This window comes from Medicago truncatula, chromosome 6 (genome assembly GCF_003473485.1).
Source record: "Medicago truncatula cultivar Jemalong A17 chromosome 6, MtrunA17r5.0-ANR, whole genome shotgun sequence".
Taxonomy (NCBI): Eukaryota; Viridiplantae; Streptophyta; class Magnoliopsida; order Fabales; family Fabaceae; genus Medicago; species Medicago truncatula.
In genome coordinates this window covers 41,605,913-41,750,091 of record NC_053047.1, presented here as the reverse complement: position 1 = coordinate 41,750,091, position 144,179 = coordinate 41,605,913, and the positions used below count along the sequence as shown (strand labels likewise).

Here is a 144,179-nt window from a genome sequence, read left to right as displayed (position 1 = left end):
GTTCAAAACCATAACACTTTTGGTCTTTGACATAACCTTCTATTAAAAATATGCCGATCGACTTGGTATTTAACATTTTGAACCTTAATTAAAACTTAATTTTTTTTTCTTCATAATTGAGTTCCAACTAAGGACAGTCTTAAATTTAGTGGGATATACTTCAATTCGTCGGCGTACTGTATTGGCGGTTGTGGAAACCTTGAGACCGTAAATCATCTCCTTTTTAATTGTCCTATGTTATCAGTTGTGTGGAGTGAGTCTTTGAAGTGGCTGGATTTTTCGTGCGCCCTCACAAATGGGGTCCCCGAGCACCTTCATTTCAATGTTCCAGCTCTTGACAATGACACATTTGTTGAGATATCTTTTGTGTGATGTTAATGCTTTTTGTCCCTGCATTTTCGTTATGGCTTCCTTTCAACTCAAATTTAGAATAGAACCGATTCTAGGCGTTATAGCGTTTGAGTTTTTATTTTATTTTATTTTTATTTACAAGAACTTTATTTCTTTAATGCGGTCGAAATAGATGGACGAAAAAGAAAACAGTCAGATCCGTAACAACCAGACCCAACCGTGCTCCAAGGACCCATAACTAACCGGAACAAAAAAGACCCGGCACCAGTGACTAGAAGCTCACTATCGGAACGTCGTTGTTCGAGATTCTGAAACAATACCAACACGAAGAACCAAGAAGATCAAGTTGTGTCGGCATGACGCAGACGACAACCTCTCACCGGCGACGAGGGATGAAACGCGGACCATTTGTATTTGAACGGGAAGAAGAGGTGGCGCCGTCGTGAAGTCACGCGAGCACCACCATATGTGTGTTTTGATAATATCCTGCCATACTACTTTCTAATTAGACAAAGTATTTCAATTAATCCAAGATATTTTTATGTAATCCTCACTCCCACCACAATTTTTTTTAAGCAAAGATTCAATGGAAGAGTTTATACCTGATAAAGTTTTGAATAAAGAAATAGCACAGACAGACAGGGAGGTCAGGACGAATTTAAGCAAAGTCAAGCGGCCACCGAGAGAAAGAAAACGACTTTTCCACCCAGATAGTCTATACTTTATAGTATGCAACATAGAGTCCCAAAACGCTAATCGACGAGGATCTCCACTAATAGAGAGACCCAACCACGACTCAGATATATTAACCCCAACAAACATTGCTTTTATGAAAATTTGCCTTCAGACTAGACATCTCCTCAAACAATAACAACACTGCCCGCAGTGCACGACATGTCATTGAATAATAGCTACATATCAAACCAAACCTTTGGGGTACCATAGTGTTCACGGTCCATTTGATCTAATAACACTGCATTTAAGCCTAAATATTAAATATAGTATTTTAAAATCAAACCTCAATCAATTATAGCTTTGATATGATAACACTAACAAAAAAATGGTAGGACAAATTTTTTGAAGGGAGGACTGGCTTAAAGTATAGTTTTTTTATTTTGAAGATCAGATTTCCCTACATGTTTTTCCTGTCGTATCCTTCAAAAAAAATGTTCTTTCTTTCGCAGGCATTTGCAAATAATTAAAGTTGTAAAATAATTAATATTTGCTTTAGAAAATCTTCATTTTACTTTTTCAACAATATTAAATTTACATTTATTTTCAATATATCCAATTTGAATGAATAAATATCATATTTTAGTAAAAACAAATAACTTAAAAAAGCCTCCAAAAAAATGGTGTGTGTACGTCTCAACTACTCATTACCTACTCATAGTAGATAACACATGCAAAAAGGCTTACCATTGTTATGCAAAGTGACAGTGTACTTATAAATTGTGTGCCGGTGTGGGAGACATTGCTTCATCATTCACAAACCTATTTTCTTGTGTTACACCACTATTGTATACTTATATTTTCATAACTCACTATCTCAATGTTATTCCAACACACCGACGTACAAATATAAGTTACATACTCATCACTAAGAGGTAGAAAAACTTTCAACCCTAATTTATCCTGCATCTCTCAGGATCTCTCAATCTCCTCAAATAGATCCTAGAAATATCAAAGGTATGGTCAATCCATTTTACCATAATATTGTATCTATGATATTTGGATATCTTTATTATTATCTTGCTTTTGCATTTTTATTTTGAATGTTTACTTACATTTTATTTGCAAACTTGTGTGGTTTCTATATCAGTAAAAAAGATTGATCTTTTACCTTTACCGAATGACCTCTAGTTTTATGTGGAAAAACATAAAACTAGAGGAACAAAAGTTGTCTTCGTGTTTAAATTTTATGGATTGTGGCAGAAAGTTGGTTTTCTAATTTGCTTGTTTTAAAAGATTTTCGATTGTTATGGGCTTCCAATTTATGATTTCTATTTTTGGACTTCATAAAAGTCTAAAGAAGCCCCTTCAAAAAAAAAAAAAAAGTCTAAAGAAGCATTCCTTAAAATTATTTCGAATTTCATCCAAGTGCTAGACCAATACAAAATGGGATCTCATTATCTTTCTTTACTTGTAAAAGGTGCTATATTGGAGAGATCGAGCGTAAATGAAGCACTGTATATTATTAATTAATTTGTCTCAAATTTATGTTTCTTTGAAGAAAAAATTGAGATCGAGTGTTAATTAAATACTATATATTATTACTTCATCCGTATCAAATTATAAGTTTTTTTGAAGAAGTTTTTTTATCACAAATTATAAATCGTTTTACAATACAAAATGTGCTATATTTTCATGATTTGATCACTTCTAACCTCCAAAAATTGAATAGAAATATTTAAAACCTTATAAATTCATAATCAATCAATCAATCACACAAAAAAATGTTGCCATTATTAATTAACTTGATTAATCAACATCACAAACATTGTTTAATGGAAACACTATGTTGGCCACCTATATGATAAATATACTTATATATGAGTTATAGAGATAACTGTTTGAATGGTTACATAATTATATAGACATTTCAAACAGAGTTATTTGGATTGTTTCGAGATAATTAAGCGGAGTCATGAATTTGATTCTTTCATAGCATAGAAGGTTCTAAACTTAGAGGATCCAAACACTCATAGTTGTCTATGAACTTGGATAAAGTTACTCAATAGACTTCCTATTGATCAAGTATATATTACCTTTTGTTATTCAACACTTGAGAACTGTGTATTTACATAGCATGATATGAAGCATGTCGTAATTGGTGTGAACTTAACAAGACGGTTTTAAAATGCAATGCAGTTAATTGATCCTATTAACTGTGTACAGAGTAATATCTTTGTTAATGTGTAAGGTATATTGAACTTCTATAGATGATAATATCAATCCCATCATGATATGACCTAAAGAGTTGATGATGTTTTTAGGTTGAAGCAAAAACATAAGTTTTCATTTGTTTCACTTTCTAATCCAACATTTATGAGTACAATAAACAAAACATAAGTTTTGATTTGTCTCACTTTCTAATCCAACATTCAAGAGTGATTTATTCTTGCATTTTGAGACAGAAAAACATATTCTAGAGACGAACCGATAAAACTCATAGTCTCAAGTAGGAATTAATGAATCAGAATACAAGAGATTATGCAAGTAGAATATTGAATGAGAAAATTAAATAAAGAATTTTGTCATGAATTCGATGATTATTATTCAATTCTAAATGCAAGTTGATAAAAAACTCTACCAATCATTGCATAGAAGATATTACACCATGTTAAGCCGGCTCCCACCAATAAAATTCTTTTCCACAGTTACTATTGATTGAGTTACAATCTATCTCATATCCATTTACATCCACAAAGATGCCAATTTCTATCAAGTGACCATTATTATAGCAATTAAGTCGTGGGAAAAAACCAGTTTTTCTCTTTAGTCGATAAGAAATCGTCCTTATTACATATTTAGCCGTTGGACCAAGTTTGATTTAAGATTGGCCAATATGGTTAGTAGCGGGTGTCGAAAGTAAATCGTCAACGCCAAATCAAAAAATTGATATTGGTTGTAGTCTGCATAGGAACAAGTGCCATGAGTATCCCATTGTTTAGACCAAAACCAAAAATTGTCACCAATGCAATTGATCCACGCGTAGTTAAGATCTTGCCTATCGAAGAAACCTATAAAAAAAAAATCATGAAATCAAATTATAAAAAATTTAGATGACTTTTATAAGATCTTGATCCATTGTTTATAACTTTATTTTTTTTATAGAAACCTATAAAAAAAATCAAGATCTTATAAAAAATCATCTAAATAATTTATAGGTTTCTTTAAAAGTCATCTAAATTTTTTACAGGTTTCTTTAAAAAATTAATCAAGATCTTAACTATGCGTGGATCAATTACATTGGTGACAGTTTTTGGTTTTGTTCTAAACAATGGGATACTCATTGCACTTGTTCTTATGCACACTACAACCAGTATAAATTTTTTGATTTGACGTTGACGATTTACTTTCGACACCCGCTAATATTGGCCGATCTTAAAATCAAGCCTGGTCCAACGGCCAAATATGTAACAAGGACGGTTGCTTATCGACTAAAAAAATAAGCTGGTTTTTTCCCACGACATAATTGCTATAATAATGGTCACTTGATAGAAATTGACATCTGTGTGGATGTAAATGGATATGAGATATATTGTAACCCAATCAGTAGTAACCGTGGAAAAGAATTTTATTGGTGGGCGCCAACTTAACATGGTGTAATATCTTCTATGCAATGATTGGTAGAGTTTGTTACCAACTTCATTTAGAATTGAATAATAATCATCTAATTCATGACAAAATTCTTTATTTAATTTTCTCATTCAATATTCTACTAGCATAATCTCTTGTATTCTAATTTATTAGAATCCCTACTTGAGACTTTGAGTTTTATCAGTTCGTCTCTAGAATATGTTTTTCCGTCTCAAAATGCAAGAAAATAAATAACTCTTGAATGTTGGATTGGAAAGTGAGATAAATCAAATCTATGTTTTGTTTATTATACTCATGAATGTTGGATTAGAAAGTGAAACAAATGAAAACTTATGTTTTTGCTTCAACCTAAAAACATCAGCAACTCTTTAGGTCATATCATGATGGGTTTGATATTATTATCTCTCCTCCATCTGGGAGAGTGTGTTAGTTGTTCTTGAACTCATCTATAGAATTTCAATATATCTTCATTCAACTGGGAAACAATACCTTTCCCTTTAACAAAGATACTCTGTACAAATATAATAGTTCAATTAACTACATTGCAATTTAGAACAGTCTTGTTAAGTTCACACCAATTGTGACATGCTTCATATCCTGCTATGTAAATAAACAATTCTCAAGTGTTGAATAGAAATATTCATCATGTTGGTGGCCAGAAGAGTGTTTCCATTAAATAATGTTTGTGATGTTGATTAATCAAGTTAACTAATAATGCCAACATTATTTTGTATGATTGATCGATTGATTATTAATTTTCTAAGGTTTTTAAATATTTCTATTCAATTATTAGTGATCAAATCATGAAAATATAGCACTTTTGCATAAATGTTCTGTCGCGCCATTTTTCGGACGTCAAGGCCATTTGATTAGCTTTTGACTCACTTTTTATCTCACGACTGAACAAATTTTTTTTAAGGGGAAAAAGTTCCAAACAACCCATTTTGAAGAGATTTAGGGTTCGGGGGTTGGTTATATTTAGGGAAGGTATTAGCACCCTAAATATTCGTAGTACTCTACGAGAACCTCTTGATTTTATTTAACTTTTTGTGCTATAACTTGCTTGCTTTTGAAAAGATGAAAATGGAATTGAATGATGAGTTGAAAAGGAAAAGAAAATTGACTTTAATTGAAGAGAAAAAGAAAATGTTTTTTAATTGATTTGAAAGGACAAGTGTCCTCTGCCTACGTACCCGTGAGGGATCAAAACCTCGTAGTTCGGGGTAGAAATTGACGTTTGATTGGTTGAGTGTTTTTTATTAGATTTTGAAAAAAGGTTTTGAAATAAAAAGCCAAGTGGCAAATGAGAATTGATTTGTGTTTTTTAGATTGAAAGAAATTGACTTGAAGTTGAATTAGAATTGATTTGAAATTTGATTAAGAAAAATAAAAAGACGGTCATTTGATTTAAGATCAAGGTTTACTGTGAAAAGTTCTTTTTATGAATTTTTGATATTTGAATGTTTTTGTTGTTTTTGAATAAAGATATGAAAATTATATAAGCAGAATGAGAAAAATGAAGTTAAGCTAAATTGTGAAATTATTTTAACATGGACCAGAATATTCTGGAGAGTAATTAAATTAAACAAAAATAAAATAAATATTAACATTTAAGTTTGGACCAGAGCACTCTGGATTAACAAAAATATAATATTATCAGTTACTTTAGGACCAGAGCACTCTGGATTAATTTAATTAACAATGACCAGAGCACTCTGGAGAATAATTAAATTAAACAAAAAAATATAATATTAATAGTTAATATAGGACCAGAGCACTCTGGATTAATTTAATTAACAAGGACCAGATTGTTCTGGAGAATAATTAAATTAAACATAAATATAATATTAACAGTTAATATAGGACCAGAGCACTCTGGATTAACAATAGAGCGAGAATTAAAATGCATGAAAAAGAAATTAGAAAAATGAGATGCTGGGGGTGTATGAGCAGTAAAGGGGGTGCAGAAAATAAAACGAAAAGGATTTGGGCCTTGGGTGAGGCCAGGCGCGTGTGGGCCTGGAATAGACCGGTTCAGACCGGTTCCAAGATTGAACCGGTTCAGTCTAGCGTTATAAATAGGTAGGCACCGGTTTTTTTTATTCATTTTCACTTCAAACTTCTCTCTCTTCTCTTATTTCTAGAGAGAGAGGCTCTGCCTTCTCTCTAGAATCCTTCTCCAACGCCACCTTCTTCTCCGGTGGCTGGCGCGGTGGCCGGCGAGTTATCGCGGCGGCGCCACCGCGCCGGAGTTAAAAACTCCTCCTTTTTTTGATTTTTTTTTACTAAAATTTCCCTTTTCCTTCTCCTTTCCCCTTTTTTAAATCGTTTTCTGAAGAGAAGTTGAGACAGGCCCTAGATCTACAGTTGAGAAACGCGACTACCTTTTTGTGAATTTTTTAGTTCGGTTTGGTTTGAGTGACTGTGATGTGGGTCTCTGGGTTGAAATAATGTGATTTATGATCGAGATTTGTGGCTGGATTTGATTGTTGTATGCGTGATTGATGCGTTTGGGTTTTTGTGAAGATTTGAATCGAAAGAGGTTAAATGAAAATTGTTTTGTTGGAAAGTTGATTAGGGCTGGAATTTTGTTAGTTGGTAGCGTGTGTTTTGCTGGAAAATTGTTCTCTGTATTTTTAGTTTATTGCTATTTTTGCTGTTGGGCCCCCTTTTTGGCTGTGCTTGTGTGTTGTATTTATAGAGCTGATTTGAGCAAGATTTTGTTGCTTGGAGAGGAAATTGACAGGCTGTTGTGGCTTGGAGAGGAAGCTGTTTTTGTGGCTTGGAGAAGAAGCTGTTTTGTGGCTTGGAGAGGAAGCTTGGCAAGCTGCTGTGTTTACTTCGGATATTATCGGAAAAATTTTTGACAATGATAAAAATAATAATAGTAATATAAAATAAAAAAATAGAAGGACTAAATTGAATCAAAATGAGATAAAAATTTAAAACGGATTTAAAGTTAATAAAAGATGGAAACTTAAATTAAATAAAAATTGAAAATTGAGAGAAGAGGGCTCGATTCGGACCCAAATATGAGGTATTTTAAAATACATCTCTGTCGAATTTTTTGAAAGGCTGAGATCAGTCGGGGTTAAATGACACGTGTCAGTGCTGTCTTAGGTCAAAAATTGGGGTATGACATGTTCCAAAAGCATTTTACAGGAAAGATATTTGAGTCTCAATATATCTAATCAGTGGACATATTAAAATTCTGATCATAAATGTCATTTCATATCATTGGATTGCATCAAATACTAGCTTCATTTCATTAACTATCTGTTTTTAGTTAATATTAATACAATGCTATACTTATTTAAGCAGTTAATTTTCAATGTGTTGGTTTAATTCATTCATATTCATTTGCATGAGTTTTCGTAACTTTTACAAGTTGCAGCAAAGTGTTTTGCAAAATACAGTGGTAGGTAGAACACAAGAAGCTAAAGCATACACCTAAGCAGAAAATTTATTTTCTTTTCCTTCATGGTTGTCTTTGTTTTTTTTTTTTTGGTCCAATAGCCTAATGGCTAGAGCTCACACAATTAATTGTGAAGAAGTAGGGTGTTCGGGGTTCGAACCCTGACCCCTGCATAAATTATGCAATGTCCCTACCAACGGAGCTAAGCTCACGGGGACTTTATGGTTGTCTTCTATATTAGGCAGATTTGATTATTGTTGCATTTATTAAATATCTTTTACATAAATCAAAGTTATAATGTATTAATTATAATTTTTCATACAAATCATACATGGGACTAATCTTTCAGTGTGCTCATTCTCAAGATCTCAAGTTTGATTTTCCCTGTATCAATTTGAGTGAGTTAGTTTAACTTCTTAAAAAATGTATTTTATCTTAAAATAAATTATTGAAAATTAGCATTTGATAATGTATTTTTACGGGTTTGAATATATTAGAGGGGATCTGAACTATATGAACATACACATCCATAACATTCAATTTGGTGGTTTAAATGGACTCCATTTAATATTATATATTCATATTTTTCAACTATTTAAACAACTTAATAATATTTTCTAAATATTCATGTAGAGCCTTGGAGCCTAGGGGAGAGTCATGTTATCAAATATCTCCATACCAAGTAGCTTGATGTAACTCGTAAACTAATCACTAATTTTTACATAGTAGAAAATGAGTTGAGATCCTCTCAATTTTTTCCATTTAGAGAGATGAAAACACAATAAAACTTAAAAATAATTGCGTCTATCTTTTTCTTAGTGACAATCCCCTTTTATTTTTATAAACTGAGAGGATCCTTACTCGTAAGGAAAGATAATCCAAATGAGGATATCTAAATTCTATAGGAGTCGTCTTGCACAATTGATTTTTAAGCTCCAAAAAAACTGACCAGCTGTTTGAAATTTTTGGAAATTAAGAGATCTCGAGAAGTTATGTCATGAATGAAATGAGATGGAACCAAAATGAAAGTCAGCAATGACGATGTTTTTCTATAGCGGTATATGGGATAAGTGATAATGTAGATCATGAATCAAAGTCTATAAAAGATTATAGATAAAGAAATTATAGTTCACACACTTGAAGATGTGAAGATAATTACATACACATAATTTTTCACGCGAAAAAGTATTATATTGATTAAATATATACATATAGAGGTTGTTATGTTCGCTAAAAGTGGATGTTAAATGTCTACAATTTATTTGAAGAGACATTTTCACTTGAAGTGAGTTCAAGAAATTTTTATTGGTTGATTAAGTTTAGTAGCACATAAAAGATCCACTTTGTATGAAAGATGTGTTACAATGTATTTGTATGACTCACTTAAAGTTGATGATTATTTGAAACTCTCTAAAAGAGTTAATTTTCGTGAGACATTGAAGAAATGACATCATATCTCCATTTAAAACACCTGAGAATGAATTTATTATAATCAATTTTACGATGATGATAAACAGTTAACCAAACTGTGATTAATTGGTAACTGCATTGTAAAAAGTATACTATTAATTTAGAGACTTAATAACAACATTTTAATACGTCTAGAGAAAAGGATAGACAAGTTTATTTGGATTAATACTTCTTCAGGTGACCATAAGAAAGAAATTGCTTTGGTAAATATGCAATGATCAGCAAATTTTGTTTTTACCAAAATGTGTAGCAGTTCTTCTATATGATAAGGTTTACAAGCTAAATTCATATGATAAGGTGAGTAGCGGTTCTTCTACATTGATAAGATTTACTCAAGTAGCTACTTTAATTAAAACTTAGAAACCTACATAGTCGTATATAAACATTTATTTGGAAGGTAGCATTATAATGAAGAGAAGGGATTATTTTGAAATGCATGGTCTTCATAATGATCCAATTCCCTCTGACCATTATCTTGCTTAAGTTTTCTTGATCTCCTGCTGCTCTACACATGTTTACCATGAAAAGTACAAACATAAATTTTCTCTTATTACTTAATTGTAACTATGAGATTTTTTTTTTTTTGTAACTATGATTAATACTTCATTTCCCACGTGTTTCTAATTTCTCTGTGAGATTCCTAATGAAATTGGAAACTAAAAATGCTTGCAAAATCTTGATTTGTCTCACAACAAATAATTAGAAACAAAATCTGCTCCTATTCTTATGCATCCTTCCTAAATAATTTCAACTATAAGTGCATTATTTTTGGAATTATAATATAACTTAATCAACAATAAAATTGCAATCAACTGATAAGAGAGCATTTAACCTATCCACTTCACTTACATAGAACAACAATTCCTTTTAGTTGTGTGTTGTTTATCATGTTCCCATTCGCTTCATGGAGAATAGCAAGAGGCAAAAAATTGTGCAAATATATGATAATTCAGAAATTGTTTCACATCAACCTTCATCTCATACAAGTTTCAACCTCTCTAACAGAAATCCTTTGTCCGACATCACAAATGGTTAGTCACACACAAACACCGCAACACTATTAGTAATTGTTTCACCTAATTTTGCTAAAACATGGATGTTTCTTTACGGAAGTACCGAATAGGCGCGGTTCTAACAGCCAAACCAACGAAATCCTTGGAACCAGTGGACATTTTTTAACAAATGCCACACATATGTCTCACGACCAATCTGTTGGATCTCTTTCGATGGCATATGCGGAGAAAACTGCTAGGATTCTGATATACCAGACAATGAAGGTAAACTAGCAATGAACACGCTTGATTTCCATGCTATTCTATTTAGATTAGAATAGAAGCACACACACCTATTTGACCAAAAACACAATTTTAATGTGCCAGGTGTATTTCAGGTTTGCACACTATGCAATTACTCGAAATGATTTAAATTAGTGTTAAATTACTATCTAACAAGTTCGTATTACAATACTTTTTTTTTCCTGCAAATACATAGGAAATATATTTACTCAGAACAGAAGGAAGAAAGAAAGAAAAGATATATTAGAGAGATTTCGTACATGGAAACATGGAAAAATATATTGAAAATGAAAAGCCAGTTTCTTATCAAATCACATCTAGAGAACTTCATTTTAAAATTTTGAATTGCTTCATCCCTATTTCAACTATGCAATAACAAGAGTCAGGGTCAGTCTTTGTAAAATGTTGGTGTCTATCTAACGTCTCCTGTTTTTTGACATGGACAATTGTACGTCGCAATATTGAGGGTTACTTCAAGGGATGGTTTAAAGATGTTGATCAATGATGAAGACGGCCAAGATATTGATGTGACATCAAGTTATGCAGAGAAGTTTTCCGTAATGTGTAGCACTTTGTTTTGTAGTGTTGTTGTGATTGCATATTGGTACTATGTTTATGTCGACAGACGTTGGATTTCCTTTTCTTCAATAAACTATGTCATTAAATTTATATGTTATGTTACCGTAACAGGGTCGATGTCATGAAAATTGTTTAATATGGTACATTAAAGACGTTTCTGGCAATTTATTTTATGAATTGAATTATACTATTTTTTCGATTCAAGTAAAATGTTTACTTTCATATTAGCGCTATAATTGTTCTTTTGTATGACCTGTGGGTCAGCACGGGTCAATGGTCTAGTAAAGTATAAACTACGTACTTGAAAACAAGAAACAAATAAATCGATAACCTACTTATTCTTCCGCATCATTCTAACAAATCTCATTCTTCCCCTTGCTGGTTAGTGTATTTTTCTTTTTATTACTATTTTATGTGGTTTGATCCAAATTCCTCCTAATTTTAATTAGCTATTTTCTTTTTATTTAGATTTACTATTGCACTGTAATTCATTTCATCTTGATGGAGAATAAGAAGAAATATGCGACGAATGAAAAAGTAAGCAAGTATATACCTCATGATACTGCCTTCTCTATTCTACACAAACTACCTCTTAAGTCTTTAAAGCGATTTGGATGCGTTCGTAAATCATGGTTGCAACAATTTCATACCTAACTTTCATCGTTATCCGGCAAGTGCCACACCAGCCCGGCCAGGCCCAATAATATTTATTCTAATTGGACCCTGCTTTTGGTTCAGATTTTGAAAGTTACTTTAACAAAGTAGCACACAGTCAAGGATCCACCAAGCAGTGTTTTGTTTGTTTGTATCTTTGGAGCTAGTACGTACACTCTTTATTTATAAGCTAGCTCATCTCTCAATATCTTAAAAGTGGCCGATGTGGGACTAAATTTCATCTTGCTTTAACCTTATTGTAGAGTATTTCTTTTTGGTAATGTGCAGACAATTTGTTTTAAGTCGTTTCTCTTTTTCCATATCATTCAACAGAACTAACCAGAGTATAAGGCATCACACACCTTACAGCCCTTGCTTGGAAATAAAAGGAATTGAAACAAACTAATCATCACCTAATCAAAGTAAATGCAAATAGAAACAAACTAATCATCACCTAATCAAAGTAAATGCAAATAGTTTATGCAAGAAACAAACTAATCATCACCTAGTCAAAGTAAATGCAAATAGTTCATGCAAGAAACAAACTAACATAAATACCATAACAATGCTTCGTACTTTCTTCATTCACAACTACGATGAATACAATTATTTTTTTCATATGTTTTTTTGTACTTATACCCTCCTCTACAATAGGACTGTACGATTATTTTCTATTACAAGAGCAATGGTCACTTGAATACTGTCAATACCACCGTTGCACAAAACCTGAGGTATATGAGTTTACAATCCAAGGATTGTTCCCAAACAATTTGACAGGTCCGAACCCACGTGACTGCGTTAGAGGGACACCAGCACTGTCACAAAACGATGTAAGTAACTTGATCTCTATAAAATTGTTTTTTATACAAAAAATATTAATTTTTTTTTATATAAATCTATAAATTGGCTTTAGTCATCTAAATTTTTTATAATTTGATTTCTTGATTTTTTTTTATAGGTTTCTTCGATAAAGCAAGCTCTTGGCTACGCGTGGATCAATTACATTGGTGACAATTTTTGGTTTTGGTCTAGACAATGGGATACTCATGGCACTTGTTCCTATCCACGCTACAACCAGTATCAATTTTTTGCTTTGGCGTTGAGGATTTACTTTAAACACCCGCTATTCACCATACTGACCAATCTTCAAATCACGCCTGGTCCAACGGCCAGATATGTAACAAAGACGGTTGCTTATAAACTAAAGAGAGAAATTGGTGTTTTACCACAACTTAATTGCTTTAATGGCCACTTGATAGAAATTGGCATTTGCCTGGATGTAAATGGAAATGAGATAGATTGCATCTCATTCAGTAGTAGCTGTGGAATACAATTTTATTGGTGGGCGCCGCCTTAACATGGTGTAATATATTCTATGCAATGATTGGTAGAGTTTGTTACCAACTTGCATTTAGAATTGAATAATAATCATCGAATTCATGACAAAATTCGTTATTTAATTTTCTCCTTTAATATTCTACTTGCATAATATATTGTATTCTAATTCATTATAGAATCCCTACTTGAGACTTTGAATTTTATCGGTTCGTCTCTAGAATATGTTTTTCCGTCTCAAAATGCAAGAAAATAAATCACTCTTGAATGTTGGATTAGAAAGTGAGGCAAATCAAAACTTATGTTTTGTTTATTGTACTCATGAATGTTGGATTAATCAAGTTTACTTATAATGCCAACATTATTTTGTATGATTGATTGATTAATTATGAATTTCTAAGGTTTTTAAATATTTCTAGAAGTGATCAAATCATGAAAATATAACACTTTTGCATAAATGTTCCAAAAGCATTTTGAGTCTCAATATATCTAATCAGTGGACATATTGAAATTCTGCTCATAAATGTCATTTCATATCATTGGATTGCATCAAATACTATCTGTTTTTAGTTCATATTCGTACAATGCTATACTTATTTAAGTAGTTAATTTTCAATGTGTTGGTTTAGTTCATATTCATTTGCATGAGTTTTCGTAACATTTACATGTTGCAGCCAAAGTGTTTTGCAAAATATAGTCGTAGAACACGAGAAGCTGATTAAAGCATACACCTAAGTTGCAAATTTCTTTTCTTTTCCTTAAGGTGACAACTAGGGTACCCATGGAAAAATGGTGGGTAATTTATCACAACCAATAAACATTCACCTTTTTAGATGGTATCCATAAACTATGTTGACCCCACCAATAAATTACTATTGATTGGTGGGTAAATTACCCACCATTTTTCGAGAGTTCATCTTTGCTCCATTTTCCTTTCCTCAATTTACCCCATTTTAAGTTATGGATGTGTGACATGTGTATAAAATAAATTGAATGGCTGTGATTAAATGCTTGGAAAAAGCAATTCTTTAATGAAGAAAAGTACTACACGCTCTCTGTTATGATACAAATGCCAACGCGCGTACAAACTCTCCTTCTTCCTTCTCAGATAGCACATCTCTCCCTCCCATCACCATCGCCGCCACCGTTGCCGCCTCACCTCTCCCTTCCTTTTCTGGCGCACTCTTTCCCTTCTGCTCCACATCACCTCCCCTAACTCATCCTCAGTCAAACTTTTCTCTTCACCGTCGCCGCCGCTTCAAACCGCCATTGTTAAGTTGTTGTAAAAACTAGTTGTTCCTCGTTTTTATTTGTTGGTCTGTTTTTGTTCCTTCTGCTATGTCATTGCCTTTGTGGACACTTATAGGTGTTTTTGTAAGTTTGTAGGTGCTAACTGATTTTACAGTTTTCGGCCAAGACCTTAATTCAAAACCTGAATCATTATATGACAAAGAGATGGTTTTAGTATGATATTATAAACTCAAGTCCTAAGCAATTATCAGAAATTCCGGTGTTTTTATTACTTATGATATTTTGTGGTGCTGCTATTTTCGATTTTGGCTGTTTTGACGGTTAGGGGTAGCTGCTACCATGGTGTTTTCTTTTGATTTTGGGCACTGTGAGCTATTTTGCAGTGGCCTTTTGCTGTTAAGTTGTTTCTGTTCAGCTGGTTTTGGCTTTGTATTCTGCTGCTATCTTGTGCCAGGCCGTTTTATATAATATATTGTAAAAAAAAAAACCAATGCCGCAACTTCAGAATACTGTACCAAACTCATGAAGTATTCCAATTACGGCGATGTTACTAATGTTATCATAAAAAAACCATATGCTGTGACTTCTGAATGTTGTTTTCTAACACTGTTATCATAAATTGAAGTATTCCAATTACGGCGACGTTACTAATGTTATCATTAAAAAACAAATGCGGCAACTTCAGAATGATGTTTTCCAACACTGTTATCATAAATTGAACACGACTTTAGAATGCTGTTTTCTAACACTGTTATCATAAATTGAAGTATTCCAATTACGCTAACGTTACTAATGATATAAGAAGTGTTTGTAATATATATATTCTGTGACTTAATGTTTCTAACAATATATTCACCACAATGCAATTCTTGTGATCACAGATTATAAATTAATCTTGTCCCGTGTATAAATTAAGACATATACATTCACATTTCATAATTTTTGCTCTTAAGAATATTTTGCTGTTAAGGAAAAGATATTCATTCACAAGTAATGCCACTAGAAAGAGAAAAGGACTTGTATCAAATTGTGCTCCCCTCTTCATTCCTTCATTCTCCTATTTTCTGTTAGGCATTTTCTCCTATTTTTACTGACAAGAGGACCTGTAACAGTGGTTTTCTCTTGTTCCTTCATTATCTCGTTCATACTTTGAGGTTTCCTATACAAAGAAAAGAAAATGAAGATACATTTTGCAGAGAACAAAGTCATAATCCATGAAATGAAGCAACTCAATTCTTCTTATACATTTTTTTTTATGGTATGAATTCCTTCAAGAAAATGAAGCAACTCTTCTTAAACATTTTTTTTTTTTATAAAAAATAGAACCTCAACCTAATTTTAATCCATTCAAAATTTGAAATAACCATTTCAGCTCCAGGGGGAATTTTCAAGGTTTCAGAGCTATAAAATCACCAGTTTTTACAACAACTTAACAATGGCGGTTTGAAGCGGCGGCGACGGTGAAAAGAAAAGTTTGACTGAGGATGATTTAGGGGAGGTGATGTGGAGCAGAAGGGGAAGAGTGCGCCATAAAAGGAAGGGAGAGGTGAGGCGGCAATGGCAGCGGCGGTGGTGATGGGAGGGAGAGATGTGCTATCTGAGAAGGAAGAAGGAGAGTTTGAACGCGCGTTGGCATTTGTATCATAACAGAGAGCGCGTAGTATTTTTCTTCATTAAAGAATTGTTTTTTTCAAGTCATTTAATCACAACCATTCAATTTAATTTTTACACATGTCACACATCCATGACTTGAAATGGGGTAAATTGAGGAAAGGAAAATGGAGCAAAGATGGACTCATTTTTCGAAGGTAATCTAGAAAAAAACCTTTCCTTAATGGTTGTCTTATATATTCTCTCTTCCTCTCCAGGTCTTTAATAGTATTTTCTAAATATTCATGTAGAGCTTTGGAGCGTAGGGGAGAATCATGTTATTTTTAAGAACGTAACAAACATTTTTTTTTTTTTTTCACACACTCTCCCTCATCACAAACAATTGTCAGATACGTTCTTCCTTTTGAACATTCATGGAGTTTCTATTTTTTTCAACGAGTTTTCCACTCTTTCTTCCTTTTGAACATTTATGCAGTTTTTTTTTTTCTCTCTCTCTCTCTCTCAAATATGTTCTTTTACTTTGCACTTGAAATTTTTAACAATTATTCATCTTATTTATAGAATTTTAACTCTTCACAAAACCATTATTGGAGGTAATTTTTTTGGTTTAAATCTGAAGATAACAATAAACAAATTTTGACGCATTTATAAACACAAGTTATTGTAAACAAAAAACAAATAATTCTCTTGTCAAAAAAAAAATAAAAATTCTTTTCTTTAAAAAAAAAACAAACAAACAAAAGAAATGATGAGCAATCAAGTCCATTTGTTTAACTACTCCGTCAAAAAACACGCTTTTAATCTCATATATAGAACAGTTTCTCTCCTTCTAAATCTCATTCTTCCGCAGCATTCTAACAAATCTCATTCTTCCCCTTCCTCGTTAGTGTGTTTTTCTTTTTTACTATTTATTTTTTGTGGTTTGATCCAAATTCCTCCTAATTTTAATTCGCTCTTTTGTTTTGTTTTTTATTTAGCTTTACCATTGCACCGTAATTCGTTTCGTTTAATCTTGATGGAGAATAAGAAGAAATCTGCGACAAATGAAAAGGTAAGCAAGTATATACCTCATGATATTGCCTTCTCTATTCTACACAAACTACCTCTTAAGTCTTTAAAGCGATTTGGATGCGTTCGTAAATCATGGTCTCTCTTATTACAAGACACTCGTTTCATGAACATGTTCCGCAACAATTTCATATCTAACTCTCACCGTTATCACGACGGAGCACCTATCATGCTAAGGGTTTATGATGCCTTTCAATCCGGTCATGATGTTTTGTATTCTTTTTCTGGTCACAGGTTTGAGAATAAAATCAAATTAGATTGCCCAAATCTATTTGAAGAAGAATTGAACAATTTTAAGATTTTTGGTCTAGGTAGTAGCGATGGCACTCTTTGTCTTCATGGACTACTTGGACTAGATTCTTGCAAAATTACATTATGGAACCCAATTACCGATCTATTCAATCCCATTCCTCCCAGTCCGGTTGAGTCTTCTCTTCCAGACGCAGCTAAGGTTATTTTCACCGTTGTTTCTAGTCTTCATGGCTTTGGTTATGACCGTGGTACATGTGACTATAAGGTCATTCGTCGTGTACACTTACAATGTGATGCCAATCTTGAATACGTGCCATCCAACGATATACTTGGAGATTCACCTTTAGACCAGTACCCCATATGGGAGATATATAGCTTAAGAAGTAATTCATGGAAGAAACTTGATTTTGACATGCCGGGTTATGTATCTTGTATTGAGGGCATCCAAGCGTACATGGATGGGTTCTGTCATTGGTTGTGCGTACATAGATGTCGAATGATACCATGTTTGGTATCATTTGACTTAAGCAATGATGTGTTCTTCAAAACACCAATACCCTCATACGTTGATGATTGTTTTGATGTTAAAGCAAAGTGGATAAACTTGGCGGTGTTAAATGGGTTCATTGCCTTACTCTCATATAATGAAAAAACTACAACTTTTCACATATCAATTTTGAACGAACACGGCGTGAAAGAATCATGGACAAAACTCTTCGTTATTGGATCGATGTCTTGCGTTAAGTACCCCATTGGAATGGGGACAAAGGGGGAAATATTCTTCATAAGAAAAGATAAAAAACTAGCTTGGTTTAATTTGAGCACCCAAACGATTGAGGAGCTTGCTTATAAACCAATGTGGTATAGCTGTCGGATAATAATTTACAACAAGAGCATATTTCCGATTGAGGAATAAGTAGTTAATTGTTTTATGATTGTGGTTATCACAATTATTGTCACGTAAACCAAGAAACTGGTTTTTATTTATCTTGCTTTTGCATTTTTATTTTGAATATAATGTTTACTCTCATCTTATTTGCAAACTTGTGTGGTTTCTATATCAATAAAAAGATTGATCTTTTGCCTTTACCGAATGATCTCTAGTTTTAATATTTAAACTTGTGTTGTTTTTAATTGCTTCCTATTAGGTCTAGTTAGTTAGAACAATAAGATGAGTTACAAATATGTTACTTCTTTACCTCTTTCATCTCTATATATTAACTAGTTCTGCTTGTACTTTGATCACTTAAATAATTGTTTCATATTGATTTTCTCTCTTAAAAATATGAACCTTGAGTATTCTTAACTCACATCACTTTCAACTCAACATTGCAATAAAAAAGCAAAGGAATTTTTTAATTGTTAATGGAAAGGCTCATAGTTCTGACGTTTATTTCTTTTTTGTTCAATTTGCTGGTTCCAAATATTGGCTCCAGCAATTAGTTCCAGTTATATTTCCTTTTTTTTCTTATGCTTGATTTACGTTATATTTTTTTAATGACCATTCTTGCAGTTTTGTATAGTTATACACATTGAATTCTTATTAATAGTTCTCTTCCATAGTTCAATGTAGTGATATCTTCTAAATTTATATGAACAGTCTGTATAGCAAAACAGTTGTGTTGAAACTGTTTTATCAAGTTCCTTTGCCTCACTTCTCTGTAGTGATTTTCTTCTCTTAAAAATTGATCGAAAATATGTATTCGTGACGTGTACCAAACTGATTGAAGAAATATATATTTTTTACTTAAGTTTTTATTATTATGAATTTTACGATTATGGGTGCATAACCGTAATAAATCCAAAGGTATCCATTGACTGATCTTGGTTGGGATAGGTTGTACATGCACAAGGGTGGCAGCTTGGGGTTCAAGAGCCTCAGTGCGTTTAACTATGCATTGCTCTGTAAACATACTTGGAAGTTCATGACTGATGCAAAAAGTTTGATCACAATGATTTTCAAAGCTAAATATTTTCCAAACTGCAACTTTCTTGATTCGAGCGTTGGCCACAACCTAAGCTATTCGTGTCGAAGCATTTGGACTGTGAAATTTGTTGTCCGAGTGGGACACAACTGGAGCATTTAGCATGCTGAAATTCTGCCAAATGCGAAGAATTTATCGTGGTGTATTTTTAGAGATAGAGATAGCATGCCAACTCGAATTCGACTTTAAGATATATGCAATGACTCAAGGTTTACGAGAAAGATGTGTCTTCAAGACTAAACCAAGTCAATCTGGAATACGGATATAGAGAAAGACAAATTTATTGCAAAAAAAGTCCAAAGGAGTGAAGATAGTAGCAAAAAATGTACTTAGTTCCCAAATAATGACTCAACTGGGAAAAATTGAACAAAACCAACGAAATTTAGTTGAAGCCAAAGAAACGCACATTGAAGAACAGTCCAATAATTTAATCACTTGCAAAAGAAGATAAGAAAAAAGAACCTGAAACTGTAAAATAAGAAGTAAGATGTAACACCCCTACTAGAAATTACCTAGGATATCTAGCATGAGTGTTAAACTTGGCAATGGATACATTAAAATTACTACAATAAAAATTTCCTTTGAATAAGATACAAAAAAATTCTCGTCTTATACCTCTGAAGTAACACTAACACTACTGACGCGAAACTTCAAGCGACTTCTGCTCCTTCATCACGAACCATCATGTTGTATAATAACTTGTACGTCTGACATAAATAAAAAGAATTGGGGTGAGACAAAATGCCTCAGTGAGTTCCACCTATCCTAGGCTGTAGGCAATCTCGGGGAATCTAGGATCGCCATCTGTTACTAAACTCAACCCATTTCGGGTTTATATGATTTCATTATGCATAACTGAGCGATCAGGGGATAACTAAAATTGCTGTCTGAAATACTATTTTGATTATATCATAAACATAGTCATACTCATAACTTCAATCATAAGCATAATCACCATAATCATAATAATAATCATAAACATAAATCCAATATATCGTATTCTAGTATAGCTTATACTTTGACATACTTATATGAGTATGTCTCTGATTCTCTTTTTTTTTTTTTGGTAACAGCTAGTTTCGGCTAACTGAGCCGGAGTTCCGTAACTAAAATTCATCATTTCCAATGATTGGCAAAATGCCCATAAGATATGGCTTCGTAGCTAATTCATACTAAACATAATTTTCATGTTAATATAAGTATCATTAGTTATACATTTCATTCTATGCGTATATATCATATTATCTCTTCGTTATGGCGAACGGTAACTATTTCATTATTTTTACTATGAGTCGTTCCTCATAGGCTACATTATCTCTTCGTTGTAGCAAACGGAGTTTCACATTCGTTACTATGAGCCGTTCCTCATAGGCTACATTATCTCTTCGTTGTAGCAAACAGAGTTTCACATTTGTTACTTTGAGCCGTTCCTCATAGGCTACATTATCTCTTCGTTGTAGCAAACGGAGTTTCACATTCGTTACTATGAGCCGTTCCTCATAGGCTACATTATCTCTTCGTTGTAGCAAACGGAGATTTTATCAAATTTATTATTTCTTTCTTTCTTTCTTTCTTTTTCTATGATCATGTTACTCATTTCAAGTTTTTTTCTACTCATTTCTATTTTTCTGTGATTTTCTATAATTCACTGGGAGCATATTACTCATAGACTGTATTTCAAATCATTACCATAATTATACATATCAATTGTCTTGATAAAATTTCCCTCCAACAATTATGCTAACATAAACATACTTATTAACATAAAAGAGATTTTAGAATAAATAATAATTGTACCTAGTTCAGAAATAATCATTCTACTATCTCATATCTATTCTGTTTCAAATGTATCATTCATATGGCATAGTAGTCATGCTTGCACAAAAGACAAGAAATCATAAAAATGGCCTAATTATTCATGTTATCTCATTAATCTAACATAATCATAATCCATTCCCAAAGGTGGGTTCTAAGCTAAAGGAACTCACCTTTAATCCTTTAAAATGGCATAGGCTCGTCTCACTTTTGCATTTTAAACCTCAACCAACTTCATGCTCAACCATAAGTGCATCTATAATTAACCTGAAATCATTTATAACCAATTTGAATTCACATTGTAGCTTATTTCGGAAAAATCCACAAAGAAACAATAAAAAAATAGTAGCAACTATGATAAACAAATGGAACCAGAAATGAGAAGGAGAGAGACCCTGAAACCATAGCATGTCAAAGAGCATTGTCCTGCACCGATTTTGTGTCGGTAAGTAAAAGCTACGTATCAAATGTGACTTTCTCCAAACATACAAAACAAAGCTACCCTTGAGCATTAAGAAAATTCAATCAATCTATATAAATATCTAGGATCATATAGGTTTAAATTATAATACATGCATGCATGTTGCAGACGATCAAATTGATCAAAGTCGCGGCAGAAAATATCTTCATAAATATTTATCAGGCATTACTGGCTTTGAGAATGTCATTTCATAATTCTTTTTTTTTTTTTTGACACAATCATTTAATAATTCATAAGTAGCTTAAGTTCAGCATAGCAACATCCCTAACTGACTCCACAATTTGTCTACTTAGTTCAACCAGTAATCATGGGATAAATGATAGATTTTTACAGCAAAGGAATTAAGGAAATAAAACTCAATTAAGAGTAACGGGAAATGTTACTTAAAACATTTCAACCAAAGAGACTAAACATTCAAATTAAAATTGATCAAGCAAGATCAAATAGTTTCTTAATCTACTTGATTAAAAGCCCAAGTTGTGTGAAATATCTGCTTTAAGAAAATCTCCTGAATGACCATCAATCTCTTATCTAAAAAAATGCATAGAATTAGAATTAGATTAACTTAAGCACCACGTTTATTTTTGTGCGTGCGGATATTTTTGGAACTTTCCGGATACTCTGTTGGATCTATTTGTTACAAAAAAGCGCGTTCAGATTAATTATTAAATTAACAAAATTTAATTCATCATTTTCAAGTGACAAAAAATATATTCTTTTTTTTTATCCAAACCCAAGCCCCACCCGGATGGACGGCGGCATTCTCGCGCGGAAATATATATATTTTCTAACCCGTTCGCAAAAGTGAGTATCCCAAGGGCATACTCCAAGTCCTTGGAGGTCACCCCCCCACTTATATAAACACTAGTATGTCTCTCCAATGTGGGACATTTTTAAGTCATACCAATACTAGCTTTTACCAATGTGTTTATTCTTTCAAACTTTCCACTATAAATTGCTAGTGTTCCAACAGAGAAAGTTAAGCATTAGTATACACAAAGGTCATTATAGTTGGTTTTCTTATTATAACTCATCTCTTGCATGTTTGGAATCACGGTAAGTCCAATAAAATCATGGTTGAATCATGATTTAAATAACTCGTCATTACAGAAAACGAGAAATAACTCGTCATTGCAAACTACACATTACATAATAGAGTTTCAACACTATTCCTAATATCCTTTATAATAAGACTAAAACTAGTTCTAAAAGCATAGGACTGCATAACAGGGCTAGACTAGTCTCTTGACTAAACATAGAAGAAGAATCATCAATTAAGGAATTCTTCTAGAACTCGATGATACGCTCACCACTCTTTATGATACGGTGTTTTTGTACAAAGTCTAGTACCGCGCTTGCAGTATTTGTATGTCACAGTTGCAGATAGTGGCGGAGCCAGGAAATTTGTGGATTCAGGTAAAAAATTAATTGTAAATTCACATGTGACATAATATATAAATAGTTATAATTTGAATTTTTTTTTTTTCTAAAAAAAATCGAAATAAAAGAGGTAAAAGTACAATTTAAAATAGGGTTATTAATTGAAATTAATCACGTAATATACGTGAAGTCTGAAAATTGACCATTTAAATAAAACATGTATTCTGACCATGTATTTCGAGATTTTTATTATTTATAACCTGTAATATACGCGAAGTCCAAAAAAACAACCGAAAGATTAAATTTTTTCATGATTTCCTAGAGGCGAGTTAAAAACGTTAAAATATGGCTTTAACAAAAAAATTATAAATTTTCGACAAACGACAAATTAATTATGAATTTTTAAAGTGTCAAAAACATAAAAAAAACAAAACAACGGAAATCTCAATCTATAAATCAAATTTTGAGCTCATTATTTGCAGAGATATCTATAAAAATACATAAAAGAGATCTATAAAGTTTCATACCAGACGAATGTTAGTCGCAAGGAGAATAAAATACATGATAACATGATGAAATATTGAGTAAAAAATAAAGTGAATATGTTACAAGTATTTGCTATTTATATGTGCCTATATTAACCAAAATGTGTTGTTACTTCTTGTACGAACCCTTAAATTTTTGTGCAAGCTTGTTGCATTACCGCACTTAGTTCTGTTCATTATGCCTCAAAAAAAAAAAGTTCCATTCAAACACGTATTTTTTTTTATCAAGAAAAAATGATAAAAAAACAAAACCAAACTACAATCTCAAGCGAGCAACTCCAACAGCATCATTCAGAAGGGAATGATGCAGTTGAGGAGGGCAAACAATCCAAGACTTTAGAGCATCCGAAGAAGAAGCACCATGCTTAGCAAGCCAATCCGCACACCCGTTGCCTTGACGGAGGGTATGATGAAAATTAACAATCCAATCTCGATGTTGCAGTTGGACAATCTGACTAATCAGAGGAGCATGAGGATGATAAGATTGGACATCCGAGACATGATTAAATCAAGAGCCATCCTAGAATCTCACTCAAGAATAATGTTCTTGTAGCCTGCATCATACGTAATACGAAGGCCATGAAAAATGGCATACAATTCGGCCGCCAAGCAAGAAGTAATACCACAAAATACAGAAAAATCCAGCAACCAATCACCATTATTGTTTCTAATAAAACCTCCAAAACCCGATCTTTCAGAATTAGAAAGAGAACTACCGTCAAACACGTGTTGTTATTTCATAACATTGTTCGTGTCGTTATGAAATAAAATAAAAAAAATTAGTAAATTTTTTTAATTTTTTCAAACACGTATTTACCTAAACAATTCAACTGCGACACTAACCTGGATGAATCCAATCAACATCAAAGTGGTTTGTAACCCAAATCTTAATATATATATATATATATATATATATATATATATGAATTTTGTTTGTTGACATAGTCTAAAACTTTAATGTTGTCTAGAGTCTTTTAATCTAAAATTTAAAATTGTAGAAATTTGTTTGAGGGTCTGATTATTTAATTTTAGAATGTCATTGATTTATATTACAAGACCAAGTCTGATATAAATAAATTATAGATGTACTGTCTTATAAAAAAAAGAAAATGGTCAAGTAGTAACGATGAGAAACTTAGAGGATCGAAATAAATTAATTTTTAGTCAGGACTAATCCGATACCAACTAAATAATTAGAGGATTAAAAAGGTAATTTAGCCTTTTATTTAAAGTTAGTGGGTCATGTAGCTTGGCTAGGCCCAAAACACTAATATAAGAGCTGTAACCCTAATTCAAAATTTGTATTGACCACACCATTTTCTTTTTGTCTAGTATGTGCGGCGCATCTCACCATTATCAGTATTTACTTGCTAGTTGCTTTTACCTCACTACATTCTTGTTTCTTCAAATTATCCTCTTCTTCTTTCTGTTTCTTTTTTATGTATCTACGTGACCCAACATTTATGCCTCATTTCTAGCAACTAGTGTGTTGTTTTGAATTTTTTAAGATGAAAAAGGGAAAACCGGTTTGACCTGCAGAATCGATCGAATCGCCGATTTTCCGGTTTTCAATCGGTTTCCCGGTCTGCTATCCAGTTCTGTAAACTAGCGGTTTATGGTGCCAACCGAACCGGACAATGGCCCGGTTCACGGTTCAACCGGTCGAACCGGACGGTCCGGTCCGGTTTTGATAACCTTGGTTTTTATAATTGGTGCCAAAATCCATTGCTATGTGCAGGAATTGGCTAATTTTATTTCATTGTTGTTGAACGCTGCTTGTATTTTGTGAGTGTTTTTGTTGTACACTTTCTACCTGAAAGATGGCTCTCTGATTAATATATCCTTTTGATTTCTTAAAAAAAAAAAAATTGTACAAAGAATATTTTTTTAGTCCGTGCAATGGACTAATAAAAATATTTTCTTTATATTTTAGGGAAAAAATATTTTCATATATTTGCGGTGGAGTGAAATTGAATAAATATTTTGAGTAAACTACACTCTCCTCCCTTCAAAGATGCTTGAATTACACTCTTCTCCCCTCTTATGCTAAAATATACACTTCCCACCCTTGAAAATTAAAATTTATACCCCTTCCCCTATAAGATACTTGAATTACATCCTCCTCCCTTAATAATTAAATATGATGGACTACATTTTAATCTATTTTAACATAAATAAATATTTTTATAATATCTATTAATTTTGAATCACCATTTAAAAATATAAATTTGTTTATTTATAATCTAAATGTCAATGACAATTAAATTTAAATATTTTGTTATTAATTTTATAATTTAGAGTAGAAAATTCACTTTTAAATAATCATACTTAAGCGACTTTAGTAATTTTTCACATATTTTAATTTTATTTTGGGTTGTTTCATATTTTATAATAGGATTTAAAACTATATGTTAATGAAATTGTGAATAAAAAATAGAGAAAGATATGTATTAAAATGAACCCGCAATGCTATTTTTCTTTGAAGTGTGTTAGATTATTTTTTGCTAGATTATTAGAAATAAAAAAAAATATTGAGGGAATAAAGCGTATATTTTAACTTAAGAGGGAAGGGGAATGTAATTCAAGCTTCTCTCAAGGGGGAGATAAATATTTTCTAATATGTTTTGAATAAGAGGGGAGGGGGTGTATATTTTAACATAATAGGGGAGATGAGTGTAATTCAAACATCTTTAAGGGGAGGGAAGTGCAATTTAATCAAATATTTACGACAAGCCAATTTGAATAACTTATATATTTTAGGTGTGTGGTAATACAAAATAATTTAAAGAAGAAGAAATTCATGCATAGATATTTTTGGGTATTGTGAATGGACTTGTCATTTGTTAAACTGTTGATATTTATAAGTTGATGGAAGAATTTATCAAATTTTAGCGTTAGGTGAAATTGATTTGATGCGTGAAGCATACAAGCATTGAAACTTGTGTAGTTAGAAAATATGAAATGTGTGTGTGTTTTTTATCTTAAGAAATGAAATGTGTGTTTGTCTTGCAAAATATGAAATAATCTGTCCGAATACTGTTTTATTGATGGTTCAATGCAAATGGTTTTTTTTAGGGATGCAAATGGTAAATTATGCATTTTGTTATTATACAAATAATAATTATATTGTTTTTGTAAGGAATGTTATACAAATAATTTAATCTTTATTTGTCAAAAACAATTAATCTATTTACAATTCAAATAAAAAATGTCAAATTTAATATAACAGTTACCTATTGTTGGAAATATTAAGAGAAAACTAGAATTGAGAGAGTTAGGAATGATAGAGAAGAGTTTTGTTGTGCCGTGGTCAAAACCATTGCTCTGAAAGAAAATTTTCGGTGGACCTCCAGTGCAACTCATTATCCAGTTTTGCTCCCCAAGATTTACATAACTGCATGTCTGAACTCGTGCACTCGAGATCAAACACGATGGAGCTTCATAAACAATGCCCAAAATAATAGAGAGCAGAATAAGAAAACCAATGAACTCAATAGAGTAGAATAAAGTCACCCAAGAACTTGATATTGCACTTCTCCTATCTCAACCATGTATATCCTCTCCTTATATATGAACAAGGGCGGAGCCACCCCCCAGCTAGCTTGGGCTAGTGCCCAGACTCAACTCCAACTTTCTTTGTAGCAAGCCCAACCATTACTAGAATTTTTAGCTTTTCCTGCGGATTTTTGTGTAAATTCTGCAGGAAACACATTTCCTGCAGATTTTGCCAAGGGTTTAGGTTCCACAGGAAAGATATATCCGTAGAAAATATGAAATTATCTGCAGGAAATGTGAAATTATCCGCAGGAAGGAAGTAACGTTTTGCGATAAATTTTTTGCCCAGGCTCTATAAAATTCTTGACTCCACCACTGGATATGAAGATACATCATACAAGTCTCAATGAACGGCAAGTTATTTCAATTCTTGTGGTAGTCAATAAATCAAATAATAAATAGTATTAATAGCCATAGAACAAGGAATAATTCGTTGGTTGATTTGTTAAGGTGATTAAGGTACCGTTTGATCCGGCTTTTTATCAGTTTTTTTACAATTTTAAGGAGAAGCTAGGCCAAACACAATATCAATAAAGTACCTTCGAAAAAAAGTACTTTTTTTAGAATGCATAAAATTGAATGGAATGAGCTTTAACCAAAAGTTGTTGAATGCTACTTCAAAAACCTACTTCTCTGTAATTTATTTCACAAGCACTTCTCTGTAATTTATTTCACAAGCACTTCTCTTCAACTCACACGGGCAACCTTATCTATTATTTTTTAATATTATATTTCAATTTGTTTTTTCTTCCATTTTTTTTTTTGAACCGGTCCATATAATTTTTTTAAAGGAGGATCAATTTAATTTTATTATCTATTTTTGAAGGAATTTTATTATCTTTTATCACTTATATATTTAATTTTAATATCATTTAAGTATCACAACCTCACAAATATTTTTATTCTTGCTGTCATCGAATGACACCAAATATTTTTATTCCCTTTCTTCAACCTCACAAATATACACACACATTAGCGTTTAGAGTCTGTATGTCTGTTTTTTTTTTTGTTACGCTAATGCGTATAATTTTTTCAGTGTTGCGTAATGCGTACAATTATTATTTTTATAAAATTTTGATTTTATTTAAAGTACTAGTATAGATGCCTAAAAAAATTATACTTATATATATTTTACACATTTATATTGTAACAAACTATGGATATCTTTTTCTCATTAAAAAAACTAAACATATCTTTTTCAATGACACCAGTAATGTAACAAATATAATATCATATAAAAAAACACAAAAAATATCATATTCTTATAACAAAATTTGTTATACAGTATAATTGGAAAAGAAAAAACAAATTATTCTCTAGCTTAGTTCAGTTGATATAGACAATGTATAAATATATGCAAGATCGCGGGTTCGAACCCCGGACACCACGAAAAAAAATAATAAATTCAAAGTTTTGTACAATATTTTTTCAAACAACTTTTAACTTAAAAATAACTTTAGAACTAAAAAAAATAAAGAAACCAAACAGCTTTAACTTTTTCCTTAAAGAACTTTATTTTAACTTTGTTTTAAAGTAGCTTTTAGACCGAAAAAAAGTCTGGCCAAACGGTACCTAAGAATATGCATCGGAGAATTGATTGTCATTATATCCTACAATCCCCCACTAATGACAATCAAAGAGAAGGAATTGAAGTCTTCACAAAGAAAAGAAATTGAAACCTTGGGCAAGGAAAGGTTTTTTCATGCTTAAGTGTTAATGTCACAAGGATTGAATTAACACGTAGTGAAGTTGAGGCAACACCTTAACTCCATAAAGTGAAATTACTCTTGAATTTAATAGATTTTAGATGAGACCCCCACAACACGCACTTTTACCTTTAAAATTGTGATAGCACCGTGATAATTAATTACGTCATAATTGAGACCTTTATCACCTTGGATCACTCATGAGTGCTCTAGAAAGATTACCCAAGTCTTTCATAGAAGGTGGTCTAAGCCTTCACACTCAAGTAGGTAAATTCATCAAGTGCGTCTCCACCATAAAAGACTATGAATTTATTAAGAACATAAAAAAATGCTCAGCCTCAAATTTAACAAGTGGCGAGTCCATCAAGTCCGTCTCATATAAGGACCATCCAAAAATTAGGGCTATGAACTCATTTAAGAGCTAAAAGTTCAACCTCACATTAAGCACTACCACACACCATAGGGATGAAAAATGTATTCATATGGCTTTGTTTGACCACAAATTGGGTATCCACCATATTTTCCTCCACTCAAGGTTTTATATTCATCCCCCTCGATGTATCCAGGACAACTTACCTGGGTAATCCTTTCGCATAAGGATCTTAAGTGTTTTTTTTTTTTTTTTTCTCTTTCTTTTCTCACTTTTCATATAGTGAGATAACATTATTTTTAATTCTTTTCACAAAAGGATTTGTGTCGTCTCTTATGGACACTATTATTAGTCACATAACATATAGCTTGTGATCACAAAATATTTAGAAGGTGTGGATCTCATCAACAAAGGTATCTCATTCACACAAACTCGTTTAACTATTATGCTTCTTGACCTGCAAATTCAAGAGCTATGATTTTTTTATTTCATTAGTAAATATGAATACTCATATTTGCTTTATTTATTTCCAAGAATCATAACATCATCATGAAATAAATATTTGTTTTGCAAAGGAACTTACCTCATCCTTATTTGAGATCTAATTCACTAAAATCCTTCTAAGATAGAGAATCATCATAATATAATATCCAAAATACTCTTTAAATATTTTTCAAAGCATAATTGACCATTCAAATAATAATCATTGAAATCATGAGTTTATATACTCAATCTATTCATTGTACCACATGCAATATCATGTATAATACAATTCACAAAATACATAACATAGTCAATTATCTCACACTCAAATTGAGAGACTATCTTTTGAAATTCCACTTGTTATTCATGAGATTGCTACCTTAAGGTATACTCCCTCCGTTTCAAAATATAAGTAAAATTCACTTTTTAGGTATTTAATGACGTATGTGGTCCATATTATGAACCACATACGTCATTAAATGAATGAACCTAAAATGTGAATTTTGCTTATATTTTGAAACGGAGGAAATACTAACTAATTTCAAATCATATTACCATGGAATTTCGTTCACTTTCTAATGCCTTATTTTTTATTTTAAATAATAATAAAATAGCATTGGTTAACCCTTTCCTTCAAAAAAAAAAATTGGTTAACCCAAACATACTCATGGATAGTGAAACTATCATAAGCATAGCTTTTTATTCATAATTTATCAACATCTTCTACTCCTACTAAAAGGGGAAAATTATACAATCTGTCTTTTTTATATATATACACTTATAATTTATTTTATAAGTCTTTTCCCAACATCTAAGACAAAATTAAACATGAATTATATATGACGAGAGAAGTTCATCAACAATTCTACTCAAAATTTCTAGCATGTGATACAACAAAATTCAATTAGGTCATAGATGGGATAACACTTGTGTACCATTATATTATATAACATTAGCCAATTAAGGTGTGTCATGTGGCACACACTTTAAAAAACATATATCAAATAAAGTATTTATAAAGTAACATTGGTACGTGGCACACTTTTATTGGTCAATGTTATATAACATTAATACCTTAATGGTACACAAGTGGTGTCCGTCATAGATGTGTTCATACATGTAAACACACTCCATATCCCAATGCACATACATAATCACATTTATATCCGTAATTCTATAAAATTTAATAAGACGTAAAAGTCCTAAGCTTTAGAAATGATACAACTTACAAAATAGTTATATGTAGGCCACAAAAATATCGATAGAGAATTCTAAAATTTCAAAAGTCAAATATTCTCAATTTACTTATTAAAAACCCAAGCCGTGTGATTTAAGAAAATCTCCTAAATGACCATCAACCACTTATCTAAACAAATGCATAGAATTAGATTAACTGAATAGCATGCAATTACAGTAGAAACGAGTTGATATGAAATTGAAATGGGTACGTAAGGAATTTACCCGCCCTCTTCAAAGTGTAGGGTAAAAGGTCAGAAACTCCTCAGCACAGCGAGAACAATATATCAGAAATAATAGGATCGAATAGATGTAGATTAGCTTTATAGGAGAAGTATGATTGATAGGAAGAAACATAGGGAAAACCCTTAGAGTGTGTTTGGATGGAGGAATGTTTTGAGGGAATGTAATGTTTTGAGGGAATTCAAATACTTTGATGTAAATTCCATTGTTTGGATGGGGAAATGTAATGTAATATTGAGTAAATGTAATATTATGAAGGAATTTAAATACTTTGAGGTAAATTGCCTAGAATTTTAAATTCTTTAAAATTTCCAAATTACCTCATCCAAACACACTCTTAGAATTCATTATGAATTGTATTGAAAAAGATTATATGAATGAGTATATGGTTGGTCCTTTTATAGACCTCAATGACCTTAACTACTTGTAACTAACTATAGTTCTCTCTAACTAACATTTAACCAACTCTAACTACCTTAACTAATTCTAGTTATCTCAACACAATCCACAAACAAGCAAAACTCCATGAGGATAAGAGACCTTAATCACCGCCTGCATCACAAGACCTTAATGTATAACACCAACGTGCAATAAATAGCATGGGTACTCCACACATGGAGAAGTACCGGTACCCGACACGCATGCGTATCGGGTACGATACTCGTAACGTACGTACCGAACCGGTGCAGCAAAAATGTACGGCGGTGGAAAAATAACCAAAATGGTTTTTCTTTTCTTTTTTAATTGTATTTCAATTCACTCTCTTGTTTTTGAAGAAAATAGCAAAGGGAGTGCACAAAAAAAGTAAAACTCTAAAGCAACATAATGATATAAGTGCTGTTAAACACGTGATCAAAATATGACTAGTATTATTATTATTATTTTATTATAATTGATATTTTTTCTAAGCATGTTTTTACAACAACAATAGTAATTCAATTGAAAAATCAACTTTTTGATATTTATATCAACGTACCTATACCAAAATTTGGTATTATGTACCACATTACCTGTATCTGTACACGTACCTGTACCGTTACCAGGTATCGTTTCTCTACCTACGCATCATAGACAAGCTTCCATCTAGCTATAAACATATCAGGCCTGATTTTAGATCAAAACAAATCCACACAATGATGTTCTTATTTCCTTTCCCTTAGCCGCATTACATTTTCCATAACTCTAGCGCCCTGCGTTTCAGGAAGCAACCTCACCAGTTTTGGTGACATCTCCAACATGAGATTTTAAGGCACAACGCAACATTATGTAATTAAAACCTTAAACTAATAAATTTTTGAGATAAACCTATGTCATTTATAGATTGCAATATCACTTTAATGTAGTTTGTTGGATGTTGATTCACCTGAAACAATTAGTATTGTAGAACTGTACTTAGGAGGAAGTTAAGCATTTGTATACACAAGGGTCGCTATATTTGTTTTCTTAGTAGAACTCATTGCTTGCATGTTTGGAATCATGGTAGGTCCAACACAATCATGGCGGAATCATGATTTGAATACAAAGATGGGACAACATCATTGAACACCTTAATTATATAGCACTGATGGGCGATTTTGGGTGAATTCGTTTGCTCGAAGAAGAGGAGGAGGAGAGGTGCACGTGGTATTTTAATGGAGCATTTAAATCTCAGCCATTAACTTTTAATCAAATGGTTGATAGTTATTCTCATGTACGTATGTGTATGTAGGATTTTTCTATTATGTGCAAATTTTAAAAAAGTAAGTTTGTATTGGAACTTGTGAATTTAATATTCAATATGTATTTTGTAAATAATTGTTGTTTTTGCATAAAAAAAAAAAAAAAAAAATCTATTTCTAGTTACTTTAACATGTGCAATATTGCACATTTTAGACAAACTCATATAACTTAAAATAAAGTTATTAAAACTCAATAAAATGTGATTGTTTATTCATTACATAAAGCGAGACATAAGTCTTCATTAAAAGTACTCATTACACATCCCTATTTCATGAGACCAAGTGCAATGGCCTATTGAAAATGGCTTTCAACATATTGAATCATTGAAGTGGGAGGTGTTGAAATTGAAAAAAAAACTGAGTTGGAGGAAAGAGATGATGAAGAGGTTCAACATGTTGAAAGCCTGGACCGAACAGACACGTGGCGCGTGGCTCAAACAGGCGCGTGTGATGCACGCGCCGACAGGGTCGGCGCGTGAGAGATCCGGAACGGAGAGAGAAAGAGAAATGGATAAATGTTGTGACACGTGGCATGTTACGATTGACTGCTTGGATTTTTATCTTCTTAATAATTTGGACTAATTATTTCATTGCAAATATTTTTTTTTTTTTTACCAAAATTCGTGATTTTTTTATCTACAAATAGAGATTTGGATCATTTGATTTGGACACAGAAAAAAAAACCAAATTTTTCACTCTCTTAATCTTATTATTAGCTTTTCTTTTGAAGTTTTAGTCTTTACTTAGTGAAATGGATCCCAATAATCAATTCAGCACCCAAAATTCTTCTGATTATCCATTTAGCTACCAAAATCCCAACAATTATCAACACCCAAATCAATTTCCCAACCAACATCTTCAAAACCCAAATCAATTTCCCAACCAACATCCTCAAAATCCAAATCAATTTTCCAACCAACATCCTCAAAACATGCCTAATTTTGTTAAGTGTATCTTTATTTTAATTTAATTATAATCGATAATTGTAATTTTATATAATTATAAAAGCAAAAATATAAAATTAAATAAAAATAAGAAATAAAAGGTGGTGGGGTAGAGTGTTGAATGAAAAAATCATTGGAGAGGTAAGAATTGAATGGGTGTTGAATAGAGAGAGAGAGAGAGAGAGAGAGAGAGAGAGAGAGAGAGAGAGAGAGAGAGAGAGAGTGTTGGGAATTGAAAAAGTGAGTGTTGAGGGTTGTTGAAAGTTTTGAACCATTGTAAATGGTCTGATAGAGTTTCAACACTTTTCCTAACATCCATTGTACTTAATCACATAAACTACAAAGGAAATGAAAGCTAAGATTATAACTAGTCCTATTTGGCATGCATTACTCTCTTACAAAAATGTAGAAGAAGCATCGACTAATGGACTATCATAGAACTCCATCGATCATCGGTCTTTTATTTGGTATTGAAATCATCCTGCTCCTAGAATCACATGGTTGAGTAATAGTGGACCGATTTTGCGGCCAAAGACCATGAAATGTAAATTTTAAATTTTTCTGTGGTGCCCACTACCGCAGAAGGAGAAAATATCCATACCATGCGAATATTAATCGCAAGGAGAAGAAAAGAAAAAATATGATAACATGAACTATTGAGTAGAAAATAAAGTGAATGATATGTTATAAGGTATTTTCTATTTACAGGTGGGTGGCATTTAGGGAAACTTAAACTCCGACTACAATTCTGGCAACCTCCATAACATCTCCATAACTTTTGCTAGATCTAAGATTTTACTTTGTTGGCGAGCGCAAAGTGGTAGTCTGGTGGTGGTGTGGCAATATGATGTTGGTGAAAGTGGTGGTGATTTATGGACGACATCTAGATTCGTTCGATCCACTCAAATCCATCGCCGGCAAGTGGGTCTTCGGCTGGAAACAAATGGTCAGAGTTCGATAACGGTTGCGACACCGACGGAGGAAGTTGTTGAGTTTGCATGTGGTAGTGGGTGGTGATGAAAAGAGAGATGGTAGGAAGGTTGAAGACAAAGTGAGAAAGATATAGTGTAGGTTTACCATAATAAGATCAATGTTTTTTCTTTAATCTAATGGTCAAAAATAACTATTTATAATTTATGTATAGTGCACAAATTTAAATTTGTGCATCCTAAATGCCACCTCATTGGAGTCTATGTGTTGTTACTTCTTGCATGAACCCTTTTGCACGAGCACTAAGTTCCTTTAATCATATAGTATGATTGCCTTAGTTGTTTAACTAAGCATTGTTGGTGTTTTTTAGCAACGTTACTCACAGCATGGTGATGGTTTACCTTGTATTTTGAGAGAAAAATATATCATTGAAAGGAGCCAATAAACAGAAACATTGAAGCGCATAACCAAATTTTTAAACTATATTCTATAAAAAAAAATTCAAAAATGAAATAAATAAAAAATTACTAACTCTTTTGAATTTTCTCAAACCCGTATTTACCTTAACTAATTCAAGTGCGACTCTAACTTGGATCAATCCAATCAACATCAAAGTGGTTTGTAACCCAACATATTAAAGCAATTTTTTTTTTTTTTATTAGAGATATTAAAACAAATATGAATTTTGTTTGTTGACATAGTCGAAAACTTTAATGTTGTCTGAGTCTTTTAATTTAAAATTTAAAATTGTAGAAATTAATTTGAATATTGGATTATTTAATTTTAGAATATCATTTATTTATAACTATAAGAAAAATTCTGATCCAAATAAATTTTAGATAGAATATCTTATCAAAAAAATAATATACACAGACTAAATTAAGATCATAAGAATAAATTACAAGACACAAAATCATAAAAATATATTACAAGATTATAAGTTGTACAAAGCATATTTTTTTAGTCAAATGAACTAAGAAAAATATTTTCTTTTTTTGAGGTAAAAAATATTTTCATATATTTGCGGTGGAGTGAAATGGAATAAATATTTACGATACACCGTAAGCTAAATTGAATAACTTATATATTTTAGGTGTGTGGTAATACAAAATATATAAAGAAGAAGATATTCATGTATAGATATTTTAGGGTATTGTGAATGGATTTATGATTTGTTAAAGTGTTGATAGTTATAAGTTGATCGAAGAATTTATCAAATTTTAGCGTTAGGTGAAATTGGGTTTGATGCAGGTTATCATACAAGCATTGAAACTTGTTTAGTTTTTTGAACAAATGAAACTTGTTTAGTTTTTTGAACAAATGAAACTTGTGTAGTTTGATTTTTTTATTTATTTTTTAAAGTGTAGTTAGAAAATATGAAAGGTGTGTTTTTTTTTAAGAAATGAAAGATGTGTTTGTCTTGCAAAATAGTATGAAATAATCTGTCCGAATATTGTTTGGTTGATGGTTCAATGCAAATGGTAAATTATGCATTTTGTTATTTTACAAATAATAATATATTGCTTTTGTAAGGAATGTTATACAAATAATATAATCTTTATTTATCAAAAAAAAAATCTTTTTTATTTCAAAAAAATAGAAAAATAATAATCTTTTTATAATTCAAATAAAAAATGTCAAAATTAATATAACATTTATATATATATATATATATATATATTGATTAAATAATTAATTAATTACTTGTCTAATCTATATATTTTAATTATTTCAGAACACAATTTATTAGACTCAACTTTAAAACAATGACGTAAAAATGGATACAAATTGTTGCAGTCCTTTTTTTTACGCATTTATGCATTAAGACAATATTTTTGTTATTAAGACAATAGTTAATGTTGATAAAGAAGTAGTAACAAGTGAAGGATGTAGAGATTGGTTTAAAAAAAATAAGAAACAATGTTGGTAAAAAAATATAGTCCGGAGAAATCCGCAGGTAATCACATAAAAAATTTTAAAATCAATAGGATTAATATCATTTTTTGTCCCTGTAATATAGTGTTGATATGGTTTTAGTCTCTTGGCAAAAAATTATATTTTGGATAAATCCGCAAGTAATCACATGATTTTTTTTTAAAATTAACATGGTTAATACCGCTTTTTTTGTTGTTCATAGTGCATGGGCTTGCTCTTGTGGGATTATTCAATTAAAATAAATAACAAGTGTTTGTTTCCTGGATTCAAAAATTATTCCCTCGAAAATCATAATGAGAACTTAACGTGTTTGTTGGGGTGAGCTTAACGTGTGTTTGGTGGTTGAGAAGGTGGAAGTATGTGTCTTGTGGGAGAAATAATGGTTGACCAATGAGAAAAGAATGATTGAGTGATATGTGAGAATTTTTGTTAATTTTAATTTTACTGATTGTGTGAAGAATTATTCTGAATTTCTTTTGGTTGTTGTTAAGAATTTCTTATCAAGAAGTTTGTTTGAAGAAAATGGAAAAGATGAGGATGCAATTTTGATTTTAATTCTAATCTCTTGTAAAAAAAAAAGTAATTCTGATCTTGTATTAATATTAATTTATGTTATTTTAATTTCTAAGTTTTTTTTTTTCGTTTAAATAAATGTCATTTGACAATAAAATCAATCAAAGAAAAAATATAATCTTTTTTGATAGCGTGATTATTGTGTCATGTCATTCTTGAATCTTCTTGATAAAATCATTCTTGATATCTAGCATTTTCTAAATAGATTCGCCCAATATTACATGGACCACTATACTATTTGTCTAATCATGGTAAATCTTTATTATCCTTTTAAAAAATAATAATGTTAAATCTATTAATTTTCATATTACTGATTTTTTTAATATTTATTATTTTTAAAAAGTTGATATCGTAAGTTGGAGAGCACGGGTTGTTGGCATTGACACATCGACACCGTTTATGGGATCATTGCTTGAAGTCACACTCTACTCGTCACGAGGTTAATAATTCAATTTAAATTGTGCAATATTTTATAAAACAAATTATTTAGTATAATGATTGTAAATATGATTGTAATACTTTTTACATTTAAATAATAGCCCAACACGGTCGGTTTGACTCCCAACGACAACTGTCGATCTAATTTCAGCTCGCCCCCTCTTAATCTCGGCCCGCCCCAGCACATACGCCCTTCATATATCACTTATCAACTCGTATGTTACGATCACCGAAGGTGTGGCTAGTTTCATGTTTCTCCTTCTTTTGAGTAGATTGTTTTGTGTGTCGTAATTTAAACATTTTTATGTAGTTTTGGTTGTTGGGATGTTAACACATGATGTTTAAACCTTTTGTATAGTATGTGTTTCCCAAATATATCCGACAAAATATTCATTTTTGAAAATAATTTTGATACATTTACAATTATTTTATGTCCTCCTAAAATCTAAAAATATCCAAAGATATGCATGTATTTAATTTGCTATATTTAATTATAACAAAATACAATTTAAAAAATATATAAAAAGAAAAATATATAATAATTAAAAAATACAAAAAAAAGGATACAATTTCCACTAATTTCTTTTATTTTTCATTTCTTCAATGTGTACTTATTTGAGTTATTCAAATCAATAAGCACCTTCCACCTTTTTCCTCAACGGGGTAGGTATGTCATGTGTGCAACCAATACTTATTGACTTAGGTTCATCAATTATATATGGTCTAAGTTTAACCTAGTTTGTTAGTATAAATAAAGGCTAGAGAAGGAAGAAAAATCACAGCAGAGGAAAATGTAGAAACAAAACAATACTAAACATTTCATCATTCATAAACACACTACACATATCAAATCAACCATCAAACCACCTTTCAAAACCAAAACCAACATCTATTAGGGCAAACATATAACTCTTAAATGTGGCAATAATCTTGCTTGGTCAAAGTAACACTCGATTTATGTAAGCATGTTATTTTGTATTACTTGCTCATTATTATAAAGAACAAGCCGTTACTCACACCAAAAAGACACATTCTTTTGCTTGGTAATGGCTTATTTTTTCCTAAAGAAAACGGTTACTAGCTTGTGCATATTAATATTAATATGAATTTAGTGGCCATGCTATAGTGCCTATTCACACACCTATCCTTTCAACTTTCTTAAAATCATTTTACTCCTCATGAGTTTTTTGGATTTCATCTTCCTTGATTATATATTCCTCTTGTCAGTTCTGTATCCTCGGTCCTTATCGAAAAGGGTCTGTTAAATCCTAGGAAATTAGTGTATAATTACGCGGAAAATCCTTAAGGACAGTGCGATCAATATGTCTCAGACTATTTTCACGGTTTGTTCATTTTGTAGTTCTCTTATTGAATTCATGTTTAGAGGTGTTGATTAAGCTATGTCGGTGGTCTATTCTACAACAATTTTAAGATAGATAAATTTATTGATCTCTCTTTTGTTTATATTTAATTGATTCATTTATTTATAAATTGATTATTGTTTATATATATATATTCATATCCCTAATATTTACATCAGTTTGTGTCCACCAAACAACCACACCATATCCTGCAGCAAGCACTTTCGCCCACCATAGATTTGCACATAACTCTAATAAACAGCCTTCGCACCCTCCTCGACATCTTTATCATGTTGGCCCTATCTCAATCATTCCTGTTTTTTTTTTTTTTTTTTTTTTTCCTCTTTTCTAGAAACAAATTATTCATTTTTTCCTTTCTCTCTGAGATTTTTTTTTTTTTCCTTTTTGTCAGGTAGCCTGGCTAGAATTCAATAGTGCGGTGTCCGGGGGTTCGACTCCGACCCCTGCATATAATAACGCATTGTCCCCCTATAAGTTATTCATATGTTGTGTGTGTTTTTTAAGAAACATGTAGGTTTATAATCATATTTTGATATTAATTTGCATTTAAATAAAATTTTATTTATAAACTCAAAAGTGAGTTATTTTTATATTAAAAATAAAATTTTACGATGCTTAAGATGACTTGATAGTTCTTAGACTCGTTTTCCAATAGATTAATCATGAAAAAATAAAAAGGTTAACATGAAACGATGTATTTTTAATCATTGAGTTTAATTTATGGACATAAGTTGTGTCAATTTGATAGTTGTAAAACTCGTATTTCGAATAAACTATAAAACAAATCATTTTAAGAGGCTTAAATAAATGTGACATCTTTTTAATCCTTAATTGTTAGATAATAAGTTGCACAACTTGATCGTTATCAAAATTTAAAAAAAAAAAAAAAATTTATTTTAAGAGAATAAATTGGATGTGACGTATTTTTAATTATTGAGTTGTCAGGACACAAGTTAAACAACTTGGTTGTTCTTAATCTTGTTTTTGAAAAAACAACTGAGAAACTCATCATGATCAATTTCGAAACTTAATATTTTTATTTTCGTTTATTAAATCATAATTATCGGTTATCATAATTTACCATGATAAAAATCATTTTTTTATAATCAATCATCACATAGATATTTTATACCCAAGAACTATGTAGCTTTGAATTTTCCATCACACCAAAAGATATGCAAAGTAAGAGATCATTCTTGTCAAACACGATAATACAAATTTACATTTTCCTCTCTATTTAAACATACTCATTTCCATTTCAAAATTTGAGTTTTAATTTGTATTTATTAATAAGATGAACATATTAATTGTCTTGATACCATTAATATGATTTATATCATATTCAAATGTGATTTATTTATATCTAATATAATTTCTTATGTTATTTTACTGGAGACAACTTCGGATTTTGGTTGTATAAGTGGTTGACCATGGTACTTGAAAATGTGTGTAGGCCACTCATGATACAAATATCTTTGCTAATGTGATATAGGCAGGCAGCTCTGAATTTTATCCTTGGACTTATTTGTACAGTCAATCCAATTGAATTGTTGAAAATAGGAATATCTGTGGATGCACGGCACGGTGGGAATTGATGGATTCATATCAATTGTCTCCTTGGATCCAGGCAAATTTCAATTTCTTTCAAGTCATTTTGATTGATGTGCAAATAAGTCTAAAGTTAAAGCCAAGAACTCCATGTATTACATTAGAACAATATTTGTTAACGAGTATGTCTGGGGTATTTTTTAAACATCATAAATTTAGTAATTATTCTTTTTTTATTTTAAGGAAGTAATTATTCTTTTAAAAAATTAACTATTACAATTTTCAATACATTTAATACACTGATTATGTTATGATTGTAAGCTTATTACCTAAATAAAAGGGGCAAAAATAATGAATAAGAGAAGTAGAATTTTGATAAAAAAAAAAAAAAAAAAAATACACTTTGTGGAAAGCAATTGTGCCTACAAATGAGCCAAAGCTAATGACTGAGTAAAAGAGAGAATATTCTTAAGTTGAGATAAAATAGGCTCATTTCAAGCATCATTACCAACCCTCATTTGCAATTTTGACTAAGTATATTAACATGTGGTCAAAATAATAGTTAAATAAAATAAAGCTTATTTTTAATTAACTTCTGAAATAATATAAAACTTTAAAATTACAACAATCCTCCACATATTTCGAAAGTTAAACTAAAAGGTAAAGAGTTTTTATGGGTAAACATCGTAAATGTAATGCATCAGAACGGTATAGCAAGTTATGGAACCCGTCCTAGACTAGTAAAACTTAACACACAGTGAATCGGTTTAGCAAGTTATGGAACCCAAGACACTTGTTGTATGTTAGAGGTCTCACAATCACATTACACCCCCACAATTCTTGCTGTTACGCGGTGGTGCGCTAATAGGCCATGCGTGTGCCTGATATTCATGAGTGCTCTAGAGATTTTGCTAAGATCTCATGCAAGCGGCCCCACTTGACTCTCATATAGGCGATTTCATCAAGTGTATGCTGCAAGTCATACACCACGCATAAGGGATATGATAATCGTTGAAAGCATTATAGCTTATCGATTTTCACCATAGGAAAGATACTGGGATTAAATTTAGCGCTAGCAGAACTAACATGTGACTTCTTCTTACCATATTGAACCTTCTTCATGGGATCTCCAATCACAAAGGTTGGGTTCCTATCACATATCGATTTTCATTGGCTTATGTCTCAATCCCCTTGATGCTCACAATTTTATTTCATCCCAGGGGCTTTATTAGTACGTATTTTACACACATTGTTGAAGACAAAAATTTCTTTCATCAAAGAATATTGACTAACACGTCTCTCAATCAATTAATCTCATATTTACCAAGTTAACAGTTATAAAGTTGTTCATCATAATAAATTCATATAGGTCTGCTTAGTTGTCTACTAAGCGACGACATATTCATCAACAAGATAAATCTACTTATAAATTTATTCTCATTGGATTCATATCTAATTAACGTCATTGTATTATTTAAATATAATGGTTTATCCACTTTTAAACAATATCTCAATGTCAAATTGACCTTTTGATATATGTCAGCGGGTCTACTTAGATAAATTTTAAGCGACGAACCCCCACATTAGAAAAATATAACTTTATGTGTGGATTTCTTACACAGGTCTACTTGAAAATCATGACAAAATAATAACCATCAAATGAAGCACGTGCCATATTCAGAAGTGCAAATAAACCTGACACTAGAAATCCACTAAGTTGTTACGAATCGTGGTGATTGATCCGGAAATTAGAGTACAAATAATTCCATTAATAAAATTATTAAATAATAAAATAAATCCTCGTTATAAAATTTAGATGTGGAATTATCACAAATAAGAAATTAAAGAGAAATATCATAACAAATAAATATGACTAATAATAAAGTGAAAGGAACTAATTGAATTTGGTTTTCAACACGACTCTATCAAAACCTTTACAAATCAAATTAGGAGATGACAAAACAACTCAAATTTATCTCAAAAATATCACAAAAATATGAGGGAGATGTAACCCACAAACTCAATATAGACATAGGCTAATGAATTTATTGATTAGAACCGGAAAAATCATGCCTTATAATGAGGAATGCAAATAAGTAGATGTGGAAAGCAATTGTGCCTACAAATAAGCCTAAGCTAATGACTAAGTAAAAGAGAGAATATTCTTAAGTTGAGATAAAATATGCTCATTTCAAGCATCACTACCAATCCTCATTTGCAATTTTGACTAATTATATTATCATGTGGTCAAAATAATAGTTAAGTAAAATAAAGCTTATTTTTAATTAACTTTTGAAATAAAATAAAACTTTAAAATTACAACATTGTCACATTGTGTACTGCACTTTGAGTTTTTATCCTTCTCAACAACATGGAAGTACCTGACGATATTGCTTTCGAGATATTTTCATGGCTACCAGCAAAGATTATTTGCAAGTTCAAATCAACTTGTGAGTCATTCTCCAAATTTTCAGAAGAAACCACTTTTAAAACAAAACAGACCTTCTGATAAGTTCAAGGATATGCAAAAGGAGCCCAGGATGCTTCTGAAGCTGATGGTAGATTGTTTTCTTCAAAAAGGTGGTGGTACAGACACTGTATCAGTGGAACACAGAGGCTCTGTTTGGTTATCCCAAAAAAAGAGCTTTTAGCTTTTAGCTTATAGCTTATAAGCTCGTTTGACAAAAAAAGCTCTGTTTGGTAACACTTTTTCACCATGAGCTTATAGCTTATTTCACGAGCTTATAAGCTATTTTTCAGAAGCTATTTCAAGTAGCGTTTGAGCTTATAGCTTATAGCTTCTCATTTTTTCTTCCAATTTTACCCTTATTATTTCATTTAAATTGTATTTTTATCCATTATAATTTTTATAATAAGCTACGTAATAAAGACTACTATCCCTTTATTCTAATTTTTGTATATATATTAGCTGACCTTTTTTTTTTTTTTTTTTTTGAAAAATATATACCTTCGTGTTTTTTTTTAACGAAACGAAATACTATTATTCTATTAGTGTTACTTTTTTTTTTTGAGGTAAGTGTTATTTTCTTTATTCTCTGTTATTAGTATTACTCTATTAGTGCTACTTTTTTTTTGTTTTCGAGGTAAATGTTATTTTTTTTATAAAGTGGAAACACTTAAATGATAATAAATATAAGATAAAATTTTAGTGAATAAAATTTAATTTAATTTATAATACATAGGATATATTAAATTAATAAATTTAAAGTATTTTTTTAAAGAAAAATTATTTTACAAAATTACAAATACTTAAATTAATGATATAATTTTTATTATGAATTAAGAATACCCTTTATGTCATTTTACATTTATCAGCTAGTTGAACCGCTATTTTTACCAAACACTTCAGTTAGCTTATCAGCTAAAAGCTATCAGCTAGCTTATCAGCTATAAGCTATCAGCTAGCTTATCAGCTAAAAGCTATCAGCTAGCTTATCAGCTATCCGCTATTTTTACCAAACAGAGCCAGAGTCTCTCTCTACAACCTAATCATGTTTGAGAAGGTTAATTTACCAAGATATATCTCCAATCACATGATTTGGGCACTAAAAGAAAGTTAGGGAAAGAATAAAAGAAGGCAAATGTTTTATGAAGGATTTCTTGTTAACGAGTGCCCCGGAGGCACTCTTTAACCATCTTAAATTTAATAATTATTCTTTAAAAAAAATAACTGTTGCAATTTTCAATGTATTTAATACACAACTTTTCATTAAGAACTTTCATTTAAAGGGCTTAAAGAGTGCCCCGTGGCTCTCGTTAACATTTCCCTTAATAAGAAAATGAGCATTAGAGAGAGTGTTCAAAAGATAGTGTTGCTATCATGATGAAACAATGTATACATGTGAATTATTCAATGAAGATAATATAAGAACTTATATAAGATATGAACTCACATTTTTTCTTTTTAGTACAAGGTTTAAGAGTGGTTGAAAATTGTTGTTCACACATATTATAAGGCTGAAAAACACATAAAAGATCAAAATACTCCTCGGTAGTTAACTGGTTTCGAATTTTATCGGCAGTTAGCTGCCGCTGGTTTTTTGAATCCCTCAGCAGTTAAGTGCCGTGGCGCTGTTTCATTAGATGAAACAACCACCTGCTCCCCCTACTCATTATTTCATCATCAACTTTTTTTTCCCTCTTCCATCTAAACACCAAAATCTAATACTTTTTTCATCAAATCTTGCCCCAATCATTTGGTGATTAATGAGTGATTTTTTGTCGGTGTTAATCCTTTTTTTTTGTAGAAATTACACCGACGAATATTTTGGGATCAAAATTGTAACGTCAATTTTTTATGGCCAATATATAACTAACATTATGTAATTTATATAAATATATGATAATATGACTTTTTTGTGGTGAAACTAGTGCATACTTATTTATTCCTTATTAATGTTTATGCATTTTATATACATTTTATTTGTTATTACGTTTCATTTAATTTCATTTTAATGTATGATTTTATTTCATAAAACTTTTATGAAGTGAAACATGTCTGAGGTTGCAAAAATTGAAGATCCTGTTAGGTACTCCGCTTTTAAAAAGACAATTAAGGTTATGATAACGCCGACCGACTCTCTTGATGATTTGAAGGCACAAATTAACACTTGTTTTGAGCATATTGGTGAAACTCAATATACACGTCACTTATTTGCTCAGATGTCTTGCATTGACCACCTAGGAGTAGATAAACATAAAGATGAAGACATGTTCAAAATGGCGACTTGTGTGCCTTGGCTTATTCAAGAGGATAGTGACGTCCGATTTATGTTTTAGAATATGGTAGAAGATAATATATTATATATGTATGTTCGTTCCATCTGCAACTGTGTAGAATGTTAGTAGAGATTTAATTTAACGATGTGTAATGTGTTGTTTAATTATGGACACTCTTTAATGTTTTGATGAATTTCAAAGCATTCATGTAATTTTAACGAAATGTCGGTTTGATTTAATTATAGACAATTGTAAAAGATAATGTATTTTTATTCTTTATGACTGAGTATAAATGTTGTACGACTATAATTGCCTTTGCAAATAATCTGGTTGAATTATAGGTAAAAACTGGCCGAAAATGGCTTTGTTCAATTATGCAGAATCCACTGTCTGCATAATTGGTTTTTTCGACAGTTAACTGCCGATGAAACCGGCGTCAATTAACTGCCGAAGTTTTCTTTGATAGTTAATAGCCGAGAAACAACAAGACTGGCAACAATTAATTGCCAATGACCTTATAACATGTGTGAACATCAATTTTCCTGGTGGTTTTGTACAAATGTTAGTATTAGAGAATGTCAATGACCATTGTTGTTCGAGCAACAAATATGATTATTGGGCTATTATATAATATAGGTTAAGACGAATAAACATATGAAATAAATCTACTCATGGTAATCGTGAATGAGGTAAGGCATTAATGATATTTATGTTTGTACATGCTAATGGAAATTCGTTAAACTTTTGTGTTACATCTTGCATGAGCATATGTAATCCAACAAATATGTTTGTAATAGCTTTTACTCGTTAATGCAACTTAATATCAAAGTATGCAACTTAATATTGGAGATTCATGCAACTTAAATGTTTTCTTTTATTGCTACTATTTTTGGTTTTGAATCGAGGTTTGAGGGATTAAGTACTTTTTTTTTCTTTTTACATTTTCCTTTGCTATGATTTTTCATCCCTCTCTAGTTAGTATCTGTTTTAATTCAATAAAATATGTTCTTAATTATTTGTAATTTTGCCTTCTCATCCCAATGAATCAGTCATCTGGTTATATTCTTACTTGATATTCCATCTGCTCAATTAAATAATCAAAAGTTCTTTTACCATGTTTTTTATTAGAATAAATACAAATAATGATTCTTCAATAGATAAAAGTACTAGCTCCCATCATTTGAAAAATATAATAATTAATTTGTTCCAAAATCTGATTGAATGTTGTCAAACATTTTTCTTTTTCTATTAGAATTTCCTAGTCCATGTGCATGTTGATTACATTGCACTTTGAATATGCAACATGTCTTGTGCACATAGAAACATTTGGAAATACACACTTTCCAATTTCTAGAAGTTAAAACCTTCCAGAAATTATCATAGAAATTCAATGGCAAACAAATTTATATATTCATGTAACTTCGGATTAGATGTGTCCCGGTGTCCGACACCGACACCAACACGGCATCTATTATTACACTGACTTGTGTCATTTTTTCAAATTATTATCCATGTCGGTATCCGTGTTGTGTCCGGTGTTCGTGTATGTGCTTCATAGCTTATAAGCTTAGTTCCTCATCAACCTCTCCGTCAAATTTCGAACGTTGGATCAAACTAACATACAAGAATATTATATCTCAATAGTTAGATTAATCCAATGGACGAAATTTGATCGAAGAGGATGTAAATCAACACCAATTTAACTCATTTGATTCTTTCCTACAGTATGCAATGGTTGCCATTAAACATGGACAATACATTCAAACTAACAAAGTTTCATTTCTGGACAGACCAGAATCCATTCAAATTATTGAGCATACAAGTAATAGGATAGTAAATCATTATAAACTAACTAATATAATGATTATGTCAGGCTGAGATTTCCACAGCCATCCTTTATAGACATGGAAGGACAAAAATGATAAACTCTAATATATATACTTGTGGAGAAATTGCGGCCGTTGAAGTGCCTGTGCCGTAATTTTTTTTAAACACCGGATATCCCTCCCGTACGCAGGACTGGTACCGCAAGCGGAGCTAAGCATCCCAAATTGTGGGTGATTTCATCAACCGAAGTGTCTTCTGAACAATGTCCATCTGGTAATTCGTCCAATGAGTTTTCGCCTTTTGTGTCTTCATCGGAAACCTTGACCTCCATAAAACTAGGTTGATTTGTTGAAGATAACAGCCTTGCCCACATTCTATCAGTTATCACAACATTGTTCTGTCTCTCTGTGATTCTCTGCATAATATTACACGAAAACATGAGTTGGCCAAAAGAGTACCACTCTTGCAGCAAAATATGATAAATACTCCTATAACATCTTAAAGTTACCATAAATGCTCTCTAGGAGTGTTAAAAAAATACCAAAAACCGAACTCCTAAATTGAACAGTAGCGAAAAAAGTCAAATTGAGAGACAGGCAGTTCTCGAAAGTTCTGTTCAACTCAGTAAGTGGATTATCCGTCCGAGGTTTGGTTCTTTTCAACGTGGTTCAGTTCGGTTTTAATTTTTTTAAACAGTCCTAACAGTTCAATTCTGTTCGAGACGAATCATTAAAAGTTCGGTTTAGTTTTAGTTCAAGATGAATCATTAACAGTTCGGTTTAGTTTTACCGAACTGTTGTAATGGTTCGAATCAGTTTTCATTTTCCTTCTTGAACTGTACCATAAACAGTCATAACGCTCTCTATTAGAACAAACACATATCATGTCTAATGAACTCACATAGAAAGGTATATAAGTTTGTCTTCCGTTGACAAGTCCACTTGTATAGCCAGTGTAACCTGCCATTGCTCCATGAACAGCACTTTGAGCAAGAAGTGTACAGTATACATTGTCAGAAGCATTACTTGGAACAGCTCGGATCATATAGGTTGGATCTGTAACGCAGAAAAGAGACAGCAATATTCTTTCAGTTATCGATTTCTGGTTTGAATGTCTATGCATGCAATGTTTTATGAATTTTAAATTTTACAAACCTATATATTTGAGAGTAATGGGCAGGGTCTTCTCTCTGGCAAAATGATCCTGGAAGATCAAAATGTTTAATGTAAGCGATAAAAATACCTTCAAAAGTAATAAGATAGCGGAAAATTGGCACGGAAAAAATAGAGCATAATCGGTATTGGCCTACTTTTGACCACTTGTATCGATCAATGTTACTGTTGTCAAATAGCGGCGCTATAATTCTATAGCATAGTGAATTTTGAAGCATCTACCGCAAACAGAACAAATAACAATCATACCTTAATACTTTGAGATATCCATAGCCCAACATCTTGAAGAAGTTTGTTTCCAGAAGCATCCTGTTTCTTGCCGGATTGCAGACTCTCGGTAAGAAGTTCCTGTCCCGCTCCTTCAGCAATCACGATAACCATGTGACCATTTTCCTTGAGCCTTCTATCTATATATTCATAAAGTCCACCAGGACCTTCGAGGTAAAACGGCGACTCCGGAATCAAGCAACAGTCAACATCTCTACTTGCAAGAGTAGCATACATTGCAATAAATCCTGCGCAATGAATCAGTGTTGTCAATTGCCGATCATGGAAAATAACAGTTTGTTCAAATTTCACTACACAACAGTGCTAAGTAGGTATTGTAGAATAATAATGATTTCTTCAAATTCCCCGGCACTATAACGCCGTTATATCCGTATTTAAAGGATTGCATTGAATTAAAGCATATACGAAGCTATGTTTGGTATGCTACCAATATAAATACAAGATATAAAATCTCTAGGCCAATTGAAGGTAATCACAGAATGAACCAATAAACTGATTACTGAAAGCATTATAAACACCTAAGAAACTTACCGCTGTATCGACCCATCAGCTTGACAACACCGATACCATTTTCAAAACTTTCAGCTTCAACATGTGCTGCATTTATAGCACGTTGAGCCTCCTCAACAGCAGTGTCAAAGCCAAAAGACTTGTCAATAATCTGTTTAGCGATAAAGACACAGTGAAAGGAATTTTACCAATTAGTAATGCTGATGAGTAGTAAGAAACAGATTCAAGTTATATGAGGTGTTGAAACCACGATCTACAATAAAAATGGACTTACTGGGATATCGTTGTCAATGGTTTTCGGGATTCCTACAACCGCACATTTGAGACCACGCCTTCTGACTTCCTGTATCAATAATCAAGTTGAACTTTTAGTAAATTTTCTACTTCAATGTAACTAGTTTCACATATCTTAAATTTTAACGTGACCATATAGTAAAATTTTCATGCAAATTCCCGAATCATAAACCAACAAGTTTGAAAGTTTTATTCAAATTATCGATACCTCAAAAATTACAGATGCACCCCTCTGAGTTCCATCTCCTCCAATGATATAAACCTGAAATTCAAAGCGATATTAATCAGATGTACGGACACAAAAAAAAATATAAAATCCGTAAATTGAAAGAAACACAGACCTGGTTGATTCCGCGATCTTGAATACTGTCAACTATCTTATTAGTGTCGTGTCCACCTCGCGAAGTACCGAGAATAGTTCCTCCACGCTTGTGTATATTATTAACACTTGAAGGAGTTAAAGTGATTGTATTGCGAGCGTAGAAACCCCTATATCCTCCCTTCACATCAAAACATTTTCTCAACTTAGTTAATGCAGACCAATAAAAAACTGTGATGGCAAAGTTAATTCCATATAGATCAATATGTACCTCGATTCCGAGAACTCGAGTCACACCATACATATGGTGTAAGCTACAAACTAATTCCCTTATCACAGTGTTGAGTCCAGGACATAGACCTCCACATGTAACAATTGCAGCTTGAATTTCATCTGATTCAAAATACACCTGAATGTACAATTTCAAAAGGGCAATAAATTAAAATAAGTCACAAAACATATTAAAATTTGCATAAATAAGTTCACACAGCATAGAAAACATACCTTCTGACGAGGTCCAGCGCGCCGGAAATGTACTCCCCTTGGACTATCTTTGTGAACAACAACCTGTCAGAGTCAGAACAAAATCAAAATAAATAAATAAATGAAATGCAAATTCAGGTAACATTGTCTTAGTTGATATCTATGAAGCACGGATACGGACACGGACACTGGACACGATAAGGACACTGACACAACTAATAATTTGAAAAAATCGCATAATTCAGTGTAATTATGTGTCGTGTCGAACACGCTGATATACGCCTGATCCGAGGAGTGTTCGTGCGTCATAGGTTGCAATTAACATTCCACCAACTTCACAGAAACATCTTCATGACAAGATTTTGGATCATAACTCTATGCATACAATTACAATTCCTTTATATTGGATTAAAGGGTGTCCCTACTTGTTTTTGGAGATGCAAATTAAAATCAATTCCATAATAATCAATTGAAAATTACATAAAAAACAAAAAATACCAACCTTCTGAGGAACTGTGTCATCAACATGCACAAAATACTGCCTGAAAATGTGAAAAAAAGTGAAATTCAAATTCAGCTTATCAATTAAGAAGAAATTCAGTAAATGAAATCAAAATCATCACACAAATAAGAGAGAGAAAAACAAACTCACTTTACAACTGAGTAAGCAGGGTTGTCTTGCAAAGGATTAGGATATGTCTGCAGTAACACCAAGTACAATTAAACCATATATTAATAATCTTTATTCCTTAACCAACAAAAAAAGCAAACTTTAATCTTTTCCACCATGCAATTCAAGATATAAATTTCACTAAAATTAATAAAAGTAAAAAAAAATCCCAAAAAAAAATTTATACATTAAAACAAAAATTAAAAGTGGCATAACCAAATTATTCATATCTGATCTGTTAGCAGATAAAAAAACAAAAAACACCAATAATCCAACATAATTAATAATAATAATTTACTGTCGGCAGAAAGAAAAAGAATATTAAAAGTATCTTTTATTTTTTAATTATTAAGACAAACATTACAGAAAAAAAAAAGTTAAACATGATTAATCATTGACCATGAATAGTAGCTTGAGAAAAAAGCTAGAGAGAGAGAGAGAGAGACGTACAGGAAGATCAGGAATGTAATCAGACAAGTGAGGAACATCTTCAAGTACATAACCAGCAGGACCAGTAACAACCTTAGGTTCAGTTAAACCCATCTTCTTAACACCTTCAGAACCCAGCTTGAAAAATTCTTGTTTTTGATGATAAAAAAAACAACTTTAATGATTTTTGAATGAGCCCTTCAAAAATTCAAGCAATGAAAAAGCTATATAAGAATAAGTTTAAGCAAGTTTTGATTATATAGTTGAGTTGAAAAAAAGTTGGTCTTATTTATAGTACATGGTGTTGACCATATGAATCAAATTTGGTTGGCAAAAAAAAGTTTAGATAGAATTTAAATATTTATTCTATGATATGATGATGATCATTGATCATATATCATATGGTCATGAATCACATGTAGCAATATTAATAATAATTATAATAAAAGATATAAAAGTTATTGAATGATGATCCATATTATACTCTCTCTGATTCTCCGTTCTAAAATAAAAACAAAAATTGGTCAATAAAAAGTTAATGTATTTAATTTAAAATGTGTGTTAGATACATAAACTTATATTGACTCATTTTGCTTACATTTTATGATAGATGGAGTATAAAAATGAGTTTATCAATAAATGTCAATGTATCTAAACAACTTTGATACATTAATTTTTGTTGACCAAAAGTTATTTTATATATAAAAGCAGAAGAAGTAGGGTCACATGTAAGTACCTTTGTAAGTTTCCGAACTTTTAAGTGTGTTCCGACTCTGATGAATATCAAAATCTAATTTATCTATAAAAAAATTATTAGAAAAATAATAAAACTTATGAAAGAGGAAAAGAAGGTGAGAACTTTCTAGGATGGGAGAAGAAAGAAAATTGATTGTTTTTGAACAAGAGAAGAAGGAGAAGAAAAAGAGAAAGTCTAAGTTGACATCTACACACAGGTTTTTGGTTTACTAGGGATGGCTGCGTGGAACACAGAGTGAGGGGTGTGGTTTTGTTCTAGAATAAACCTTGGAGATTCCGAATTTATTGTCTTGTTTTTTAATTTTCTAACATTATTTGTCTTGTACAAAAAGCAACCAAAGAAACATTGTACTTGTAGTATATGATGTATTCTACTATGTATATATATTGTAGGAATATTTGGATCACCTTATTTATTTATGGTATAGATATGATTTTGTTTTTATTCAAAAAAAAGATATGATTTTGTTTTTTATTAGTTTTTTCTTTCTCTTTTTAAATAAAATCAATAAAAAAATTGACAAAAATCAAATCAATAATTATAAATGGTGTATTTTTTTACGGTATTAATGACCCGTTTGGATTAATTTATTTTAGAACTTATATAAAACAACTTATGAAAATAAATAAGTTTTTATGTGTTATTTATAAGTTTGTTTATATATTCTATAAAAAAACAGTTTATGAAGATACAATTTTTTGTTAGTGAGAGCTTATAAATTAAAATAAAAACTTATTTATTTACATAAGCTATTTTTCATAAGCTCAATCCAAACGGGGCATAAAGATTGTCAATATTTAGATACTTAAATAACATATCCTAAAAAAATAACATATCCATAAAAAAATAATATATCTTTATTATTTACATTTTTTATTTCCATGAAATTTAGTGTTTTTACTAGAATTTTTTTATTCTACTAGAATATATCTCTTTAAAATGGAGAGATGTTCTATATTTTAGTAGAACAATTTTAGTGTTTTTTTCTTTCCATTTTCTACCGTACGTGTCTTGAGGAAAAAGTAAAAACAGAGCCATCTGTGTGGTACAAATTACAATCGAATATTGTCCTTTCTAAATTATTACCAAAAATAAATATATAATTCCTTTTTATATTTTTTTGGTAAAAAAACTATTTCCGTCAAGTATTGAACTCTTTTTTTTATTTTTTTTTTTATTTTTTTTATTCATTGTCTATACCAACAACTGAGTTAAGCTCACGATGACCATTTTTCCCCTTTTTTTGATACTATAGAAGACGCAAATAATATGATAAAATCTAAATCGCCAGAATACACAGGCTTCCGGATCTGCTGCAACTTTGACGTCCAAATTTGAATCCATGATTGAATGAAGTTGATCTTTCATTATGAACCAAATGAAAACCACAACAAGACACGAAATCAAAACAACGTCGTACAAGACGAAGAAATGTCGTACAAGACGACGAAATCATGAAGAAAAAAAAAACACAAAAGAAAACACCGCATATATGTTGAAACCACTTATTTAGATCGAAAGAAAGGGGAAAAAGATGTAGAGGGGTGATTCTAGGTTAAAAAATGACATAACAACAACAAATATGTTCTTGTCTGAGCGGCCGCCACCAGAGCCTCCACCATGTTCATCCACTACCGTGAAGGCTATTGTGCCGCCAAATCCAGATCTGAGTCGCTCACCACCAAAGCCTCCATGGTTAATTTGTTGTTTGATCTACTTTGTGTTGTTCGATTTATGCTTTAGTGTTTGTGTTATTGTTGTTGACTTTGTGTTGTCTGTGTATTGTGTTGTGTTTTGGATCTTGTATTCAAGTTTAGTTTGTATTAAGTGTGTATGTCAGCTGAGTTTTGATGTTTGGAATCACATAAGGTGTGCAGTGCCTTATGAGGCTGTTCCTGACTTCATTCTGTTTGCCTTTTATCAACTGTTTCTTATCCAGTGCGACATGGTGAACAAGATCGAGACCAATTATAGTCGAAATGCGCGTGATGAAGCCAAAAAAATGATCCGTACCTGAATAGAAAGAAAGATTGTGGATTCTCACATTTCCTTTGTCAATATCAGTGGATGGACAATGTTGATGCATTCGTTATTTGGATATGGTAGTTGGTTTAAGTCCTCATATCTCTCTGCAAAATTTATGTGTAATTTACATCTTGATTTAGTAGACTACCTCTCTAGAATTTACTCTTTAAAATTGTTGGGGAATGCCCCTTCAATGTTAACATTAGCTCTTTGTAATGTTTTGTGTTTTATGGAATGATGAAGCTATGTTTTACTGTAAAAAAAAAAAAAAATACCGACATAATTCAAGATACAACTGCATAGTCCTATTACTTCTTATTTCATAAACTCTCAGATCGAGTTTGACAAGCGACAATTAAATGAGGTAACTCACACCTTTACTAAGATCGTTGCATTATCACGTAGTCCCACTATTTATTTTAATATACGTCGTTGCATAAACACTTTTATTATTAATGAAATGCTATAAGCATTCGTTTTCCTTTAAAAAAAACTACATAGACATGATTTTCGTACAAAAAGTACTCTGATTCGGAACTAACATGAACAACAAGAAATATAGGGGAAAACATACGAAAACAACCAAACACAAATTAGTGATAGAAAAAATAAAATATTACAAATTCTTTGATTGCAAAATTACAGAGAAATTTAAAGTTTTCCTTCTCTGAATTTCTCTCACTAATTTTTATTTTTTTAAGCGAAAATAACTAATTGGGGTTGGTTAGATCCTCACAATATGGATAACCAAGTTTAAAGTCAGGATGGGAGGAGTGATCACACTTAATATCCAATAGAATTTTGAATATAGTCACCTTTGAATGGAACCTATAAAAAATAATAAAAAATACAAGCTAAATTAATCAGATTATAACCATATTATGTATGTCCTCGGGAGCATAGTTCAATTATTATGAACGTTATAATATGTAATGGCTGCAATTTAAACTTAAAATCCTTACTTATTCATTTTAAAAGATTAAAGACTGACCGTCTAGATATTTGACAAAAATTGGATTATAAATAGCTTAACTCTTAAATTAGTTTTACCTAATGTATCAACAATATTGTCTTATCTTTTTGTGATAAGCACAATGTTCTCTTATCTCATTTCTCATTTGACATATATGATTTTATTATTTTTTTAGTTTTTAGTCAAATTCAGGATTTTGAATTTTCCAATGAAAAAGGTATGTATATAAAATATTTAAAGTAACTTTCATAAATTGTGAGCTGATGTTACAAAGTACTATAACAATTTTTTTTTGGGTGGAATATAACAATTTTTTACTTTCATTATTGGTGATAGACATACCGGAGAGGCAGATTTAAATAAAAAATTATAAATTATTGGATGGATTATGTAATATCCAAAAACATATAATATAATATAATTATAAATCAGAAGTCTTTCCCTATTGTCAAAAAATAAGTCGTACCCAAAAATAAAATATTGTAGAAAAGGCAGCACCTTGTTAGGCATGTCACATGTCACTCTTTATATATACAGATAGATTGAAAGTCCCTCAAAAATAAAAATATGGGATAAATGACGTTGTCCAAATTAAATTTTGTTTACAGTTGGTACAAATAAAATGTTTACTATAATAGAACTTGGACTGGTTCAGGTCGACAGTCTACGCCATAACATGCTTGACGTCTAAGCTTTATTGTTCAGGTCACGTGAGCTCCACCTGCTTAGCTCAGCTTGATTGTTCAGGTAAAACGAGCTTCATCTGCTTAACTTAGTTTGATCGTTCAGATAATGTGAGCTCCGCCATCAAGTCGTTGTCCAGACATCATTGTGGTCCTCCTCTTGAGAGTATCTCAGAACACGCCACACGTCTTGCACAGACAAGTGACGTGAGCTGTGTACCCTTGACTCCACGTGCCTTGTACGGACGAGCAGTTCAAGGAAACATGATCGGCTCCACGCGTCTGGTACAAGTGATCCATATTGACCTCAGAGAGTTAATGGGCCTGGACATCCAAAGAAAGACCTATTAGATCTAGAAAATGAGGCCTATAAAAAGAGGCATCTAGAGAACAGAAGAGGGATCAAATTCATTATCTTGAACACAATGTTTTTTCAGCTAAGTCTTATTTAAAGTGCTCTTAAAATTATATTTCATTGAGCAACTTACCTATTGTAATTAACTTGTGTTTACATACGTGAACAAAACTATTTCATTTGCATCCCAATGTAAAGGAAACAATACAAATTAGAACAACAAAAGAAAACATGAGAATTAGTTGATGATGTGATCACACTTATCATGAAATATAAGAGAAACCATATTAAAAGTTGTTCAAAGAAAGTCGATACATAATTAATATAATTAATTTATCAATGTCATATAAGGTTTGTTGGACATACGATTAAGAGTGAAGCCTTATATGAAGGTTTACATGATGATTACTGCTTTCAAAAACGTAGGTGAAGTTTTGTCACACTTTATAGTAAAAAGGTCAACATAAGAACAAATTTGTTTGAGAGACAAAAACAAAAGTCGTTGCATTAATTTATAGACTAATATTATGTTTAAAAACTAATCCTAACAAAAAATATTTAAAACTATTTTCAAGGGACTTTGATGAATGATAAAGGGCATGAATTATGCAATGAGATATGAAAATAGTTAGTTATTCCCGCATGCAAGGTCGCATTCTTAATCGACATCACAAAGGTCTTGCTTGAATCACATGAAGTTTATGATGTTCAAATAATGAATAAAATAAAGTTGTATGAAAGAAAATAAAAATAAAAATTGTACCATTTAAAGAAAGAAAGCACTTGGGAAGGTCCATGTGAGATCATTTGTCAGAACAAGGTTCGTTTTGATGGATGTTGACATAAAATTACGTGGACCAACAAAAATATAAGAACATTAATTATGGTCCCTAGTTATCCTTTCTTTTACATGCCTTAGTGTGTGACACCGCCCATCTAAAACTCACCATCCATTGTTTTCTCCCTTTAAGACCCTTCCTTACATGAGAGATATAATTATTATACTCCATCATTCTCAAATTATAGTCGTTTAAAAAAAAATTTGTCTATGTCGTTTTACAATACCAATGAATCATTAATATTATTTCTTCTATTATATCCTTAACTATTTATTACTTTATCTCCTTTCATGTGATTCATTTATCTTTCCATATCATTTATTAAGGACAATTTTGTAAAACAACTTATAATATCTCTTTCTCACACAAAAGTAATTACATTTCTTAATAGGTGTGAAATGTCCAAAATATCGTATAATCTGGGACGAAGGGAGTATTTAAAACATATCATACATTAAATAAGAGTATATTTTTAATCAAAACTAGTTACAAAACCGTACATGTTGAATTACGTATTTTTTTTTTTTTAAAAATTTGCTAAGGAGAGATGTTCAAATTACGGAATATTGTAATTCTTCATAAATTCGAAAACGAAGGTCGCATGCTTCGCACAGGTTGAATAAGGTATTTTTCAAAATTTTAGCTGTGAAGGAGAAATGTGTAAATTTTGGTAAATTGTTGTCCTTTATGAATTGTATTGTGCAAATTTTGGTAAATTGTTGTCCTTGATAAATTGTATTGTGAGAATTATGTGACTGCACCGAAATACAAAACCATAGCTCACACTAACCACACACAGACCTGCAAAGACTCCACCGAGCACCCAAGTAACACCAGCCCAGCAGAAGCAAAAAAACGGTGCAGGCCTTAGTTCATCTGCCTCCATTGGTGATACCATTTTCGGCCGCCAGAGAATTCTTTTACTAATGTGCTCATGTTCTTCTTCCATGATGCATGTGCTGAAAAAAATAAAATAAGCTGAGAAGGTGGAAACACAAAGAGCATAGACAGATGAGATTTAAATGAGATTTGTTTCCCTTGATTCTTGATCCCTGAAAATTTGCAAGAGATCACTATTATAATAGACATTATAATTATTATATAAAGGATCACCCTTCGATACAAACCTGGGTTTTTTTCTTGGTGTAAGGCACTTCACTGTCACCTGCAAAATACATAACCACTGAATTTCAAACTCTGTTCAATGACATTTTTCTGAAATGGCATTCCTACCAAAATACACACGTGTATATCTATCTACCTTACTATATATTTTTAAGCATGAAGTCTTTTATTTTTCAGATTTTCAGTGTTAAATTTTCCCTCAAATTTGACAGAAAATGCCTTTTATGCACATAATATATAGCTTTCAGCAGCCTAACTCACATTGAAAATTGTCCCATGGTTGCAAGTGGAACAGCTGCATCTGAACTCTCATAGCTGGTCATACTAACTGTGGCCTCTCTTTATAATGCTTCGGTTTCAGTTACTTCTTGCGCTTCAACGACATTGTGAATTTCGCCATAAAAATCACAAAAATCACAATCATGAAAAGTCCTTCAAAATGAAAAAGGTAAAAGTCACATAGATATAAAAAAAAAGTGTAACATAGGAAACAAAGTTTTCATAAAATAATAATATATGATTATGCAGGATTATGTAGGAAAAAACACGAGCCATAAAAGAAATTTCAAAAAACCATGCATCATCATCATTATTTCCCTGTAATCAATTCATGGGAACCATAATGAATATACATTGAAAAGAATATACAATAAGATGATATGAATTATAGCAATAATCACTTAATTAGTCTTACATTTTTTGGTGCTGTTAGTATCTTCATTTAAAAACCATAAAAAATCTAGAAAAGTTAATTCACAACAGAGCCAAGTCGTTTATAGCTATCAATAAGGGCATGGTTTGAAATCACATACATTATTAATATTCTGCATAAATGTAAAAGCCAAGCTACAGGTACATTTACATTGTGTAGATTGTAATACTGAAGTAAAATTTCGGGTGCAATTGGTACATTTACATTTACATGTGTTGGTGTTGTATTTTTGTCGGACATGGGACATGCCTTTAGTTGGTGCTAAAGAGATAAGGTGAGACCCCATCTGTTTTGTTCCTCTCATCAATGGTGAATTTTATCTATAGGAACCGGCGAGTAAAAAATATTTTTCCATCATACTCGCAGTGATACATGAAATAGATCTAAAACATATATGAATCATAATGTTTCAAGGGTGACGCGCTTTGTATCAGAATTGGTCAGGTAGAATACTCGAAAGGATTGGCGGAATGTCAAAATGCTCTCTGGGGACGTCTGACCTTGAATAAGGGCGACAAGCCATAAATGGAGCATGATTTGGTTACTAAGCTTGGAAAAGTATGGAAGACTGTGAATAAATGGAAAATGGTACCGCTTGGCATGGGCTATTACGATTTTCATTTTGAGTCGGCAGAGGACTTACAAAAAATTTGGTCGGCTGGTACCATTGATTTGAAGCCAGATCTCCTTCGTCTCTCCCAATGGACGAAGGATTTTAATTAGTATTCACAGAAGCAGACTCACGCTTCTATCTGGATCCGTTTGGTTGACTTACCGCAAGAATATTGGCGGGAACAAACATTGAAGGAAATATGTCTCTGTTGCAAGAACAGACACTCTCTTCTACACCACTTAATGATGTTTCTGCCAACTCTTTCAGCTTGACATTGCAGAATGTTACAGATGAAATTCCACAGGGAAGGTTTCCTCACTCCGCTAGTCCCGAGTTGGAATTGGTTTCCGAGGTAGCACACGATGACGTGCATTCACAGGGAGTAGAGAAAATGCCACAGGATTCTCGGAACGTAAGAGTTCTTGGGACTTCTGTCGCTGCCGTTCGGCTCCCCTCTTCAGTTGAGCACGTCAACGTGCATGAGAACTCTGAGTTTACTGTTTCTGCTTCTGTTAAGGAGATGAGTCCCTCGCTTGCCCAACTCAGTAAATCACAAACGGATGTTTCCACCAATTCGTTCAACCTTGCCTTGCAATATGTTATAGATGAAATTCCAAAGGGAAGGTTGCCTCAGCTCACTAGCCCCGTGTTGGATTTGGTTACTGCAGTAGCATACGATGACGTGCATTCAAATGTAGTGGAGCAAACACTTTCAGGATTCTCAGGACACGAGCGTTCTAGAGACTTCTGTAGCTGCTGTTCCGCTTACCTTTTCAATAGAGCACGTTGACGTGCATGAGAATGCCGAGTTAGCTCTCTCCGCTTCTGTTAGGTAGATGAGTCCCTCGCTGGCCCAGATCAATGAATCGCAATCTAAGGTGCATACAGGTTCGCCCCGCCTGCACTCACAAGCCAAAATTTCTGTTGTTTCGGCCATTGCTTCTTCTAAACAGCTCGCGGTTTAGTTTGAAATTCTGGCGGATCCGGTAGTTCAGTAGGTTAATGGTAACACAGGTTCTGTCATGTCCAAAGGTAGTAGCATGCTCGTGATTCAGTCAGATTTTTTGGCAACTACTGTAGTTCATAATGGTAAGGCAGGTTATGTCATGTTCGAAGGCAGTAGCATGCTCGCGGTTCAGCCTAATTTTTTGGCAGATACAGTAGATGGTAACGCAGGTTCTGTCATGTCCGAAGGTAATAGCATGCTCACGCAAAGTGAAATTTTAGTTCATTACAGTGACCCAAATATTCAACGTGATATGGAATTATGGAATCGAATTCGGGAGTACGATCAAAAGGCAGCGGAAGATCCATTCACACCGGTTTTGTCCAAGAAGCAAAAACTGAAATTCAGACAACAACATGTCCTTGGGAAACCGCCGTATAGAACCTGCTCAAGGGGTGCTTCATCTCCAAGTGCCCAATGACTGTCCTATATTGGAATGCTCACGGTAATGGAAACTCTGACACAAGAGTTGCTTTAAAAAAATTATTTCTGTCTCATAAACCATTGTTAATTATTATTGCGGAACCTATGATTTTGCGGCGTCGAAGAGGTTCTGAATGTATATTGATGATTGATAAAAAGATTAATAGGAACTGTTGCCACCAATGCCTAAAATGGATGAAAAAATTCTTGACATATACAACAGGGTTGCAAGTCTTCTTAGCAGATATACAGTAGGAAATTCTTGACATTTAAACACATCCCCTCAATGCAAAATTGGGTGAAGGTCTTATATGCTACTGCACCTAAAAAGTGTTAAAGCTACTATTGTTTCAAGCCACTAGAATCTGTTCTACTAATTTCAGTGCAAAAAAGGTTGAGCACTTCTACAAGTTTCTGTTGCTTCCAAGAGTGAGAGATGATGTAAAAAAGAATCAACAGTTTCGTTAGAAATCGACTCAACTACTCGTGATTTTTAGAAATGCTTCTTTAGTCCCAATTATGCTTCGAAATAGATGGGCATAATACCGGTGTTCAAGTTATTTCTTTTAATAATTACCACGAAGGTATCTGTTGTGCGTTGTGCTGACAGGTTAGTCAATATGGGTCATTTGGTTCAAGATCCGTTTTGTTGGATACTTTACCATTGGAACTACACTGATTTATTTCGTGAGTGGCGTGGTCTGCCTAACTAAAGATTCACATAGTCTGCTGCCCTTTTCTTTTTCTTTTTCTTTTATTTCCAGCTTTTGACGGTTTTAGTCTAGCCCTCCCTTTTGTATATATTTTTCCCTCTTTTATAATAAAATCTTTTTTCAAGTTTGGCGGCATAAGATGGGGTTTCACGGGATGCCAACCTAGGTGGGATGTCGTTCTTTCTTCTTGATACATGTCAGTTCTCCTGGCTTACCTAAAAAAAAACTTAAGGCAATACAATTACTTTTTCTAAATAAACCCAATTTTTCTTTAAAATAAAATACTACATTTTTCATTGATATCTGAAAGTATTTTCAGATACCTCAAATTCCACATATTACCCATTTAATGGATACCCGCATGAACATGTCGTGGACACGAATATCATATTTGTTCAACTGAAAAAGCTCAATAATAATAATAATAATAATAATAATAATAATAATAATAATAATAATAATAATTATTGTCATCCCTAAACCTAAGAGTAATTATGTTCCTTTATTTCTATTAAGAAGAAACACGTTAATAATCTTTTCGTGTTTATTATTTAATTTTATGAAAATTATTCTTTTAAAATCGCAATGAATCTTAGCCAGCACAAAGAGTGCTAGACCATGAGTCTTAAAGTAAACAACATACAAAGGATATGTGAGGAGCCTCCAATGGAAAACTCATACACCTGTGAATCAAAGAAAAAATCAAAAAAACCTATAGAAAATGCCTCCTAACAAAGGACTATCTCCGAAAACAATAAATAGTAGCACCAAAACAAAGTTAACACCACGATCAACAAAACAACATAAACAAAAGTTGTACCAAAATCCCCAAACATCCTCATAGCTGCCACAAAAACAACTTTCACCACCCACATTTTGCTGCTTGCACACAACCCCCAAACAACAACTTAAAAACCTACACAACAACCTTTGAAAAACAGCCGGGAATAAAATCCCAAACACCACCATTAGCTCTCCCAAGCACCATATCCCAAAACACACCTCACAAAGAATCGCAAAAGCCAACCAAAAACCCTTGTACCAACATCCAACAAGAAAAAAAATATAACCATCACTAACCACCACCACTAGCCACCACAAAAATCAAAACCACTACCACCAACGTCACCAAAACCACCATTAACCCTCACCAAAAACAACATCAGCCAGCACGTGCAGCACCACCAAAAGCCATTACGAGCCCCGCCACAAAAGACCCAAAATCAACACCACCATGAAAACCGTTGTGAAGCACCACAATAACTAATATAATATAATAGTTAATTTAAATCGTTTGTTCAAATTGTAATTAACTTGTGTTTACATACGTGAACATTCCTTAATTTTTATTATTTTTTTTAAATTTTAGTGTATTATTAAAACATATAAAGTAAACTGTCATATATGTAAAATATAAAATTCTCTTAAATTTTATATGTTTTTGAAATTTTAGTGTATTATTAAAACGTATAAAATAAACTCTCATATATGTAAAATATAAAATTCTCTTAAATTTTATCTATAAAGATATTGATCAAGGATGACACCACAAGATATTACAAGATAGATTGTATTATTGTATATTAAAAATGACTTTATATTGATCCAACGGTTAACATGTATACACAGTAACACTTATTTTATTTTTGTAAAAAAGAATATTTTACTTGGTATGAATCATTGTTTTTCAGATGAAAAATATAACATCCAATATATCTAACTAATTAATATTTGTAAATAATATTGTTAAGTTAAATATTTTGTTGAAATGTATTCAAAATAAACTTTTAATTTCCAAAAATAGCTAGATTAAAGAAATTTTCTAAATAACTTGCATTTTTAGATTTTCTGATAAATTCTTAACGATTTTTTTGTTGTTGAACTACTTAAAAATATATAAAAACACCTCGTACACCTAAAAATGGGAGTCAACATCTGTTGGGATTGTTAAAAAAAGTATGAAACATGCAATATCTGCAAGTCAAAGTTATGCCAATCTGTTAGATGTCAACTATAAAAGTAGGCAAAATGCAAGATCTCCACATCTTCACAAATTTGAATTCTACAAGTTTTTAACTTCAATTCCAAGGAATTCAAGAAGGTAAAAAATCTTCGCTATGGTATTTTTATTTATTATTTTACACAAAATAATATCAATAGAAGCATTAACCATAACTAATGATGTAACAATAATCATTTGCCTGCAGGTAAACATGAGATTAATCTCTAAATCGTTTATTTTCTCATTATCAATACTTGTGATGCTATCAAGCACAGCTTATTCACAACCACAATCTCCAAAAATTATCCATTCAACAACATATTTGTCAAAAAAGTTTGATGTGGGGCCTGGAGAAGTCGCAGATATACACATGTATAATATTGAATTTCCAAAGGGTCATGTTGGAATCAAGAGTTTTGATGTTGATCTAGTTGATGAACATGGAAACTCTGTACCATTGCATGAAACTTACATTCATCATTGGTTTATTTTAAAATATAATATAAAGAAGAATATGTCAGTGTCGCAAAATCCAAATGATCATAGCAAACCTTCTGGGGATCTCATTTACAAAAGAAATGATGGAACATGCAACAATGGTATTCTTCCACATCAATGGAGTTCTGGAAGTGAAACACGAGGAACAAGTACAAAACTTCCTTATCCATTTGCAGTTGAAATAGGTAACCGTGCAGATATTACAGAAGGGTGGGAAGAGCAATGGTTGTTGGGTGTGCTGGTCATTGATACACGAGGCGCTGAAAATAAAAAAATTTGTATTCAATGTAGGTGTGACCAATTTAATCTCCCTGAAAATTTTTATGATGTGACAGTTGGATTCCATGGAAAAGTGACTCCCGAATATAAAGCAGGAGTCCTTTGTTGTCAAGATAAGTTTCAGTGCAAAATGAGAAAGGGATTTCAAGCACCAAGGAGAAATCTTGCCATAAAATACAACATAACTTGGGTTAACTGGGACCAACACCAAATTCCAGTTAGATTTTATGTACTTGACGTCACTGATCGGGTAACAACAAATGGTTCTGAAACAATCCACAATTGTCAGGTAAGTAAATAATATAAATATTATTTTTATTTTTTGTGGTTAATTAAATTATATCAGGACCAATATGTGGCTTAGGCGTTTGGATTTGAAAACCTTAGTAGGAGGCTCATTGAAACTCTATTTACTATCATAGAAAGAATACTAAAAACTATCATTTGCATGTAAAAACAAAATAAGATAATTTTTTAAACCTGATGATAATAGTTTTTTTTTTATTACTTTGCACGTTAAAAACAAGTGATTCTGAAAGATTTCTAAATTTATTACAGGCAGAGTTTACTATTTCAGAAAATAATAGTACAAACATTTTCCATGTTCAAAAAGCAAGCACCCTATGAAAAAAGGTGGCTATCTTATCTACGCCTCTGGTCATGCGCATACAGGTGTTATTAATGCAACATTATACGGACAGGTAAAGTTTAATATTATTCATTTGACTAAATTTTGTTAAATTAGGTTATGTTTTCTCAATGTATTTCTTAAACGATAATAAATTTTCTTGATTTCATATATATTCAAATTAATCTTGTGATAATGTTTTATTAATTTTTTTTGTTTTGCATTAATTAATTAGGATGGAAGAACTTTGTGTACATCGACACCAACATATGGAACGGGAAAAGAAGCAGGGAATGAGGAAGGTTACCTTGTTGGGATGTCTGTATGTTATCCAAAACCAGGTTCAATGAAGATTGATGATGGTGAAACCGTGACCGTAGAATCAATATATAAAAATGAATTTCTCCCAGCAGTTATGGGAGATATGCATTTCTATTTGGCTGATGAACTGTCCCATGATGCATAGATATCAAACTTCTTTGAATTTATAAATGTTTGATCAGATAAATTATTCTTTGACACCATTCATGTAACACCCTAAACCAAAATTTTAGATGCTTAGTAAAATAAATTATTTACGAATGATTTTTGCAGCTGATTTAAATTATGCATAAAAAATTAATTTTCAATAAAAGGCTTGGTATGCCCCATTACAATCTTTCATAAAACATTTAGATGAAGTCTTAAATTAAAATATCTTGGAGCAAAAGGAACCAATGTTTATCAATTATTTATGATCTAATAGACAATTAGTTTTCTCTCTAAAATAATTTACAAAATAGTGCTACATACTGATCCAATAGTTTTACCTACCATAAAATTGTTCAAGACTATATAAAAACCATGGACACATTCCTTACCCATTTGAATATCGACCGACAATCTATAAGAATTGTGCTTTCGTAACTTGCACGCACAAATAATGAAGGGGTGATTAGTAAAATAAACATGAAACATAATACATAAGTAATAAGAACAATGAATATGCGTATAATCACGAATGCACATCATATAATTCATGGAAATGTGATAAATTGATGATATAAATTAATTTTGAACCAAGATGTTGTGTTCTTTTTTCCTTTATCATTTAAAAAGTGTAACAAATTAATTTATATATATGTCTGTTTTTTTTTCCTTTATCATTTAAAAAGTGCAATAAATTAGATGCATATATTTATACTTAATTTTTTCATTATCCCAATTATATCTTTAAACAACTTTTTCTATAATAAAGGTTGTTGTTGGTCTCAATAAAAATAATAATTTAGATTATATTGTTGTTTTTGTTATATTGTTTGTGTTATTGAAACATATACTCATGTTTAGTTTGGTTTGTTATAGGTCGAAAGCAACAAACATTCATATTTTTAATTTTAATCAAAATCAAAATTTCATAAAAAAAAACACTGTTCATAATTTTTAAACGTTTGCGCAATAAAAATAGCGGAAAGACTGGCAAATGAGTGCCCGTTGCCAAAGGAGGAGATTGTTAGGTTTTTATATTGTGATTGGCCGCATTTTGTAAAAAAAAAAAAGTGTTCTAGAAAGATGTTGGACAAGATGTCTCGACATGTTAGTACGACATCTTGTACCAAGTGAAGTACTTTGTTTCGAAATCTTGGAAGATTATATTTTTGCATGAAATTCTTCAAGATTTTATTCACATAACTTGTGGTCCAAGAGGCGTGTGTTTCTAGAAGCTTTCTATTATCGTTTTTCTATGTCGTATTTTCTAAATTAAATATCTTGACATTTAAGGAAATAATATATTTGCTCCTAGAATATTGTGAAGACCATATATTTGGAAGAGAAAGGAAGACTCAGATTAATTAATATATTTTCTCTCTCTGATTGTCTAGCCCATGAAGAAAAAGCCCACACTGCTGAATAGCTATATCGGGAAGACTAAGACCTAGTTTCATTCTTGAAATCAATATTATTGAAGTGTGTTTTTTAAGGTTTTGTTGTTAAGACTTGTTCTTTATTTTGTATAACTCTCTGTGTACTGCCACTAATTATCGAAGCACATAGGTGGTTTGTTTAATTGAGTTGTAAAAGGATTGAAGTCGTCATTTGAAAAAAGTGTCATTTGGAATTTCGTGTTTGTCATTGTTATTTGTAAGCCTCTATTTGTATCACCTTGATGCATTAAGTTGGACTGATTAGTTGAGTTGCACTTGTGAATCTCTTTGAAGCTTTTAAGCAAAGAGTGGATTCTATTTATCGGAGTGTTTCTCCAATTTTATTGTTATCATTGTTGAAATCACAGGGGCTGTGATTGAGAGTAAGTGAAAGAGGTTTCATATCTAAGAGAGTCTTAGATAGAAATACCATGAGTAGTGATGAAGTGAGAAGACAGTGAACCGGAGGTTGTTCACCTAGGACTTTGAATTAATACTATTAGTGTATTTCCTTCATGGCTCGGATGCCATCAGATGTAGGTAACATTGCACCGAACTGGGTTAGCAAATACTTTGTGTTATTTCCTTCCTGCATTTTACTTTAAGTTATTTATTGTTTATTGTTATTTGTGTTGTTACGATGTCTTTGACATTGCATTCGACATTTTCTGATGTCTTCACATCATATACGACATTTGTCCACTACGTGCCAAAATTTCATTTTATGTTGTGATTCCGTTGCGACTGTTTCTATGATTATGATGATTTATAACTATTTTGGATTAATGATGACGTAGCACCTTGAACCTTTGTGGTTATCTGTTGATTTATTATTTAAATATTATATTAAGGTTTAAGGGTGTTACACAAAACACCATCTTAGAAGTGCATTTCCTTTTATGACACTCATCTTATACGAAGCAAAATACCTCACATGATATATTAAGGTTTTACTCATCTTGCAAAAAAAAAAAATATCAAAATTTAAACAAACCCTAAAACTATAAAATTTCTTATTTAAGAGGAAAAATGTAAAATAACAACATAAAATGTTAATGGTACTTGATTATGAAAACTTACTTGTTATTGGAGCGTTGTTGATTTGAACTTGAAGAAATTGAGGGTTTTGATGATTTGAGAGATTTTTTTTAGAGATTTTAGATGTGAAATGAGGAAGAATGAGGAAATGAGGTATTGTCTCACCTTTAAATATACGCCACATGACATAACTCACGCTAGATGTACCGAACGTGACTTAAGTCACGTATGTTGTATTCCAACGTGACTTAAGTCACGCTGGATATAATGCCTACGTGGCTTAAGTCACATAGGGCATTTTGGAAAGTTCGGTTGGGAGTGAGCAATTTCTAGTGAGAGAAGAGCAATTTTCAAAAGTCTAAGGTACCGCTTGCCCCGGCTTTTTTTTTCTTCAGTTTTTCTACATTTTTAAGGAGAAGTTAGGTCAAACACAATATCAATAAAGTACTTTCGAAAGAAAAAAAAGGTATTTTTTTTAGAATGCATAAAATTGAATGGAATGAGCTTTAATCAAAAGTTGTTGAATGCTACTTCAAAAAACTACTTCTCTGTAATTTATTTCACAAGCACTTCTCTTCAACTCACGCAGGCAACCTTATATTTTATTTTTTAATATTATATTTCAATTTGTTTTTTTCTTCCATTTATTTTTTTTAACCGGTCCATATAATTTTTTTAAAGGAGGATCAATTTAATTTTATTATCTATTTTTGAAGGAATTTTATTATCTTTTTATCACTTATATATTTAATTTTAATATCGTTTAATTATCACAATCTCACAAATATTTTTATTCATGCTGTATTTGAATGACACCAAATATTTTTATACCCTTTCTTCAACCTCACAAATATACACACACACATTAGCGTTTAGAGTAATATTTTATGTCTGTATGTCTGTTTTTTTTTGTTGCGCTAATGTGTATAATTTTTTCAATGTTGCGTAATGCGTACAATTATTATTTTTAAAAATTTTGATTTTAATTAAAAGTACTAGTATTGATGCCTAGAAAAATTATACTTTTATATATATATATATATATTACACATTTATATTGTAAAAAATATGCATATCTTTTTCTTATTAAAAAAGCTAAACATATCTTTTTCAATGACACCAACAATGTAACAAATATAATATCATATAATATGAATTCTTATCTTTTTAAATGACACCAAAATATGATATTCTTATAACAAAATTTGTTATACAATATAATTGAAAAAGAAAAAACAAACTATTCTCTAGCTTAACTCAGTTGATATAGACAATCTATAAATATATGTAAGGTCGCGGGTTCGAACCCCGGACACCACCAAAAAAAATAATAAATTCAAAATTTTGTACAATATTTTTCCAAACAACTTTTAACTTAAAAATAACTTTAGAACTAAAAAAAATCAAACAGCTTCAACTTTTTTCTTAAAAAGCTTTATTTTAACTTTGTTTTAAAGTAGCTTTTAGACCGAAAAAAAGTCTGTCCAAACCGTACCTTAAGTATATTTTGAGCTAGCTTTTTGAAGCACGGTCTAAAATGAGAAATAATGGACCATTAACCCGGCCCATTTTTTGACAGCTCTAAACATAATTAAGTCGTTTTAGTTTTTAGAGGTTATAATCCTTCATATATATAGTTACGTTAAAAAATAAAAAAATAATCCTTCGTAATCATAGTTGAGTCATAGACACAAATTGTTCTTTCTCATCCTTTTCATGCTTATAGAAATCTTTGCAATAAGCATTATCACAAAATGCACCATTTGCGCTCGATAAGTCTTGATCCAACAGTAATATATACATGAAGGACACCATAATAATTTGAATCTTAATGCAGCAACAATCCAACAACCACAAGGATCAAATACATATGGGACCTAAATCTAAACCATATTGCAATAATGATAAGTGACCACACCACACCTAACTTGCTAACCCTATTGATATTGGTGCCAGGACATGTACTACAAAAGGAACCTTCCCTTAATATTTACATTTAATTTATTAATCAATAGTTTATAATGTTCATGTTACTCTAATGCCAATTGTTCATTTTAGTGTAGCTGAGTCCTCACATTATGATATTTTCACGTAAAATTGTTCAATAGACACTTCAATTTCATTTTCGATAATATTGTAACTTCCAATCGATTGTTTTTGTGTGGAAAATACAATCTGATCATAACTTCCGATCTACTTTTTTTAAACAAGTGAACAATTTTGAGATGTTTAGTAAGCAACCATCTTAATAACAAGTACTTAAATTAAGCACATTTATCTTAATCCTAGATTGGGTTGAAGCCCAATATTAGACTAATTTTCGGAAATTATGTTTACATTTTTGAGAAGGTTAAGAAACATCATAAAATGACAAAATTATCCCAATTTTTCTTCGGCGATTAACTACCGCTGATTAAAATCCATCGACAGGTAACTGCCGATGATGTTATATTGATATTTTAGTGGTGTTTCCCAGTATCCTTTGATGTGTGAACAACATTATTCTTAATTTTCTGGGTTAGTTCAAACCGTTGTTGTGCCCCTTTTCATAATTTGTGAATTGAAACATAAGTTCATTACTAGCCACAAAACTTGGAAGCTAGCTGTTTTCAATCAGTAGTTAAAATGGGATGTTCTTCTAGTTTTCACACCAAGCTTGATCAGTCTAATGATTTGTTTCTGGATTTGGAGAAGGTAATTGAACACTGTGTCACTAAATTTTATTGAACTTTAGAAAGTGACTTTAGTTCAATGTATAGAAATTTGATTTAATTCGTATACATAGGGTGAATGTATTCAATCTAATCACACTATGTAGATACTTAAAAAGAGATGATAAAAATAAACTTAAAAAGGGTGAATGTGTAAAAAAATTAACATTCTTAATATATAGAAATGAAATTAATATGACATGAATTTGAAAAGGTAGCAATCCAATCATAATGGAATAAAATGTGAGTGAATGGAATTTTTATGTGATCATGATATATATGTAAGAAAAATTGGGGTTATAGTCATTTTTGTCCCTTAATGTGTAATCAGGTAGTTAAGCTAGTCCTTCAATGCATCGAAAATTTCAAAATAGTCCATAATTGTGGAATATGTTAGTCAAAATAGTTTTTTACGTTAAAATATTTCGTTAATATTGTTATATGAACCCCATAATATGCTTATTTATTGTCATATCGGTTATTATAAATACTTATTTATTATTATATCATTTTTTTTTGTTAGATATCATATCAATTTTTATATGAAAAGGGTTGATATCAACGTTGATGGACTATTTTAAGACTATTTTAACTGCACATTCAAAGACTAAAATGACTATTAATCAAAATTTAATTAACAACTCTAACATAAAACTTTGGGTTAATAGTGCTTTTTACCCCTATAATATATGTCATTTCTGGTTTTCGCCCCTATAAAATTTTCGGTTTAATTTGCACCCTCGTAAATTTTTTATTTTTCGGAAAACATCCCTAATAGGTCATTTTCAGAATTTTTTTCAAGAAATTTTGGTTTTTGAATGACCTATTAAGGGTGTTTTCCGAAAAATAAATTTTTTACGTGGGTGCAAATTAAACCGAAAATTTTATAGGGACGAAAACTGGAAATGACATATATTACAGAGGTGAAAAACACTATTAACCTTAAAACTTTATAGTATGAACTTTATTTTAATTTAAAGACAAGATATCGACCCGTGAGGGAGAAGGTGAAAATCTCTTGAAAAGCAAGTTGGCTATGTGAAAGAGTATGATTGATTATGTCCTTGTGTTTTATAAACTATCCAATTTCTCCCAATGAATTAAATCAATGAATTGATTTTACTGGATTATTATTAAGATAAGCTGAGAAATGGAAAGTAAAGGAGTTGTGGTCCTTTGGCACCCTTCAAACTATTTTTGCAGTCACCAAATAATTTAAGTCACATTCATATCTATTTTTTGTCTGAATAAACCATTCCATATCTTTTTAATTTTTTTAATTTTTATTGTTATTTTACTTTCTTTATCTCTTCGATTTTCAAGAGAAAGATACAAGTTTAAAATTAATAGTCACATTAAGTCAAATATACATAAAAAATCTAAAAAGTTTAATTCAACTGATAGTGTCGATATTGTTAATTTATATTTTATCAGGTTCGTATAAAATTTGTATATGAGTTTTAAGAAATATCACTTTGTATACGGACGTGGTAAAATATAAATAGTAAAAAAAAATGGCGGATTATATTAGTGATTTATTCTTATAATAAAGCCATGGAGCTACCATCTGGCAACCATTATCACAAATTAAATTCTATCTACCAGTCACACAGAGAAATAGTAACTAGTTATTTTTCTTATTCTACGTAGGGTACAAGTTAGACTCATAAGATTAATGAACACAGTGATTTACAGTTTTATTTCTTCTACTTTTTCAAAATGTATATAGGTTGAGATTCATACAAGATAAGTCTATAAGACATGTCATGTTTTTGTAAAGGTGATTACATTTTTAACTAGTGCCCTTCTTTTTATTGATATCTCCATTTTTTATGAAAAAAAAGTTTAAGTTAGTTGAGCTTTAAGATTCATTATGATTAGAACAGATTTTAAGGTTTAAAAAATGTTAATAGATATTTGCAGATGAACTCACTTTTTATTAATGAAATTCTATAATCATTTTAAAGAGAACGAAAAACATCTTAAATGTTAATACGATCAAATTAATTTTTGTTATTGTTGAGGTGCGATCAAATTAATCTTAGTAGTCTTGCGAGTAGAGATCAAATCATAAGGCAACTTATTATTGAAACTAAACTTATTTTTCCACAAATATTCTATTCCTAATGAAGGGTATTGGCACTGACACTACATTTTTTGCAATGATATCTAGATTATTTTTCAATTTACATTCTAATAAAATAAAAATTTAAAAAAATAGTAAACGGTAAAATGAGTAGAAAATATCCAACATATTGTCGTCTTTCTAATAATCATCATTTTGCTAACACATTAAAAAAAAAATACAAATTTTGTATTGTCTAAAAGTGTATAATTTTGATAAATTATGTACATTTTTTAGAAATTTGTGAGTTGAAAAGTAGACCAAAATTTAGTCATTGTAGGGCCATACAGCTTAGGCCATTGGACCTTGATGTCTCTCTCATTTGTTTTCTACACGTGAAGAAACAGATCAATCAATGCATCCAAAAATTAAGTGACTCATGAGGTTTTATATAATTAAAAATGATCAAGGACTTTCTAGCAAGTAAGATTTGTAGTCAATACAAACTAAGTAATAACAAGACTTTGCCTTTTACAAGTAAAAAAAAACTAGTTCAATTAATACTCCCTCCCTCTGATCTTAATATTATTTATTGAATGAACCTAAAAAGTAAAAAGCTGTTTAAATTTGAGACCGAAAGGAGTATCACTTCAAGACAGAATGCACCAATCAATCATTAAAAGTTTTGGATTCCATGCATAATGCAATTACCGATTTTTATCGTCCGATTTCAAATTACGATAATCTAATAAAATGTAATGTGAACCGATCAATCTTAAACCGCTATATAACTGTCAGATTTTTTCCTGCTACAATGGATTTGCATCCCTCGTCAAAATGAATTTGAATTCTTTGTGGACATACATGTATTCACGAAATCAACATGCTAATAATCGTCGAATCAAAATCAAACAATTTATTTTTAAGATCAATATTAAAATATTTATCATTTCATTTCATCTTGATCTAACGATCGCCAATAAATTATTTACATAAATGCGCGCAATTGGTGACTATACCTAGCACACAAATGGGAATTGGATTTGATGTTGTAACTACCGTTTACAGCCGTTCGATTTGTATCTACGATCGAGATTGACTAACTGTCCGATGTCAAATAAATGACCAAGATTAATTACAATGTAAAACTGCGTGTATTACTACAACAGCAAATTGAGATCCCACACAAAAAATAGTTGGTATGTGACCACTTATAATAAACACCAAAAAGTTATACTAGTGATTATTGATTAGTAGCCCCTCTTCCTTTCCTTCTCTTCTCAGCAACCTATTCTTCTGACACAAAATTTCATTCAACACAAGTCAACATCTATACACAACAAAAGGGTGTACAAAACAAAGTGATGGCCCAAAAACTCATCACATAATCAAACTATAAGCTAAAAAAGAAAAAATGTTAAATGGTGAACAATAAAACCTAGCACATTCAAGCCAAATCAACCTCACCAATCCATCACTCTCTTACTTCAATGCATCAACATTATTTAGATTTTCCTTTTCAAAAAAAAAAAAATTATTTAGATTTTAGAAAACAACCTTAGAAACCACATACTATAGTAACCAACCAACCAAACAAACAAACAAACATCTTGAGCTAAACAATGAAAAATCAAAACACCATCATTCTTGTTTTTCTCTTTCTCATTCTCCATTTAGCTACAACAAAAGCTGGTTTTGGTGTTGGTGGTAGTGTTGGTGTAGGTGTAGGTGTTGGAGGTGGAGTTGTTTGGGGAGTAGGAGGTGGGAATAGTAACCAAAATCCAAAGTCCTATGAATCTCCAACATCAAAGATGGAATCAGCTTACACAGTTCTTCAAGCATGGAAATCTGCAATCACTGATGACCCTTTAAAGATACTAGATTCTTGGAATGGTTCAAATGTATGTTCATATAAAGGAATCTTCTGTGCAAATCCTGAAAATGGAATAACTTCTACAACAGCTTCTACTTCAGTAGTTCTTGCTGGAATAGATCTAAACCATGCAAACCTTGAAGGAACACTTGTACAAGAATTATCATTACTCACTGATATGTCATTACTTCATCTCAATAGTAACAGATTCAGTGGAACAGTTCCTGAAACATTCAAAGATCTTGTTTCACTTCAAGAGTTAGACCTAAGTAATAACCAACTTTCAGGTTCTTTTCCTTTGGTTACTTTATATATGCCAAGTCTCATATACTTGGATATTAGGTTTAACTCTTTCTCAGGTTCATTACCTCAAGAGCTTTTCAACAAGAATCTTGATGCAATATTTCTCAACAACAATGAGTTTGAAGGTGAAATACCTACAAACTTAGGTAATTCACCTGCTTCTGTGATAAACTTAGCTAATAACAAATTGAGTGGAAATATTCCAGCTAGTTTTGGTTTCATGGGATCAAAGATCAAAGAGATTTTGTTTCTGAATAATCAGTTAACTGGTTGTATACCTGAAGGAGTTGGACTTTTTACTGAGATGGAAGTTCTTGATGTGAGTTTCAATTCATTGATGGGTCATTTACCTGATACATTATCATGTTTACAGAATATAGAAGTGCTTAACTTGGCTCATAATCAGCTTTCTGGAGAGTTATCAGATATAATCTGTTCTTTGAGGAGTTTGGCTAATTTAACTGTTGCTTATAATTTCTTTTCTGGGTTTAGTCAACAATGTTCTAAGCTGTTTTTTAGGAATGTTGGTTTTGATTTTTCACTTAATTGTATTCCTGGGAGGAACATGCAAAGACCTCAACCTGAGTGTTCTATGATCCCAGGTGGTAGCTTAAGTTGTCTCAGAATTCCAACACCAAAACCTCTTGTTTGTGGTTCTATGTCTGTAAGTACCTCTGAGAACGCTCGATTCTCTTCACAATCACATTCACATTTTTCAAAATCACAATCTCCTCCGTGATAGTTACTGAGTAAATCGTTATTTTAGTCCCTAAATGTATCAAACAATGTTACTATAGTTTCTGAATGTATGTTTTTTGTTATCAATTTCACATTCGAGGATCAAAACAAACCAATGAAAAACATATTCAAGAATCAATCTCTCTAAGGAATGTGTATACATTTACGGACTATAGTGACAGCACTGAAGGATCAAAATGACTGTTTACTCTGATAATTACAGTATAGTTAGTTACAGGCTGTTCTTGGCTTTGTCTACTAATTAGTGTTACCAATTCTAATTCAGACCCTTTCAATTTAAATTCTTCATAGATTCAGTAACCATATTTTCTGTAATTATATTTAACATTTATGGATAAGTTATGCTTATAAATTTTGGAGGAAAATTATTTGCAGCTTCTGAAACATCTTATAAAAGATAAGATAATTTATGTTTCACGTGACATGTTTGGTTTGGTTACTTTATTAATGTACATTAGTTCATATCACGGGTTATTATACCTTCAACAACTTCATTCCATGAAATTGACAAGGCCTTTTGATTGGTTTTGATCATGAGCAGTGAAACTTGTGTGCCAGTGTAATGGTTTAGATTACACATCCAATATTACAATCTTATCCACTTCGCTTTCAAAAAAATCACCTGCGCAAATTGGATTTGGGTTGTGTGCAGCATGACTACGTTGAGTCAGACACATTTGAACCGTCTGATAAAAAATTTAAAGGTCAAGATTTCAATGCTGATTTTGATTTTTCTTAAAACCTATAATACTCAGCTTCCAACGGTTTAAATGTAGCTGATTGTACGCAGTGGTGCGATTGTGATTGTACACAACCCAAATCCTTCATAATTCCACTATGATAAGGCAAAAATTTCAAGATAGTAATGGTTAAACAAGAAATAATGCAGGGAAAATTTTGCAGGCTTTCATATTAGAAACAGGTTCAACTCCGGTAAAGTGATCGATTCACTTGAAAAGTATGCACGTACGCATAACATCAATCACTTGATTAAGAATGCTTTTGTTTCACATCTTAAACTGTTTTCACACTTTAGAGGAGCCAGATTCAACACATTGTTGATCGAACAACCTAATAATGCAAGTCATTTGTTGCTATTTGGTGAGAACTAAAAACATGTGAAAGCTCAAAATAATTAATCTGTCACAATAATAACAAGCAGCGTATCAGAACGAGCCCTGTTGTAACAAGAATGAAAAATTATGAACAGAAATTACAACAAGCAATAATGAAAAATGAATACAGATTGGAGAAGCCATCTCAATTCGTGTGTTATTAACCAATAAAATACATCGGATTCGGGAGTTTAAAAGACCGGGTGGATACTGCATAACCCCACAAATCACTCCATTGATCTCCGGAGCTTCCATGGATTCTGTAGCCTTCACTCATCAACTCTTGTCGCTTTTCAGACTTGTAACTAGTTGCTGATTTCCCTTGATCAGAAGCGCCTCTGTTAAATTGCAAAGAACTTTATGTTAATTTAAGTTTAACAAAACACGTCCCAAGTAGGAAGCTCGGTTGGTGGCCTAAGAGACACTGAACGAGTTTTAAGAGGGAGTTTCAGAGTTCGAACTCTTGAAACTAGCATAATCACTATTTCACTAATATTTGCCTGTAAAACACAAAGCTGATTGGTGACCTAAGACAAACCGGAAGAGTTTTACGAGAATTCTTGGAGTTTAAACTTTCGAATCTAACATTATCGCTAACTTATTGACATTTACCTATAACAAAGAAAAACTTAACAAAACAAAACGTACATAATTTCAAGGACCAACAATTTTTATGTACTCTTTTGATGGGTGACCTAAGAGACATGGAATGAGTTATAAGCATGAGCTCTAGAGTTCGAACTCTTGGAACTAACATAATCTCTAACCTGCTAACATTTATGTATAAAAAAATGTTTAACAAAACACACCATACATATATTTTCTAAGAACCAACAATTTTTTATGTACCTTAAGATGAGTCTCTCCCAATTTCTGTACCCTGCAAATAGAAGGTTTGCTTCTGTGACATTTCTTTGATGCTCACTTCTACCAGTTAAGAGAAATATTGTGAAGCCCAATTCTTGAAGCTTTCTATAGAAACTCAAACTGGCAGGTAAAGCTGGTGCGTCAGCCAAGTTCACCCAATCATTGAAGGATGTCTCATTGAAGATTTTTGACCTGTTGGTCCAAACACCAGAGTGTGAAACAAGATAACCTCATAATGAACTTAACCAAAGACTTTTCCTATAGGCTAGTTACAGCTTATATCTAGTGTTAATCATCAATGACTTCATTAGGATTTCATCCCACAAGTGTGCATAAGGATTTGATTAGTTTATACAAAATCACAGCCTTTCAACTAAAGATTTCCCCAGCATTTAATTTCACAATAAGCTATTTTCTAAACACAAAGCAAGCAGATGATAAACCATGCTCATATATCATTTCATTCTTCGCCGTTATAGTTTTGTTCATCTTTTACTACAATTATTTCATTATTCATTTTAATCCAGTGATTATTTGAATTCAATTATTCAATTCAATATAAACACTTGATACACTCATAAAAATAAACTTATGTCATATCCATAAATTGTGCTCCAACTACAATAAGATCTCCAGAATAGTGTACGAATAAGCTTTTTAACTTTTTTCCATTTGACAAATATAAGCTCTTAAACTTCTCTACAAGTATTTATGAGGAAAGAATAAAGAAAAGCTCATGAAGGCTTATATTTGTTTTGTTCATAAGAGTGTGATGACAAAACTCACACTAAATGTATGTTTGATATCACGGTGGATATGTCAGAATCACGATGGATCACCGTGATTTTCGCATACCCACCGTGATACCAAACACACACTAAAGTGTATAGAAGTGCTGAATTATGTGTTCCAACCCACATTCCAGCATATATAATGTCCCTGTATCCTATTAATATTTGAGCTAGAATCGCGAGACTCGTAAATCTTTATATTATTGATCAGTGATTGGATTATTGGAATAATACTAAAGAAAATAGTGTTAAATTAACTCTCTGATCAAAGAAAAACAAGTGTATCATAGCTCTGCTAAAGAGCTGCAAAGACATATGATAATTTTGAGCGCAGATTCGAATCCGTAATTTTTCGCTTCTATGCTTTTAACGTGTGAGTTTCGCGATTAGACTCTTTTAAAAAAAATGTTTAGTTAAAATGGACAATTATATAAGGTTACTCATAGACCCTAAATACATATACTTCTAGAGTAATTTCAATTACTCAATAATTAATAAATTTAAATATGATTTCAGTCGTGTTTTTTTTTTTTTTTTTTTTTTTTTTTTTTTTTTTTTTGTAGTCCTCTTAAGGTTTTTTGTTTGGATTTAGTCTCTACAATGTACAAATTCAAAAATTATTGCTCATCCATATTGTTAGCTTACATGACCATAGTTTATTGAACCACTTATAACCTAACCTCTATTGCACTGACACTTCTAGTTGAAGGTGTGTCCTGGTCTCCGACACGTGTCTTGTCTAACACGACACCGACACTTATAATTACACTGAATTATATCACTTTCTTAAAATTTTATTGTTGTCTGTGTTAGTCATAATTATAACAAACTTACGGAAATCAAAACCAAAAAAACATTATAATTGAATAATTACATAAACTAAAATCATATTTAAACCTAACTAATATAATCTATGAATAACGGATACGGACACGGACTCTGGATACGAGTACGACACAAACACAAAAACACTTTTAATAATTTGGAAAACATCATGTGTCCGACACCTACACACGTCTAATGCGATGAGTTTTTTTTTTTTTTTTTTTTGAGAGATACCGATGAATGTTTGTGCTTCATAGAATATAATCAAAGTTTAAAAAGAAAATGTGATTAATTGAAATATATGTCAAAAAACATTAAACAGGAAATGAATGAATCAATAAAAATCCAACGTCTAAAAAAGCACATACCCAAATCCAACGTCTTGATAATAAGGCACATTAGAAAGCAAAGTTTCATCAATATCAAACACCCAAGCATCCCTACCATCACCACCAACCGTCACACCTTTCACAAACTCAGCGGAAAATTTCCCCACCACCTCACAATCGCTCTCATATTTTTCTCCGATCATATACTCCGCCACAGACTCCACACATCTCGCCGGAATCTGCTTCCATTGTCCGACGTTGTTCGTTTCCACCGCTAATCTCCAGCTGTCGCAGTATGAGGTGGAGATTGAAGCTTCGGAGGGGAGGCGGATGGTTTGCGATGAGGAGATGTGGTGGATCAATGAGGAGATGATGAAGAGGAGGATTGTTAGCCGGGCGACGGTGTCCATCGCCGGCGTGTGGTGGAGATTTTCCGGGGAAGTTTTTCCGGCGAGTTTTGTTGAAGATTGTAACAGAAACTAAGAAATGTGTTGAATGAAACAGAATGACAAAAAAACAAAATCTGATTTAGAGGGTTATTAATTAGGCAAATTTTATGGTACACTCAAAAATTTGAGTGTATTGATTAATCAAATCAATAAATTAATAGTTAAATATGTTATTTTTTTAAGAGAAAAATTATTTTCTATCACCTATAATTATAATAATTAAATCTTATTTATCAAAAATATTCTACAAAATAAAATAAAAATTTTCTGAATTTTTAGTACTCGTAATAGAGAATTTTGATTATTTTTTACAATAAATGTAAAAAAATTAGTATGTTTTTTTTCTTATTCCATAAAAATAATAGTTAATTTAAAGATTTTTGAAGTAGAAGTACCGGTACACCTTAATTTGCGGATGTACCGTAGAAGTTCCCAATTAATTATTGTTATTTAATATTTTTTTTTTTGACAAATTATTTAATAAATTTTTATTTAACCCTTATTAATAGGATTTTTTTTTAAGAATAGGAAATTATTATTTGACTTAATTAAAATCTTTATTTTAAGACAAAAAGGCTTTGCCCCTAAAAAAAGGATAAAAATGGCTTGAGAAAATAAAAATGAAAACGTCTGATAAATGAAACTCATATAGTAGCGATCAACGACATTATTTGCGGTAGTTGAGATTTGAATTCTAAATTTTTCACGTTTAAAGTGAATTTAACCATTAAACTATTTGATGGAAAATAATAATAATAAATGGTTAAATTTAAATAAATAATAGTTTTTTTAATATTTTTTTTTAGGAATAGTTATTTTAAGAATTGGTTATAAAATAGGGATATGTGACAACATGAGTTACTTATTGGAGTGGATAATATAAAACTATTTACGCAATCGATGCATTTAAGTTAAAGTTTGATTTTTAAAACATAATAAAGTTTTCAAATCAAAGTTTAATTTTATGATTTAAGAGTATTTTGACGAGATGATAAAGAGTCTCTTTCAATTAATTAGATGTCATGAATTTTAATCAGTTTTAAAAATACAACATTCTTAAATCTTTCGAAAGAGATATTTGTCAATTGTTACGGTTTTATACAAGTTAAATGATTAGTCTTTACTGTTGTAATTAATGGTGTAAAAATTACTTACACAGACGGGTTAGAGTTTTCTTTTATATTTTGTGTTTCTTATATTGAAGGACAAGTTTTTTTTTTCTTAAGAAGTAAAAGTCATTTTTTATTTTCTTACAATGATAAATTATTTTTTTATTTTCAGTTTCATCTATTATACTTTTTTTAATAAAAAAAAATCTCATATGCTAGATCTTAACTTAGCTATTCAAGAAAGCTTACAAGGTTTGCAAAAAAAAAAAAACACACACACAAGGTACAATATTCACACTATATACTCTCATATTGGTTGTCTAAAATATACGTAAATAAAACAAATGTTAATTTATTCAAAAAAAAAAAAAAAAAAAGACAAATGTTAATTCTGACTTAAAGTATATATAAATATAAATTTGCATCAATGGAGAAAATAATATATAGAAGCAGACAATTGCCTGTGGTTTGTCTATACAATTCAATTATTCAATTCAGTATCCAAAAAATATAAATGATACTATCACTATCCTAATTTCAACTATTGTAAAAATCCCATTAAATTGAAAGAATGATAAATCAAAACTAGCAACTCTATATAGCTCAAACCAAACATTCCCACATTGTATAAGTAGAAACACATTGGTTAACATTCCATGAAACACCGACAAAGACATCAGATACGATAATGACATTATCATGTCAACATTGATTCTAGTTTGATAAAATAAATTAAATAAATTTAATCACATGTGTTAATGTCATATTAGACACCAGACACACTTTCAATCAGAAATGTCATTGCTACAGAGGTAACAATACAAGAATAAGTATAATTCAATTCTCTTTGAGATTGTTATGGAAAAGAAACTTGTTCCTCATGACAAAGTTCTTTCCTAAGTTTATGAGAGAAAAGTTGACATGCATCCATACTAAGATCAATAGCAGCAGATAATGCAACAAACAATGCAGCATCAGCCATACATGTAACATGTTGTGCTCCAACTTGCACAAAAGGTTTACTAATTTTTCCTTCACCTTCAACACTAGAACTCATCACAAACCCTTTACCTGGTGGTAACCTTGAACACAATCCATAATACTCTTTCATAACATTATAATCAATGCAAAATTGGCCACCCTTTTTCACATTCATTGTGGATTCAGCAATAGGTATTCCGTTATTTTCGGTTACGAGTTCAAACTTGTATCCCAAGCCATCTACATGACCTCTTTCTCTCCATGCTTCTAAGCGTCCCCATGGTTTCCAGCTACTCACTGAGGCGCCATTTGGGCGAAGAATTAGCCATGCGCCCGGGTTTGATCTTGATACTCTATCTGAGCCAGGGGAAGGGACAAATGGTGTGACCATTGAGGCTGCAGCAACCGGGGAACCCGAGAGATCGTGAACTGTTATCATCCAACCCTTTCTTTCTCGTCCGTGACGCTCTTGAACACTTTTCAATGCCCTTTTCCATCTACTAGGAGTGTTTGCAAAATCTGTAGCATTAGACCTGAAAAATAAAATAAAAAATTGATCAACAAGAGACATATGATTAAAATTAATTCAACTTTTCCTTTGTACATGAATTCCCTATAGTATAGGAAAATTTTGTAGTGACATAGTCAACTAATTACATATATTGGATGAAAATCGAACGGCTCAATTTCAAACTATGATAAATCTAGTTTAAAAAACATAACTTGAAATTTTAGTCGTTGATCTTCATAGATTAAACCATCGAGATTTTCAACTATGCAATTCATGATCACGAAAAAATCTATTTTTTTATTTTACTCGGATATAGATTCTCTACAGTCAAATAGTGACGGTACAATAATCTAAATCAGTCAATTTTGTCATTGGTTTATGATATTTTTATATATTTGTTGACCTACAAATTTAGTTGTGTCAAATCAAGCTAACACTAAATCAGATAAACAAGTATAGTTAATCATTCATTAATTTAGTGTGTCAAGTAACAACCTAATGAAAATGTCAAACGTGCTATGATAATAAATTATGTATGAGATATTGAGTCTGCAGCCAGATACTAGCACATGGTAGGGAATCCATGACAGTTATATATCATAGTTTGGAAAATCTCAACTTGTCTGTTTGACCAAATCTGGTTATATATGCAGCTAATCATAAATCATTTATTCTAAAACCTAATAATTTAGTAGTTGTACTTTTTTTTTATATAATATAATTTAGTAGTTAGTGAACCTGTTTTTAAATGAGTGGACTTTAATTTGAAAGGGAAAAAAATTTCATAGAGACATAAAGTTTGAGCATTTTAAAGAACAAGTGGGAAAAAAAAAAACTTAGTTTAAAATTGGTGATGATTTCTTGCAAGCAAAGAAAACTAGTTAAGATTCGATCTAAGTTGTAACTCAGCAAAAACCATGGATTTAAGGTGGAAAAGGAAGAAGTTGTCACATTTATGATATGTTATATGGTTGCTTAAACTATACTATATCTTGTTAACTAAGTTACTTTGTTATATGATTATGCTAAAGTTAAACTATCTTAATAAAGGTTGAAAAGAACACTAATGATTTTTAATATAAGCTAGAAATAGATTTTCAAAAAAAGAAGAAAAAAGAACAAGAATTTTAGGGACATAAACCTAGATATGTTTAATCGAGATAAATTTTGAAACTGCTTGAGTAATTTATATATATTTTTATCAACGTTATGAGTCTTGAGTCTATCTTAACCTTAATGAGTTTACAAGGTCAAACTCTTCTCAATTTTTTAATGCTAAAAAGTCTTGAATAAAATAATTAAGGCTAAAGTGCATTTTTTCCTCATAAAAAAGTTGCGATTTTGGCCCCCTATTATAAAAAATGGATATTTTGCCCTCTATCTTTATGGAAATATGCTTTTTTGACCCTCAAACTTTAGGGAAAAATACAATTTTGGCCCTCTATCTTTAGGAAAATAAGATATTTTAGCCCTTTATCTTTACATAAAGTTGCGATTTTGCCTCTCTGTTTTGGAACACGTGACGTCTTCTTAGTGGCTATGCAACATTTTGTAAAATTAAGGGGCCAAAATATTTATTTTTTTTAACAAGGGGCCATAATCGTAACTTATGGAAACTTAGGGAGGAAAAGTGCACTTTAACCAATAATTAATTGTATGTGTAAAAGATGTTTACACCATAACTTGAGATATGGTACAATTTTGTGACAATAGTTGAGTAGCTTAAGAAACTACACACATTGAAAGTGTGCAAAACTTGTAAACACCTTAATCATCAAAAGTCATAATTGAGTGAATGAAAATTTTGTAACAGCCTAATACAAAACTTGTGGATAGGGAAGTGACAAAAGTTTTTGGAATGTAAAAATTGAAGTGTCAAGTAAACATGTTTTTGGTGTTTTCTTTCACAAGAAACAGAAACAAACAAATAGAGATGATATGATTCATGATACCAAATGAAATGAGTACAAAATGGATAACAACTAAGCCACGAGAGAGACATGATAATATGAGATTGAGCTGGATAAGGGTAAGACCAGACTAAGCATGTGCACCTGATTAAATGACATATATGGTAGGTACCTAGCCTAAAGATATTGACAAGCAAGCCCATAAGCTTAAACTATAGATTGTTAATTAATTAACCCACCATAATGTGGTCCACCACTTGTAAAACTAGACAAATGGTCCACTATAATTATCCTTGTTAATTTATTTTTTTAGTGATATCTTCATTAGTTCTTTTGTACTAACTATTGTCATTAAATAGTGTACATAATATTAATTAATTTTTTTTATAAAAATAACTTATGAAAAAGTAAAATAATTAATTTTATCTTTTTTTTGAGTAAATAATAAATTTTGTATTGAAAATATGAAAGTACTCATATTCTTTTAATAAAATATTTTTTTAATGAATACTTTTAATAAAATAATAAAAGGCTCGATAATAATTCCCTATTTTGTCATGTAGTGATCTTATACAGCTGTCTAAATAGATGAAAGAATTTGACCATTTTTTCAACCAACATAAAAGCATTTTCCTTTTCCATTTAATAATATGATGACTTTCCATTTAATTTTTTTGGATAGTAATAAACTCTATTTTATTTTAATTAAAAAGACACAAATGAACAAAAATTAAATCTTTGAAGAGATAAAACTTTTGAGTTATTTTTCCAAAATCACTTTTAACTATATATTGGACATGATTATGATGAAACGACCAAATAACTAAACTATAGATAACTTTAGTTTATAGTTTAACCGATTCTACCGTATTGCTTGATTCGAATTTTGAAGATTAATCCAATGTGAACACAGAAAAATTAAAAACAGTATTAAAATGCAAAAAACAAGATTAACCAAACTCACCTTGATCTAGAATTTCGATCAGCACTAAATTTGCAACTAAAAACCGGTTGTCTAATATTCTCTTGAATCTGAAAAACCACGGGACTACATTCCGGTTCGCCTCCGAATTGAAATAAGAACCGTGGATCCGGTTCAGTCCGAACCACGAAATGAACCCGAGCCGAATCCTTCTTTCCCGGTTCAAATCCTTTCTTTTTTCCCAATGCAAGCCATCCACTATGAAACATAACTGAACGAGACAAAGAGTTTTTAAGATCAATATTAACAACAACACGACCTAAAAGCTTCGAATTTGCTATACCGCAAGTTCGACCCATGCTTCCAGCGTACACAGACAAACGCAGAGGGATAGGTTTGCCTGTGAGACGCTGGAGTGCATTGGAGTCGAGATGGAAACCATCAGCAGAGCTAGTGGTTTCAGGTGATGATGAAGATGATGAAGAGAGTGGAAGAAGTGTGGTTTGAGAAGGGAAATTTGGTATATGAATGGTGCAAAAACATGGTATTGTTGTTGTTGAAGGATGAATACGTGAAAGTGGTGATGGTTTTGTTGGTGATGGAAGGTTTAGGGCTAATGATTCAACTGTTAAGCGTACATATGGACATGAATCCATTGTTCTTTGTTGTTTGGTTTTCAATTGTTTGAAAACATGAAAGGTATGTTTTGGTTTATGTAATAAGATTTGGTGTTGAAAAGGATGCTACAAGTTTCGTAGTTTAAGAAAGAGGGTGTGGATTTTGTTGTGTTTAGAGTGAAAATGACTGAATGAGAACACGAGGATGATGCATGTGATATATATAGGCTATGTTTCTCAAGCAAATTTTCAAGTTTATATTGGATATCTTATACTCTATGTCTTAAATTATAAATCACTTTGATTATTTTACATTAATTAAGAAATATAATTAATTTTAAAGGAGAAATGGAAATTATGAGATATTAAATCAGATTTTTTTTTATTAATGATATGAAATTTTTTTAATATAACTGGAAAAATAGATAATAAATAATATGACAAACAAAAAACATTAATGTTTAATTAATATTTTTTTTTGCGGAAAATTTTAATTATTATTGTAACATAATTTATAATTAAGTTATGAGATATTTAATCAAATTTTCTTTTATTAATGGTATGAAAAAAATTAATATAATTGGAAAAATAAAATAATAAATAATATGACAGACAAAAAACATTAATGTTTAATTGTTATAATTTTATTAGAAATTTTTTAATTATTATTCTAAAATGATTTATAATTAAATTCTGAGATATTTATTCAAATTTTCTTGTATTAATGGTATGAAAAAATTAATATAAATGGAAAAGTAGATAATAAATAATATGACAGACAAAAACTTTAATGTTTTAATTAATATTTTTATTTAGGGAAATTTTAATTATTATTGTAAAATGATTTATAATTAAATTATGAGATATTTAATCAAATTTTCTTGTATTAATGGTATGAAAAAAAATTAATATAATTGGAAAAATAGATAATAAATGATAGGACAGACAAGAAACATTAATGTTTAATTAATATTTTTTTGGAGGAAAATTTTATTTTATTAATGATATGAAAAATTTAATATAATTGTAAAAATAGATAAAAAATAATATGACAGACAAACAACATTAATGTTTAATTAATTATTTTTTTGAGGAAATTTTTAATTATTATTTTAAAATAATTTATAATTAAAAACGTTTTTCTAATTTATAATTTAGGAAAAAGATAATAAATGTATAAACATATATGATAAGAAAAACATATTTTTTTCGATTCTATTTACAATAGACATTTGCACTGGCGGAGCCAGGAATTTTCTAGAGCCTGAGCAAAAAATTTGTCGCAAAACGTTACCTCTCTCTTGCGAATAATTTCACATTTCCTGCGGATAATTTCACATTTCCTGCGGATCCTAAAATCCTAAGGTATTACTTCACCTGAGAATCTAAATCATTGGTAAAATCTGGAATTTATACAAACATTCGTAGGTAAATCCGCAGGAAAAGTTGAAAGTTCTAGTAATGGCTGGGCTTGCTACAAAGAAAGTTGGAGCTGAGCCTCGGCTAGTGCCCAGGCTAGCTGGGAGGTGACTCCGCCCCTGGACATTTGGTTCAACAATAATCAAAGAGATCCTATCCTTCTTGCTGGCACAAGGAGTTGTTGGTTCTTGGATCCATTTCGTATTGACATTTGGTTCATAAACCGCACATTAGACATGCACCGGTGTTATTTTTATTTATTTGTATCACTCGATTGTGTTAACATACACTTTATGTGGATTGACCGGGTTGGGTTTATGTCCCTCCGATTCTTTTTGTATTTTATTTACTTTTTCCTTCCTTTTTAATAATATATATATATATATATATATATGAGCATCTGACATAGATTGGAATCTGCAAGACATTCAAACTTTGTTGGACTGTCTTCTATTCCTTTTTTATGTCATTGGAGTCTTGCCTTATAAAAAAAAAAAAAAAGTCTAATTTATATTTTGAATCAGGGTCATTTACTTTTGTAAACCAAATGTATGTTGGTTAAATATGTTTTTGATCCTTATGAATATACCAAATATTTGTTTTAGTCGCTCTAAAATATTTCTACTGTTTTTGGTCTCCAAAATTTTTCCATCTTCACTTTCGTCCCTCATTTCAAGTAAACTCACATGTAGAATTCATATTTTTGAATAAAAATTTGCATAAAAGTTTATAATATTATAAGAATATCTCCCAAGAAAAATTAGAATTTTTTAACAAAATATGAATTAAATATGAATTTTTATATTTTTGGTAATTAAAAATTCATATTTAATTTAAGTTCTGTTTAAAATTTCTCATTTTTTTGGAGGGATTTTTATAACATTCTACGCATTTCTGTACAATTTCATTAAAAAATGCAAAAGCTAATCATGAGTTGACTTAAAATAGGGACCAAAAGAGACAATTGAAAATTTTATAGAGACTAAAAGTCGAAACGAAATTTTAGAGGGACTAAAATAAAAAGTTGATATATTTATAGGAACCGAAAACATATTTAACCCTTTATAAATAGAACAAGAGTGTCCCTAAAAAAAATAGAACAATAGTGAGTATTAGTTTGAGTTAAATATGTTTTTAGTCCCTACAAAATTACAAATTTTTAAGTTTAGTCTCCACAAATTTTTATTCTCTTTTCATCCCTATTTGCATTTTATAGGGATTTGTTCTGGCCAGGCCAAAAGCCCAATCCCATTGCGACATGTGGATGAAACGTCCACCACACTAAGGCATTACGCCTGAAGGAACACACCAATTAAAATGTACCGTATCACATTCGAGCATGCCTCCACGCAACAATCACCATGCACGTGTCCTCTAATTGATCCCTAATCACACGCTGCATATCCCGGAGACGGTTATTCTCACGTATGCCTATATAAGGGTGAGCTTCACCCTCAAGGTACAATTCACTTTCACCACACTTTTTACACACTCTTTCTCAGTTCCATTACTGACTTGAGTGTTGGTGTGCTAACGTGTCTGCAGACACCTTTCGTTCCACCGCAAAGACTTATCACCACTGTAGCGGAACACTTTCCGCCGCCGTTGCCTCTCATTCATCCTCACCTGATAGGTCAGGACTATTTTGAAGGACCAAAAGTATTCATTTTTTTTAACAAGTTTTCAAAATAGAGACTATTCTTACGAACTACAATATTACATAGGACTAATTAACATTACCATTAAAGTTTTATATACTAAAAACATATTTAACCATATTAGTTTTTGTAAAAATAAAATAAAATAAGAGAGTATTAATTTGGGAACAATTGTTTCTTATGCTAACATTATTCATAGGCAAGTCCTCGTGAGCTTAAATTAGTTAATATCTATTTTTTCTCCAACTTTTTACCATCTAAAATGTGCTTATATAAGACTAAAGTTGTCTATCTTAATCTTAATTTTTTTCTGAAGGGGTCTATCTTAATCTTAATTAAAATCACTTTTTAAACTATCTAATCCAAAGTATTATGAAAGAAACGCTGCTTAAAAATACATTCAAGTAGTTTTAGATTTTGCTTTTATTCTCATTCTTTCTACAAAGATATATAATAAGCAGATAAATTCTAAATTTAATTACGTTTTGTTTTTTTTCTACTTCAAAAAAGTAATTTTTTTTAAAGAAAAAATTGCAATGAACACGCCATAATATGGTGGGGGATACTTGAGAGAAACTGAAAAATTGTTTTATAAGTAATTTTTGTTGTATAGTTTTTTCGAATATTTTAAGCTGGTTCTATTTGGAGAGGGAATCTGGTTTTTGGTTTTGGATCTGCTGCTGCTGTAGTCTTTTTTGGCTTCTTTATAATCAATTCATCGGATTCCATTATTTGTTCCCTGTTGATAAGGAAAAAATATGTTGAAACTCTCATCTTTTACCTCAAATTTTTTTTCTTCACATGAATATGAGAATTTTAACCTTTTTATTTGGTCTATCTTCATTCACACATAATCTATCAAATAGACAGGGCAAGTTAGCCTACAAGATTAGTTTTTTTTCTTCTTCTTTTTTCCATTCATTATATGATTTTTAAATTAACTTTTATATGTAGTCTTTTTAAAAAAGAAAACTTTTATACACTAATTGTGTAAACTTTTTTAGGTCGGCATTCAATAAAATCAAATTACAATATAATGTCACTTTGTTATGTTATTTTACAAAAATATTAACTTTTACTTCCAAGTAAGCATTTTATACATATATTTTCTTTTACCCGCTTTGATTAATTCAATTTAAAAAATATTTTTAGGGAATCTTGATTATACTAATGAATGAATACTTTATAGCACCAAAAATACAAGAAAAAGACATTCAAATAATTAAAATGGTTGTAATTGACCAAAAAAATAAACCGCACAACTTTATTGATTTATCAGGTACACAAATTTCTTTGGATTTAAATAAGTCATATTCACATATATCAAGTGTTTTTTTATATTTTTTTTATATTTTTTTTTGTGATTTCATCGTTTGAGTGCGGCATTGTGCTGTTTGTCGTCTTGTGTGACGTTGTTTGATTTTGCGTCTTGTTGTGGTGTTCTTTTAGTTCATATTGAAAGATCAACTTCAGGTGATCACGAATTCAATCAATGATTTGGACGTCAACTTTGCAAAACTAGAATCATGGGTATTCTGGTGATTTAGATTTTATCATATTATTTGTAGGTATTTTGTCGTTATGTACTATCAACTTGGGTGATGTGACTTTATTCGTAGATTCACCTTTTACTTTTTTAGCGATGTTGAATCTGATATACTCTATCAATTTGAATGAATGAATATCATTTTATTTTTGTTAAAAAAAGTACACAGAGAATCTCAAAATAGGTCTTGTCTACAATTATGATCGTTCTGATTTATTATCGTATTAATTACAAATAATTCTCAACAAATTTACATGTCATTCTTAAATGCAAAGTCATTTATGTTTATTCATATACTCCATCCGTTCTTAAATATAAGCAAATTTTATTTTTTTAGGTTCATTTAAGTGATGATGTGTGTAGTCCATAATATGAGATTTTGATTCTCTGCTCTCCCTCATTCTCTCTCTTCACAAAATTGTATTTTTATCTCTCTAAAATTTAGAGAAAAGGTTAAAGAGAGGAAAAATAAATAGGTCTTGTTAACAAGTGCCTCCGGGGCACTCTTTAAGCATTCCTAATAAAGAAATTATTCTTTAAAATGATTAAAGACTTCAATTTCCAATGCAATAAATGCACAAACTTTCATTAAATCTTACCCATTTAGGTGCTTAAAAAGTATTTCGGGGACACTCGTTAACATTTCCTAAATAAATAAAGTAAGATCATGAAAGAGAGAAAATAAGAGAGAGATATACACATATTGGAGAATGAAGGTGAATGAGAAAATGACCGGAAGGAGGGATCCATATACCATTCTCAATAATTTTACGCAAAACACACTACACATGTCATTCATAGATGCAAAGTAATACTTCATCATATTCTTTTTTACAAGAGATAACATTTCAAAAGTTGATGTATTTGGTATATTTTTATGTTTAATCCTTAGAGGCCTAGGTTGTCTGATTTTAGACTAATTTCTTTACTCGACTGTATGTAAAAAGTGTTGGCTAAGATATTGACTAAAATGTTAAGATAGGTTGTTGATAGTGTAATTTAAGACTTACAATCATCTTTTGTGAAGAGGAGACAAATTTGGGATGGGATCTTGATTCCTAATGTGACAGTTGTTGATGCAAAAAAGTTGAAAAAGAAGTTTTTTTTGTTCAAAGTTGATTTTGAGAAAGCTTATAATTTAGTTTAATGCAAGTATTATCTCAATAACGACTTCTATATTAGTCAATGATAGGCAACTATTGAGTTCGAGTTGGAAAGAGGATTGATGCAGGGCGATCATTTTTTTTATTGTTGTTGAATTCATGGTTAACACTTCAATTAGTGTTGGGTTGTACACAAGCTATCAAATTGGTGTCACATCAAATTTTTCCACTTATAATTTCTTGAAGACACTTTGATTTTAAGTGCAAAAAATTGGACAGACATTAGGAATCTAAATGCTAATCTTATTCGTTTTTAGATTATGTTGGGGTTAACAATAAATTTCCAAAAAAGTTTGTTGGTTGGAATTAATGATGTGGAGTCTTGGTTAGTGGTGGCTTATGTTGTATTAAATTGCGAAATTGGGAAGACTCAACTTAATTATTTTGGCTTTTGAGTTGGGGTGCAATCCTCACGGTCTCTCTTTTCAATCAAAAGAGTCTATCATCTTTTCAATCAAGAGGAACATGTCGACCCTATGGCATTCAAAGATCTTATTTGGAGTAAACTGGTACCGGTAAAGGTATCCCTAAATCATAGGATTACAATAAATGATAATCTTAATATGAAGGGTGTTGTCACCTGAGATTTTTTGTTATGTTCAATTGGATGTGGTAAAGAGAAAAACATTCATTGTATGTTTTTTTTACTGCAACTTTTCTTGAGTTCTCAAGTGGTTGGGCATTACTTGTAATTATGTTTTAAAACTTACAAGTAATTTTCACAAAGATTAAGAACAACAAACAATTAAATGTTTATCTAAATTGACAATGGTGATATAGTGTTAGATTGAAGACCGTTCACCTGAGTTGAAATCAATCAATTGTCTGTGTGAATTTCAAGTCATGTTTGTCATTTCGTTTATACGTTGTTTTTAATGAGTCCAAACTTATGTATACAATATTTATTTAAGGGATACAGATAAAAATAAAAATTTATATTTTAAGTATCTTAGATGGTAAAAGGATATACAAATATTTAATATACTAGGGGCTGATTCGAACTTATAACTCTCTATTTCTCAATATCTAGTGTTTGTGGGTTTTGCTGCTGGATTTTTCAAAAAAAAAAAAAAAAAGTTAAAAATTAAAAACTTTAATATAATATAGAAGAATAATATAAATGTTTAGGAAATTCCTTAACTCGGAAAAAAGATTTACAGAATTTTAATTTAGAAGTAAGTTATTTTCTTTTTTTCACTAAGGCTATATAATTTTACAGCTTTTATATTTACGATTTCATAGTCGCTCATAGCTTTGCTAGAGTGGCTTTGCGTCATGTTAGTTTTCATATTTATATTGGGATTTCATCTTGTATCTCTACTACTATTATGAATTAAATGCAATAAGTTTCTCCTTATCAAAAAATATTTACGATATCATAATAGTATTAATAAAAAGTAGAAAGCAAGTTAAACAAATCATAATTTTTATATTACTATACTATTTTTTTTATGAAATCGTTGAATTAATTTTTTTTTCCGACAAAATCTTTGAATTACTTTTATAAATAAACAACTGACCATATTTTTCTTATGAAATTTTGTATGATCATCATCTATATGAAAAGAAAATATTTATGATTAGTGCATATCTTGGAAAGATTAATTCAGGAATAAAAAATTAATACGTACAACATTTTAAATAGAAAAAGACTAGTAACAAAAATAGCAAAATATTTATTACCATGCTTAAATGAGAGAAACAGACAAACAGTTGCTGTATTTAAGCTGTCATCACGTTATCAAGTGAATTGGAAGAAGGGAGAATAAGAAATAATGGATTGGATGGATAGTGGACAAACAGTCCTATGCAGGCAAAATAAAACACATCCATGATGACTTGGCATTCACCTTATGTATATATGATTTGTTTGGAATAACTTCTTTCCTTTTATTCAGAAATCCTAACTCAGCTGGCAAAATGCCGAAATTATTAGGTCGGATGTCATAACCGAAGTTCGAATCGCGGTACCTTCACTTATGTGTGAGTTTATAATAACTTTGTCAGTTCGTCTGTTTAAAAAAAAAAAAAAAATTCTTTTCATTTAACTTACGAGTAAACATTAATGATCTAAGCTGAAGATTTGAAATATTAGACATTTGTTTTGTGAGTTTTATAGGAGAATCAGATGCTTCTAATGTGGTTTTTATGTTGAATATTCATCAACAATTTGTCACCTATGCCGGTTCTATCATTTAAGATTGTATTAATTTTAATGTTTGTTTTCGTAGTTTAATTTTTTTGCATGTTAGGCATGAAACTAACTAAGATGCTCATTATTTAGCTAAATATGTTCTTCATAATTTAGATTGCATACAGATCGAATAGATTCCACCTTGAATTTCTGCAGCCTTAACATTTAATTTACTGTCACACTTTCATCAACTTCAACAACAAAAATCCAATAAAAATTTCAAAAGAAAGTGAAGAAACCTTAACGTTCTTGAATTAAAATTATTGTAAATGACCAAAATGTGTAACGGATAGAAAGTTAAGATACCAAAATAAATCAAATTTTAATTGAAGAACTAAAACGAAACTAGCAAAATAGTTAAGGGATCAAAAATAAAATTTAACTATAAAAAAACAAAAAACCTAACCTGCCCTCAACGTTGTAAATGGGTTTTATCTAAATCCTGCTCTTAAGTGTTGGAAAGCCAGGGCACCTCTACACTACCCCTATCAATCATGATTATTGGATCTCATTCTATATCTTAACATTAGAGGAGAAAAGTAAAGTATATTATATTTGACAACGACTTGATTTCTTTAGGATTTAATTTAATTGGTACGTACCAAGTTCTTTATATGATTGGTATGATCACCTTTTCTCTTTGAGCAGATTGGTATGATCACCTGGCAAATGCCTAATTACAAGATATAATGTTAATAAATCTCCGTGAGTTTAACTCAGTTGATAACGATATTGCATATTATATGTAGAAGGCAGGATTCGAACCCCGAACACCCTATTTCTTCACATTTAAAATGAGTGAGCTTTAACCACTAACTACTTCACAAAAATAAAAATCAATAAAACGCTAAATGCAACACTATCCTTTATATATAAAGAGGACAACATTATAATTCCAAGTAAGTTTTATTCTCTTTCTCTAACCTCTCAACTTCCCTGTTTTCCATCTGACTTGGACGTTAGAGCATTTGTGCATGTACATTCCCTCCCGTTTCAACGGCAACAGGGCATTTCATAGATTTCGGCAAGATCTTTGACAACAGAACACATTCTTCCAAGTATCGATCATTAATGAGCGATTCTCATATTTTTTTTTTTTAAATAATCTTGTTGACGAATAGAAAAATAACTAATTATTTTTTATTAATTTTTCATACGAAGCATTTGCTGTATTCTGGAGAGATTGTTTCATGTAACGACAAACAAACAAAAGGATCAATATTTATTATTTAGATGGGTTTGTCAATTGGTTCTGTTGCTTTTTTACTAAAATAATGACTAAATAATGAATAAATACAATGATTATTGCTAGAAACAGTTTCATTGATTGTGGAATCAACTTCTGATATTTTCATCGGCGTAGCAATATCGTGAGGAGCAAATGTAGAAGTATTTTTTTGTTTGATATATTCTTCTCATGGAATAAAATCGTTAAACTAATTAATTTTAGTTTGATGATAGTTAGACAAATAATGTTTGAAATATCATATAGGAATCATTTGGGTTATGAAACCATCAGTTATAACATATGATCTTTATTATTTTAACAAAAAAAATATACTTCTTATTATGGTCTACGGATTGAATTTGTTTTCTTTTTTCCTTTCGAACAAGAAGTTGTTTGTAGTTGCTGCATAGAATATCGTTTTTTTTCAACAAAGAATATCGTTTTCACTAAAGTAATTTACTAGGAACGGAATATTTATTGAGAAAGAATTATGATGTTAGTTGATAGAGGAGGTCTTTCGTATAGGGTGTTGGCTGCTAGATATGGTGAGGAGGCATGAAGGTTGGGGCCCAGAATGGTTCTTATTGGTGGAGGGAGGTGGCTAAGATAAGGGATAGGATAGGTGTAGAGGAGGAGGGTTGGTTTTCGGAGAGAGTGTCGAGAAAGGTGGGGGATGTGACATTTACTATATTTTGGTATGATCGGTGGTTAAGGAAAGGTTCCTCTTTGTCAGCGTTTTAGTCGATTGTTCAATCTAAAGGAGAACAAGTTGCTTTCAGCTGCTACTATGTTCTCTCTAGGTTGGGAGGAGGGGTGGGGCATGGCAGTGGAGGATGAGGTTGTGGGCGTGGGAGGAGGAGATAGTAGTGGAGTGTAGGATCTTACTTTCTAATGTCATATTGCAGCTTGGTGTTTCAGATTACTAGCGGTGGCACCCCGATGTTGTGGGGGGTTACTCGGTGCGCTCGAGATATCAGGTGCTTACTTCTAATGATTCACAATTCTTGGATGCTTCAGAGAAACCCATGTGTCACTCTCAGGTGCCGTTAAAAGTGTCTATTTTAGCTTGGCGTCTGCTTCAGGACAGATTTCCAATAAAAAAATAGTATAATATCTGTTGAGAACACTTTTTGTACAGCGGGATGTGGTCAGGTAGAAACTGCTCAACATTTGTTTCTTCATTGCGACAATTTCGGATCTATTTGGCAGCAGGTTCGGTTATGGCTAGGTGTTTCAGGAGTCGACCACCAAAGTGTAGGTTCTCATTTCTTACAATTTTCTAATTACCTAGGTGGTTCGAGGACTCGTCGATTATTCCTCGAATTGATTTGGCTCCTTTGTGTTTGACTAATTTGGAAAGAGCATAATAATAAAATTTTTAAAAATGTTTACACTTCCATAACAGATCTTGTTGAAAGGGTAAAATTCCATTCTTATTGGTGGTTGAGGGCTAATAATGTCACGTTTGTTTTTGGTTGTCAGTAGTGGCGGTTAAATCCCTTAGCTTGTTTGGATAGACATGGCAATGGGGCAGGGTGGGGACGAGTTTCACCTTCCCCGTCCTCATACCCTACTCTCATATACTTACCCGTTACCTACCCATATCCAACAGGGATGAAAAATTGAATCCCATCCCCGTTCTCGACGGGTTTGGGTTTCCCCGCCCCATCCCCATCTCTGCAATGGATAATTTTTTTTAGTAAAAAAAGAAGTATTTTTCAACCCTAGGCGTGATGTTGTAATGCATTATCCAGCAAAGAGATGATATTGATCGATGAGTATGGTGATGGAGAAGAGAGAGACTGAGATTGTGAGGTATGGAAGGAGAAGAGAGAGAACTCTAAGAAGTGAGTGTATATGTGAGACCGAGACTCTGACCGTGCGAATAAAATGATTTAGGGTTTGAGTTTCTATTTATATAAAAAGAGGTAATAAATTGATTTTCAACATTCAGGACTGGTTTGATTATAGGTTTGGGGTAGAGCTGTCAAAACGGGCGGTCCGACCCATTTAGGGTTGGGCCTAACGGGTTTCGGGCTTTAGCGGGCCGGGCCAAAAGCCCGGTTGAAAAGCGGGCTTGAAATATACTACCTGAGCCCGGCCCTACATGGGTTGCGGGCTAAACGGGCCGGCCCGTATTAAAAATTATATATTTTTTATTTTAAAAAAGTACTATAAAACACTACTATAATTTTTTTATAAATAATATTTTTAATATGTTTAAGTAATGTCTAGCACAAAAATAAATTGTAAACATTTTCGTACAAACGTCGTAAACTAAAACGACGAGGAAAAGGATTTTAAATAAATTAGATACGTTATGGTTATAGATATTTATATATTCAATCTTTAAAACTATAAATAACCAAACGAATAAATATAATTTTATATTACATTTATATTTGTGTTAATTCATTGAATTTTCACTTTTGTTTTTTACTTTGATAATCAACTAAGTAAAGAGTTATTTGAAAAATCTATATAATTTATAGGATTTTTTTTTGTTATGTGGGCTAACGGGTACCAGGCTTTTAAGGGCCGGGCTAAAAAGCCCTATTAAAATTTGGGCTCAATATTTTAGGCCCAAGCCCTATATTTATTCGGGCTAAACGGGCCGGCCCATACGGCCCGACCCGTTTTGACAGCTCTAGTTTGGGGTGGGTACCTATATCCTTGTTACCCGTCTCGTACCCGTGTTTTGAAATCAGGGGAAACCCATACCCAAACCCTGTCAAAACGGGGAACACCCATCAAATTGGGTATGGTTCAGGCGGGTACCCGCGGGTATGAGTTTTATTGCCATGCCTATGTTTGGGTATCGACTAATGTCTGCTTTTGTTTTTGTTAATATTTGACAGATACTCTGTATTATGAGCAACCTCTTTAGTACGTCTTGTGTTAGAGCGGCGTCTTTGTTATTGTAAATATATACCATTTTTGCTTTTTAAAAATAAAATAAAATTATGATGTTACATGCATTATTATTAAATGAAAATTTTATATTAACTTTTATCTCAAATAAATGGAATTTCATTCAAATTTAAATAAAATAAGAGAGAAGCAAACATCAAATTTTACATTACAAGATCATAACTAAGATGTGACACTCATTTTCCCAGAATCTAAGTTGGACCATTATATATATACTCCCTCCGTCCCATAATATAAGTAAAAAAAACACATTTTCTTTGTACCAAAATATAAGTAAAAAACACAAACTTTTATCTTTTCCAAGATTTTTTTTTGTTATTCTCATAAAATTAAATGCAAATTACATTCAATTATCTCTTTCTTTCATTTTTTCCATAACCAATAGCCAATGAAAATTGTTTTTACATCTCCCTATAAATTTTTTTCCAAAGAAAACACAAAAAACTATATTCCAAATTCTTATGTTTTAATTTTCTTAATAAGTGTGATTTTTGTTTTTTTGCTTATAATTTGAGACGGAGGGAGTGTATATATATATATATATTGGGACATTCTCCACCAGACCTTTGTCGTTGTCAATTTGCCAGCATCGAATATTGGATGATATGCTCGTATGGAGACAGACCATATGTGTTGTAATTTTGAAATTTATCATCTTCAGTCAATATTGGTTTATATGCTCATTTGAGTTTGGTTTGGTCCATTATACACAAAATCACACCTTTCAGTGGTCCCTTAGTTTTGCTTTAGCTTTGAATTATATAGCAATAATCATTAACGGAGAGAATATATATAGCACTGATCCATTGCATTGCATGCAAAGACACCATCCATGTGGTGGTAACTAAGATTAGTTGACTACATAAACTTTTTTGAACAAAACTTTGTCCAAATGCTTACCATTATAATCAAATTGATTGAGCAGTGGAGGGACACTCGTCCTTCATGAACTATGATGATATAACGAGCTAATTCTAAGTGTGCGTTTAGATTGAAGGTTTAGGAAAGGAAGGGAGGAAATGACTCACTTTTATTTTTTAAATTACGAACAATGTAAAATGTTTTCTTCAAAATAAATTAAGGGTGCGTTTGATTTGCTAAAAAATGAAGGACAAGACAGAACAACTCTAGTTGTCACTTGTTTGATTTGTAAAACTGTTTCAGGTACATGACAAACTGGAGGCAAGTGACATGACAAAAACTCATATTTTTGTCTCTCACCAAATCACAGCACAACTTTTTGTCCCACGTACAAGTAGTCTAAAATACCAAAATAGCATTTTGTCCCTCAAAAATCGTATAAAACAAAAAATTACTCAATGCCATAAAAAATTTGTCCTGTGCTGTTCTGTCTTATGTTGTACTGTTCTGTCCAGTACTTACCGTTTTGCAAACCAAACCCACCCTAACTGTTTTTGAAATATTATATGATCATTTATTATATTGTTAATTCAATTTTTTAAAAATCAATTTATAATTTTCGTAATTTAAAAAAGAAAAGTAAGTCTTCCCCTCCCATCCCCTCCTAAACCCTCAGTAATTTATGGTGTGTTTGGATGGAGGGTTTATGAGGGAAGAGAGATGAGAGTTTAGTTTTCATTTTTAAATTACGGACACTATGAAATATTTTTTTTAAAGTTAACATATTAACATAATAAACGATCGTATAATACTGCAATCACACTTGATTTATTTTAGAAAAACATGTTATATAATCCGTAATTTTTTTTTAAAAGTAAACACTCTTCTTCATTCCCCTCTTAAGCCCTCAATTCAAATACATCCTAAAATTAAGCTAACCAACTCATAAAAAATAACTTATAAGAACAACTTCATAGGAGGGGTGTTCGCGGATTGGATTGGTTCGATTTTTGGAGGAAAAACCATCCGATCAATCTTTTCGGTTTTGCTATTTATTCATCCAATTGGTTTAATCTTAGAATCAAATCCAATCCAATTCGATCCAAATTTTTTCGGTTTGGATTGGATTGGTTTTCGGTTTTCATTGTTGTATATTTTTTTTTTCATTTTCTTTTAAGAAAATATATTATTTTATGACATTTCATAAAAATGTAAGGTTACGAAAAGGATAAATAAGTAGAAAATAAATGTAACATAAAGAAAATAAAATAGTAGATTAAAGAAAATAGTTATAGAATCGTAAATTAATAATATTTCTCAAAAGAACGGAAAAAAAGTTAACATTATTGAAGAACAAGTCTAAAAAATAGTTACATAATTGTAAATTAAGGAAACATTTATAAACTATTCATATAATAATATATATACAAATATAAATATTTCGGTTTGAATTGGATTGGATTGGATCGGTTTATACTAAGGGAACCAAAAATCAATCCAATCCATTTAAAATTGCGGTTTTTTTCTTCAGTTTTCGATTTTTGGTTTGGTTCGGTTTTTAGTTTTTCGGTTCGATTATTGCGGTTTGCTTTGGATTGGATTGAACATGAACACCCCTACTTGATAGTGTTAGGATAGGAGAGTTAAAAACTAGAGTGATAAGTAGGTCAATGGTTTGATAACAACTAAGAATATCAAATTGACTATTTAAAAAAAAATGTCAACCAACTCATACTACATCATAATTAGAAAAAAAAAAATGATATAGTACATCTATTTTTTTTATAACTTTTAACAATGATTTCTTTCATTTTATTTAAGGATAAAAACCAGAGAGAGAAAGAGGATGAGATAAAGAGAGAGAGTGAAAACACAATATAAGTATAAGAAAGTCGTTCTAAAAAATTGTCACAAAATTATTAGGGCCTACCTGCATTATGTTTTTATTTACTCTCTCTATTACTTTGGTTTTTTTGCCAATACTTAATTTTCTTTATAAAATTTAGGTTGTCTTATAAATCGATGTTTAAATAACAAAACGTAAACAAAAAAGAACATTAATCATTTGAGTCGGCTAGGATCGCAAAGGGCGGCAAAACTTTCCCTCAAGAGATTTAACATTGCTGTATTTTTAAAGTTGAATTTGAATGCAAGACCTCTAGTTAAATAGGAAGAGATCCCTTACACCTCATCCAAAGTGATCTTAGGTATATATATTTTTAAAACTAATATTAAATTTATATAAAATGAAGCTGCAATGGAAATACAAATCGATAATAATATTAAATTTATATAAAATGAAGCTGCAATGGAAATACAAATCGATAATAACTATTTCGGAAAGATGACCTTAATGATGCTTCAAGAAATCAGACTCGTCAATAAACTACTTTGTACTAAACAAAATAACAATATATTTTTCAATTTTATATCTCCTTCAACTAATTATACTATTTTATTAGGGTAGTTAAATATAAAAATATACTTACTTTTTCTAGAGGAAAAATATACTTATTTAGTGCACTAACTGAAATTTATTAGGGAGGTTAAATATTTGGTAAAAATGGGAGATTAAATATAAAAATGAACTGATGTCTCTTTGATTATTAACTGAAATAATTTCACGAGCTTTGGTATATTTTACGACAATTATGGGCCAAGAATCACAAGAATTGCTCTTACAAAAATAACAAATATAAAAAGATGTGCCAAAATACAATGTGTTGATGGAATTAAATAAGAGGATGATATTTATTCGTGGTTTTCGTTAAAATTGGGAATAAATCAGACCGATCTATAGGGGTTTACGATCTGGTCTGTTTAGAAAGCTTTTCGTTAGCTTCCCTTTCGTAATAAGAGGCACTTTCAGAATTTTACTTTAACTTTCGTCTAAACTTCGAATTAGTCACAGTCTCTATTCCATGAGGAACCAAAATAAGAGTTATCAAAAAATTTTGATAAGATTGTTATTTGATAGGGCATTTATTATTATTATTTTTTATAGAATTTGATAGGGGTAATTTTGTTTGCATAAGATAAAAATAGAAAGTAGAGAAATAGAACAAGAGACCAGAGCAAAATCTGGGTCCTAAAATGAAGGGGACGTTGAATGGAAGGAATTGAATTCATTGAATGGAGAGAAAAACTGATTGTCTATCATAAACAAATTATTAAAGCATTCTCACCAATCTCTCTCTCTCTCTCTCAACTAGCATTTTGAATAACAAAAGTAGAAAACTAAAATCAAAGCAAAACAAAAACACAAAGGAAGGAAGAACAAGAATAACAAAATGTCGTGGCAAACTTATGTGGATGAACATTTGATGTGTGATATCGATGGCACTGGTCATCACCTCACCGCGGCTGCCATTCTCGGCCATGACGGTTCTGTTTGGGCTCAGAGCACTTCATTCCCTCAGGTAATATCCACTCAATTCAAATCTATTTTTGTATGTGAGCGCGCGCTTTTTTAATATATATGTATGTGTGCGCGCACTTTCTAATGTTCATTTTGTATCAATGTTCTCGTCATCACAATGTTGCGATGTAGATCTATCATAACAACTATTTTCATCTTGATTTAATATTTTGTTTCAAATTTTAATTCACATTTGAGACATGTGGCTTTTCAATATCACATCGTGAACATTACTTTTATTTGATTTATAGATTGATCAATCTATCGATTTAATCATTTTTTTATTTGTGTATGCTATAACCGTTCTAGTAACGATTATTTCGACAAGAGTAAAGACGAAATCTTAGACAAATTGTGCTATAGGTGTTAGGATCTGTTCGTTTCTTTGTGTCAAATTGAGTTGATAATACGAGAATTACATTTCTGATTTGAGAAGCTATAAGATTAGGGTCATGTTTGGATAAACATATTATTTGCAGTTTACAGAATAAACACTTATCATGACTAACTACTTGTCAACATTGCAATGAAACTCGAGAACATTGTATCTTTTAGGTCTTATTTGTGTGATGATTTTGTTTATATGTGAGACCTGTGTGCTTTTGAAGTGCATTGATTTGTTTTATGCTTCTTTTTACAGTTTAAGCCTGATGAGATTACTGGTATCATGAAAGATTTCGACGAACCAGGACATCTTGCACCTACTGGCATGCACCTTGGGGAAATCAAGTACATGGTTATTCAAGGAGAGCCTGGAGCTGTCATTCGTGGGAAGAAGGTAACTTTTTATACTCATAGGGTGGGAATGAATCGCCCAACATATCAAATGTTTCTGCAACTTTTTACCAAATGAGTTATGCATTTGGAAGAATTTATTTGGATGATTCTTATTAGTACAGCATCTTTCTCATACAAACGACATGAAAATGACAAATATATTGTTGGACGAGCCAAAACCTATATATTTTTGTATGCACATTGCGCATATACATTTACTATGTTATATTCGTATATTTACCTTGAAAATCTCCACATTGAGTTAAGTTTTATTGTGAAATTCAAATGTGATTTCTGAAAGTTTGTGACATCATGCTAGATGTTTTACAATTAATCCAATTAAGGAGCTTTTCTATAGTTGCTTTGCTCTAAAATAACAATATGAAACACTTACACAGACACAAAATACGACACTCGTACTCACACATAGACGCTAATAATAATTTTAAAAAAAGAAGTGACTGGATATATGATTAGTGTGTCAGTATTAGACTGCTACATATCGGGCACTAACACGGTTTTGGTCTAAACTGTTGGTACTTTTCATAGAAGATAACCGACACTTGCATTTGTTTTGTAGGGATCTGGAGGTATAACAATAAAGAAAACTGGACAAGCTCTTGTTTTTGGCATCTATGAAGAACCTGTTACTCCTGGACAGTGCAACATGGTTGTTGAGAGGTTGGGAGATTACCTCGCTGAACAAGGTCTCTAGACCATGAATCATCAAGATTTGACTATTTTGTTTTTTCGTACTATATTGTTTTGATATATTTCTCGGATTAGGCGTGTCCTGGTGTCGGACACGTGTCCGACACCGACACATATAATTTTAATTAATTATGTGATTTTCTCAAATTGTTAGAGGTGTCGGCATGTCAGTATTGTGTCGTGTCCGTGTATCCATGCTTCATAGCATATAGGGAAGCAATAAGCTGTAGACTCCTTGTTTTGTATTTGTTATCCTTCTATTGTTAACTTCATTCTTCTTGTTCCATAATTAAATGTAATAAAAGGTAAATCAAGCAGAGAATAGAAAATTAGAAATAAAATCCATTCATTCTCTTTGTTAATTTTTCATGCAAAAACTTGCATTGGGGTTTGCACAATCTTTGCAAGTCATGCGGCAGACGTGATATGGAGCCCTAATTCGCGTTCATGAGATGCGGTAGACGAGGTATGAACCATTTGCTCTTGAAAGAACAAAATTGTGGAATTGTTGATGATGATAATAACAATAATAATACTAAAAGGGTGGAAGGCGTTGAGAATGTCATGAAATGTACTCTAACCCATTACAATAATAACAAGATGGTAGGCGGGGTAAACCCCGTTTACATAATAAAGTAATCATTATCGACTAGAGGCATTTTAAAGGGTTATTTAACCAGTTTGAGAATACAAAATCAGATGCCATACCCCTCTTGCTAATTAGCCAACTCCATGATAGATCTTGAATCTTGGCCTTAAGACTTAATCTGCCATGGTTGCATTCCTCAACAGCCAAATGTTCCAGATTGTAGCTAGCCAAATCAAGAAGCGTGTTTTCCGGTATGCCTTTCCCTTCAGTTGCTGTCCATGTTGCAGAAAGTGTTCTATTCCATTAATGTCTTCATGAATAATGATTCCCATCCGAACACATCGATCTTTGATAATGATTCCCATCCGAACACATTGATCTTTGATGAGGACCACTCTTCTACAGTTTATTGATCGCTTTCTTTTGACCTTCTTCTAGTGAAGAAGCAGAGGCAGATTTTTGTAGAAGCAGAAGCAAAATGTCTTTCCACCAATTCGAGTCCTATCTTCTTGTCATAGGACCATCATGGCGGAGTACTTTACGAGCTAACAGACCATATTTGAATTTTAACAGATCATACCATAGTGCATTTTTTTCTGAGACACCACCACTTTCCATTTGTTCAAAAGATTAGTATTGAAAAGCTCCAAGTCCTTCACACCCAACCCACCTTTATTCTTTGGAAGACATACTTGTTTCCAACTTAATCGGTTTCCATGTATCACAACGCTGCGGATTCACCCCAACAGGTAGACCAAGGAAGCGAAACTGAAATTTATCAATACTGGAAGAGAGGAAGGCATATGCGGCACCGATGAATTGATCTTCAAGGTTGATCCCATACAACCTGCTCTTGTAGAAATTGACTTTCAGTCCTGCTACTAATTCAAAGCCTCTGAGAATCAACTTCAAACTTCATAAGTTTTCCTAAGAACCTTCACCCAAAAGTATGGTATCATTTGCGTATTGTAACATATAGTGTTGTTGATCATTACTCTCCACGTAACCTTTAAAACACCCTCTTCGGATGACATTATTTACAAGACCTATGAGACCTTAAGCAACTATAATAAACAAGAATGGAGAAAGTGGGTCTCCTTGCCTTAACCCTTTGTTCACCTCAAAATTTTCTGTCGGACTTCCATACACAAGAACCGACATTGAGCTTCAGAAAACGCAATCCCTCATCCATTTAATCCATTTCTCATGGAACCCCATCTGGTTGAGCATATATTCTAGATGCTTCCAACTAACAGAATCAAATGTTTTTTTTCGAAATCTACCTTTAGGAACATACACTTATCTCATCTTTTCTTAATTAAATCAATTAACTCATTAAGCACAACCACTTATCTAAGGCATTTTTATGCAAACAGATTGGAAAAGTGCATTTTTACCACTTTCTTCACATTCTCAACGCCTTCCACCCATGTATCTCCTTTCTTGAATGAAACCAGTTGATCTTTCTCATTGTTAAAAGTGCTTCACTCTCAAGGTATGTATGGTATTTTCATTCTTCTTCGTTTCTTTTTTTGAGGGTAATTCTACTTGTTCTTTCTTTTTCAATTCTAGTTGTTAACCAATGTCTCATTAGTTAATGATGCACATGGTCTATAATATAGATCACATACATCATTTAATGAATGAATCTAAAATGTTGATTTTTGTTTATAATAGTGAATGGAGGGTTTACTGTTTGATTGCTCATGGAAGGTTACACCATAATCTTACACCATGAGTACTATTTACGTCACGCACGCAAAAATCATACACTCACAAATTACCTATGGAATACTACTTTGTTCAATTCTTTAATGCTGACACAAATTATCACTGATTTCTCGAAATATGTTTAACGGTCGCATAATTTGTTCAACATGTAAATTGATCAATCACTTTTCTAACATTAAGCCTCCAGCACTTTCTTCTCTTGCTGCTTTGGAATTTTCAGTTGTCTGCTTTCGAAATTCATCGATCCTCTTTTGAAGTGCAGCTCTCAGATTTTGAATTTCAGCTTTATCCTTTTCATGTTTAGCAGCTATAGCTCCTTTTGAAGTTCAGCCTTGCAAGTCAACACATCCTCCAGAAAGAAACATGCCTCAGTTTTTAAATCATATGCACACTTCACATTTTTCATGCCGCTTTGAATTTCAGCAATGACAGCAACATGTAACATCTTCGCCACCGACTTCTGCTAGTATAGAGATTAATCTTAAAGAACTCAAATATTGACAAAGAAATTAAAGTTGTTTGAATCAAAAGCATTGCGTCGTGCCCCATAACATTTCCAGAAAAAACTTACCTTGGATTTTGCCAAAGATCTCCTTTTGGGGTATCTCTTTAAATTATTTGATTCATTCGCAGCACAGACTTTGAAACACAAACAAGAGAAATATTGATTGGAAAATTTAAAAAGGAAAAAAAACTAATCAGTTAAATTCCATGAGACTATAGGCTTTATCATTTTCAGAACTGTGCAGCCTCCTCTTACTTAGAAAAGATGGAGTTTTGAATAGAATGTTCCAAGATCGTTGAACGCATTTGAAACGCATTAGTGATTTTACTGGTAGACGAACTAGTATCTCCATCCGTAGATCTTCGGTTAGACTTTCCCAATTCATTTTCTCTGTACGTACACAAGGTAAGTAAAACATCTAATTTCAAACTAGAACTGAAAAAAAGAAAGAAGAATGAAAATACATTGATGAAAGAGTAATGAAAACATGCATGTGTGGACTTGACCGGGGCTTTTACCGTAGGACATGCAACCCTAAAATTTGCGTCAAGCAAAGTGGCCAAACATGAGAAAGCATGTTTGGACAAGCAACATGCTTTTATACCATTTGCTTTTGGCTTCCAAGCATCATCAATGTCATGACTCCTAGATCCATGAATGTTGTGTTACGAGGATTGGTTTTGCTATCCAAAAAGGCCTAGCGGCGCAACTTGTCGCCCGCTTGCCTTCTATTCATGTGTAATTAATCATTTATATATATAAAATAGCTTGATTATATGAAAATAGGAGTAAGAGATTATAAAAATTGTGAACCCTAAACAAGAAGCATTGAATAAGAAAATTAAAAACCTTAACCTCCCAAATCCGAGAAGATATGATTATTTTCTAGCAATCAATCGCAAAACAGATTGAAAGGCAAGAAGACACATAATAATAAAGGCTAGCCTTGTTCTTTGAAGGCAATTGAAAATTAAAAACCTAACCCCCAAATCCCAGAAGAGTTGAATATTTATTTTGAAGTTCAGCTCTCAGATTTTGAAGTTCATCATTCTCCTTCAGAAGTTTAGCAGCTTTCTTGTTTTGAAGATCAGCCTTGAAATTCTGCACATCCTCAAGGAACTTCATCTGCTAGTTTAGAGGTTAATTAATAATAAAGAGCTCAAATATGAACAAAGAAACTAAAATTGTGAAACTTGAATCAAAATCACATTTAAAGGCTTTCCCCATAAACTTTGTTAACATATCCAAACAAAACTCGCCTCGTATGTTAACTTCAACTCAGAATCCCACTCATTCATGTGTCTTAGAATTCTATCAGGCAGTTTATCAAGCGCCGTCTGCGTCAAGAGACGCTGGTATAGAGATAAATCTTAAAGAATTAAAATATGGACAAAGAAACTAAAATTGTTTGAATACAAAGCATTGCTCCCATAACATTTCCAAGATAAAACAAACCTTGCGTTTCGCCCAAGTAGCAGAAAACATGCCACTTGAGATTTAGGGCAAGTTATTTGCACTTGTGAGATGTTGAAGATTGGGGAGAGACTGAGCCTGAGCTACATGGATAGAATGAAAGAACAAAATTGTCATGCAACCCTACTTAATGTCTGAGAAAACAAACAAAAGAAGCTTTGGATTGGAAAATTAGTAAACAACCAAAAAAGAGACATAATAATACTAAACTAGAATTGAAAAAAGAAAGAAAAAAAAGAATGAAAATAGCTTGAGTGAGATTATAAAAATGGGAGAAATTAAGAGATTATGAATGAAAATTGGCATGCAACCTTAGAGAGACAAGTAGTTTTTGTCAAAGACAAAAAATAATAGTAGTTATTTTTCGGCCAAATGAAGAAATAATAAATAAAGCCCAAGCCCGAGCTAACTTAACGAGAAATAAACGCTTGTTTATTATCTATCTTGCCGGTCTCGATTCATCTTGTGCAGGGACATTTTGTCGTAAAAAAAAAAGCGATCGTTTATGTCTATTCATGTTTTTTCTTGCTTTGCTTTCCTCCCTATTATCTATCATCAATTTTTATTGCCATTTCAACATAACTGTTGTGAATCCCCGAGCCTCCAAGACCCGGATCGAACCACACCAATACAAAGAATAATGATGTGTGGAGCGACGGAGAGTGGTAACCACCAAACAAATTGTATTGTGCAAGCAAGAAACAACAAAACACCACCTAGATCTAATCTAGGAACCAAGTGTGAAACACAAAGCAACAATCACAAGATACAAGGAGAGGGAAGAAGAAAACAATAAACACAAAGAGATTGTTCACCCAGTTCGGTCCAAACTTGACCTACTCTGGAGGAGAGTTTGTACTCTCCAATCCACTATCAAATAAGTTCTTTACAAAAGGAATACAAGAGGTTACAAGAAATTAGCTTGACAATGTTCACTTTGAACAAACCCTAATTTCTACCCCTTTCCCAATCTCACCAAGACACTCAATGATTCTCTCTACAAGGTGTTTCCCATGTTTTCAACCCAAGAGATACTCTAATCAAAGAACCCTAAACCCTAGAGCTTCCCCTTTGATTTCCCAAGTTTCTCTCTCTTTTTTCTCTCTCTTCAAATCTGCACAAGAACACTTAAGTACTAGTCTTCCTCTGTTCCAATCGTGTCACGATTTGCGTCCGTCCCAAGGAACGACCAGTCCTTATCAAGGATACTTAACGAGCAAGTTTCTTGATCGTGTCACGATTTTCCCAAAATCGTGACACGATTTGCACCCCTGCAACCCTAACTCACGGCATCCGAAATCGCGTCACGATCCCAGAATCGTGTCACGATTTCCCTGTTCTTCCAAGCCACAAATTTGAAGACAAACTCAACAATAACTTTTAAATCTTCCACTCCCTTCTCACTCTATCACTCAGGGCCATTTCACTCACTCAAACACCAAACCTGAAGATTTAACAATTGCAAAACTAGAGGGACTAAATTGCATTTATGTTTTGAATTTAAAATAATTAAATTTTAAAAAGTGATACATGACTTTAAATGATTGGATGATGGATAAATATATTCAACCAAATTTTGGGGTACCAAAGTGTTTAAAAAGTGGTATATAAGAAATCTGACTATTTGAACACTTTTAGATGATTGGATTTACTAACAATATCATGCTTGAACTTGAACTTTTCTAGGGTTAACTTGATTTTGATACAGACAAGAGGAAAGTTTGGTGATGAAATTGAGACATGTGTTGGGAAAGCTGTTCAGATGAAATTGAAACATGAGAGTGCAAAAGAAATAAAAGGGTGTAAAAATCAAGTCAACTTATAGTGGTCCAACATTTTTCTAATAAATGTCATTTGCATTTCTAACCAATTACTTGTTATCAGATTCTGTTAGGAAGCTTTTGATTCCAGAAGCAGCTATATGGTTGTTACTTGTTACCAATTAAACAAGCTACTGAATTTTGAGGTTTTAGTAATTATCTTTCTCTTCTCTCAGCCATATCACTCATGCTACTTGAGGCATTTGCTTGCATTTTTAACCCTCCCAAAAAAATGAATGTTCATTCAGAGAAGAATGAACCTCCATGGTTGAGAAAGAAAAAGCTCCAAATGGAGAAAACTTGTAACTGATTTTCATTAGCTTGTGAAGGTTCATTATTGAGTTATATACACATTAGTGCCAACTCATCACCATTCTAACTAACTTTTTTTTTTTGAGAAAACCATTCTAACTAACTAGATGCAGATGAAATTACAATTAGAAATGAAATGTAAATGCAAATACTTCTAATTAGTTAACTTGCGCGCCAAGTTATCTCATTGCTCTTTATTTTCTTCATATGTTGATATTCATCATTTTGTTCGATTGAAAAAAGCGACTAAGAAGTTTGGTACAAATTCTTGTATAGAGTGATGGTTATACATTCAATCAAACCTGCGTTTGATTCTACAATTTGGCATTATTATCTGTGATAGGTTTGCTTTAAATTTTTATAAATATAGATATCACCATATCGGTCTACTTTCCCAAACTCTAATACTGAAATTCTCCATGTTCATCATGTTTAGTGTATGATCCACTTTAAACAAAAAAATTCTCATAGAGAAACCAACCCATCTGTGGCCAACAACACTCAAGTTTTTATATCATACGCACACTTTGCATCAAACTATTAAATCTGCATTCGAACTACTGTTTCATCAAGTCTAAACAATAGTTGCCATCTCCAAATCATCACCAAAACCAAACCAAGAAGAGACATGATAATCTTCAAATTTAATTGAACAGTTAAATCAACTAGAAATGAAAGAACTAGGGAAGCAATAAGTTTTAGACTCCTTGTTTTATATTTCTTCTCCTTCTATTGTTAACTTCATGTCTCCTTCTAAGGTTAAATCAAAAAGGGAATAGAAAATTAGAAATGAAAACCATGTAAACTCTTACATTTTCATATTCTAAAACATAAAAGATCTAGTACTCAATTTTCTCCAACAAAAAATAAGGGTTCAAAATAGTAAATTAAATTCCACATATGTTTGGTCCACTAAAACAAATGAAGGAAAGAAGATTGTTCGTCTACTCATCAACTAAATGATCAAATTTTGGATGTACTTCATCGTAAGCCTCCTGCTGCTTCTTCATCTGTCTTAGTCAACTTTCGAACTTCATCTATCCTCTTTTGAAGTTTAGCTCTCAGCTTTTGAATTTCAGCGTTATCCTTTTCATGTTTAGAAGCTAGCTCCTTTTGAAGTTTAGCCTTGCAAGTCAACACATCCTCCAGAAACCTCATCTGCTGGTTTAGAGGCTAATTAAGAAACTAAAATAATTATGAAACCTGAATCAAAAGCATTGCTATCAACTTGCCTCAGTTTTTATATCATACGCACACTTTGCATCATTCATGCCTCTTCGAATTTCAGCAACGACATCAACATGTGACATCTTTGCCACCAAATTCTAAGAGTATAAAAACAACATTGAAAAAATTCATTAAAATTAAAAATAACTGAAATATTAAAAAACTTTAAAAAAAGGACTGTTCATATTAAAATGAGCTGAAATGCGGACAAAGAGATAAAAAATGTTTGAAAAAAAAAAATTGCTATGGCTCCCGTAAACTTCGCTAACATTCCCAGAAAAAACTTGCCTTGGATTTTGCCAAAGATCTCCTTTTGGGGTATCTCCTAAAATTGATTGATTCATCATAGCCTTTGAAAACAAACAAAAGAAACATTTGAATTTTGAAAATTAAAAAAACAAAATACAACATAAAATCAATCAGTTAAATTTCATGACACTATTATTAGCTTTACCTTTTTTAGAACTGTGCAGTCTGCACTTCTTCTCAAAGGCAGGAGTTTCGAATAGAATCTCCCAAGATCGTTGAACGCATTTGAAACGCATCAACGATTTTACAGGGAGACGAGCTAGTATCTCTATATGTAGATCTTCAGTTAAACTTTCCCAATTCATTCTCTCTTTACGTACATAAGGTAAGTTAAACTTCTAATTTCAAACTAGAATTGAAAAAAGATAGAAAGAAAAATGGAAATAGCTTGATTATGAAAATAGGAGAAAGAGATTTTGAAAATCATGAACCCTAGACAAAATGCCTTGAATAAGAAAATTAAAAACCTAACCACCAAATCCGTAAAGATTTGAATATTTCGAGCAATGCAAGAATAGGCATACTAATAAAGGTAAACCTTCTCCTTTTAAAGGCAAGAAAATTAAAAACCTAACCTCCAAATCTGAGAAGATATGAATATATATTTTGAAGATCAGTTTTCAGATTTTGAAGTTCATCGATCTCCTTCAGAAGTTTAGCCACTTTTTTTTGTTGAAGTTTATCCTTACAATGCTGGATCATCTCTAGCATCCACATCTGTCGGTGTAGAAGTTAATTACATAAGTATTTAAGAACTCAAATATACGAACAAAGAAAGTAAAATTGTGAAACTTGAAACAAAAACATTACTAAAGTGGCCATTAAACTTTGTTAACATTTCCAGAAAAACTTGCCTTTGTTTCTAATTTAGACTGAGACTTCACATTATTCATGCCTTTTCGAATTTCAGCAACGTTAGCATCATACTGCTTCGACTTCTGCAGGTTTAGTGATTAATATTGAAGAACTCAAATATAGACAAATAAACTGATACTGTTTGAATAAAAATCATTGCTACATGCCCATCAAATTTTCAGAAAAAACATGCCTCAATTGGGATGTGGTAGTTGTTCCTTGGCATTTTGACAATACCTCTGATAATGATTTAAAATATATAAGTGAATGAATTTATTTACATTTATATGCATCAGACACAATATGTAACGGATGCCGAAACACCTTCAATTCAAAGTGTTGATGGTATACACATAGAGACAACTGGTTTTTGCATTTGTTTTGTAGGGATAAGGAGGTATAAACATAAAGAAAATTGGTCAAGCTCTTTGCATTTCCGACGAATCTGTTACTCCTGTACAGTGCAACATGGAGTTTGAGAGGTTTGGAGATTTCCTCATTGAGCAAGGTCTCTAAACCAAGATTCATCAATTGCAATATGGTTGTTCAGAGCTCCATTCTTTTTAAGTTTCAACCCTAAACTGAGAGTTATGGCAGACAATAACTATGTGAAAATGTTAGGATCAATTGTCATTTCTTAAATGTAAAAAAAGGAAAATCAATTTGAGAATAGAAAATTAGAAATAAAAACCATACATAATCTTGCATTTGCATATTCTAAACCTTAAAAGTTCTAGAGCTCTTTCTTGTGTAACAGAAATAAAGGTTTAAAGTAGTAAATTAATGAAGCAAAGGAGTCTACTCATCAACTGATTCATCACATTTTGGATGTATTTCATTCTAAGCCTACAACCTTTCTTCTCCTGCTGTCAACTTTCGAACTTCATCGATCCTCTTTTGAAGTGCAGCTCTCAGCTTTTGAATTTCAGCGTTATCCTTTTGATGTTTAGCTGATAGCTCATTTTCAAGTTCAGCCTTGCAAGTCAACACATCCTCCAGAAACCTCATCTGCTTGTTTAGAGGTAAATTAATTAATATTAAAGAACTCAAATGTGAACAAGGAAACTAAAATTGTGAAACTTTATTCAAAAGGCATTTCTAGAAAAACTTGAAGAACTTTTTTTTTTTTTTTTGAAAACTCGGTATCCGATCCAAGAATCGACTAATCCGAGGGGACCAATCCCACCGCCCACTTGCGGGGGGCCCGTTTAAAGCCAGAGCAAGCTCTGTATGGACTTAGCCCACCGAAATTGGCACCAGAGGGAATCGAACCTGAGACTTCTGGAAGAGCAAACTCCAAGATCCCAAGCCAACCACTAGGCCAACCCCAAATGGGTTAAAACTTGAAGAACTTGCCTCGGTTTTTAAATCATATGCGCACTTCGCCTTTTTCATGCCGCTTTTAATTTCACAAAGGACATCATCATGCGACATCTTCATCACCAATGAATTCTGCAGATATAGAGATTTATATCAAAGGCATTTCTACAGGTTCCTAAAGGTTTCCAGAAAATACGTACTTGCCTTGGATTTTACCCAAGATCTCCTTTTTGGGTATGTAGTACTCCTTTTGGGGTATCTACTAAAACTAATTGATTCGTTCACAGCACGGCCTTTCAAAACAAACAAAATAAACATTGGAAATGGAAAATTTAAAAAATAAAATAGGACAAAACTTTAATCAGTTAAATTCCATGACAAAATAATATAAAATCCGATCTAAAAAGGGTTTAATAAACCCTAACCCCCAAAGGAAGGATGATAAGACTGTGGGCTTTACCATTTTCTGAATTTTGCAGCATCCTCTTATTGACAAAGGAAGGAGTTTTGAATAGAATGTTCCAAGATAGCTGAACACATTTGAAACGCATCAGCGATTTTTTGGGTAGACGAACTAGTATCTCTATTTGTAGATCTTTATTTAAACTTGCCCAATTCATTCTCTCTGTACATACAGGACGTGAATAAAACTTCTAAGTTCAAACTTGAATTGAAAAAAGAAAGAAAGAAAGAAAGAAGAAGAGTGAGGAAAGAATTGAAATAGCATAGTTATGAAAATCGGAGAAAGAGATAATGAAAATGGTGAACCGTAAACATGAAGTATTGAATAAGAAAATTAAAAACCAAACCTCCCGAATCCGAGAAGATTTGAATACTTCGAGCAATCAATCACATAACAGATTGAAAGGAAACATGAGACATGATAATAATAAAGTTTAGCCTACTTTCGAAGGCTAGAAAAATAAAAAATCTGACCCCCAAATCCGAGAAGAATTGAATATTTCTTTTGAAGAATAGCTCTCAGATTTTGAAGTTCATCATTCTCTTTCAGAAATTTAGCAGCATTCTTCTTTTGAAGATCATCCTCGCGACTTTGCAAATTCTCCAGCAACCCCATCTGTTGATTTAGAGATTAATTAATATTAAAGAACTCAAATATGAACAAAGAAAATTAAAATTGTGAAACTTGAATCAAAATCATTGCTAAAGGCTAACCTCATAAACTTTGTTAACATTTCCAAACAAAACTTGCCTCTTATGTTAAGTCAAACTCAGAATCCCACTCATTCGTGTGTCTTCGAATTCTAGCCAGTTTTGTTTCAAGTGATTCTACCGGCCTTGGCTGGTATAGAGATTAATATTAAAGAACTCATCAATTATGGACAAAGAAGCTAAAATTGTTTCAATAAAAAACAATGTTAAGACTCCCATAATATTTTTTAGAAAAAACTTGCCACATGATTTGCCCTAGCAGAAGCACACATGGAACATCGCCTATTTCGACTTCTAGCCATTTGCGCTTGTGAGATGTTGAAGATTGGGAAGAGACTCGGCTGCATGGGTAAAATGAAAGAACAGAAATGTGAAAAGACAAATTTAATTTGATGATGATGATGACGACGACAATATTGAGGAACAACATGTATTGTATATAAGACACCATCAATTACAAGTTAGGCAAAAAATGAGTTACATGAACACAGACACCATATTGCATCCATCTTGCGACCAAATTGAAAACAAAAGACTCGTTGAATTGACAGAACAGAAAATCCCAAATTCAAAAGGTTTGTATAAACCCTAACCCTAAAGAAATTGTATTAATGACTGAACAGATTGGAAGACAGCCAGAGACATCCATTAACAACTAGAATTGAAAAAGAAAAAAGAAGAAGATGATATGTTTTTCACAAAGGATATTATTAATAATGATAAGAAGAAGAAGAAGAATGAAAATACCTTGATATATGAATATCCGAGAAATTAAGAAAGATTATGAATGAAATGGAAAAACCGAAGTAAACCTATGGTTCGCCGTTCTGAAGCGGTTCTGGTTGAAGATCCGACAATTTCCTCAACAGTACCAGTATCACCATTTATGATTTGTGAGTGTTCTTGTGAAGGAAGGAAAATCTAAGAAGAGAAGAGAGAGTGATCAAATTTACTGGTGTGACAGATGAACGAAGGAAAGGAAAATATGTATGTCATGTGAGAGACGTCTTCTGCATAATTATTTTGTACCGTATGTTATATTTAATTTAACTTTTTCCCATTTGAGTGGTCGATTAAACTAATAAATAAAATTGTATAAAATATAATAATATATCATCCTCCCTTAAAAAAAGTATAATGTATCGTCTTGATATTAGAAAAAAAATGTAGAATTACCATCTTAATATTTTTCTAACAAAAGAACCAATATAATAATACTTTCTTAACAAAAAAACCAATATAATAATACTAAATACAAGTCTTGAGAAAAAAATTTACTAAATACTTATCCCACCATAAAATAAAGAATCCTACCAAAAATTTATTAAATACAAGTATTGGAAAATTCCTGTAAATAAAAGTATTAAAAAAAATTACAATTTAAAAAGGTATAAAAAAGTTTTTTTTTTTTTTTAAGAATAAAAAATGGAATATATTAACAACGGTGGTAAATTCTCTTCAGCACAAGGTGTACTAAAAAGGCCGCCCCAAGATACATTTAGTTAGAGTAGAATATACAAAAACAAAGGTCAGTCGATACCTAAACATAATAGAGGGGTCCGACCACAATCTCTGAGAGCCATAAACAAAGTTGGCATTGTTGGCTTTCAGCTACCAAAAAGAATTATACTTTTTTATAAAAAAAAGTATTATTTAATAACTATTGGTTCAATTACGGTTCCAATTCGTCTTCCACGTTTATCTATTGCTTTCCTAGTCCTCTACCTTCGATGCAAGAGGATAGATGGGTCAAATGGAATTCCTTCAATAATTCTTGCACCGTTCTTAATGTTGATGGCAGCTGCCTTGGCAACCCCATCACGACTGGATTTGGTGGTTTGCCTCGTAATCCTTCCGAGGTTTTGAAATCTGGTTTCTTTGGATTCTTTTCAGGAGCATCTGACATTTTTCATGTTGAGCTTCATGCTGTTCATATCAAGGACTTTTGGTGGTCAAGCAGTTCGATTATAATGACATACATTGTTTCACAGATTCTCTTCATTATGTTGATATACCACATGATCAAATGTCAAGGTTTCACAAATATGCTACTTTGATCAAAGACATCAAAGATCTTCTTCACCAAGATTGATATACTCCATGGTCAAATAGTTGTGCAGACATCCTTGCTGAGTTAAGAGCTTCTTCTAGCATTGATATCATGGTTCATCTCTCCCCTGGCCGGCATCTCGGACCTCCTCTTCACATACACTATGGAAACTTGGTTATGTAGATGTTAGTTTTTCTTTTCTTTTTATGTAGAGGTAGAGGAAGACCTAGGAAAACTATTAGAGAAACCATTACAAAGGATTTAGAGGTCAATGAGTTGGATCCAAATTTGGTGTATGATAGAACACTATGGCGTCATTTGATCCATGTAGTCGACCCCACTTATTGGGATAAGGCTTGGTTGTTGTTGTTGTTGTCGTCTTTAACTTTGTAACCAAAACCGCAACTGAAACTTAAATTGGTGTCTGTATCCGTTCAATGACAGAAATGGCTGTCAAAACATTGATTTTTCTTATGGCTGACAATAAACTGAATAAACATTGATTTTTCTTATGATTCAGTAACTAATTCGTTGAACATGAGTTCAGAATCCAATGAGTCAAATTTGAGTTAATAATTAAGTTCATCAAATAAATGAATTGAACTTAAATTATATAGGATTTAGTTGGTTGTTTATGATCCAACTCGATATGTGTATGTGTATGGGTGCACATAGGCAAATATGGGTCACTTGGGTTTTAATCCTTACAAAAAAAAAAAAATCTACTCGTGCAAATATCTAATGTGGGTAAAATAAAGTTACTGTGTTGGATTCAACTATCTTCAGTTGAGCTCAAATGTCTTGCAGAGTTCTATTTTGTCATCACTTGGTTGAGTTCAATTGTCTTTCATGCTTAATATTAAAGTGTTTTTTCATGTCACCCTCTTTGATTTTATATCCTAGACTCCTAGACCCCTTTAGGATCATCTCACCTTTATTTTGGCCCCATTACAACCTTAATAAAGACATTTTGATCTTTACATGCATGTGCTCCGATGATGTGTTGACGTTAGAGGCTTGTCCAGCCTATGACGGTGCTAGATTTGATGATGTGCTTGAGAGTAACAGTAGCCATGTACACTTCTTGAATGATTGGGTGCATTTTATATATTCATCTTGTGAGGATTCTATCATGTTTTATGCATTTTTAGTCGAATATTAACCTCCTTGTTCACTACAGATGTCAAGATTTTATTCATAATTGTTGGAACACTAGTGTATATTGGCAAAAACTTGGAGTATACTAGTTGTTATGTGGAGACTTTGGAATGTAAACACAAGGATGTAGAAACTAGTGTAAAGTGTGAATTGAAAATTTTATGTCCCACATTGGGTAGATCACACACTCTAGTAGTGTTTATATATGTGGGAAATCACTTCCAAGGGTGTGCCCTTGGGGTACCCACTTTTGTGAACGGAGTGAGCGCTAGCCAAAAATTATATAAGCCACACGCACGACGCCGCCACCGACCGGGCTTGGGCTGGGCCTTATAGATATATATTTTTTGGTGCTCAGAAAATGAAAAAATATTTTTTATTTGCTCTCCGAGTTTCCCGCACACGGAGGACCAAATCCCACACGTTTTTCACACGTGCAAGCTTCCTCTCCACGTTTCCGCGTCGTGGTTACCATTACGTGGGTCGTGGGCTGAGTTTGGCGGGTCGCGAACCGGGTCGGCGGAGAAAACGAGGAAAATTCCCCTCTATAAATAAAGTGCTCGGGAATTGGATTCTTCACTCCAAAACCGAGAATCGAATCCTCTTCTCTGGTTTTCTCCCCTTCTCATCTCCCTCGGTTTGTGTTGACGAACCGTTCTTTTCTTCCCTCCTTCTTTGGTTTCTCGAGTTGTCTGCGAACCATATTAGAGTGGTTTTTCGAATTTTCGAAACCATACTGAGGTGTTATTCTCGAGCGATTTCTAGCAGTGCAGCCTTTAATCGTACAGTTTGAATCTGGGCTGTTTTATCCTGGAGACGGCGCGGTTGCTAGTCTACCTTGCACAACTTGGGTAGAGCCACGAAACGTCTTAAAGAAAGCGACCTGGTCGTGACTCACCCCGGTAACAGTTTCATATATAGCTCTGTCGTAATTTTTCAAATCCAAAATCAACAATAATTGTCATGCTCCTTAAATTTTAAATGTGTTAATTGCTTGCAACTTTGCATCACGCTCTGTTTATCTTTTTGAATTTTGCTATGTGTCTTTAATATTGTGTTTTGCTCGGAGTACATAAGCTTAAGTTTGGGAAATTTGATCAATGCATTTTTACATATTCATTATAGCCTTGCATTTTTGACATTTTGAGAGTTTTTGTGTTTAATATCATGTTTTTAGCATGTTTCTACATTTTAGGTCTGATTTGAGTATTAACATAGATATGCATTATTCTCTCTTCCAAATATTTTTCTCATGTTTTGGTTCTGTTAGGAGTCATCAATAAGACACCATCAATGAAGTTTCCACGAAAATCATCATAATATTTAAGCTGAGGGCAGCATGAGAATGGATGGTGATATTTACGATTTTAAACCACAAAAATCAAAACAGCTTAATATTCTCTCAAGTTTCTATTTTATTATTTGTAGACCTTGTGCTTTTATTTGGTTCTTTCCCCATTTCCTATCGTCAAAATATATACATTTTCTTAGGTCTTTATTTTGGCAAATTATCAAAGAATATGAATGGAGAGATTAAAATATATACATTTTCTCAGGTCTTTAATTTGGCATATCTATTACCCCATTGCATCTTAAGGAGGCATGCAACAAATCTACAAGCATACATGGAACGTGCATTTAAAATGAGAAAATATATAAGAGAAATATTAAATCATATGAGATATTAAATTAAAGAGAAATAATGGTGAACCAATTTGTAAGAATTTCAAAAGAAATGTAAGAAAAAGGTTAATGAGTAGCATATACAAATAATGGTGAACCATATGTAAGAATTTCATAAGTTTTGGGTTGACTTAGAAATAGTTATGCGGAATTTTCATAAAATTTCACTAAGATCTTCTTGGAGTATTTTTATCATATCTCAAAAACCAAAAATCATTTTCAAGTCATACCAACGCCACTAGAAAGCTAACAATTATCTAAAACTTTCATGTTTACACCAAAGGCTAATTCAAAACAGAAACGTGTGAAAAAGACGCAAGAACATGAAATAATGTATGCATCATACATACTGAAATTACAGATTTTCTGTCAAAACCGCCTCACGATCACTGGAATCACCTCACAATTTCGACAGCATCATACATGCTGAAATCACATATTTTTTTGCGATTTTCTACCATGGGAGCCTCCTTGGCTCCGTTTCTTGAGCCCTAAACTCTCCAAAATCGTCCATAATTATCACCATATGATTACCCTATCATTAGAACGTTAATCCCTCACTAACCTACCTAATTAACCACTCATTTCACCGTTCAATTCTATGGTTCACTTTACCCTAGGTTATTTCTCTCAAATTATAATCTCTCAACAATCAAATTGCAATTCAAACCCTAATTTCTCTAATCATCAAAATCAAACAACAACAACCATGTTAAACCCTATTCCAGAATTATAAACTTAATTCCTATAACATCAAAACTAACAACAACTACAAGATTAAACCAGATTTCAAAATTATAAACCCATTATTAGAGAAGCTAGTCCCACCCTTACCTTAGATTAGATGATTACAAACTCTACAAGCTTGCTCCTCTTCTCCTTCTCTAACTTCTCACTTTCTCCCAAAAAGCAGTTTGCACAGTATTCTAATTTTTCTAACCCTAACTCTTCCCTTTATATAAATCTTAACCTACTTATTTTCCCATATTTCCAATTCTGCCCCCAAAGCCTCGTAATTCTAATTAATTATATTTCTCCACTAAATAATAAAATAGGGGCTACTAATAAATATCATACACAACAAAAATATCACTTATCAAAATAAATCGATTAAATTATAAAAAGACTCCAAACTCAATAAAATAAATAAAAGTAAGACTATTTTGCACAGGGTGGAAAAAGTAAAACTAAAAAAAAAATTGCTTGTTAAAAATAGGGGTCGGGTCGGTCTTAAAACTCTTAAGTTTTGATATTCTCTCTTTCTCTCCTCTCTCGACGATTACACGATTAAGTTCTCTCTTTCTCTCCGATCGTCGCAGGTATGAATTGAATTTTCGTTCGTTTGTCATTCTTCTCTTTCCTTTTCCAATTCTTGAACTGATTGCTCAAACATTCTTCTCTTAATTTGGGGGTTAGGGTTTTAAAATTGCATACGATGAAATTCAGAAATATAATCTATCTATTCTTCCTATTTATTCGCGCACACACACACTATAAAATTGTATTGTTCTTTATGATATGTTCCTTCGTATTGATTTTTTGTTTTTTTTTTATGTACAGAATTTACTATAGAAAATTATAGTTTTGTGAACACAGATTTTTAACTTGTGAGCAAATATTCATATAACAAAGTGATTGTTCATTGTGAACACAGATCTTTTCTTTCGTATTGATTAATCTATTATTAGGTGAATGATGTTTGTTAACTTTTCTCACGAGTTTGATTGGTCGATCGTTTTTAGGATCATTCACCTAACGATAGATAAATCAATACATGTGTTTTTAGGATTGTTTTTAGAAAATATATCTTATATAGTTGATAACTGATGCTGCTGAGTGTAATAAAGTCTCCGTAGCTTGACTTATTGTTGAATTATGTGCTGCTATGTATTTTCTTTTGTTATAGTGTTTGATATAACCATATCAGGTTCAGAGGTTTTTCTTTTCCATCATGTTTTCTTTTTTTGATTCCTATTTTTTGATGAAAGCCATATTTCACTAACTATTTATTTCTTTCGTATTATATATGCAGCTGAGTCTCTTCTCTCCCCAATCTTTTGACATCTCACAAGCGCAAAAATGCCTTGGGGCCGCTATGACTGTTCTCACCGCCTAGGCCTGTATCACCCACAACCTCCCAAGCACAAATTTTGTATGAGAAAAACCAAAGCCACGGCAAGTTTTGCAATTGCTTTCTTTTGATCCTAGTTTCACAATTTTAGTTTCTCTAATATTACTATTTAATCCAACAGGATTTCGAACTGGCATCGTTGGAGATTATACTTGATCAAGTGAATGCTGACCTGGCTCTGCCCAACACTCCCTCTGACCTAGAACTTTGGGCAAGTTTTTTCGGGAAATGTGTTAACAAAGTTTATTATTATGTTGCCTTCACCAATGCTTTTGATTCAAGTTTCACAGTTTTAGTTTCTTTCCGTATATTTCAGTTCTTTAATATTAATCTCTGAACCAGCAGAAGAATTTGAAGAAGGATGTTCTTGATTCCATTGCTGAACGTGAGGCTGAAATATTGGCTGAACGTGAGGCTGAAATATTGGCTGCACGTGAGGCTGAAATATTGGCTGAACGTGAGGCTGAAATATTGGCTGAACGTGAGGCTGAAATATTGGCTCCAAAGCTCGAGTTTCATTGCAGAGTTTCTGCTAAAGCTCCAAAGCAGACAGCCAAAACAACTGAAGTTCCGAAGTAGGAGGGAAATATAGTGTTGGAGACTTGATATTCCTTCGTTTGTTTTAGATGTTCCAAGAAACATAATAAATAAGTCATGTTGACTGTGTTGTGTATAATAACACTATGTTTAAGAATTTAGCTTGGTTGTTTGGATTTGGATTTTGTTTTGTTACTGCCTTAATGCCTTCTGAAAGTTCAATATGTACCCTTAGCATCTATCTTAATAAGTCCTCATTTATGGATGGGGAGTGTCTAATGATCCTTTGATTGTATTGTTGCTCTCTTAGCATTTGAATGAATGAAGCTTATTTCCTGTATATAAAATAAAAAGACAAAAAAGTTGCCATGTTTGTAGAAGCAAATACATAGATAGTATTAAAAAGCAAAACATGTTTGAGATGTAACAACTTTTAGTCAGGCTTTACTTTACTTACCTCCTGGTGGAACTCTGGATTGTTAGGGGCTCTTTCCCCTATGAAACAGATGGTTAACACAACAGCAAAAATTACAAAGCACCTACACATACTTAATGTATCTTGAGTTTGTATGTATATGTTGCACTTAAATTTCTTAGCCTCACAAACTTGATGCTTACTCCAGTTCAATGGACTTTTATTGCATCTTTGTATAGAATTTCGACTTTTACCAACTATCATAAGTATATTTGGTTCTGTTATTAGTACCTCAAATTTTAATGCTAAAGGACATTAAATGACATCAGTACAAGGTAACTAAAGGTTTATGCTAGAGAGAGAGATTTGCCGTTTATATACAGGAATAGTTTAGCTAGGCTGTTTGATGTCCATCATTTGGAGGTTAACCAAGCCAGAATGATGGAAGTAAAGTATTACTGTCATGTTCTTCTCTTTTTTTCTGATACCGTTGGTAAAGTATTACTGACATGTTCTTCACATAGATTACTTGATGCATATTTTGTTTACTTTTTATTACTGAGTTTACTCAGTATATAATTATTTGTGTACCATCAAGTTGGGGTTAGGATGCGCTTGTGCTTGGCTGTCTGTTTTGTTCAAACAGTTTTGCTGTTATTTACATTTTCGTAGTTCAAGAATAGACAGACTAGATAAAAATATATTGTAACATTCTCATATAAATATTGTAAAGAAAAGCAAGTTCTTCCTTATTTTTGTAAAGAAAAGTAAGTTGGATGATTCTTACATGAAGTTAATTAATTTCTTTTGTTGAATTTATCATTTCAATTCTATTTTCATAGGTGGACGGTTTCCGGGAGTTAGTGGAAGGGTTAGTTCACTATTGATAATCTATTTAGTCACCACTTTACTGATTCTACACTTTGAAGAATAGAGAAAAAAGGAAGAACCATAGCGGAGAAGGATGAAGAGCTATTAGAGAGATTAGAGCAAACCTTAAGAGAATTATCATAATCAAGTAAAAAATCTTTCTTTTTTATAGTTATATATATGTAAACGATGCTAGTAGAACAAGACTGTTGAAACTTTTAGCACTTATTTATGCTGGAACCATTCTCTAAATCTTTTTATTGAATTCTATTTAAACGGGCCATATTTTTATGAGTGCAACCATGAATAAAATTAGTCCATTGTTCTAGTTATCCTTGGTGAGTTAAAATATAATGGTTATTGGAATGACTAATCGATCAAAATTTTATAGTTAGAAGTATGGTTTGGTTTTTCTTATATAATAAGACATCCTGGTATATAAATAGAGTTTGCTACTTTGTGTCTGTTTTGACTAGATGAATATGACCTTGAGTAAATTTTGAGTCAAACATAAAGAACAATTTTTGGATTAAAATTCAAACAATTTTAGTATTTTACTTTAGATAGTTGATTGTCAATGCTTTTAAGTTTAAGCTATACTGAATTGAATTTAAAGTGTCACTAGTATTCTGATTTAATCATTTTATGCAACTGCTTTATAAATTTCTCTTCTCTCTTTCTCTCCTCTCTCGACGATTACACGATTAAGTTCTCTCTTTCTCTCCGATCCTCGCAGGTACGAATTGAATTTTCGTTTGTTTGTCATTCTTCTCTTTCCTTTTCCAATGCTTGAACCGATTGCTCAAACATTCTTCTCTTAATTTGGGGGTTAGGGTTTTAAAATTGCATACGATAAAATTGCATACCACAATGCTTCAGTAACACACTTGCTTTATCTATTTCCGTTGCTTCACTGAATTATGTGCTGCTATGTATTTTCTTTTGTTATAGTGTTTGATATAACCATATCAGGTTCAGAGGTTTTTCTTTTCCATCATGTTTTCTTTTTTTGATTCCTATTTTTTGATGAAAGCCATATTTCACTAACTATTTATTTCTTTCGTATTATATATGCAGCTGAGTCTCTTCTCTCCCCAATCTTTTGACATCTCACAAGCGCAAAAATGCCTTGGGGCCGCTCAGACTGTTCTCACCGCCTAGGCCTGTATCACCCACAACCTCCCAAGCACAAATTTTGTATGAGAAAAACCAAAGCCACGGCAAGTTTTGCAATTGCTTTCTTTTGATCCTAGTTTCACAATTTTAGTTTCTCTAATATTACTATTTAATCCAACAGGATTTCGAACTGGCCTCGTTGGAGATTATACTTGATCAAGTGAATGCTGACCTGGCTCTGCCCAACACTCCCTCTGACCTAGAACTTTGGGCAAGTTTTTTCGGGAAATGTGTTAACAAAGTTCATTATTATGTGGCCTTCACCAATGCTTTTGATTCAAGTTTCACAATTTTAGTTTCTTTCCGTATATTTGAGTTCTTTAATATTAATCTCTGAACCAGCAGGAGAATTTGAAGAAGGATGTTCTTGATTCCATTGCTGAACGTGAGGCTGAAATATTGGCTCCAAAGCTCGAGTTTCATTGCAGAGTTTCTGCTAAAGCTCCAAAGCAGACAGCCAAAACAACCGAAGTTCCGAAGTAGGAGGGAAATATAGTGTTGGAGACTTGATATTTCCTTGGTTTGTTTTAGATGTTCCAAGAAACATAATAAATAAGTCATGTTGACTGTGTTGTGTATAATAACACTATGTTTAAGAATTTAGCTTGGTTGTTTGGATTTGGATTTTGTTTTGTTACTGCCTTAATGCCTTTTGAAAGTTCAATATGTACCCTTAGCATCTATCTTAATAAGTCCTCATTTATGGATGGGGAGTGTCTAATGATCCTTTGATTGTATTGTTGCTCTCTTAGCATTTGAATGAATGAAGCTTATCTCCTGGATATAAAATAAAAAGACAAAAGTTGCCATGTTTGTAGAAGCAAATACATAGATAGTAGTAAAAGCAAAACATGTTTCAGATGTAACAACTTTTAGTGCTTTACTTACCTCCCGGTGGAACTCCGAATTGTACGTGTGCGAGAAATTAAATTTAGGTTTTTTAAATTGTAATTGAAATATAATTTTTTTAAGTAATATCTTGGATTAAAATTCAAGGCGTTATTTACCATTGAAATGGGTAAATTCAAACTTGCTAAACAAACATTCACCGAGAAGTTCTATTGTTCCTTTCAGAAGATTAAATTCTTGTAAGTTTGGTTTAGATGATGGTATTCAAGTGTCAAAAGAATGATGTGTATTCTGCGACACTTCAATACATTCATCAAAACCAAACAAAAATTTAATATTGTGAAAGGAACAATAAAACTTTCGGGTGAATGCTTGGGAACTGTTGTTTAGCAAGTTTGAATTATTCCATTTCAGAGGTAAGACAATTGTTGTAGTTGAAAGGTGCATTCCCTACCTAATCACGATCTTTTAGCGGAATCAAACTGTTGAGAATTTCTTCAGTTGATCTCTGCAACATGACAGACATATTGATTGTAACACCCCGTTACCCAAATGCAATAAAATAGCATAAATACATCAGAGTAATTTCACAACGGCATGTTACACGTCATATTAAAATTCTTAAATAGAAAATAAAACTATTTAATTCAACAACAGTCATAACTTCAAATTAATGCAGCGGAAAGTTTTGCATTTGCAATAGCAACAACAATATTTTAATCTCCAACAACATCTTGGCATTAAGCCTAAACAACAAAAGTTAGCCAATGAAAGGGCACATCAACAAGTTCCAAAATTTGATACATGGAAGGGAAAACAACAATGAAATAATAAAATGACTCCCAACCCACGTATCAGAGCCCTAGACACGACTCTTGAGCCACCACCGACTACTCAGGATCACCTGCAAGTTACCCATAGGAAGGGCAACATTTTCAAGCAGAAGGGGTGAGATTCACAACAATAAATATAGATATTAAGATCATCAAATGAATCTAACACCCTATAACTTCAAACATGTTCACTTGCAAATATTATAATTATTCACAACCACAACAACATCATCATAATCATCCACTTAACAAGTAGTATTCAATGTATATCATACCATCAACATCAACAATTCACCAAGACTCATGCAAATGACATGACCACTGCTAAGACACCATCTTAGACTTCTTAATGAGATGCAATTATGCATGTGGTACCAATCAGGACCGAGGCCCTCACCGCTTTTGAATGGTTAAAGCATTCATCAGGACCGAAGCCCTCACCGCTGTTGAGCAACTAGTACTCCAGGACCGAAGCCCTCACCGCTGTTTTATGCATATGCAATGGACCTACTTGTGTATATCTACATACAACTGACCATGCAATGCAACTCCATGTGACTCAACTTAAACAACATGTATGATTCAATACTTAAACATACAATGCATTCATCATCATTAATCATCATCAATCCAGCAATTCAATCAATCACAACAATGCATAATTATATAACTATGCTCAAAACCAACAACACCAACCACTACTAACCAAGCTAGCAAAACAACACTCTGGAACAGGGTAGCTCGCCTCGCGAGCACATCTGCTCGCCACGGCGAGTTCACGGACAACACTAGCTCGCCACGGCGAGTTCAAGGCGAACTAGAGGCGAGTGAAAACTAGGTGCTCTCGGGAAAAGTGACATTTTCTCACTCAAACTCCATTCCTAAGTTTCCTATTCATCTTTTTAACCTAAAACTTCCACCATTCATCTTTATTATCATCTAGGTACCTTAAACCATCCCCAAAACACCTTATAACAACTTTTCAAAAAAATCAAGTTTTATCTGGGCTTACTCGCCATGGCGAGTTGGACTGCTCGCGAGGCGAGTAGTGATGTTATTCACTCGCGAGGCGAGACATGAATGCTCGCGAGGCGAGCGATGAACATCAGTACGGGCAGAAAACTGGTTTTTCCCCAAAATCCCATTTTTCTTCCAATCACTCCCCAAATCAGTTTACAGATACCTAACTAAGTGTTCTATGCAACCAGAAACTAATTATAACTCCAAAATCATGCTCATAAACTCAAAATCATCATTTTACCATAAAAACCCAATTTCCCAAATTCTCACCACAACTCTGTTAAACACAAAATCAGAAATCAATAACTATATTACTGAAGAAAACCTCACCCTTACCTTAATTTTGCAGAAGGAATGCAGCACAAAATCACTCTTGGCTCTAACTTGGTCTTCTCCTCTTTTTCTCCCAACTTGCCAGTTTTACGTACAAAGCTTTCTAACCTCTCTTTTCCTAACTTCCCATTACTTGTAACTCCCTTCTATTTTCATTTAACTCCCTTTAATTTTAATAAATGTTAAATAACTCCCCAAACTCCAAAATAACTAATATTTCATACTTATTTTAATTATTATAAAATAAACCATATAGTAAAATAATCCACCACATAAAACATCCAAAAATCACATATATATGAATACATGCATATACCCCACATAAATCACCAACATCATATATAAATATATATATATATATATACTCCACATAATAAAATAATTAATTAAATAACTAGGGCGTTACATTGATAAGCGGAACCATGTACCAAAAAATTGAGAACATGCTTCTCACGTCATCGTCGTTCTTCAATTCTAGCAGACAAAACGTTATTCTCCCGTAGTCCAACGTTGGACGTTTATACCAAATACATTTCACCTTCCTTTTTTCACTGGGGTTGAGTCCTTGATTGATTTCATCCAGATGATCCTTGAGATCTTTTAACGTGACATTGATGTATCAAACCTTGAACATCTGATGTCTTCCACCGTTGAAGCGTGCGCTAACATCAAACTGATCAGTCATTGTTTCAAATCTACACCATAAAAAAAATTAAACAATCAATGAAAAACTCATTCAAACATTTCATCAAACACTTGAAGTGCAAATTATACATAAACCCTAAAAATCCTAAATAAAACCTAAAAAATTTATAAAACTCGAAAAAAAATATAAAGTTAAGCAATATAACTCCATTATAACAAGTATTCATAATATTTATTAATAGCATTTCAGATCTACAACATAACTCTACTAAAATAAATAAAACAAAAGTGTATGTCAACAATTACATTACATTACATGCACCTTCCAACTACAACAATTGTCTTGCCCCTGAATGGGGCAAATTCCAACTTGCTAAGCAGTAGAACTCCAACATACGTTCAGAAAATAGAAATTTATTAGTGGATTAAAATAATGGTAAAATAGGAAGAAAATGACAAAAAAACGCATCTCTATTTTTGTGTTAATTTTCTAAAAAAAATATTTAAAAAGTAACTGAGGTATTATAATATTTGAAGGCATTTCTTTATAATATATATATAGATAGAGATAGAGATAGCCTCCAAACAAATATATCAACAAGAGATAACCTAAAAAAAATTTGAATTCTGCGTTTTACCCAAACATATTTGCTCATTCCCAAGTGAAATAGTCAAAATGGCCCAACGTATGAAAGTTACACTTGTGCAAAAAAGAACGTGAGTTAACTCACGCTAGTTTTGTGCGCACTAGGACATACAGGCAATAGCTACTGCCTTGTTCCCTGTTTAGCTTCGTTCCTTCGTTCGTTCATACATAGGAACAACCATTCATTCTTTCAACCAAAACTCATAATTTAAAGAACATGCATTCATTCATTCATTCATAATTTAGAAACACAATTTTAACGAAAATTAACTCAAATGTCATAAAGAGGCGCAACCGTGCAAAAGTAAATGTATTACATCCAAATTCAACAAAATGTCATAAAAATACTACAAATATAAAATAAAAAAATAAAAAAAAGGTCATAAAATAAGACACTATTGATACTCCTGTGGACTTTCTTTGTTTTGTTCCTACAAATCCGTGAGAATATTCCTAGGCTTTACCAAGCTCCAAGAGGACCATCGAATGTCAGGCTCTGGAGGAGGGTTGACGATAAGAGGATGGGATACACGGTAGAACCACCGAATGTACCTATATGAATGCTTCCAAGGCTCGTCGGGACCTAGTCACCCCTCTACTGTTGGGCAACGACATGCAGAGCAAACTCGAAGAAGGCAACAGCCACATCTGCTAGGGCAAGAGGAATGATCGTTCCGTATTTTAAAATCCGAACAAATCTGAAAAAACATTAACAATGCATGCGCGCGAGGAAATGCATAGGGTGGGAAAAGTAAAACTCAAAAAAATAAAAAAAAAATTGCTTGTTAAAAATAGGGGTCGGGTCGGTCTTAAAACTCTTTAAGTTTTGACATTCTCTCTTTCTCTCCTATCGTCGCAGGTATGAATTGAATTTTCGTTCGTTTGTCATTCTTCTCTTTCCTTTTCCAATTCTTGAACCGATTGCTCAAACATTCTTCTCTTAATTTGGGGGTTAGGGTTTTAAAATTGCATACGATAAAATTGCATACCACAATGCTTCAGTAACACACTTGCTTTATCTATTTCCGTTGCTTCACTGAATTATGTGCTGCTATGTATTTTCTTTTGTTATAGTGTTTGATATAACCATATCAGGTTCAGAGGTTTTTCTTTTCCATCATGTTTTCTTTTTTTGATTCCTATTTTTTGATGAAAGCCATATTTCACTAACTATTTATTTCTTTCGTATTATATATGCAGCTGAGTCTCTTCTCTCCCCAATCTTTTGACATCTCACAAGCGCAAAAATGCCTAGGGGCCGCATAGACTGTTCTCACCGCTTAGGCCTGTATCGCCCACAACCTCCCAGGCGCATATTTCGTTTGAGAAAAACCAAAGCCACGGCAAGTTTTGCAATTGCTTTCTTTTGATCCTAGTTTCACAATTTTAGTTTCTCTAATATTACTATTTAATCCAACAGGATTTCGAACTGGCAGCGTATGAGATTTTACTTGATCATGTGAATGCTGACCTGGCTCTGCCCAATACTCCCTCTGAAGAACTTGAACATCGGGCAAGTTTTTTCGGGAAATGTGTTAACAAAGTTTATTATTATGTGGCCTTCACCAATGCTTTTGATTCAAGTTTCACAATTTAGTTTCTTTCCGTATATTTGAGTTCTTTAATATTAATCTCTGAACCAGCAGGAGAATTTGAAGAAGGATATTCTTGTTTCCATTGCTGAACGTGAGGCTGAAATATTGGCTGAACGTGAGGCTGAAATATTGGCTGCACGTGAGGCTGAAATATGTGAGGCTGAAATATTGGCTCCAAAGCTCGAGTTTCATTGCAGAGTTTCTGCTAAAGCTCCAAAGCAGACCGCCAAAACAACCGAAGTTCCGAAGTAGGAGGGAAATATAGTGTTGGAGACTTGATATTCCTTCGTTTGTTTTAGATGTTCCAAGAAACATAATAAATAAGTCATGTTGACTGTGTTGTGTATAATAACACTATGTTTAAGAATTTAGCTTGGTTGTTTGGATTTGGATTTTGTTTTGTTACTGCCTTAATGCCTTCTGAAAGTTCAATATGTACCCTTAGCATCTATCTTAATAAGTCCTCATTTATGGATGGGGAGTGTCTAATGATCCTTTGATTGTATTGTTGCTCTCTTAGCATTTGAATGAATGAAGCTTATTTCCTGTATATAAAATAAAAAGACAAAAAAGTTGCCATGTTTGTAGAAGCAAATACATAGATAGTATTAAAAAGCAAAACATGTTTGAGATGTAACAACTTTTAGTCAGGCTTTACTTTACTTACCTCCTGGTGGAACTCTGGATTGTTAGGGGCTCTTTCCCCTATGAAACAGATGGTTAACACAACAGCAAAAATTACAAAGCACCTACACATACTTAATGTATCTTGAGTTTGTATGTATATGTTGCACTTAAATTTCTTAGCCTCACAAACTTGATGCTTACTCCAGTTCAATGGACTTTCATTGCATCTTTGTATAGAATTTCGACTTTTACCAACTACCATAAGTATATTTGGTTATGTTATTAGTACCTCAAATTTTAATGCCTAAGGACATTAAATGAACTCAGTACAAGGTAACTATAGGTTTATGCTTGAGAGAGAGATTTGCCATCAATATAGGAATAGTTTAGCTAGGCTGTTTGATGTCCATCAGTTGCAGGTTAACCAAGCCAGAATGATGGAAGTAAAGTATTACTGACATGTTCTTCTCTCTTTTTTTCTGATACCGTTGGTAAAGTATTACTGACATGTTCTTCACATAGATTACTTGATGCATATTTTGTTTACTTTTTATTACTGAGTTTACTCAGTATATAATTATTTGTGTACCATCAAGTTGGGGTTAGGATGCGCTTGTGCTTGGCTGTCTGTTTTGTTCAAACAGTTTTGCTGTTATTTACATTTTCGTAGTTCAAGAATAGACAGACTAGATAAAAATATATTGTAACATTCTCATATAAATATTGTAAAGAAAAGCAAGTTCTATGGTTTGATGTGATTATGAATTTTTCCTTATTTTTGTAAAGAAAAGCAAGTTGGATGATGATTCTTACATGAAGTTAATTAATTTCTTTTGTTGAATTTATCATTTCAATTCTATTTTCATAGGTGGACGGTTTCCGGGAGTTAGTGGAAGGGTTAGTTCACTATTGATAATCTATTTAGTCACCACTTTACTGATTCTACACTTTGAAGAATAGAGAGAAAAGGAAGAACCATAGCGGAGAAGGATGAAGAGCTATTAGAGAGATTAGAGAGAAAACCTTAAGAGAATTATCATAATCAAGTAAAAATCTTTCTTTTTTATAGTTATATATATGTAAACGATGCTAGTAGAACAAGACTGTTGAAACTTTTAGCACTTATTTATGCTGGAACCATTCTCTAAATCTTTTTATTGAATTCTATTTAAACGGGCCATATTTTTATGAGTGCAACCATGAATAAAATTAGTCCATTGTTCTAGTTATCCTTGGTGAGTTAAAATGGTTATTGGAATGACTAATCGATCAAAATTTTATAGTTAGAACAAGTATGGTTTTGTTTTTCTTATATAATAAGACATCCTGGTATATAAATAGAGTTTGCTACTTTGTGTCTGTTTTGACTAGATGAGTAAATTTTGAGTCAAACATAAAGAACAATTTTTGGATTAAAATTCAAACAATTTTAGTATTTTACTTTAGATAGTTGATTGTCAATGCTTTTAAGTTTAAGCTATACTGAATTGAATTTAAAGTGTCACTAGTATTCTGATTTAATCATTTTATGCAACTGCTTTATAAATTTCATTGATGATAGATTATGACTATTTTTCCAACAATTAATCTGAAACATATGTCAAATATATTTTACTAATTAAAAAGGTTTTATTTTATAAACGAATTAAATGACTAGGATTCTGCTGTAAATTTAACTTTAACCAACCCCGAACCTTGAGTTGGTTACACCTGCGACAACACCCCTTGAATGATAACCAGTGACGGAGCCAGAAAAAAATATTAGGGTGCGCCACTAAAATTAACTATTGTAAAATTGTTTAAAGTCTCGCAAATTAGACCTATAATTGAATTATTTAAATTTTCCGGGTGGGCCACTACACCAATTTGCAGGAATTTGGATCAACCGAAACCTAAAACCGACATAAAATTGTATAAAATCTTGCAAAATAGACCTATAATTGAATTATTTAAATTTTTGGGTGGGGCATTACACCACTTTGCAGGAATTTGGATCAACCAAATCATAAAACCGATACAAAATTGTATAAAATCTCGCAAAATAGACTTATAATAGTTGATTTTTTAATTTTTCCGTGGGCACCACTGATGATAACAAGTTTCTACCATCGGAAAAACAAAAGAAAAACGGTTACAGTGATGAATTTATGGAAAAACAATTGAATGAAGTGATTCCCCTCCTTCTAGCACCAATGCTCTGGTGTATACTGGATCAAGGTATATTCAATCAATGTAAAGTATACAAGGTATTTGATGCAATAGAGCTATTATAGTTCACGACAAAGGTAGTTCTCCGAACTAATTATATTGAGATTATAGAGATCTCGATAGAAGATTCAGTGTAAGGGGTGAAAATGTGTAACATGTACCCGTTGTCACACGTAGCCACCTTTATATAGGGGAGATTTTATGTAGTTATCTCCGTCAAACTCAGGTACGAATGTGGGGGTTCGTTGGAGATAACATCAACGATCCTGATTGATGGAGACTTGCTTATGTATATGAAGTCCTCAGTAGTCCTCATGAAGGCGGGGATTATTCGATATTAGACAGCTGTATGTTGGTTTGGCGACATAGGCTTAGACATAGTCCGGAACACAATAAATTACGTTCAAGGTAGAAGCTTGGGTGTTTGATTTGCAGCAGCAAGCTTGGAGATAAGTTGAAGCATATGTTTGAAGTGGAAGTGCTTATGGTGAGTTCCTTTAGCATAAAACCCACCTTGGGTAGCAAGATTTTTAGTGAGAAAAACTTGATGATATTATGTTATATTTTTGTTTACATCTTCAATATTAATTTGTTTAAAACACCCTATTATTTTGTGGTAAAAGGAAGAAGAAAATGAGTGTGATGTATTTAGTTTTGGTTAGAAAATTTGTCGTTAAATTGAGAATTAAATGTGTGAATATTTTTATGTTAATATTTTGTATCTATTGCCATCCCTAAATTCGAGAGTAAATGTTCCTTTACTTCTATTAAGGAGAACCACATTAATAATTTTTTCCGTATTTATTGATTTTTTAATTTTATGAAAATTAGTACTTTGTGACTATTGAAATAATAGAGCAGCATGAAAATATAATCCTTTAAATCAATTTTGACAAGAATCTCCGCCAAGTAGACTCACTAAGATTTTGTTTGACTATAGTAAAAGTATCATTTGTACTCACATTAGTTGTATACTCCCTCCGTCCTTAAATATAGGACCCTTTTGAAAAAATAACGGGAATTAAGATAGTGGATATTTGTATTAAATATGTTTGTAATTACTATTGTTTTTACAATTTTATCTTTTAAGAGAGAATTGGTTTATGTTTTCAACATGATATTTATTGCTGATTGAAGAAAATTATGTATAATAAATAGGGGTATGCATGTAAAGAAATAATTAATGTAGTTGGAAATAGCAAATGAGCCTTATAAAAAGGGACAAAAAAAATTCTTAAAATAGTCTTATAATTATGGACGGAAGGAGTATATGTTTTTACTTAAAAAACAAAATATAATACCTAATATTACTAACTAATTTTTGTTTTTAACAAATCATATTCCCTGATTTTTTTATGTTGAAATTTTAGTGTATTATTAAAACATATAAAGTAAAATCTCATATATATAAAATATAAAATAATATAAAATTCTCTTAAATTTTATTTGTAATGATACTTGATAAAGGGTGACACCACAAGATATTGTGAGATAGATTGTATTATTGTATATTAAAAATGACTTTATATTGATCCAACGGTTAACAGGTATACGCAGTAACGATTAGATTACTTTTGTAACAAAAAAAATTACTTGGTATGAATCATTTTTTTTCCAGATGAAAATGATAACAATCAATATCTGTAACTAATTAATATTTGTAAATAATATTGGTAAGTAAAATATTTTGTTGAGATGTATTCAAAATAAGTTTTTTATCTTCAAAAATAGTTAGATAAAAGGAATTTTCTAAATGACTTGCATTTTTAGATTTTTAACGATTTTTTTGTTGTTAAACTACTTAACAACATATACAAACACCTCATACACCTAAAAATGGAAGTCAACATATATGTTGGGATTGTTGAAAAAAGTATGAAACATGCCATATCTACACGTCAAAGTTATGCCAATCTTTTAGATTTCAACTATAAAAGTAGGAAACATGCAAGATATCTACATCTTCACAAAATTGAATTCTACAAGTTTTTAACTTAAATTCCAAGGAATTCAAGAAGGAAAAAATCTTCGCTGCGGTATTTTTATTTATTGATTTACATAAAATAATAACAATAAAAGTATTGACAATAACTAACGATGCATCGATAATCATTTATGTGCAGGTAAACATGAGATTAATCTCTAAATCATTCATTTCCTCATTATCAATACTTGTGATGCTATCAAGCGCAACTTATGCACAACCACAATCTCCAAAAGTTATCCAATCAATGACATATTTGTCAAAAAAGTTTGAAGTGGGGCCTGGAGAAGTCGCAAATAAACAAATGTTTAATATCGAATTTCCAAAAGGTCATGTTGGAATCACGAGCTTTGATGTTGATCTAGTTAATGAACATGGAAACTTTGTACCATTACATGAAACTTACATTCATCATTGGTTTATTTTAAAATATATTATAAAGAAGAATATGTCAGTGTCACAGGATCCAAATGATCATACCAAACCTTCTGGTGATCTCATTTACAAAAGAAATGATGGAACATGCAACAACGGTATTCTTCCACATCAATGGAGTTCTGGAAGTGAAACGCGAGGAACAAGTACAAAACTTCCTTATCCATATGCGGTTGAAATTGGTAACCATGCAGATATTACAGAAGGGTGGGAAGAGCAATGGTTGTTGGGTGTGCTGGTCATTGATACACGAGGCGCTGAAAATAAGAAAATTTGTGTTCAATGTAGGTGTGACCAGTTTAATCTCCCTGAAAATTTTTATGATGTGACAATTGGATTCCATGGAAAATTTACTCCCGAATATAAAGCAGGAGTCCTTTGTTGCCAAGATAAGTTTCAGTGCAAAATGAGAAAAGGATTTCAAGCACCAAGGAGAAATCTTGCCATAAGATACAACATAACCTGGGTTAACTGGGACCAATACCAAATTCCAGTTAGATTTTATGTACCTGATGTCACTGATCCGGTAAGAACAAATGGTTCTGAAACAATCCACGATTGTCAGTTAAGTAAATAATTTAAATTATTTTTTATTTTATTTTTCGTGGTTAATTAAATTATGTCATGACAAATATATGGCTTAGGCGATTGGGTTAGAAAACCTTAGTAGGTGGCTCATTGAAACTCTATTTACTATCATAGAATACTAAAAACTATCATTTTCATGTAAAAATAAAACAAGATAATTTCTTAAACCTGATGATAATAGTTTTTTATTTTATTAATTTGCACGTTAGAAACAAGTGATCCACAAAGATTTTTGTATTTATTACATGCAGAGTTTACTATTTCAAAAAAGAATAGTACAAACCTTTTCCACGTTCAAAAAGCAAGCATCCCTATGAAGAAAGGTGGTTATCTTATCTACGCCTCTGGTCATGCGCATAGAGGTGTTATCAATGCAATATTATACGGACAGGTAAAGTTTCATATTATTCATTTGACTAAATTTTGTTAAATTTGATTATGTTTTCTCAATGTATTTCTTAAATGATAATAAATTTTCTTAATTCCATATATAGTCAAATTAATCTTGTGATAATACTTTATTAATTTTTTTTGTTTTGCATTAATTATTTAGGATGGAAGGAATTTGTGTACATCGACACCAACATATGGAACGGGAAAAGAATCTGGGAATGAGAAAGGTTACCTTGTTGGAATGTCTGTATGTTATCCAAAACCAGGTTCAATAAAGATTGATGATGGTGAAACCGTGACCGTAGAATCAATATATAAAAATGAATTTCTCCCTGCAGTTATGGGAGACATGCACTTCTATTTGGCTGATGAATTGTCCCATGAAACATAGACATCAAACTTCTCTGAATTTAATTTATAACTGTTTGATTAGAAAAATTAGTCTTTGATACAATTAATGTAACACCTAAACCCAAGTTTTAGATACTTAATAAAATAAATTATTTACGAATAATTTTTGCGGCTGATTTAAATTAAGTATAAAAAATTAATCTTCAATAAAAGGCTTAGGATGCCACATTTCAATCTTTCACAAAACATTTATATGAAGTCTTAAATTAAAATATCTTGGAGCAAAACAAACCAAGGTTTATCAAATTATTTATAATCTAGTAGACAATTGGCTTTCTCTCTAAAATAGTTTACAAAATAGTATTATTGATCCAATAGTTTTAGCTACCATAAAATTGTTCAAGACTATATAAAATACCATGGACACATTCCTTACCCAATTTGAATCATCGATCGACAATCTACTTGTGCTTTCATAAACATGCACACACAAAAATGAAGGGTGATTTGTCAAAAAACATGAAAGATAAGTAATAAGAGCAATAAGTATATATATCGTATAATCACAAAATTGGTATATTAGAAATTCTGAAGAGGGTTGTGCGAACCATTAGAATGAAATATAGAAATGAATTTAGACTATAAAAATGAAGAAAACCGAAAGCTTGAAATCAAGAAATATATATATTTTTTTTTAATGACATTAACTAGGTTTCTTAATTCTTAAACTCATGAATTCTTGTTTGCGTGAAACTTTAACTTCTAATATCCTAATCTAATTCGATCAAGATCGCAGATATAGTCTAATACTCAATGTATATGTTGGACCAAATATAATAATTAAAGTATTATCTCACTAAGTACACATGAATAGTGTCAGGAACACCCTATTAGTATATTACTATATTAATAAAATTGTATATAATAAAATTTTATCCGTGTGTCACACGGGTATGTCTAGTGACTTGAATTATAGCATAGTACGGTATTGATAATATTTCTCCTGTTATAAAAATAAAATGAATTTTTCAATCAACCAAAAATATGTTACCCTAAGAATGACACTATACATTGATGGACATTGTTGTTATTGTTCATCTATTGATGATTCTTATTACAACATCTTTCCCATATACTGTTGGACGAGTCAAAACCTACATGTTCTAATATGCGCATGGAGAAATTATTTCTTGGTCACAAACACAAATAAAAAGTGTTTAGAGACACATAATTGAATAAAATTAAAGAAAAAATAATTGAATGATATGAGTAAATTCTTTTTCAATTATTTTTTTCTACTTGTGTGAGTGTGCCCAAACTCTTTTTATTTGCATTTGTGTTCAAGAAAGTCTTCCTCTATGCGCATGTACATTTATGCTATATACATCTATTATTACCTTGAAATTCTTCACATTGAGTTCACTTTTGTTTCGAAAATCAAATGTGATTTTTAAAAGTTTGTAAAATTCTGCTAGGTGGTTTACACTAGTGTGATTAAATAGCTTTTTGTTTGTTTTGCTTTAAAAATACACATGAAGCATTAATATGAACACATAACACAACACTGATACTGACACGTACACTACTAGAAAAGAACCAATTAGCGACGTCCTTTTTAAAAATAATGACTTTATCCGAAGAAATAGAATTAATGTATAAAGAAATAAACAATACCATAAATGAAGTAAATAATAATATCATTTTATTAATAGAAAAAACTAATAAAATTCTAGATCACACATTTAATAAAATTAAAATTGAACGTAGTGAAATAAATAGTATATACGAAACTTTAGACAATATAAAAGGAATTAATGAAGATGAAAACATTTTTAAAATTGGAGAAGTTCTTCAACAACTAAAAAATCATTTAGATTATGAAGAAAATAATAGAAGCATAACAATAAAAGATATAGAAGAATTATTAAATAAAACAAGAGAAGTAAAACAATTAGATAAAATAGTTAAACAAGAACCATTAATACCACCTATGTTAATAAACCCAATATCTTCATGGAGGGGATAAAAACTGAATATATGGAATCAATTAGGAGATCAAATGATATCGAAGAAATTAAACAATTAATGGAACAATTAAAAATAGTTGAAGAAGAAAATAAACCAATAAGTCTAGAAAAAGTAGAAAAAATAGAAACTAAAGAAGAAAATGAAGAAGTAATATTAAATTATAATTCTTCAGATCTAGAATATGAAATAGGATCTAATGTAGGATCTGATTCTGATTTTGATGAAATATTTATGGAGAGAGGAGAGACAAGTAATTCAAAATCAAAAAGAAAAAGAGAAGATAATTGGAACCCACATAGTTCTTGGGAAAACTATGAAAATGAAACAATGAATCGTAGAGGATATACTAGAGCTAACGGAAAATGGACAAAGGTTTCCGATGAATTTTAACCCCATTATGAAGAAGGAAAATCTAAAAAATTACTAAACCTTGATTGCGTAAGAAATCCAGAAGAAATATTAGAAAGATGGTCTAATACTATGATCATGCTTTTAGCAACCGATGAGAGATTTAGTACGGTAAATCTAATGGATGTTAAGAATTTAATAGCTTATAGAACAACAGGGAATGTGCTAAAAATTTTAACAAGTATTGAGGATGAAACTTGGCAACAATATGCTAGAATGACTGAAAATAATCAACAATTTGCCAAACTAATAATAGAATTAATATATAAGGAATTTATAGGGTTTAATATCCTTGAACACAAAGCACAAGTAAATAAATGCTTAAGAGAGAGAGAGCAGAAGCTCATTTAAATAATATGCAAATATGCAATATGTGCGAAATAGATAGCTTTATTTGCGAATTTAAAAAATATTATTATGAATTAGATAGGAAAACTCAATTAATATATATATAAATATATTTATATCCAAATGACCTTATCCACTTAGTACAAGTATAAGAGAAAAATGGAAATCTCGACCAGAAGAATTAGGTGATACCTTAGCAGGAGTAATACAAATTTTATATGAAGAAATAAGAAATCAGTGTCTAGAAAGGGAGAAAATTAAAAACTTAAATCTAGGTAGTACTTCACCTTGCTGTAATAAATTAGAATTAGACCTACCCGGAAATTATGGTTGTAGTAAAAGAAGTAGGAAAAATCCTAGAAGAAAACCAAGGTTAAGAAGAACCTATCCAAAGAAAAGAGCCTATAAAAATACTAACAAAAAGTATTTTAGGAAAAAGAGACAAACACCTAGAAAATATTGCCCAAAAGGAAAAAAGAAATGTGTATGTTGGATATGTAATGTAGAGGGACATTATGCTAATGAATGTCCAAAGAAGAAAGAAAAGGATACTAAAGAGACTAAAGAAAAATCAAAAATAATAAAGAAAGTATATCAAATATATAATTTAGAGCCCTTAGAGGAAGAACTAAGTGATAGTGATTGTAGTGTATATGAATATTTAGGAGATAACCTATCTTCAGAGGAACTTCTAGAAAAACTTGAAGAACTTGCCTCGGTTTTTAAATCATATGCGCACTTCGCCTTTTTCATGCCGCTTTTAATTTCACAAAGGACATCATCATGCGACATCTTCATCACCAATGAATTCTGCAGATATAGAGATTTATATCAAAGGCATTTCTACAAGTTCCTAAAGGTTTCCAGAAAATACGTACTTGCCTTGGATTTTACCCAAGATCTCCTTTTTGGGTATCTAGTACTCCTTTTGGGGTATCTACTAAAACTAATTGATTCGTTCACAGCACGACCTTTCAAAACAAACAAAATAAACATTGGAAATGGAAAATTTAAAAAATAAAATAGGATAAAAATTTAATCAGTTAAATTCCATGACAAAATAATATAAAATCCGATCTAAAAAGGGTTTAATAAACCCTAACCCCCAAAGGAAAGATGATAAGACTGGGCTTTACCATTTTAAGAATTTTGCAGCATCCTCTTATTGACAAAGGAAGCAGTTTTGAATAGAATGTTCCAAAATAGCTGAACACATTTGAAATGCATCAGCGATTTTTTGGGTAGACGAACTAGTATCTCTATTTGTAGATCTTCATTTAAACTTGCCCAATTCATTCTCTCTGTACATACAGGACGTGAATAAAACTTCTAAGTTCAAACTTGAATTGAAAAAAGAAAGAAAGAAAGAAAGAAGAAGAGTGAGGAAAGAATTGAAATAGCATAGTTATGAAAATCGGAGAAAGAGATACTGAAAATGGTGAACCGTAAACATGAAGTATTGAATAAGAAAATTAAAAACCAAACCTCCCAAATCCGAGAAGATTTGAATATTTCGAGCAATCAATCACATAACAGATTGAAAGGAAACATGAGACATGATAATAATAAAGGTCAGCCTACTTTCGAAGGCTAGGAAAATAAAAAATCTGACCCCCAAATCCGAGAAGAATTGAATATTTCTTTTGAAGAATAGCTGTCAGATTTTGAAGTTCATCATTCTCTTTCAGAAATTTAGCAGCATTCTTCTTTTGAAGATCATCCTCGCGACTTTGCAAACTCTCCGGCAACCCCATTTGTTGATTTAGAGATTAATTAATATTAAAGAACTCAAATATGAACAAAAAAAATTAAAATTGTGAAACTTGAATCAAAATCATTGCTAAAGGCTAACCCCATAAACTTTGTTAACATTTCCAAACAAAACTTGCCTCTTATGTTAAGTCAAACTCAGAATCCCACTCATTCGTGTGTCTTCGAATTCTAGCCAGTTTTGTTTCAAGTGATTCTACCGGCCTTGGCTGGTATAGAGATTAATATTAAAGAACTCATCAATTATGGACAAAGAAGCTAAAATTGTTTCAATAAAAAACAATGTTAAGACCCCCATAATATTTTTCAGAAAAAACTTGCCACATGATTTGCCCTAGCAGAAGCACACATGGAACATCGCCTATTTCGACTTCTAGCCATTTGCGCTTGTGAGATGTTGAAGATTGGGAAGAGACTCGGCTGCATGGGTAAAATGAAAGAACAGAAATTTGAAAAGACAAATTTAATTTGATGATGATGACGACGACAATATTGAGGAACAACATGTATTGTATATCAGACACCATCAATTACAAGTTAGGCAAAATGAGTTACATGAACACAGACACCATATTGCATCCATCTTGCGACCAAATTGAAAACAAAAGACTCCTTGAATTGACAGAACAGAAAATCCCAAATTCAAAAGGTTTGTATAAACCCTAACCCTAAAGAAATTGTATTAATGACTGAACAGATTGGAAGACAGCCAGAGACATCCATTAACAACTAGAATTGAAAAAGAAAAAAGAAGAAGATGATATGTTTTTCACAAACGATATTAATAATAATGATAAGAAGAAGAAGAAGAAGAAGAATGAATGAAAATACCTTGATATATGAATATCCTAGAAATTAAGAAAGATTATGAATGAAATGGAAACTGTGAAGCCCTAGAGAAACAAGTAAGTATATATAGTAGTAACTGAGAGTATAAGCTATGTGGGCTGAATGATAATTGAAAACCCAAGCCCAAGCCTGAGCCTCCTTTCTTCTTTCTTTGACTGGCTTCATAACCGGAGGAAATTCCAGAAACCGAAAAACTGACGTAAACCTATAGTTCGCCGATCTGAAGCGGCAGTCGTTGAAGATCCAACGATTTCCTCAACGGTACCAGTACCACCATTTATGATTTGTGAGTGTTCTTGTGAAGGAAGGAAAAGCTAAGAAGATAAGAGAGAGAGTGATCAAATTTACTGGTGTGACAGATGAACGAAGGAAAGGAAAACATGTATGTCATGTGAGAGACGTATTCTGCATAAAAAATTTACTAAATACAAGTATTGGAAAATTCCTCTAAATAAAAGTATTAAAAAAAATTACAATTTAAAAAGGTATAAAAAAAGTATTTTTTTTTTTTAAGAATAAAAAATGGGATATATTAATAACGGTGGTGAATTCTCTTGTGTAATAAAAAGGCCGCCTCAAGATACAATTAGTCATAGTAGAATATACAAAAACAAAGGTCAGTCGATACCTAAACATAATAGGGGGTCCGACCACAATATCTGAGAGCCATAAACAAAGTTGGCATTGTTGGCTTTCAGCCACCAAAAAGAATTATA

At 31.8% G+C, this 144,179-nt stretch overlaps 10 protein-coding genes and 1 long non-coding RNA gene across 12 annotated transcripts; 7 read left to right on the top strand and 4 right to left on the bottom strand.

Moving 5' to 3' along the window:
• Positions 1-17,299: 17,299 nt before the first annotated feature.
• On the top strand, positions 17,300-18,520 carry LOC25496995 (F-box/kelch-repeat protein At3g06240). Its single transcript, XM_024786603.1, has one exon. The coding sequence runs from the start codon at positions 17,300-17,302 to the stop codon at positions 18,518-18,520; it is 1,221 nt and encodes a 406-aa protein (XP_024642371.1).
• A 1,598-nt stretch (positions 18,521-20,118) lies between these two features.
• LOC120580867 (uncharacterized) lies at positions 20,119-21,706 on the bottom strand. The gene is made up of 2 exons (XR_005646635.1): positions 21,578-21,706; positions 20,119-20,296 (listed from the first exon to the last, which is right to left on the bottom strand). It is a non-coding gene; the product is annotated as an uncharacterized lncRNA (long non-coding RNA).
• A 25,603-nt stretch (positions 21,707-47,309) lies between these two features.
• LOC11438579 (ATP-dependent 6-phosphofructokinase 3) lies at positions 47,310-52,477 on the bottom strand. The gene is made up of 14 exons (XM_003620715.4): positions 52,340-52,477; positions 51,625-51,801; positions 51,157-51,203; positions 51,007-51,046; positions 50,526-50,588; positions 50,293-50,430; positions 50,044-50,202; positions 49,911-49,964; positions 49,683-49,751; positions 49,430-49,559; positions 48,860-49,125; positions 48,593-48,641; positions 48,339-48,493; positions 47,310-47,853 (listed from the first exon to the last, which is right to left on the bottom strand). The coding sequence occupies exons 2-14, from the start codon at positions 51,715-51,717 to the stop codon at positions 47,599-47,601; spliced, it is 1,518 nt and encodes a 505-aa protein (XP_003620763.1). The 5' UTR covers positions 51,718-51,801; positions 52,340-52,477; the 3' UTR covers positions 47,310-47,598.
• Positions 52,478-64,199: 11,722 nt separating this feature from the next.
• On the top strand, positions 64,200-65,700 carry LOC11442650 (uncharacterized). Its single transcript, XM_024786602.1, has 2 exons — positions 64,200-64,895; positions 65,470-65,700. The coding sequence occupies exons 1-2, from the start codon at positions 64,200-64,202 to the stop codon at positions 65,698-65,700; spliced, it is 927 nt and encodes a 308-aa protein (XP_024642370.1).
• Positions 65,701-74,215: 8,515 nt separating this feature from the next.
• Positions 74,216-76,261, top strand: LOC11443099 (leucine-rich repeat extensin-like protein 4). Its single transcript, XM_003620710.4, has one exon. It carries the CDS (start codon positions 74,575-74,577, stop codon positions 75,865-75,867), a length of 1,293 nt encoding a protein of 430 aa, XP_003620758.1. The 5' UTR covers positions 74,216-74,574; the 3' UTR covers positions 75,868-76,261.
• Positions 76,262-76,996: 735 nt separating this feature from the next.
• LOC11443098 (acid phosphatase 1) lies at positions 76,997-80,338 on the bottom strand. Its single transcript, XM_003620709.4, has 3 exons — positions 79,854-80,338; positions 77,852-78,061; positions 76,997-77,340 (listed from the first exon to the last, which is right to left on the bottom strand). The coding sequence occupies exons 1-3, from the start codon at positions 80,222-80,224 to the stop codon at positions 77,163-77,165; spliced, it is 759 nt and encodes a 252-aa protein (XP_003620757.1). The 5' UTR covers positions 80,225-80,338; the 3' UTR covers positions 76,997-77,162.
• A 1,609-nt stretch (positions 80,339-81,947) lies between these two features.
• On the bottom strand, positions 81,948-86,515 carry LOC11442436 (uncharacterized). The gene is made up of 2 exons (XM_003620708.4): positions 85,739-86,515; positions 81,948-82,886 (listed from the first exon to the last, which is right to left on the bottom strand). Exons 1-2 carry the CDS (start codon positions 86,350-86,352, stop codon positions 82,229-82,231), a joined length of 1,272 nt encoding a protein of 423 aa, XP_003620756.1. The 5' UTR covers positions 86,353-86,515; the 3' UTR covers positions 81,948-82,228.
• Positions 86,516-102,481: 15,966 nt separating this feature from the next.
• Positions 102,482-123,376, top strand: LOC112422558 (translation initiation factor IF-2). The gene is made up of 5 exons (XM_024785700.2): positions 102,482-102,519; positions 121,712-121,743; positions 122,457-122,599; positions 122,677-122,766; positions 122,901-123,376. Exons 3-5 carry the CDS (start codon positions 122,504-122,506, stop codon positions 123,132-123,134), a joined length of 420 nt encoding a protein of 139 aa, XP_024641468.2. The 5' UTR covers positions 102,482-102,519; positions 121,712-121,743; positions 122,457-122,503; the 3' UTR covers positions 123,135-123,376.
• Positions 102,527-104,491, top strand: LOC11441012 (profilin-2). Its single transcript, XM_003620705.3, has 3 exons — positions 102,527-102,732; positions 103,372-103,509; positions 104,089-104,491. The coding sequence occupies exons 1-3, from the start codon at positions 102,604-102,606 to the stop codon at positions 104,221-104,223; spliced, it is 402 nt and encodes a 133-aa protein (XP_003620753.1). The 5' UTR covers positions 102,527-102,603; the 3' UTR covers positions 104,224-104,491.
• Positions 123,377-125,023: 1,647 nt separating the features above from the next.
• LOC120580824 (uncharacterized) lies at positions 125,024-131,968 on the top strand. 2 transcript variants are annotated; one of them, XM_039834968.1, is made up of 6 exons: positions 125,024-125,113; positions 125,455-125,597; positions 125,675-125,764; positions 125,899-125,943; positions 131,571-131,594; positions 131,634-131,968. In XM_039834968.1, the coding sequence occupies exons 2-6, from the start codon at positions 125,502-125,504 to the stop codon at positions 131,724-131,726; spliced, it is 348 nt and encodes a 115-aa protein (XP_039690902.1). In that variant the 5' UTR covers positions 125,024-125,113; positions 125,455-125,501; the 3' UTR covers positions 131,727-131,968. The 2 variants fall into 2 exon arrangements, with proteins under 2 accessions (XP_039690902.1, XP_039690903.1); XM_039834969.1 differs by lacking the exons at positions 131,571-131,594; positions 131,634-131,968 and having other exon boundaries at positions 125,899-126,333.
• A 4,773-nt stretch (positions 131,969-136,741) lies between these two features.
• Positions 136,742-138,100, top strand: LOC11438577 (uncharacterized). The gene is made up of 3 exons (XM_003620697.2): positions 136,742-137,297; positions 137,568-137,707; positions 137,870-138,100. Exons 1-3 carry the CDS (start codon positions 136,742-136,744, stop codon positions 138,098-138,100), a joined length of 927 nt encoding a protein of 308 aa, XP_003620745.2.
• The last annotated feature ends 6,079 nt before the right edge of the window (positions 138,101-144,179 follow it).

Bases quoted from the DNA above. Each gene is read 5' to 3' on its own strand.
- LOC11438579 (XM_003620715.4), bottom strand. From the start codon at position 51,717: ATGGGTTTAACTGAACCTAAGGTTGTTACTGGTCCTGCTGGTTATGTA. The intron at 49,752-49,910 runs GTATCGATAATT...TTATTGATACAG, and splicing joins GTGCATCTGTAATTTTTGAG to GAAGTCAGAAGGCGTGGTCT. The intron at 49,126-49,429 runs GTAAGTTTCTTA...TTCATTGCGCAG, and splicing joins GCTGATGGGTCGATACAGCG to GATTTATTGCAATGTATGCT.
- LOC11441012 (XM_003620705.3), top strand. From the start codon at position 102,604: ATGTCGTGGCAAACTTATGTGGATGAACATTTGATGTGTGATATCGAT. The intron at 102,733-103,371 runs GTAATATCCACT...TTCTTTTTACAG, and splicing joins AGAGCACTTCATTCCCTCAG to TTTAAGCCTGATGAGATTAC. The intron at 103,510-104,088 runs GTAACTTTTTAT...TTTGTTTTGTAG, and splicing joins CTGTCATTCGTGGGAAGAAG to GGATCTGGAGGTATAACAAT.
- LOC112422558 (XM_024785700.2), top strand. From the start codon at position 122,504: ATGCCTTGGGGCCGCTATGACTGTTCTCACCGCCTAGGCCTGTATCAC. The intron at 122,600-122,676 runs GCAAGTTTTGCA...TTAATCCAACAG, and splicing joins TGAGAAAAACCAAAGCCACG to GATTTCGAACTGGCATCGTT. The intron at 122,767-122,900 runs GCAAGTTTTTTC...CTGAACCAGCAG, and splicing joins CCTCTGACCTAGAACTTTGG to AAGAATTTGAAGAAGGATGT.
- LOC11438577 (XM_003620697.2), top strand. From the start codon at position 136,742: ATGTCAGTGTCACAGGATCCAAATGATCATACCAAACCTTCTGGTGAT. The intron at 137,298-137,567 runs GTAAATAATTTA...TATTACATGCAG, and splicing joins AATCCACGATTGTCAGTTAA to AGTTTACTATTTCAAAAAAG. The intron at 137,708-137,869 runs GTAAAGTTTCAT...TTAATTATTTAG, and splicing joins ATGCAATATTATACGGACAG to GATGGAAGGAATTTGTGTAC.
- LOC11443099 (XM_003620710.4), top strand. From the start codon at position 74,575: ATGAAAAATCAAAACACCATCATTCTTGTTTTTCTCTTTCTCATTCTC.
- LOC11443098 (XM_003620709.4), bottom strand. From the start codon at position 80,224: ATGGACACCGTCGCCCGGCTAACAATCCTCCTCTTCATCATCTCCTCA. The intron at 78,062-79,853 runs GTATGTGCTTTT...TTGGACCAACAG, and splicing joins TATCAAGACGTTGGATTTGG to GTCAAAAATCTTCAATGAGA. The intron at 77,341-77,851 runs GTACATAAAAAA...GCAATTTAACAG, and splicing joins TGGGAGAGACTCATCTTAAG to AGGCGCTTCTGATCAAGGGA.
- LOC25496995 (XM_024786603.1), top strand. From the start codon at position 17,300: ATGGAGAATAAGAAGAAATCTGCGACAAATGAAAAGGTAAGCAAGTAT.
- LOC11442436 (XM_003620708.4), bottom strand. From the start codon at position 86,352: ATGGATTCATGTCCATATGTACGCTTAACAGTTGAATCATTAGCCCTA. The intron at 82,887-85,738 runs GTGAGTTTGGTT...TTTATTTTTCAG, and splicing joins GATCGAAATTCTAGATCAAG to GTCTAATGCTACAGATTTTG.
- LOC11442650 (XM_024786602.1), top strand. From the start codon at position 64,200: ATGTATAATATTGAATTTCCAAAGGGTCATGTTGGAATCAAGAGTTTT. The intron at 64,896-65,469 runs GTAAGTAAATAA...TTAATTAATTAG, and splicing joins AAACAATCCACAATTGTCAG to GATGGAAGAACTTTGTGTAC.
- LOC120580824 (XM_039834968.1), top strand. From the start codon at position 125,502: ATGCCTTGGGGCCGCTCAGACTGTTCTCACCGCCTAGGCCTGTATCAC. The intron at 125,598-125,674 runs GCAAGTTTTGCA...TTAATCCAACAG, and splicing joins TGAGAAAAACCAAAGCCACG to GATTTCGAACTGGCCTCGTT. The intron at 131,595-131,633 runs GCTGAAATATTG...GAAATATGTGAG, and splicing joins AAATATTGGCTGAACGTGAG to GCTGAAATATTGGCTCCAAA.